The 144179-nt window shown below is 40.9% G+C and overlaps 3 protein-coding genes across 9 annotated transcripts in view; 1 reads left to right on the top strand and 2 right to left on the bottom strand.

Annotated features, from left to right (window-relative positions):
* Positions 1 to 10296: 10296 nt before the first annotated feature.
* Positions 10297 to 72201, bottom strand: MOCOS (molybdenum cofactor sulfurase). Of its 3 annotated transcripts, none has more exons than XR_010323460.1 (16): positions 72022 to 72201; positions 64567 to 64656; positions 63742 to 63808; positions 61734 to 62375; positions 58394 to 58470; positions 56240 to 56439; positions 52845 to 52961; positions 43056 to 43514; positions 39399 to 39561; positions 33663 to 33741; positions 27896 to 28020; positions 21799 to 21904; positions 21287 to 21425; positions 16406 to 16510; positions 13768 to 13936; positions 10297 to 13420 (listed from the first exon to the last, which is right to left on the bottom strand). XR_010323460.1 is itself a non-coding variant. In XM_003406738.4 (15 exons), exons 1-15 carry the CDS (start codon positions 72161 to 72163, stop codon positions 13820 to 13822), a joined length of 2628 nt encoding a protein of 875 aa, XP_003406786.3. In that variant the 5' UTR covers positions 72164 to 72201; the 3' UTR covers positions 10297 to 13819. The 3 variants fall into 3 exon arrangements, 1 of the variants encoding a protein (XP_003406786.3); XR_010323459.1 differs by having other exon boundaries at positions 10298 to 12072; positions 13304 to 13936; XM_003406738.4 differs by having other exon boundaries at positions 10297 to 13936.
* Positions 72202 to 78167: 5966 nt separating this feature from the next.
* ELP2 (elongator acetyltransferase complex subunit 2) lies at positions 78168 to 121170 on the bottom strand. 2 transcript variants are annotated; one of them, XM_010586763.3, is made up of 22 exons: positions 120739 to 121170; positions 116947 to 117025; positions 113998 to 114068; positions 108297 to 108453; positions 107401 to 107478; positions 105729 to 105793; positions 104811 to 104877; positions 104203 to 104343; positions 102967 to 103062; positions 101795 to 101895; positions 101451 to 101582; positions 98170 to 98319; positions 93619 to 93807; positions 90838 to 90907; positions 89411 to 89506; positions 89203 to 89260; positions 88033 to 88105; positions 85414 to 85606; positions 83666 to 83787; positions 82091 to 82224; positions 81446 to 81559; positions 78168 to 78418 (listed from the first exon to the last, which is right to left on the bottom strand). In XM_010586763.3, exons 1-22 carry the CDS (start codon positions 120874 to 120876, stop codon positions 78262 to 78264), a joined length of 2481 nt encoding a protein of 826 aa, XP_010585065.2. In that variant the 5' UTR covers positions 120877 to 121170; the 3' UTR covers positions 78168 to 78261. The 2 variants fall into 2 exon arrangements, 1 of the variants encoding a protein (XP_010585065.2); XR_010323461.1 differs by lacking the exon at positions 82091 to 82224 and having other exon boundaries at positions 78307 to 78418.
* SLC39A6 (solute carrier family 39 member 6) overlaps positions 121110 to 144179 on the top strand; it is a 27153-nt gene continuing 4083 nt past the window's right edge. The window contains exons 1-11 of one of the 4 annotated variants that reach the window (XM_023543882.2): positions 121110 to 121489; positions 121624 to 121721; positions 123650 to 124148; positions 124281 to 124474; positions 125963 to 126146; positions 126961 to 127130; positions 128440 to 128658; positions 137098 to 137203; positions 140893 to 141270; positions 142471 to 142551; positions 143839 to 144029. In XM_023543882.2, the coding sequence (XP_023399650.2) occupies positions 121243 to 121489; positions 121624 to 121721; positions 123650 to 124148; positions 124281 to 124474; positions 125963 to 126146; positions 126961 to 127130; positions 128440 to 128658; positions 137098 to 137203; positions 140893 to 141270; positions 142471 to 142551; positions 143839 to 144029 (2367 nt within the window). In that variant the 5' untranslated portion in view covers positions 121110 to 121242. Of the gene's footprint in view, positions 121490 to 121623; positions 121722 to 121749; positions 122499 to 123649; positions 124475 to 125962; positions 126147 to 126960; positions 127131 to 128439; positions 128659 to 137097; positions 137204 to 140892; positions 141271 to 142470; positions 142552 to 143838; positions 144030 to 144179 lie in introns of those variants that run through there. The other 3 variants (XM_064294598.1, XM_064294599.1, XM_064294600.1) reach the window with 3 other exon arrangements.

A 144179-nucleotide genomic window follows, 5' to 3' on the forward strand; every position in this document is an offset into this window, starting at 1 on the left:
ACTTGTGGTATTTGTATTATAGCAGCACTAGATGACTAAGACAGTTACCAACCTCACAGCATGTCAACACTCTCCCTTCTCGACCTTGGGCTCCCTATAACCAGCTTTCTTGTCCCCTCCTGCCTTCTAATCCTTGCCTCTGGGCTGGTGTGCTCCTTTAGTCTCATTTTGTTTTATGGGTCTGCCTAATCTTTGGCTGATGCGTGAGCCTCAGGAGTGATTTCATTACTGAGCTAAAAGAATGTCTGGGGTCCATACTCTCGGGGTTTCTCCAGTCTCTGTCAGGCCAATAAGTCTGGTCTTTTTTTGTGAGTTAGAATTTTGTTCTACGTTTTTCTCAGCTCTGTCCGGGAACCTCTATTTTAATCCCTGTCAGGGCAGTCGGTGTTGGTAGCTGGGTACCATCTAGTTGTGCTGGACTCAGTCTGGTGGAGGCTGTGGTAATTGTGGTCCATTAATCCTTTGGACTAATCTTTCCCTCGTGTTTTTGGTTTCCTTCATTCTTTCTTGCTCCTTATGGTTGGTTTGCTCATTGTTTTTAATTAATTAAATAACTTGGCCTTGAAACATGTAGTAAATGAAAGCCTTATGGACAATATAGGGTCACTATGAGTTGGAATTGACTCAATGGTGAGTTTGGTTTTTTTTTTTTAAGGACAGTAATTCAAATCGCTATAAATTACCAAAATATAAATATGTCATACAACCATGCCCTTAACTGGCAATAAATCATACCAATTATAGTTAAACATGATAGCACAAATGGTATATAAACCTGTGGATTTCTGCTCATTTTTGGAGAAGATAGAAGTAAAAAGTCTCTGTGGCTGTCTGTCTGAAGACTGAGAAGCCTGCTGAGATACTGCTTGCCACAACCGACCTTGCACCCTAGCTATGGGGGGCCTCTTCTGAGTTGACCGATAGTCAAACCTCCTCCCCAAGACTACTTGTTAAAGAAAAATCTAGAAGTCTAAAGGTTTGGACTCTAACATTTAAACTAACGTTGTAATTTGTTAATTGTGATTCTCCAATGCCAAATGAATGTCCTAAAGCCTTATTTGTGTGTTTTGCCATGACTACCTTGCAATAAACTAGAAGAGTTTATGCATGACTACCCTGAACATTTGTTTATTCTCAAGATAAAATCCTTCAGGACAGACCAGACATAATGGTCTGACTGAGACTGGGGGAACTTTTGAAGCCATGGCCCCTGGATGCTCTGTAAACCCAAAACTAAAACCATTCCTGAAGCCCATTCTTCAGACAAAGATTAAACTGGACTATAAAACATAAAATAATACTCATGAAGAGTGTGCGTCTTAGTTCAAGCAGATACACAAGACCAAATGGGTAGCTCCTATCTGGAGGCAGGATGAGAAGGCAGGAAGGGACAGGAGCTGGTTGGATGGACACAGGAAACCCCAGGGTAAAAGAGGGAATGTGGTGTCACATTATAGGGATTGCAACAAGTGTCACAGAACAGTATGTGTATAAATTTTTGTATGAGAAATTAACTTTAATAATAAACTTTCACCTAAGGAACAATTACAAAGAAAAAAAAATCCTCCAGGACAAGTGCCTTTCTTTGAGTTAGGTGATGAGAGCATGGATTCTTGAATTAGGAGGCCCGGTTCAAATCCCAGTCATACAATTTACCAGCTCTGGGATCTCTCTGTACCCTCTCTGTACCTTGGTTTCCTCACCTCTAAAGTAGAGATGATAATGGTAGTAGCTTCCTCATAAAGTTATTAAAGAAGATTAAGTGATTAATACATGTAATGTGCTTAAAACACTGCCCATAATTATTATGTAGCCATTTATCACAATGGTGAAGTGACAGACCTGGATTCAAATCTTAACGCTGCTGTATACTCTCTTCTTGATCGGGTCATTTAACCTTGCTAAGCCTGAGTTTCCCAGTTTTACATTTGTAGAGTGTAGACATTAATACCTATACCACAGGATTGTTGTAAGAATTAAATAAAATTTATGCAAAACATTTTAGTACAACTCATAATATTCATTCAAGTATCAGTTATTTTTATTAAGAAAATAAGCACTTTTTTTTGTCCAAAAAAGTATAATCTTAACGAGCGCTCACCTCCAGTTACTGCAGTCAAAATTCCAGTATTTACGTACTGCTCTGCCGCTTAATCACTAAGTGAGCAGTTTTCTTGCACCTTTTATAAAGAGTGGACAACTACCTTGCTTAACAGTTAAGAATTAATTATCTCTGGGTAAATGAATGACTCAGCATGATTAAACAACTTGATTTTTTTAAGGCTATTTTGAACCTAACAACAAAATATGTTAAATGGGTCCAAAAACTACAAGTCCAACATAAACATTTTAATTCCATACAGGTTTCTTAGCCAAAGCCATGTTAAAGCAGGTTTTACACATTTTTTTTTTTCTTAAATTAGGGACCAAACTATGTGTAGGGTCGTTTTTAAATGCTTCAGTGTGAGATCTAAATTGCAAAGCAAGAAAAAAAATTACAGAGCAAGTTGTAGAAAAGGTGATTTTCCCCCATGGGAACGATATCATAATTAATAGCTAGATTATTTTCATGGTTTCTGTTTACATGTTGACTCCCTACTGGGCCCTCTGTCAGCTCATTGAGGGCAGGGACCATGTATAATTCATCTTTATGCTCCCGGGACCAAGCATAGTGCCTGGCACAGATTAGGTGATCGATTAAAGTTTGTTGAGCAAAACCAGTGAAGAAGGCCAGAGAGGATGACAGTGAGGCAGAACAGAGCCCAGGGTAGCATCCAGCCAAGATCTCCAAGGAAAGGCAGAACTGTGCCCTAATCTCCCAGGCAGCTGCTAAGAAAACCCAGGACTGAGCTTAAGACAAGAGTCCTGGCTTTTGCATCAATGCAAAGAGCAGAGTCCCAAAAGCACTAAGATATGCTGCACTGAAGGACACGATATTCTTGGATGCAGAGGGAAAAGTCTGGAAGCCTATATGCCAAAGCATTCAAGGTTAATTTTATCTCTGGTAGGGTGGTAAAATAAAAGGTTCTCTCTCTTTTTTTCCATCTGTATTTCTTACTTTTCCCACAATGACCTTATATTTCTTTATCAGTCCATCGTTCTCTGTGATTCTTGGATCTGCCCTTTAAAAGATCTTTTCCTTCCCATAACACCCCTTGGCCACTTCTGGAAATGACATTAGGGAATATGCCCTTTTTGATGGCTGAGTACCTTTCTCATCTTACTTTTTGTTCATAGAAAGTTGGGGGCCTAGAAAGGTTTTTTTGTTTTTTTGAATATCCTGAACAGTCTCAGTCCCTTTTAATCCAGGCTGGTAGTCTTATTGCCATTATAGAGCTCTCAAAAAAAAAAAGTCAGTGTTTTTATTTCAGTCAATTCCATGTATTAAAAGCCACGCAACAATTCTTGTCAAGAATTATGAGATTTGGGAGCACACTTCTAAACTATGCTTTAAGTTTTCTACAAGCCCTTTTGTCCACCTTATTTCTTAACAAATTATGTGATGATCATGCCCTTGATTTGGTTCTCTTCTAGCTTGAGCTTCTCTCTCTTGTGTATAACTGTGCTGAAAGCTGTAGAAAGAAGCCCCAATGTTGTGAATTTTTCCTATTTCTTCTAACACATGCCATATGTTTGTCATATCATCAGTGTCCCAAAAGACAACAGGCAACAATTTGACCAAATATTTTACCACTACATAACGAAGGTTACCAACCTCCCAGTTTTAAATAGTTGAGTCCTTACTATCCACTACCCATCTTCTCCATTGAGCCAGTTTCGTTTTTTGGACGTTTTGGTAGGATGCAAAAGTTGGACAGTGAAAAAGGAAGATAAAAGAAGAACTGATGAATTCTAATTGTGGTGTTGCAAAGGATACTGATTATACCGTGGATTGCCAGAAGAACAAACAAATCAGTCTTAGAAGAAATACAACCAGAATGTTCCTTAGAAGCAAGGGTGGCAAGACTTTGGCTCGCTTACTTTGGACATGTCATCAGGCAAGACCAATTGCTAGAAAATGACATCATGTTTGGTAAAGTAGAGGGTCAGTGAAAACAAGCGAAACCCTCGATGAGATGGGTTGACACAATAGCCACACAACTGGACTCAAGCAACCAGTGATCACAAAGATGGCACAGGGCCGGACAATGTTCCATTCTGTTATATAAAAAGTTGCCACGAGTCAAAGCTGATTTGACAGCAACTAACAACAACAACTTCAGGTACCAAATTTTCTATTGGTCAGAATTCTTAGTTGGAAACAGTAGTAACTAACTCAAACAAGACTAAGCAGAGAATGAGTGTATTAGAAGATATTGGGCTAGATTAATGGACATGAAACAACCAGAACAGAAATAATGAAAATGCTCAGGTATTGTAAAGAATGTAACCAATGTCACTGAACAATCTGTGTAGAACTTGTTCAATGGGAATCTAAACTCCTCCAAGGTAGACACCATTGTAAACTCTGCCAAGCACGACATCACAGAATGTACCACCATGCTCAACACCACCATCGCTACAATTATTAAGTCATTGAGATTTCTAGTTTGCTTGTTACAGTACTTTGTATTATTTAGCCTGGCTAATATTCCTTCTACCCACACGTTTGTCAATTTGTCATACTGTGGTGGCTTGTGTGTTGCTGGATTTCATTTGTCATTTCAAGTTGTCAAGGATTTCATTTTAGTTAGATCCACAGTCAACACCCATGGGAACAGCAGTCAAGAAATCAAACCACCTAGTGCATTGGGCAAATCTTCTGCAAAAGACCTCCTTAAAGTATTAAAAACCAAAGATGTCACTTTGGGGTCTAAGGTATGCCTGACCCAAGCCATAGTATTTTCAATTGCTTCATATGCATACGAAAGCTAGACAACGAAAAAGGAAGACTGAAAGAAGAATTGATGGCTTTGAACTATGGTGTTGGTGAAGAATATTGAATATACCGTGGACTGCCAGAAGAACGAACAAATCTGTCTTGGAAGAAATACAGCCAGAATGCTCCTTAGAAGCTAGGATGGAGAGACTTTGTCTCACATACTTTGGACATGTTATCAGGTGGCACCAGTCTCTGGAGAAGGACATCATGCTTGGTAAAGTAGAGGGTCAGTGAAAAAGAGAATGACCCTCGAGGAAATGGATTGACACAGTGGCTGGAACAATGGGTTCAAGCATAACAATTGTGAGGATGGTGCAGGAGTGGGCAGTGTTTTGTTCTGTTGTGTATAGGGTCGTTATGAGTCAGAACCGATTCGATGGCACCTAACAACACCAACAACACAATAGTCTATAGGGGCAATGGTGGTTCAATGGTAGAATTTTCATCTTCTTGCGGGAGACAGGGTTTGATTCCCAACCAATGGACCTCATGTGCAACCACCACCCGTCTGTCAGTGGAGGCTTTGTGTTGTTTGATGTGAACAGGTTTTAGCAGAGCTTCCAGACTAAGATGGACTAGAAAGAAAGGCCTGTCAATCTACTTCTGATTCAGCCATTGAAAACTCTATGGAGCATAATTCTACTCTGACATATGTGGGGTCATCGTGAGTCAGAATTGATTTGATGGAAACTGGTTTTGGGTAACTTTCCCCCATTAATCTTTGACTCCTAACAATTAAAAGGATTTTCTTCAGCCCCTCTTGCCCCATGAAAGTCCACTAGTGTGTTAGTTTGTACAGAGACCACTTTTCACACTATGTCTTCCCCTCATGCCTTTGCGCTTGCTGTTGCTTCCCTCTGAAATGACCTCCCCCTCCTCCTCCCCACTCCTGCATCACCCCTTTCAGAAACATACCCTGCAGGTCTATTCCCTGTGGTATATCCCATTGCACTCACCATTCACTTTGAGTGCTTACCACAGTGGCTAGGTGGGTTTTCTAACCACTTTATATTCTATTTTCACAAAAAGAAGACCAAGTATGGAATGTGTATGAAAAGCCAGGTTCTAAATGAGCTTTAGCCTGGGTGACTTGGAATGTAGGCCATCTGTCTTAGCCTAGAGGTCAACTACAACATCAGGGACTGATATCTGGGAACGTTCAAGTGTACTTTTTGCTCTTTTGGAATCTTTTCACCAAAGGACATCTCCTGGACACTTTAAATAAACCCCAAACAACACATGCACAAATTGGAGTGTATTATGTTTCTGGGGGCGTAGTGGTTAAGTGCTACGGCTGGTAAACAAAAGGTCGGCAGTTCAAGTCCACCAGGCGCTCCTTGGAAACTCTATGGGGCAGTTCTACTCTGTCCTACAGGGTCGCTATAAGTCGGAATTGACTCGATGGCAGTGGGGATGGTTTTAAGATGTTATCTCTCATACCTAACTTTTTATTTGTCTGTCTTCCCCCCAGATGGTGTTTTGATGATGAGATCCTTGAATGCAAATACTTCTTCATTTCTGTAACCCTACAACCTGCATAGCATGCACTGGATGAAGAAGCAAATGAATGGACATCAGTGATGGTCATGTGTCAATTTGGCTGGGCCATGATTCTCAGTGGTTTGGCAGTTATGATATAGTCTGGCAGCTGTGTAATGATGTAATCACCTCCATAATGAGATCTGATATAATGTAATCACTTCCATGATGAGATTTGCTATGAGCAGCCAATCAGTTGAAAGGAAGATTCATTGGGGCTGTGGCCTGCATCTGATATATGTGGACTTTCCGGCAAAGATCACTGGCTTTTTCTCGCTCTGGATCCTGCATCTGACCTCTGGTTCTTAGGACTTGAGCCAGTGGCCTGCTGTCTTACCTGCCAATCTTGGGATTCATCAGCCTCCACAGCCTGCGAGCCAGAGGCCTGCCATCTGATCTGACCTGCCAATCTTGGGCTCATCAGCCCTGCAGCTACATGAGTCAGGAGAAGCTTCCAGCCTAATCCACGGACTTGGGACTTTTCAGCCTCTACAACCACGTGAGCCATTTCCTTGATATAAATCTCTCTGTATATATACATATATGTGCGCGCACGCACACACACACACACCCTTCACTGATTTTGCTTCTCTAAAAAAAAAAAAAAAATTTAGAACCTAGCCTAAGACAACATCTTTTGACAGGAGGAAGGAATCACTATCTACCCTTCTCCATCCCACAAGGTGGAGAAGGGAATGAGATTGAGTCTCGATGGGAAGGCATCAGCACCACCACCCGCCTCAAGTGACTTTTTGGACTTGCTCTAAAGTATGCAGAAAAATCTGTCCCCTGGCTATAAGGACTGTGAAGGGAACATCCAGAAAGACTTGTTGCTGTTACCTGTACTTACAACATGTAAAAAAAAAATTTTTTTTTTTTTTTACTTTCTGTGACTCTCAGAGATGTGGTGTTAGAACTAAATCCAAGGGATGTGAGATTATTTTTGCTTTTTGTATTCTTTTAGTCCCTAGAGAAGGACATCATGCTTGGCAGAGTACAGGGTCAGCGGAAAAGAGGAAGACCCTCAACAAGGTGGATTGACACAGTGGCTGCAACAATGAGCTCAAGCATAACAACGATTGCAAGGATGGCGCAGGACCGGGCAGTGTTTCGTTCTGTTGTGCATAGAGTTGCTATGAGTCGGAACCGATTCGACAACACCTAACAACAACAGGAGCACATATGGCTGAACACTACGAAATGGGAACCAAGGAAGGGTCATAAGAATCCTAAATGCTCCAGAATTCTGAATATGAAGCCACTTCACAGAATACACAAAATACATTTCTAGCTAAAATCTCATACAAGAAATATTAAAAGTAGACCCTACAGACAAAATACATTTATAATTAATTAACTATAAAAACAGGGCTGCTTTAGTAAAGCCAGTCAGTTAATAAATTGTATTGAGCAACTACTATCTGCCAACACTGAATAGGTACTATTGAACGAAATAGGCGCAGGCCATCCTCATGGAGCTTACCATCTAGTGGAGACAGACAGATGTAATATTTTTTTTTTTTTTTGGCATTTACCATAGTTGTCCTTTATTCTTGTGTACCTCTCAGCATCTTCATTTACCTTGGTCGTGTTGTGCTGACTTCCCCCATATTGTTTATTGCCTTTCCTTTCACCAGAATTAACATGTGTTCCGACCCCTCCCATCCCTAGTAACCATCAAAGAACTTTGCCTTCTGTGTGTAAACCTGTTCTTGACTTTTTATAAAAGTAGTATCATATTTGTCTTTTTGTGGTTGACTTATTTCATTCAGCACAATGTCCTCCAGATTCATCCATGTTATGTTTTGCAGACTCATTGTTACTCTTTATCATTGTGTAGTATTCCATCGTCTGTATGTACCACAGTTTATCCATTCATCCACTGTTGGATGCTTAGATTGTTTCCACCCTTTTGTAATTGTGAATAATGTTGCAAAGAACATGGGCGTGCATATGTCTATTCGTGTGATGGCTCTTATTTCTCTAGGATATATTCCTAGGAGTGGGGTTCCTGAGTCGTATGGTATTTCTATTTCTACGTTTTTAAGGAAGTGCCATACTGTTTTCCATATTGGTTGTACCAATTTACAACCCCACCAGCAGTGTAAAGAGTTCCAATCTCCACACAATCTCGCCAGCATTTTTCTGTTTTTTTGATCAGTGCCATTTTTGCAAGGGTGAGATGGTATCTCATTGTCGTTTTTATTTGCATCTCTCTAATGGTTAATGACAGCAATGAGCTTTTTGTTGGTTAATGGCTAATGATCACAAGCATCTCCTCATGTGTCAGCCACCTGAATGCCTTCTTTGGTGAAGTGTCTGTTCATGTCCTTTGCCTGTTTTTTTGATTGGATTGTCTTTTTGTTGTTGAGGTGTAGAAGTTTCCTATATATTTTAGAGATTAGACCCTTGTGAGATATGTTGTCGCCAAAAAAAAATTTCCCATCTATAGGTTCTCTTTTTACTCTTTTGGTAAAGTCTTTGGATGAACTTAAGGTTTTAATTTTTAGGATGTCCCAGGTATGTAGTCTATCTTCTGTTGTTTGTGCATTTTTAGTTATGTTTGAGTGTATTCATGTTATAGATTAGGACCCCTAGATTTGTCCCTATGTTATCTTCCAGGAACTTTATAGCTTAAGGTTTAACATTTAGGTCTTTGATCCATTTTGAGTTATTTTTGTGTATGGTGTAAGGTATGGTTCCTGTTTCATTTTTCTGAAAATGGATATCCAATTTTGCCAGCATCATTTGCTAAGGAGGCGATCTCCCCCCATTGAATGGACTTCGACCTTTTTTTGAAGATCAGCTGTCCACACCTAGATGGATTTACCTCTAGATTCTCAATTCTGTTCTATTGGTCTATGTGTCTGTCATTGTACCAGTACCAGGCTGTTTTGTTTTTTTTTTTAATAATTTTTATTGTGCTTTAAGTGAAAGTTTACAAATCAAGTCAGTCTGTCACATATAAGCTTATATACATCCTACTCCATACTCCCACTTACTCTCCCCCTAATGAGTCACCCCTCTCCCTCCTTCCAGTCTCTCCTTTCGTGACAATTTTGCCAGTTTCTAACCCTGTCTACCCTCCTATCTCCCCTCCAGACAGGAGATGTCAACACAGTCTCAAGTGTCCACCTGATACAAGTAGCTCACTCTTCGTCAGCATCTCTCTCCAACCCATTGTCCAGTCCCTTCCATGTCTGATGAGTTGTGTTCGGGAATGGTTCCTGTCCTGGGCCAACAGAAGGTTTGGGGACCATGACCGCCAGGATTCCTCTCGTCTCAGTCAGACCATTAAGTCTGGTCTTTTTATGAGAATTTGGGGTCTGCATCCCACTGATCTCCTGCTCCCTCAGGGGTTCTCTGTTGTGCTCCCTGTCAAGGCAGTCATCGGTTGTGGCCAGGCGCCATCTAGTTCTTCTGGTCTCAGGATGATGTAAGTCTCTGGTTCACGTGGCCCTTTCTGTCTCTTGGGCTCATAGTTATCGTGTGACCTTGGTGTCCTTCATTCTCCTTTGATCCAGGTGGGTTGAGACCAATTGATGCATCTTAGATGGCCGCTTGTTAGCATTTAAGACCCCAGACACCACATTTTAAAGTGGGATGTAGAATGTTTTCATAATAGAATTATTTTGCCAATTGACTTAGAAGTCCCCTTAAGCCATAGTCCCCAAACCCCCACCCTTGCTCCGCTGACCTTTGAAGCATTCAGTTTATCCCGGAAACTTCTTTGCTTTTGGTCCAGTCCATTTGAGCTGACCTTCTGTGTATTGAGTATTGTCCTTCCCTTCACCTAAAGTAGTTCTTATCTACTAACTAATCAGTAACTAACCCTCTCCCACCATCCCTCCCTCCCCCCCTCGTAACCACAAAAGTATGTGTTCTTCTCAGTTTATACTATTTCTCAAGATCTTAAAGTAGTGGTCTTATACAATATTTGTCCTTTTGCCTTTGACTAGTTTCACTCAGCTTAATGCCTTCCAGGTTCCTCCATGTCATGAAATGTTTCACAGATTCGTCACTGTTCTTTATCGATGCGTAGTATTTCATTGTGTGAATATACTACAATTTATTTAACCATTCATCCGTTGATGGACACCTTGGTTGCTTCCAGCTTTTTGCTATTGTAAACAGAGCTGCAATAAACATGGGTGTGCATATATCTGTTCGTGTAAAGGCTGTTATTTCTCTAGGGTATGTTCCGAGGAGTGGGATTTCTGGGTTGTATGGTAGTTCTATTTCTAACTTTTTAAGAAAATGCCAGATAGATTTCCAAAGTGGTTGTACCATTTTACATTCCCACCAGCAGTGTATAAGAGTTCCAATCTCTCTGCAGCCTCTCCAACATTTATTAGTGTTTTTTGGATTAACCAGGCTGTTTTTGATTACCGTGGCAGTATAGAAAGTTCTGAGATTGGGAAGTGTGAGGCCACCTACTTTGTTCTTCTCCTTCAATAATGCTTTAAACAACTAGATGGTGCCCGGTTACCACCACCAACTGTTCTGGCTGGGATCACAACAGAGGGTCCTAGACACAGTGGGAGAAAAATGTAGAACAAAATCCAAATTTACACACATACACAAAGACCAGGCTTGCTGGTGTGACAGAGACCAGAGAAACTCCAAGAGTATGGCCCCCGGACACCCCTTTAACTCAGGGCTGAAGTCACTCCCGGGGTTCACCCCTCAGCCAAAAATTAGATAGGTCTACAGGGCCAAAAATAACACAGGTGAGGGACATGCTTCATAGTTCAATCATATATATAAGGCTAATGGGTGCACCAGCCTAAAAACAAAGGCAAGAAGGCAAAAAAGGATAGAAAAACTGGAGGAATGGCAACAGGGAACCTGGGGTGGAGAAGGGGAGAGTATTGACACATCACGGGGTTGGCAGCAATGTCACAAAACAATTTGTGTATTAACTGTCTAATGAGAAACTAATTTGCCCTGTAAACTCTCGCCCAAAACACAACAAAAAAAAAAGTAATTCTTTAGTTATTTAGGGCCTCATTCCTTTCCATATAAAGTTGGAGATTAGTTTTTCCATTTCATTAAATGATTTTTTGAATAAGGATAATAATAGTACCTCATGCAGTTTTTACAAGGATTAAATATGATAATGAGTATGTATAAATTAGAATACTGTTTCTGCTACTGTAATAAAAAAAATAATAGTGGCTTATGCAACATGAAGTTTATTGTCCTTTCCCTTAACAGTCTGGGTGTAAACAGTTCATGGTTGGCACCGTTAAGTCAATAATTATAAGTAGTTTATTAAATAGTTGTTCTATAAAGCAGGGACTTGCATTAAAATGTCTGAAATCAGTCATTAAAGCCTCTACTACAACAAATGACATTGGTATGGACAAAAACAGAATGAGTTGTCCTTTGTACCTAAAAATATATTGATGACACAGGTGATCAAATTCTTTTAGAACATATTTTCTCACTTGGCTTCCACCATGTTTAATGGGATACGACTGTCACCAGAAGGTCTTGGAAAATGCTACAGCATGCCATCTGGAAGCAGTTTTCTCCTGCGTGAAAATGGCTTGAACAAGAAGTAAGTCCATCACTGCCATGCATGACTCTCCCACCACTTAGCTGGTGACCAGGTACGTGCTCACAGTAGTGCTGAGTCTTGGACAAAGCTGAATTTTTAATAAAAAGTTCAAGGTAATAAAATATGAAATGCCCATTTAACCTCATTTCCCTCCACTTCCACTGAACTCTGGAACCACGGAGTCAGAGGTGCACTTCTAACACTGAATTCTGCACACTGACTGAGAGTGCGAGCACAAGGTTCCAGCTTAACAGCCCTGAGAACAGAAGCCATGCCTCATCTTTCAAATCCCACATAGTGCCGGCCATAACACTAAATCCACGAATGAGATAATGGAAAAGACTGGCTCCTAATCCTGAGGGCTTTGAACAGCTCACCAGGAAACCTCAGCCTAATGTGCTAACAGCTCAGCAGCAGAGAGACATGGTGATGCTGGCTTTAGGAAGATGATGTGGGGCAGTGGTGGGCAGGAACTTTGATAAGGCAAACGAAACAAATAAGTGAGGTGGAAAGTACTGACGGCCTGGCCAAGGACATGGGGTTCATGTGTGCACCATGCTTGAGAAGGACACAGGCAAAGCAGATGCAGGAATACACATGTTCTGTGTTGCTCCAGAGCACAGGGCAAGAATCCATGACTAGAAGTCACAGGAAGGCAGACACAAGCTCCATTCAAGGAGCTTTCTAACAACACAACTCAATGGAATGGATAACTTCATTAGAAAGCGAGCTTTCCATCACTGGACATCCTCAACTGGAGGCTACAGGAGCGCAGGTCAAAGGTGGTACAGATGGGATTCCTGCATCTCTGAAGTTCTCTCAATTGGGACTTGGAGGCTCTCAGGTGTATGGACCAACACCATCCCATGAGGCTATTGAGGGGAGGACAGCTACTCACACAAGCACCGCAATCACCAAGTGTAACTCAGGCTTGTGAACAATCCTCACTATGTCAATTCAAAGTGGGAAAAGGATGGTGGCCAGGGATAGAAACCAAGAGGGATGGGGTTGCTGGTCTGTGCTTCTGCTCGAAACATAAACACCCCGAGTCAAACCTTCCCTCAAGGAACGTGGTCTGGCCATGGATCACCCTCTGGGCCCCTGTGTGGGCCCTGACTTCACCATATACACAGGAGGAGAGAGGCACATTCTCACACCCTCAAGAACACCTGCCTCAGTAGAAAGAGTTTGAATAGAGCCTAAAAAGTTTTTTTAAAGACAAAAAAACAGTGTGGGAAAACTACAAAATAAGAACCTAGATAAGTTACATATTCTCAGTGCACTTCATAAAAAATTTCATTTGACTAAACCAGTCATACTTCAAATGCATATGGGGCCTCGCTGGTGTGGGCTGTGCACCCTCAGTGTGAGCTCAGCATCCATGTGACTCTGCTTGTGGAAAGCACAGATCCCTCTGACCTGCTCTTGGGCTCAGCCTGTGCAAACATGGAGAGTGAGGAGTTAGAGGATGAAGGAAGCAGGTGAGAGCCATTCTCTACCTCCAAAAGGAAAAGGACTGTCCTAATTCAAAAGAGCAAGTTTTACTGAACCAAACTGCAGATCTTAATAACAGTAGAAAATGAAAACCAAACCCATTGCCATCGAGTCGATTCTGACTCATAGTGACCCTACAGAACAGAGTAGAACTGCTCCATAGGGTTTCTAAGGAACGGCTGGAGGATTCAAACTGCTGACCTTTTGGTTAGCAGCCAAGCTCTTAACCACTGTGCCACCAGGGCTCTAAATAATAGTAGAGATAACTGTAAAAGAGAAATTTCAATACATGCACAAAACATTTTTTAGGAGATAATCTCTTGATGTTTGTCAGAAGCAGGTTAATGGTGGCATTCTCCGTTCTCTTTCAACACAGGGAGCACCTGAGATCCTACAGACAGGAAACGTGGAGAAGATAAATCCAAAGATGTGTGCATCAAGTACACTCCAAAGTTTACCTGTGAACAAAACAACAGCAACAAAAAACTAGATTATTTTAGCAGTTAAAATAATTTTGTAAATAATAATGTTCAATTAAAGTCAAATCTTTAAAAATTCTCATTGTCAGGTGTTCTTTCTGATAGTCATTCCACACCCTTTATTTCTGGACACATTCTTTTTACCTCCCTCCCATATACCCTGAGCTCCCCACACAAGGACCTTCTTCCTGTTCTGTCCTCTGACCACTGCCAGATCTATTTCCATTCTTTTTCCTGATGGAAAAGCTATTTTATTAAGATAATGGCAAAACTCGGCACTGTCCCCGTGAATATGTCCCAGAATAAAGACAGAAGGTCTAAAGTGAAAAGAAAAAAAGTGGAGAGTGAAGTAAATCTACTAAAGAAAAATCTCTTAAATCCTACAGTTCTAACACAATTGTTCATTCATTCTTTGTTCAGTCATTCATCTAGTATTTATCGAGTAAGTACTACGGCAAGGTAATATTTTGATTGCCAAAGATACAAATACGAACAAAATAATACTTAGTTATGCTAAATATCCTTCCAGTTCCTTTTCTATACATATTTGTATATACATATAATCATAGTCAAGAGCCCTGGTGGTGTAGTGGTTAAGAGCTCGGCTACTAACCAAGAGGTCTGCAGTTCAAATCCACCACTTGCTCCTTGGAAACTATACGGGATAGTTCTACTCCATCCTGTGGGGTTGCTATGAATCAGAACCAACTCAATGGCACCTAACAACAACAACGTAATCATACTTGGAGCCCTGATAGTGCAGTGGTTAAGAATTCAGCTACTAACCTAAAGGTCAGCAGTTCAAATCCACCAGCTGTTCCTTGGAAACCCTATGGGGCAGTTCTACTCTGTACTATAGAGTTGCTATGAGTTGGAATCGACTTGACAGCAATGGGTTTTGGTTTTAGGGTATAATCATACTCTAAAAATATTTTTGTACCTTCCTTTGTCATTTAATATTCCAGTGTCATTTCCATATCCATAGTACCTGGTTTCATCACATTGTTTAAATATGTGTCACATCCCATGGAGTGTACATACCGTGATTTACCAGTCTTCCCCTATTGTTGTTTAAATTTTTTTGTTACAATAAATAACACTACAATGAACTTTCTTGGTACATTCAGTACCACGGTTTATTTTCTTAGGCTAGAGTTCCAGAAGTCAAAACACGGCGTCAGACACATAACAGTGGCCCTGACTCAGAGATAAACCAAAAACCAAATCAACTGCTGTTCAGTCGATTCTGACTCATGATGACCCTATGTGTGTAGAGTGGAACTGCACTCTGTAGGGTTTTCAAGGCTGTGACCTTTTGGAAGCAGGTTGTCAGGCCTTTCTTCCAAGGTGCCTGTGGATGGGTTCCAACCGCCAACCTGTTGATTGGTAGTTGAGTGCTTAACTGTTTGCACCACCCAGGGGCTCCTACTCATAGAAAAAAGATGAAATTTGGCTCTGCCCACATTACCTAATGTCTTCTACAGCTGTTTTCTCTGTTAAACACATCTGCGATAAGGATAGTTCCAGACATGCTGTCAAGTTTCCCTTTCAGCTCCAAGGAGTCTGTTTTCCTAATTGATACAGCTTCCCTGCTATGTTGTGATAAAGTGGCTCACAGAAGGAATCACTACCACCGAGAGACACTGATTTGAGAAAATAAATTTCTGTTCTTTAAAGCTACCCACTGGTGGTATTTTTTTGTTACGGCAGCAATAGCCAACTAAGACACATGATTTCCTGGAGTTCTTTGCAAACAAAAAGCCCTAACAGAAAGTGTAAGCCTGAAAATAAATCTTCCTAAAGGATCACATGTTAAAAGTTCACCTTTTATAATATGGAATCCACAACAACAACACTAAGGCATTTTAACTCTCAAGAAGTTGACTTACCAGCTTAGTATAATGAGATTTACTTAATCTTTCTATGCAGGTACTCTTATTCACCAAAAGACATTTTATTCTTCATAAGATCTCATGGTGAAGAAAAAAATGATTGAGACAATGGAAATGCTTGACTTATTTATTATTTATACTCCATATATCTCTTCAAAAAGATTTGAGAGTATAAAAGACACATATAATATGGTTTGTAGTGATAACACTGTTGGAAATAGTGGTGATGGCTAGATAACATGGTGACAGTAATTAATGTCACTGAAATGCACACACAAAAAAATGGTTAAAGTGGCCTTTTTTTTGTTACATAGATTTTACTACAATAAAACAAAAAAGAAAACATGAATACAACAAACAAAAACAAAAAGAGGAAGCAGATGGAAAGGAAAAAAGAAATGCAGCCATAGGCAAGGACAGAACCTTAATGGCAGTCCCCTAGCTTCAGAAAACACAACAAATACCCCCATTTCTGAAAAATCACTCAGCACTATTATGGCATAGATAACACACCAGAAGCTGAAGGCGAGGTGCCATATTTTGCAATTATGCTTACCTTTCTCTTTCGACTCTCAGAAAGTTTCTGGAAAACCTCTTGGTTTCGTTGCCCAGTTTGCTGGTCGATGCAAATCATCTGGCATCTATGACAAGGTCCTGAAACCTGGAAGGTGAGAAGGAAAAGACGGCGCTACCAGACCCTCGCACTTTGCAGGGGGGAATCTGGGTCCAGGAGGGATTCGTTGTGCAAGGTCGTCCCCGGGCAATTTCAGACTTGCACAGAAAGGCTCGATACTGTACCCCAACTCTGAGACACCGGAAAGTGGTGCCTGGTCACAGTTTCTGCTGGGGCATCATCTGCATTTGTCTGTCAGCTGGACGGCTGCTGCTGAAGGGCTTTTTAGAGAAGAGAGGTTAATCTCAGATGACTATCAGGGAATGTTAGAGGTGTGAGGAAGAAAAGAACTGGAGAAGGACAAACTGGAAGAAGATAAACAGCCAAGACCTAGCACTGGGCCACGGTAAGAAAAGTCATCAGAAAGAGCCTCAGTGGGCACTGAACCGTACCCTTAAAATGGTTAAAACGGCAAGTTTTACATTGTAAATATTTTACCACAATAAACACGCAAAACAAACAGAAAAGAACTTTCGTGTGTTCATGTCTTTTATCCCAGCAATTTCACTTCTAGGATTTCAACCTAAGTAAACAATCAGGAATACAAATGCCGATGCTTGCACCAGGATACAAATCCCATTATATTTAACAGGGAAAATTAGTTAGTACCCTGAAGGTCAAACAGTAGAGAAAGAATGGTTTAGCAAACCATGCTACATCTATATGATGTATATCATGCAGGTATTAAAATTAATCTGTGAAGGCCTTTAAATCAAACGGGGAAACATTTACTTTTTATAACTGAAATAAAATGATGGATGTGTTCTTATAGATGTGTGTAATGTGCATATACATATACGCACATACATATATACACACACGCAATATAAATAAAATACAGCGTATAGCTTCTTAACAGGGCCATGCCACAGGACAGAACTTCAACGGGCGGTCTGCCATGAGCATCAATTAGTTTTATGACGCGAAAACACCCCACAAATGTTAACCTTAAAAAAGAAAGTCCACGGCTCAGCAGTGACAAGATGTTCCTTTTATTGTACACAGAAAAGGTACAAAGGTACTTGATTTTCTCATGACCATGTGCTCCTCTGCTTACTACAGGCAAACACAAATGTGTGCTGAAATTAGAAACAACCAGCTGAGCCGAGATATGTCCTGGCCTGTTCCTATCGCTCACATTCTGACCGGGGGCATGAAACCAGTGGAAATACAGCCTCACCGTGGTACCAAAGTCAAGATTCCTGGCCAACACAGATATGAATGTGCTGTCGGAGACCTCAGCCCAGTGCTCCCCTCGTGACCCTCGGCAGACCCATGACCTCTCCAGGCCTCATTTCCTCATCCAGCTCCTTAACTGGATTATTCAGGATTTCAGATACTATTTTTGCAGTGCCAAGCCTAGGTCTGGTCCTCAATGGGGCTCAAAGATGAAAGAGGTATTATTATACATGAGGCTCCCTGAAATGGAATGAGTCTTCTGCCTCATAGATGAGGACACTGTGTCCTCACGGGGAAGGCATGCCTCTCAGTATACAGCACCTCTTCCCTTGCTCTGCCTAGAAAATGACTGATTCCCCGGGTTGAGCTTCCTCTGACCCCGCAGAACTATGTGCTGCAAAAGGGGGATGCTTGGAATACTGGAGCACCCACCAGCCCCAGGCTCCAGCTGCCACCCAAAGACAACACCTTAAGTAAAAATTCTATCACCTTTGTGAAAGGCCCTCTTAAAACAGTTTCTCGAACTGGAGAAAGAGGGATATTTTCCAGACACTTTTTTTCAAATAGCAATACAAATAGAACGATTTTCTTAAAACACTTTGTTAAGTTTTTTTTTCTGGTACTCTTATCAGTTGGTATTTGTAAAACTTGTTTATTGGATGTTGTTGGATGTCGTCAATCCCAACTCATAGCAACTGCACATGACAGAGTAACTGCCCCAAAGGGTTTTCTTGGCTGTAATCTTTATAGGAGTAGATCTCCAGGTCCTTCTCCCCAGTGCTGCTCGGCAGGTTCAAACCATCAACCTTTCAGTTAGCAGCCAAGTGCTTAAATGCTATGCCACAAGGGCGCCTTTTTATTAGCATTTATGTTCATTGAAAAATAACTCAATATAGAGGCTTGAAGAATTTAGAGAAAGCACTCAACACGGCTCTTCCTTCCTATCTTCAGGGGCAAATGCTGCTGATGAGGTCGCGGATCAACCCAGACATGGCATGGAACTGTGCACGAACGTACTCTAAATGCATGTAAACACTCACTGAAAGAGGCAACATTGGTATCTTTCTTTTTAATTACTCCGCGGTACATAATGAACATCCTTCCACGTCAATACATGAAGACCTACCTGGTTCTTCCGTTCTGCAATTTGCATGATGGCCTGGTATTTCTGTGGGCACTTAGCATTCCCCAAACAGTTTCTGTTGTTGTTGTGCGCCGTGGAGTCAATCCAACTCATAGCAACCCATGTGACAGAGTAGAACTGACCCATAGGGTTTCTGCCCCATAGGCTGTAATCACTACATGAGCAGATTACCAGGTCTGGTAGGTTCAAACTGCTGACCTTTCATTAGCAGCCGAGTGCTTAATCATTGCACCACCTGGGCTCCTTAAATAGTTTCTAATGCTTTGCTATTATCAATAATTTTGTAATCAAGGTCTTAACTCACATAACTCTGTTTCCTCTCTGAAATTATTTTCTTAAAGTCAATCTCCCAAAGTGAGATTATAAGCCTAATGGGTATAAGAGATTTAATGACTTAAACCCAGTGAAAAACTGCTTTCCAAAGAAGGTGTGCTAATTTCATTGCAACTGCTTCCACATGGAGTATTATCAACAAATATGTTTAAATATTTACTTTTTAAAAGGCACAGCGTTAATTACATCTTATGCTTTTTAATACCTGCACAGGGCTACATTATATGAAAATAGCATAGCTTATTTAACCAACATCCCTATTATGAACGTTTAGGATGCATCCTAATTTTTCATAATCACAAAAATACTGCAACAAATAATCTTGTAATATATCTTGCATATGAGTACGAGTACTTTTATGTAACAGATTTCTACAAGTGAAATTAATGGGTCAAAAGGCATGCATATTTTAACTTCCATTAATTGCTGTCTGTAATAAGAACAGTGACCTACAGAAAGCAAACCATGCTAAGAAGTCATCTCAGAAAGGTTCCTAAAAGGGTTCTTTTGTATTTATGTGCCCAAGTACCTGGAGAGGCACGGGTGCCACTATTGCCAGGTAAGTTTTCTTCCCTCTTTTCTCCCTTTTTTCCTTCTGCTGTTTATCCAACAATGTGTATTTAGTGGCTACTCACGCAGGCTGTGTAAGTGCAGGTGTTTCTAAAACAGTAAAGCTGACATGGCAGAGACATGGCGACAGAAAATAAGAACAAGGAAAGGCAAGTCAGGATGGAGGGATAGGGGAGAACAGCAGGAGAGCTGGTACCAGAGAGATAGGTTTGTGGAAGAGAATTTAGGAGACCGATTGTTTTTCAAGAAGGCAGCAACTGCCAGGATAAAAGCAAGGTTGGGGGGAGGGGTTAAATAGATAAGATCTTTAGGACATTTTGTTGGGCCTTACAATTTACCCACCAATTTATGCCACTGACTGTAAGCTCCCCACCTGCTGACAGTGAGGTCAGAGGCTGGAGTGTGAGAAGTGGGAGTGCTATGGGCACTTAGGGACTGCCAGGCTTCTGGGTCCTCCTGCAAGCACTCCAGGCTGCCAGAAAGTCTAGCAATATTCGGGAGGATAGAGTTCACATAGACACAAGTATTCCAAGAAAACAGAGATTAAGCCTAGACATAATGGCCAGGTGGAGGGAGTGCTATGCCTCCCCAACATTCATACGGGGCACATTAACTGTGTCTGCTGCTACCCTCTTAGGAAGTAAGAGGTGGATCTCAAGGGACGTTCCAGAATGCCCCCGTCACATACCCTCCTGCAGAGACTGTGTGGTGGTTAAGAGTTGGGACAAGGTTGGGGTCTTAAAAGCTAGCAAGCAGTCATCTAAGATGCATCAATTGGTCCCAAGCCACCTGAAGCAAAGGAGAATGAAGAACAACAATGATACAAGGAAAATATTAGCCCAAGAGACAAAAGGGGCCACATAAACCAGAGACTCCATCAGCCTGAGATCAGAAGAACTAGATGGTGCCCAGCTACCACCAATGTTCCTAACAGGGAACACACCAGACCGTACCTGACGGAGCAGGAGCAAAGTGGGATGCAGAACTCAAATTCTAGTAAAAAGACCAGACTAAATGACCTGACTGAGATTGGAGGAACCCCAGAAGATATGGACCCGGACTCTCTGTTAACTCAGAACTAAAACTAATCCCAAAGCCAACTCTTCAGACAAAGAATAGACTGGACTATAAGACATAAAATGATATTCGTGAAGAGTATGCTTCTTAGTTCAAGTAGATAAAAAAAAATGCTTCTTAGTTCAAGTAGATACACAAGACTAAATGGGCAGCTACTGTCCGGAGGTGAGATGAGAAGGCAGAAAGGGATAGGAGCTGGTTGAAAGAACATGGGAAACCAGGGGTAGAAAGGAGGAATGTGTGGTCACATTATAAGGATAGCAAGGGTCACATAAAAACATGTATGTAAATTTTTGTATGAGATGCTAACGTGAGCTGTAAACTTTCCCCTAAAGCACAATTAAAAAAGAGTTGAGACAGAGGAAAGAAAGATTCCTGCCTGCCACCACCCAGGCCTGAGATTCAGGTCAATCTTCATTGACAACCGTTGGGGGAGGATAGTAAAGCTTATTGGGGCTTACCTGGAAACGCAAGGAACCAATTGAAATCTCATCCCATTTCTCTTCTTCAAAAGCCCTTGTCCCATTGGTAATAATATTGGCACGGAAACGTGAGATGAGGTCACTCATTGGGAATAATTTCTCCTTTCCATTTTCATCACTGTTCAAGACATACCCAAAAGGGAAAGAGGTGGGAGAGATAATTGCTCTGTTGTAATAATTTAACCTGCCTGCCTCCTGATGCCTGCCTTCATCAACTCTACTCTGGCTTAGGCCTGGACGGTCAGGCCAAGCTTTTTACCACAAACATAAGCTCTAGGGGCACTAATCTGTTAAACAGATATCGACCGCCACCCCATGGAATATGGTTCTGTCCCCAGGACCAGGACCACTGGAGGCAGTACAAAGTGTGCGTAGATCTTAGCTGAAGAGATGAAGGGCTTTGGAAACCAGGTGAACAGGTAAGTACCAGGACTTATTCCCAGCAACAAGTGGTTATACTTGTCTGCTATCCCAGAGGTAACAGATCTTACCTAAAGTTTAATTGCTGCTGAAGTTCCAAAACGCTTGATCTGTTGAGCAGCAGATACTGGGCTTCATTCACCAGAGAAAGGGTAGGTGTACTACCAGGAGACTGATCTAAAAACAATGGAGCATTTAAAAGAAGAGTTGCTTTCTTGGAATGCAAATGAATCTTGCTTCCATTGACCTGGATTTTTAAAAGGTAGAGACTAATTCTGCAGGGGAAGAAATGGTGCCCTGACAATAATAAAAATGTTCTAAGCCTGGCTCAAAGCTGTCATAAATGGAAAGGAAAATCAGTTCCTCTGTTTAAAATAATCTGAAAAAAATTAAACGATGAATTGAAAAGATGCCAACAAAGACAACTTGGAGATGATACTCAGGGGAGAAGAGATGGGGTGACTGGGTGGAGTGAGGTGCCCTTCCCCAAGACAGGGCAGTAAGAGGGGCCTTAATGAGGGAAACAGGGAGACCTTTATGAATCTAATCAGGGAAAGCTATTCGCCCTTGGGCAAGTGAAAAATAATTAATATAACGCATAGATAAAGAACAGTGACGAATCTGTGAAACATTTCATAACATGGAGGAACCTGGAAGGCATTATGCTGAGTGAAATTAGTCAGAGGCAAAAGGACAAATATTGTATAAGACCACTATTATAAGATCTTGAGAAACAGTATAAACTGAGAAGAACACATACTTCTGTGGTTACGAGGTGGGGAGGGAGGGAGGGTGGGAGAGGGTTTTTTACTGATTAGTTAGTAGATAAGAACTACTTTAGGTGAAGGGAAGGACAATACTCAATACAGAGAAGGTCAGCTCAAATGGACTGGACCAAAAGCAAAGAAGTTTCCGGGATAAACTGAATGCTTCAAAGGTCAGTGAAGCAAGGGCGGGGGTTTGGGGACTATGGCTTAAGGGGACTTCTAAGTCAATTGGCAAAATAATACTACTATGAAAACATTCTGCATCCTACTTTGAAATGTGGCATCTGGGGTCTTAAATGCTAACAAGCGGCCATCTAAGATGCATCAATTGGTCTCAACCCACCTGGATGAAAGGAGAATGAAGAACACCAAGGTCACACGACAACTATGAGCCCAAGAGACAGAAAGGGCCACATGAACCAGAGACTTACATCATCCTGAGACCAGAAGAACTAGATGGTGTCCAGCCACAACTGATGACTGCCCTGACAGGGAGCACAACAGAGAACCCCTGAGGGAGCAGGAGATCAGTGGGATGCAGACCCCAAATTCTCATAAAAAGACCAGACTTTAGGGTCTGACTGAGACTAGAGGAATCCCGGTGGTCATGGTCCCCAAACCTTCTGTTGGCCCAGGACAGGAACCATTCCCGAACACAACACATCAGACATGGAAGGGACTGGACAATGGGCTGGAGAGAGATGTTGATGAAGAGTGAGCTACTTGTATCAGGTGGACACTTGAGACTGTGTTGGCATCTCCTGTCTGGAAGGGAGATAGGAGGGTAGAGAGGGTTAGAAACTGGCAAAATTGTTACGAAAGGAGAGACCGGAAGGGCTGACTCATTAGGGGGAGAGTGGGAGCATGGAGTAAGGTGTATATAAGCTTATACGTGACAGACTGACTTGATTTGTAAACGTTCACTTAAAGCTCAATAAAAATTATTAAAAAAAATAATAATAATTAATACTAGTTTTAAAACTACTGAGAGGAATCAAACAAAATAATTGAAAAAAAAATATCAAGAGACAGAACTGTGGGGAGCCTGTCTCCGGCTTGAGTCTCCTGTTAGATGGACCCCCCTCACTATCTTTATCCACCAGTTACATCAAGTTGATTCCAACTCATTGTGATCTCATATGCTGCAGAGTGAAGTCCTGGTGGCATAGGTTAAGCATTTGGCTGCTCACCAAAAGGTTGGCAGTTCAAATCCACCAGCTGCTCTGTCCGATAGGGTCTCTATGAGCTGGAATTGACTTGACAGCAATGGTTTTATGCTGCAGTGTAGAACTGTGCTCCACAGAGTTTTCATGGCTGTGACCATTTGGTCTTTCTTCCAAAGTACCTCTCGGTAGACTCGAACCTCCAACCCTTTTGGTTGGTAGCCAAGTGCTTAACCTCTTGGGCTACCCAGGGCCTCCTGCCTTTATGCAAGATGTTGATAAAAAGGATGGGCTGGGACCGGGCCTAGTAAGCCGTCTTCAAACCCAGTCTGTGGACCCCAGAGTACAGGAGAATGGAAACTTGAAAGAGAATAACTTTCCAGATCCTCCACTTTCAAAAATCTTTCTTGCTAAAAATGGCTCTGCCAGGGAACAGAAGTACAATTCCAGCCCCATCCATAAAAGGCCCTTTGCCCACTCTGCGGAGGAAAGACTCCCCCACAGTGGATTGCCCCTGGGGGCTAAACACTTCCAGGATAGAAAACAAAAGTTCCATTCAAACCCTGGAGTCAGTGCTGAGAAAATAAAAGTCTCTAAAGCTTGAATGTTCCCTTGTAGGTGAGGTGGAGCTCAATTCTTTGCAGCACCCAATTAAGTCATCAAGTGACAGATGGTTAAAGTCATTTTTCATGTTAGACCTCTGTGCTTTGGTCATGTGCCTCAGAAGAAAGGTTCCAGGGACCTTGCATTAACCAGACTCCTTCATCCCCAGTTCTTTATTTACACAAACGAGGTTTCTCTGAAGAGAACACCAGCTATTCTGGCAATAAATGACGGTCATTTGTGGTTATGGGAACTAATGGGGAGCCACTCATCTCATTAAGAGATTCATTTTGACAATTTTTCTCTTCATGTGTAATAATTATTTTTCAAAATTGATAATAAAATTTGTTGCTCTGATCAACTAGTAATAAAAATTATAATAATAATCCCAAAGAAACTTCTTAGCATTTAGACCATTATCTTTACAGTAAACTTTTTAAATGTTTACACATTCAATTTACAGACACATGTTAGGATCATACATCAGAGAAGTATGACAGGGTGATCAAAGATTTTCACTATTATTTCACAAATAAAATATCTAATATTGGCCAGGAAATGGAGTGAGAATATAAGTTCAAAGAGAAAAAGGAAAGAAAATTTCTGGCCATTATAAGACAATTTGTTAATGTATATTATATATTTTTTAATGAATACTCATGGGAATCAAATTGCTATGGTATTGAGATTCCACTGGCTGTTTAAAAGAGTAATACACAAGTTTCCGTTAAAATGTCAATATTCACAAGATTTTGGAAATCATATCATTTGCAACAATTTAAACTATTCAAAAAATTTAGATGACAACATAAAAATGTAAGCAGCGAATGTAGCTTTAAAAAATTCTAAGGGGTACCAAAGCAAAAATGTTTGAAAACCAGTGGCCTGGACCATCAGAGACCTCTCTGCCCTAAGTGGCACTCTTAAAAAATATATATATATATATTCACAAGTGACAGGTGTTCCTCTTCTGTGACCACTACCTTGTCTTCACCCAGGCCCTCCTTCTTCTCCCACTCGGACAGTCACCGCCATCTCCTGCCCAACCCCTTTACTTCCCTCCCTCTCTCAAGTACCCTCCACACCACCCCAAGTGTCTTTCTAACAAGTGGCCTTGTGAAATTCCCTAGCTTAGACTTCTTTGATGAGTCCCCACAACCTCAGAATCATCTGAATCTGAGTCCTCAGAAATGCACTCATCCCCTCTCCCCAGCTCTCCACCATCACTCCCCTGCCCTCTTTGACCCTCCTAAACCCCTCTCTGAGCCCATGACATGCCAAGCCCTGCCTTGCCACTCCCAAATAAGCCCTGTGCCTCTGCTGGGAAAAAACCTACTCTCCTGCTAAGACACAGTTCCAAACTCACCTCTTCTGGAAGCTTTCCACGCCTCACTCCCAGTCAGAGAGGATGCCTCCTGCACACCCCACGCCCCCTGTGCAGATCTTTATCACCTCCCTCATATCAAGCGTACCTTCGCTGTCTACTAGTGAGTCGTCTCCCCTAAACTGAGATACTGAAGAACTGGGACCATGACTTAATAATCTCAGCCAAGCTCCAGGTAGGGAGGAGGTGCTCAATAAATCCTTATTGAATGACTGGAACTTCAGGTTTCACTGCCACTCCCTTTTCCAGATAATCTATAAGGACGGTACTGATTATGTTGAATCCCGCTCCTTCCAAGTCTGTGTTCACAGATGTCCAATTCTCTCTCCCCTTTAATTATGTCTCTAATCTTCTTGTTAGGTGCCATCAAGTCGGTTCCAATTCATAGCTACCCTGTGTACAACAGAACAAAACACTGCCCAGTCCTGTGCCATCCTTACAGTCCTTGCTATGTTTGAGCCCATTGTTGAAGCCACCGTGTCAATCCATCTGATTGAGGGTCTTCCTCTCTTTCACTAACCCTCTACTTTACCAGCATGATGTCCTTCTCCAGGGACTGGTCCCTCCTGATACCATGTCCAATGTACACGTGACAAAGTCTCTCCATGCTTGCTTCTAAGGAGCATTCTGGCTGTATGTCTTCCAAGACAGATTTGTTTGTTCTTCTGGCAGCTCATGGTATATTCAGTATTCTTCACCAAAACCATAACTCAAAGGCATCAATTCTTCTTCAGTCTTCCTTACTCACTGTCCAGCTTTTGCATGCATACGAGGCAATTGAAAATACCATGGCTTGGGTCAGGTGCACCTTAGTCCTCAAAGTGACATCTTTGCTTTTCAACACTTTAAAAAGGTCTTTTGTAGCAGAGTTGCCCAATCTTACCCATGTCCAAACACCACAGTTCACCTCCTCGACAAGTGAGCATAAGTTTACTCCCCTTCTCCATCACATAGAGACTCAAATCCTTTAACAGTTTATGACAGGAAAGACTGTCAAGTTTTAAAAGTCTACAGAAACTATATCCTTCGGCTCCCCTCTATATGTATATTTTTAGGATGCATAGGTTAACTTAAAAAGGTCCTTTGACCTGGTAGCACAATAGTTAATTGCTCCGTTGCTAACAGAAAGGTTGGGGGTTTGAAACCCATCCAGGGGTTTCTTGGGAGAAAGACCTGGCGATGAACTCCCATAAAGATCACAGCCCAGAAAACCCTACGGGGCAGTTCTTCTCTGTCACATGGGGTCACCATGAGTCAGACCTACTCAGCAGCACCTAACAACAACACTGGTCTGTGTATGGTCAAAATGCTATTTGGATTCACAGGCCAGTCTCTCTGGGAGGTGGCCACTAGGCCAGGTCATTCCTATACAGACAGTAATGTCTGTAGTGTAGCCATGATCCATTCACTCATTCACCTAATATTTACTGAGCAACTACTACGTGCCAGGTGCTGGTCTAAGCCCTGAGGATAATACAGCACTGAACAAAACCAACAAAAATCTTTCTCCTCATGGAGCTTACTTTCTGGTAGATGGCAGACAGAACATAAACCAAACAAATGAGTAAAATATGTGGTCTGTAGGGTGCGAACAGTGCCACAGAAAAAAATAAACCTGGAAGGGATCTGGGGAGTTCAAGAAGGGACTACCGTTCTAAAGAGATGACATTTGAGCAGATGCTTGAAAATGATCTTTTCTGTGCATATGGTACTGTTAGCTTTCAAAGTACTTTCTTTCCTATTGTCCTACTTCATCCTAGGAGTGGCTTCTGAGAGGAAAAATTGTCAAAATGTTTAAAAGTCTATTGGCTGAGGTCTAAAGAAGACGTGGTGCCATAGGGGTTCAAGGACTTGCCAAGGTCTCACAAATATTTGATCCTAGAGCCAAGGCTGGAAACCAAGGCTCCCTTGTTCCTGATTCTGATGTGAGGACATAGCAACCTACCAGTGTCCTCAGAAAATAATAAAAATGAACTGTGCTTCTAAATATGCAGGATGGATGCTGAGGCTTGAAAGGAGCAAGCCAGCTGGCTTGAAGCCCTCCTCACCACCTTAAGGTTACTGTAGTGGCCACATGTCCTGCTGACCTTGGAGCCACTGCAGCACCTTCCTACCAAAAGCTGACCTGCCTGTCCCACTTGCTGTAAGCGAGCAAGTTTCTCTGTGAATCCATTTCATGGGCGGCTGCTTTTGATGTATGCAAGGGAAACCACAGGTACCTGCCCTTAAGAACCAACCCAAAATGTGATACCTTTTCCATGTTTCTTCTTTGCTTTTCTTTGGAAGTTTGAACTTTGCTTGATCAGATGACATTCACGGCCAAAAAACTTTGACAACCATCTAGAAATTTTTTCTCCACAGTCATAAGTATTTACCCTGACAAAAAAAAAGAGGAGGTATGTGGGGGAAGTATTAGTATTTCTTTAAATAATAATCTGAACTGTAAAAAAAATTAAGATTAAAAAAGAAAATAAGAGGAGGCAGGGCCAAGATGGAGGAGTAGTCAGATGCTTCCTGTGATCAGTCTTACAACAAAGACCTGAAAAAAAAAAAGTCAGTCAATTATACATGACAATCTAGGAGCCCTGAACATCAAAGACAAAGCTGAGGAATCGGACTGAATGGCAGGCGGAGGGAGAGGCAGTTCAGAAGCAGCAAGGAGTCACCAGACCTTACCTGGCCGACCCTGGCACCCTGCGGGCTGGATTGGCTAGTGCATGAGGGGTGAGGCAAGCAGTGGTGCTCGGGACACGTTTTTCACATCAGGAGAGACTGAGCACCGGAGAGTCTACTCAAGCCTCCAGAACCAGTGAGAAACGGTGCTCATTCAGCGGAAGAAAAGTACAAGCATCTAACGTACTGTGCGGATTAAAAAAAAAAAACCTTTTGGAAAGTACCTCTCTTCCATTTACCTGACCCCTCCCCGCACTGCTCCTGGTCCCAGTGTGGTTTCAGCAATTGCTGTGCTCCCTGGGCCAGAAAGACTCATCGTGCACCCTGAGCCATTCTCCCAGCTTTGGAAAGGGAACAAATTAATAAACAGGAAAAAATAATATGCCAACTCCCTTAAGCTGGGAACTTGGGGCAGGCACAGACCCTTTGCCTAGGCCATGGACTTTGAATGCCTTTCACCCCTGTATAGACCTCTGTGGACCCACTTTAACAGCGTAGGCCCTCATTAGCACAGTACAGCAGGTTATACACCTGAAGCCTATTTTCACCTGTATCGTTTAAAAGAGGGAGTAGCAGATTCGTGACATTTCACACTATCCTGCCTATTAAGCAGGGTCCTCACCTACCCACATCAGGGGCCTGAGGACTGGTGGCTCTGCCCACTCCACCAAGCCACCCATGACAGGGGTCCAGAAATAAGTGGTCACTCCTGGTCCTTACAGTCAACACCATTGGGTCCTCACAGTCCAGCTGCAAAACCCACCTACCTATGCACTATAGGAAACAGGGACACACCTTCCACCCAGATACTCAGAGGCGGCAGTCAGACCCATACCTTGATCAACGCATGACCTCCTACTGCAGCCAGATACCTGTGTCCACTCCAGTTACCCTGCCCAGCTAGGACTGTAGGTGAAAGCCTGCACCACACACTCGGTGACCGATGACCTGAACACCTGAGTTGAATCCACACAAGAAAAGTAAATGAACTCCTGGGCTCACATACCTAGTAACAGGTCTAGCCACCTGGAGATTGGACCTGAGAGCTTCAAAAACGCCAATAATCAAATCAGCTCACATGACCACCCTATTTGGGCATATCAAAACAAAACAAGAAGCTAAGACACGGTAGCAAACATAAAATAAATAAATATAATAACTTATTGATGGCTCAGAGACAACGATTACTATCAAATTGCATAAAAAGACAGACCATCATGGCTTCAGCAAGCCACCAAAACAAAGAATCAAGAAACCTTCCAGAGGAAGAAAATTTCTTAGAATTACTGGAAGTAGAATTCAAAAGATTAATACACAGAACTCTTCAAGAGATCAGGGAGGAGATCAGCCAAAATGCAGACCAAGCCAAGGAACACACAGACAAAGCAATAGAGGAACTTAAGAAGGCTGTACAAGAGCATAATGACAAATTCAACAGGCTGCAAGAATCCAGAGAGAGACAGCAAACAGAAATCCAAGACTAACAATAAAATTTCAGAATTAGACAACTCAGTAGAAAGTCATAGGAGCAGAATTGAGGAATGGGCAGTCAGAATTAGTGAGACTGAAGATATAGCACTTGACACCAACTTATTTCAGGAAAAATCAGATAAAAGAGCTAAAAAAAAATGAAGAAATCCTAAGAATTATGTGGGACTCTATCAAGAGGAATAACCTACAAGTGATTGGAGTACCAGAACAGGCAGGGATAGTAGAGAATACAGAGAGAATTGTTGAAGATTTGTTGGCAGAAAACTTCCCTGATATTGTGAAAGACAAGAAGATATCTATCCAAGAAGCTCATCGAACCCCACACGAAGTGATTCCAAAAGAAAGTCACCAAGACATATTATAATCAAACTCACCAAAACCAAAGATAAGGAAAGAATTTTAAGAGTGGCTAGAGATAAGTGAAAAGTCATCTACAAAAGAGAGTCAATAAGACTAAACTCTGACTACTCAGCAGAAACCATGCAGGCAAAAAGGCAATGGGATGACATATATAAAGACTTCAAGGAAAAAAAAATTGCCAGCCAATGATTATATATCCAGCAAAACTGTCTCTCAAATATAATGGCAAAATTAGGGCATTCCAGATAAACAGAAGTTTAGGAAATTTGTAAACACCAAACCAAAATTACAAGAAATACTAAAGGGTGTCCTCTAGTCAGAAAATCAATAACATCAGATAACAACCCAAGATTAGAACATGGGACAGAACAACCAGATATCAACCCAGATAGGGAAGTCACAAAAATAAATCAAAGCTAAAACACTGAAAATAGGGAAACAGAGACATCAATATGTAGATGATGACAATCTTGAAACAAAAAAGAAGGACTAAATAATGCAGTCATAGATCTTTCCTATGGAGAGGAAGTCCAGGCAATACAAAGAAATAAAAGATTGGTTTAAACTTAGAAAAATAGGGGTAAATATGAAGGTAACCACAAAGGAAACTAACAATCCTACACATAAAAATAAAAAACAAGAAAAACATAAAGACTCAGCAAATACAAAATCAACAACAATGAAAAAGGTGAAAAGAAAATACATAAAGAAAAAAGAAAAGAAAATTACATTGTGCCAGCCCCCAGCCAAAGGTTTGCTAAAATATCAGGAGTGACTAGGCAGTCACAGGGAGACCTCTAAGGCACAGAAAGACACACAGGCTGGTGCTTATGTGAAACTTTCAGACCAGATAAAAAGCTTTAGGAGTCCTGGTGAAACAACAGTTAAGCATTTGGCTGTTAACCGAAAGGTTGCTGGTTTGAATCCACCCAGTGGCTCCACGGGAGAAAGACTTGGCAATGTTCCCATAAAGATTACAGCCTGGAAAACCCAATGGGGCAATTTTACTCTGTCACATGGGGTCACTGTGACTTGAAAATGACTCAACGACACCTTATAGCAAAAACAAAAACATCTTTAGAAGTTCCTCTTACTACTAACCACTACTTAGTCCTCTTGTTTATATTAATTATCAACACTGAGAACCACAAAGCTTGGAATTTGAAACTTTACCAAGCAGGGTTTTTTTTTTTTTTTTTTTTTTTTGCTTTAAGAAGCTCTTGAACACAGACACGCGTCCTGGATTTGTACTCTGAGTCCAGCTGTAATATTTTCTTTCACTGCCAGGCCATATAGGCTAACTTTTTTTGGTTTATAAAAAGAATACCGTGCCTATACATTACAGGTATAAGTACATTTATTAATCTAGCTGTTTTTGTTTTTATAATCCTGCAGTCTTCTAGAATTTTTAAAAAGGGCACATCACTACAATTGATAATGTAAAATGACTAATATCCTACCCTGGGATTACAATAAAGTTATTTTTGAAAATCTATCTTTTTCTTAATTTTTACTGGGAAAAACAGTTGCCTTCCTGTTCTGGAAAGGGAAGGGAAACATGAGATATGCTGTAGCACACTCTCTCCTGTGCTTTGGGACACTGCACCGAAGTCCATCTTCATTCTGTTGAGTACTCAATGGTTCCACGAATAGATAAATCTAACCTCTATTTATCTGAAAAGCTTTATTAGCCAGAAAACTGCATTCCACACAGACGCAGCTAAGTGAAATGTAGATGAGCCTGCAGGTACCCCTTGATGTCCACATTTCTCTCTGTATGAAGATTGCAAAATTGTTTACAAAAAAATCATCACCCTAGTTGAAAGTGTGCTATAACAAATGTTTAAACTGGCGAAAATCTTTAAATTGGTGCCAGTACTGGCAAGATGTGGTGTGTGCTCAACTCCTGGGCCTCCAGAATGGGGGGGGGTCCAGGGCCCGTGGTGTTTAACTTGCTGAGAATAATCATTATATCATCACTTAAGCACTTCTTTCTTGAGGCTGTAGCCCTTCGCGGCTGCCAGCACGATCCTCTGCCTGGTATCTGGGGGCACTAACAACTTGGGTCCAATTTACTTGTAATTTAAGTATTAACATATTATTTCATGACTTGCATGATAGCATATGTTCAGGGTACTGCAGAAGGAAATATAATCTGACTTGATATTATACAGTATTACCATCTACTAACCATACCCACTAATGAGTTTATTGTGTTAACTAATTAGGCAAATAGCATTTTAAAAGCTTTCTATTATATATAAATCCTTAGTGAACTGTTAAATAGTTAATTGTTTTTGTATCTTGGGGGGTATTTGGTTAGGGTATTAGATGAAGTAGTAACCATTTGGATAGGCCCATCACTGGAAAATTTGCTACTCTACATATTGTCAGGTACAGATTAGATTTAGATAACAAGGGATGCAGGTATTTGATCTGTTCAATGAAGGGATTTATTGTAAATAAGCATTAACAATAAAGAAATAAAATACAAATACTATTTCAGTGAAAACTGCGAGAGCCAGAACTCAACAGGACTGCCTTGTTTTTTCGGGTCTCACAAGTTTTTTCTTTTGGTAGAGTGTAGTCTTACCACTTTTCCATCATTTGTTTTAGTGGGAAATTTGAGTTTCTCTTCTCTTGATACCCCCATCACCCTCAGCCTCTACGTCCAATTCATCAACTAGGTCAGGTGATTCTACTTTCAGAATACATATCCCACCCTGCCTGATTTTTCCTCTGATCCTGGTCCAAGCCTCCATCTTGTTTCACATGTGTTAACGTAGGTGCTTAGACGGACTTATCACTTGCACCCTTATCCCCTCCCAACTACTCTAGACCTACCAGCCAGTCTTTCAAACTATGAATTAGGTCTCTTCCCTCACCACCTCTACTTTAACCACCTCATCCAAGCCACCACTATGCCTCTGCTGGACCGCTGTGGTGGTCTTAGAACCATACTCCCTGTTTCACCCCATTCTCCCACACCACACTCTGCACCCGGCACTGTTCCAGGCTCTACAGTGAGCAACACAGAGTCCTACTCTCCCAGAGTTGGCATTCTAGTGAGAGGGACTGAAAATAAACATATTGTAATAAGTCAGGAGATAATAAACGTGAAGGAGAAGATACAGCAGGGCAAACATAGGGAGGAACTGATTTCTGTGGGTGGTCAGTGGCCCCTCTGAGAAGGTGGCTTTTGAGCAGAGACCTGATGGAGATTAGGTAGTGAGCCCTGTAGAGTTGTAAGCAGGGGAAGAGCCAGCCGGGCAGAGGAAACAGCAAATGCAAAAACCTGAGATGGGAGTACACTTGGTAGGTTTGAAGAATACCAAGGAGCCAGTGTGGTGAGGGTAGAGTGAGCAAAGGGGGACGTGACAGGAGACTGGATCGAGGGTGTAGCAGAGGATGGACCATACAGGGCATTGCTCTCCTCCCCCTCTGTGTGACCCCTGCAGATGGAGCCGAGATTTTCACCTGTTTCCAAGCCTTACCTGTCGGCACAGACCTTGCTTTGGCAAATCTGAGCCCGTTCACCGTTTCCCTCGAGAGGCACCTCTATAGGCTCCATACCTAATGAACAAAAGTTAGAGATGAATTTATCATCATGCAAAAAGAATAACTATGTAAATAAAAGCCCATTATCATGAACTTGGTTGAATTTTAATGACACTGGAATTTGGTTGAATCAAATAAGTGGCTGAATCTTGGAATTCTTTTTATAATACAGAGACTCTCTTCATCATTATCAGTACCACCAACAGCATGTACACTGAGCAGCTTTCTTCTGGAAGGTTCTGCACTGCGGTGGTCATAATCATAGTACCTGGGACGTTCCACGAATTCTTTTGAAACATTTCTCTACTTCTGACTGGCTCCACATACTGAAGTCATAGTTCTATACCAAAAAACTAAACCCACTGCCATCAAGTCAATTCCAACTCATTGCAACTCTATAGGACAGAGTAGAACTGCCCCACAGAGTTTCCAAGGAGCAGCTGGTGGATTCAAACTGCGAACCTTTTGGTTAGCAGCCATAGTTCTTAACCACTGCACCATCATGGTTCCCACTGTTTTATAAGCTACATTAATTTTTTTAGAAACAGACAAGCAGGCATGGCAGCTCATTCTATAAAGCTATAAGCACAGAGTGTCAATTTTCAGAAGCCTCTATGAGTCAGGGTCAAATTGGATTGGATTTCTTCAACAAACATCCCTGTTGCTAAAAAAAAAATTGTTACTATGTCAGTGAGATTGAGAAGCTGTTCTTTGTGTGTACATCATACATATAATGGAGTTCACGACATACATATAGTAGTTTTAAAAATAATTACAAAACTAACACATACACACTACCCCAGCTAAAGTGGTATTCATTCTTTAAACAAAATTAACATAAAATATGTGGAAGAAACTAAAGGAGTGAAAAACCTTTGGTAAAAGCTGAACCTGCTAAGACCCTTGGCCATCCTACACTCCTCTTCATCCGCCGTGAGTCAATAAAAATATATGGGAAGGCATGAAGCTGTGACATCTGAGCAGAATTTCTGGGGAACCAGAAGCAGGACCTCCTTGTGCATAGCTCTACGCCCTCCAGGTCTCTAAGCATCACTTCCAGCCACACTGCTTGTTGGCATGACCCAGCCTGTCACTTGGGCAAGCACATGTCATGCACACCTGCATCCCTGTTCATCACACACAGAATAGCCCAGCAAACTACACCCACTTTTACCCATGAGCTTCAGATCACTCCTGCTGCCCAGACCCATGCCCACCACCATAGCCCTTTCACCTCAAGGGGGACAGGGAAGCAACAATTTGCATAATAGGTATTCCATGACCCCATTCTCTGCTTATCCACATCTTACACATGCACAGTCAGCCCCACCCTCCTGTCCCTGTGTGGGGAAGACCAGAGGAAGAGCTTTTTTATCCAGAATGCTCCAGAAGTTTGCAGAAGAAATGTGCCCGTGCTGAATGATTATAGATGCTGCTATGTCAAAACATGTATATGGAAGAATGATACAATGCCAGGTATGTACCCCCAGGAGACAGCAATAACATGAGCTTGGAACATGGGCTATGAGGAAGTAGCCACAGCGGTGAACAAGAACCAGTGGTGCAAATGCACCCCTGGGGGCCGGTGGGAAAACCTGTCATCTGCCTCTTTTAGCCATCCTCCAAGATTCTGGATAAATCACTTAGGGCCTTTGGCCCTCAGCTGTCTTAAAAAGATTAGCACATGTTTCTTGTTAAGGCACACAAAATCTGGGTTCCCTACATGGACAGAACTCAAGAAGCCCCCAACAAAATCCCTGGGTGACTGAGTTCAATCAGCATGTACTGGGCCTGTGCTCAGCTCAGAGATACAGAAAAATAAAGGAACATGACCTCTGGAGTCAGGATGCTTAAAATCTTTGGAAGGGGCAAGTCTCACACATCAAACCATTATAATAGCTTGTATCACTGTTATTATCTGGAGCCAAATGTTTGCCCTGTCTTGAATTGCCAAAAGATGCCCTTACTCCACCCACAGTGCTGGAAGACCCTAGACAGGAGTGGAAGATCTGATACTTGCGGGGGATACCACACCACCTCATAAACTGTTGCTAATTTGGAGTGGATGTTTGGCTTTTGTTTTATTTCTCTCTCCCATTCCTTACATTCTGGGGTAATCCACTCAACTCTTTTTATCTGTTAATATCCTGGATACCTGATGTTGAAGAAGAATACAAGAAAAAGAAAGTTATGTATCAGTTTCACTAATGAAAAAAGATTTAAAAAAATACCAAAAAAAAAAAAATTAGCAAAACAAACCCAGCAATGTACTAAAAATATCATTGCTAAGTAATGTTATTTTTTCTTCCACGAGAATATAAGGTTAGTTCAGTGCCAGACAATCTATTAATGTAATACACCACATTAATAATTATACAGAAAAAGCATTCAGTAATAACTGAGTATTAGTCATGATAAAACTTTTGGCAAAATAAGAACAGGAAAGAACTTCTTTAGCCTGGTAAAGCAAATCCATCAAAAACCTACAATAAACATCATTCTCATTGCTGAAACTCTAGAAGCATTACATTAGTAATGAAGGAGAATGTCTGCCATCACTGCTTCCACTCAACACTGTTCAAGAAAGCCTAGCCAATGCAGCAAGACAAGAAAAAAAGAAGAAATAAAAATTGGAAAGACATATATAAAGCTATCCTTATTAGAAAACAATACACCTATTTACAAAGAACTTGCATGAAAATCTTCAGACCAACTAATAAAACTAATAGGAATTCAGAAAAGCTACTGGATAAAACATCAATATGCAAAAATCAATAGTGTTTCTGTACAGCATTAATAACCAATTAAAACATTTACTAGAAAAAAAGATACTACACAAAATACTCAAATAAATTATTATATAATTATCAAAAATGTGCAGAATTTTACTTGAAAGTATTAAAATTTTGGAGTAATTATAGTAGTCTTGATGGAGAGAGCTACTATTTATAGATAAAAGACTCAATATCATGTGACCTAAATTCTCCTGAAATTAATATACAACTTGTTTGCAATCAAAATGCCAACATGACACATCAGTTGAAATACAGAGAGTATCAAAATGGATAAAAAAGCATGAGCCAACTATATGTTGTCATGGATTGAATTGTATCCCCAAAAATATGTGTCAACTTGGTTAGGCCATGATTCCCAGTATTGTGTGATTATCTTTCATTTTGTGATTTTCCTATGTGTTATAAATCATTATCTCTGCCTCTGGTTAAAGAGGATTAGGGTGGGATGTAACACCCTTCCTCAGGTCACATCCCCTGATCCAAGGTAAAGGGAGTTACCCTGGGGTGTGGCCTGCACCATCTTTTATCTTACAAGAGATTTAAAAAAAAAAAAGGAAGCAAGCCGAGAGTTGGGGACCTCATACCACCAAGAAAGCAATGCCGGAAGCAGAGCGTGCCCTTAGGGCCCGGGGTTCCTGTGCAGAGAAGCTCCTGATCCAGGGGAACATGGATGACAAGGACCTTCCTCCAGAGCCGAAAGCCTTCCCCTGGAGCTAACACCCGGAGTTTGGACTTTCAGCCTACTTTACTGTGAAGAAATAAGTTTCTCTTAGTTAAAGTCATCCACTTGTGGTATTTTTGTTATAGCAGCACTAGATGACTAAGACAGCTGTATACAAGAAACTCACTTCAAATACAACGATGTAGGGAGATTACACACTCTGCAAGTAAAACGGAGTCATCAAGAAAGTGAAAAGACAGCTCACAGAACGGAAGGAAACGTCTGCAAATCATCTGTCTGACAGGGACTTGTACCCAGACTATTTAAAAATGGGCAAAGTATTCGAACAGTTTTCCAAAGTATATATACAAATGGCTAATAATCCCAAAGATGCTAACATTATCAGTCATTAGGCTAATACATGCAAGTCAAAACCATAGGTAATAGCACTACACACGTGGTAGGATGGCTGTAACAAGGAAAAAATTGAAAATAGCAAGTGGTGGTGAGGACGTGGATAAAGTGGAACATCATGCATTGCCGGTGGGAATATAAAATGATACAGCTACTTTGGAAAACAGGTTCTCAAAATGCTAAACACAGAGTTACCATATGACCCAGCAATTCCACTCTTAGGTATACACACAAGAGAACTGAAAATATACGTCCACATAAAAATTTGTAGACAAATGTTCATAGCAACATTATTCATAATATTCAAAAATGGAAACAGCCTAAATGTCCACCAACTGGTGAATAGATAAACAAAATATGGTATATGCATTCAATGGAATACTATTCAGCAGTAACAACAAAATGAAGTACTTATACATGCTACAACATGGGGCTACCTTGAAAACCTTACACTGGGTGAAATCAGCCAGTCACACATTCATTTATATGCAAATACCTAGAACAGGCAAGTCCATAGAGACAGAAAGTAGATCAGTGGTTATCTGGGGCTGGGGGTAAGGTTAGGAATGAGAAGTGACTGCTAATGGGTATAGGATTTCTTTTGGGGGAGATGTGAAAATCCTATAAAATTGATTGTGGTGATAGATATACAACTTTGTGAATATTATTAGAAACCACTGAACAGTAAGCTTTAAATGGATAAATTTTATGATATGTTAACTAAATCTCAACAAAGCTGGGGGGAAAAAAGGCAGAAAATCATATACCATACAAACACTAACCAAAGAGAGCTGGAGTAGTTATATTAATATCAGACAGAATTTCATATTTCATACTTCAGAACAAAGAAAATGTGGCCAGTTATAAAGAAGGACATTACTTAATGAGGTAAATATGCCAAGAAGACATACTAATACTAAATGAAGCAAAAACTATTGGTTCAAAGACAAATAAACCACTGGAACTGAACAGAACACCCAGAGCCAAGACACACAATCATGAATATGTGGAAATGTGATATATCATCAAAGTACAACTATAAATCGGGGAGGAATTGACTATTCACACGGTAGGTGGGGCAGGGAAGGAGGAGTGAGAGCGGAGAGAGGTACGCTGGGAGTCCAGCCATTATCCGTAATGTTTTTGTTTCTTTAAAAAAAAAAATCTGAAGCAAACATGGCCAAATGTAAAGAATTGTTAAAGCTGTATGGTATACCTGAGTGTTCATTTTATTATTCTCTATACCCATGCTGTTCAACACTGTAGCTACTAGGCACCTGCAGATTTTGAAATTTAAATTAATTGAAAATTCCATTCAGGTGTCCCACTAGCCACATTCCAAATACACAGTGCCTGGTGGCTCCAAATTAGATGGTGCAGGTATAGAATATTCCCTTCATCATGGAAAGTTCTATTAAACAAAGCTCATCTATGTTTTTTTATATGTTAGATAATTCATAATGAAAGTCAGTAGGGAAGAGTTAAAGCTTATAGTACAAATTATGATGAGTGAGGGAAAGAAAAGGAATGTAAGTGAAAAGGATATCTGCAATTCCAAAATTTATATCTCTTCACTTTTTCACTGGACTGTGAGATCTTTACTGCTTCCCCAAAGATTTCCCAAAACACAGGGGAACAAACTTTTTGTTGTCTCTCCCAGACACCATCTCATTCTTTAGGATTATTTTAATGCTAGGTAGAGGAAAAGCCATTATTAAAAAAAAAAAAAAAAAAAAAAAACACTACTGAAGTATCAGCCACTCTCAACACCTGCTTTGTGAATATGAACCCAGTTTTCACACCTTTGGCTTTGAGGACCATGATCCTTTGCTGCAGGTCGATGAAGGGCTGGATCAGGCAGAGCCGGGGCTCCTGCTTCTGACTCAGGCAAATACCATTGTGATTCACAACCATCCAGCTCCGGTCGTACAGCAGCCCTTGGTTTCCTACAGGCCACCTGGTCACCTAAACAAAACGTGTATTTTAGGCCCGGGCTCCTCAGTAATGACCTTCACATTATTGCACAATGATGGCACAAGCGCAGGTGGGCTTCATGAATTCAGCATATATTCTTGACGGAAGAAGAGGAGGAAATGAGAAGTAAAACGGAGGACAATGGGAAAAGAAGGTGTGTGCACTGCATGTCTTCCATTCACCCTCCAGATTCACTTTAGACCCTTCTGCTATCTCTTAAATAGGCAATGCATGTGCATGGTGTAGCATTCGTAGAGTACAAGAGTGTACAAAGAAAAGTAAGCCTCTACGCCACCTGTTCCCCAGCTCCCCGTCCCACAGGTGTCCACCATTCCTGTTTCTTGTGTGTCCTTCATGATAATGGGTACCTGTACAGACACATCCTTATATCACAGACATAGTTCTCACCAAATGGTAGCTGTTACGGATTGAGTTGTGTCCCCCCAAAATATGTGTTGTAAATCCTAATCCCTATACTTGTGGATATAATCCCATTTGAGGATAGGATTCTCTTTATTATATTGATGAGGTGGTAACACCGTAGAGTATGTCTTAAGGCAATCATCTTTAAGATATAAAATGAGCAGATTAGGCACAAAGAAGCAACTACAGTTGGGGAAAGATAGATGCAACATCACCTGAAGATCACCAAGGAACTGAGGAACAGAAGCTGAAAAGAGACAAGGGCTGGAAGAGAGAGAAAGCCTTCCCCTAAAGCCGGCACCCTGAATTTGGACTCCTAAACTGTGAGAAAATTAATTTCTGTTTGTTAAAGCCACCTACTTGTGGTATTTCTGTTATAGCAGCACTAGATAACTAAGACAATAGCTATACCAGAAGGGTCACTGAGTTGATCCATTTTAAATGTCAAATTTTTCCTGAATTCTTCACATTTCTACAAAAGTAAAATACAAATTATCGGATGGTCCAAAGATGTTACTATGGTTTGAACTGTGTCCACAAAGTATGTGCTGGCATCCTAACCCCTATACTTGTGGATTTAATCCTGTTTGGAAATAGGGTTTTCTCCGTTATGTTAATGAGGCCATGCAAGTGTAGGGTGTGTTCTAAACCCAATCGCTTCGGAGTTATAAAAAGAGCAGATTAGACACAGGGACACTTGCACACATGAGGGGAATACAGACGCCATGTGAGCCTCGTCTACAAGCCAAGGAACCAAGGAACGCCCAGGGACACCAACAAGGAAGGAATCAGGACAATCAAGACCCCAATTTGGACTTTCAGTATCCAGAACTGTGAAAAATAAACTTCTGTTCTTCAAAGCCTCCCACTTGTTGTATTTGTGTTACTGCAGCACTGGGTAACTGAGACAAATGTTAATCCCTTCATCTCCTCCCTTTTTTCCTCTTGTGTATCAAACAAACTCCCCACCTGGAATATGGCTACTTCTGTTACTGCAGCACTCAAATTGAGCAATATTACGGCCTATAGTGGGTGAGCCCAAAAACCTATAACGGGTCTTTATAGTTGAGCCCAGAAACCACTATTAAAACATTATTTCTATAGGAAACCATGTTTCGAATTCCAAATAACTTTTTAGACTACAGTCTATTATTGGGAGACAATTGCCCACGGAGCTCTCATATTTCTGTATGTCTTAAGAGCAGAAGCACTGACTGCCTTTTTGTTCCAGACTATCTTTTCAAGAATATCTATATGGTGAGTAGATAAGCAATCCTCTGGAATACAGAGCAGGTTTCCTTACTGTCTATATTACTAAAGATAATGTCTATGTCCTGAGCAAAGGCCAGGCAGATTTGCTCACATCCCATTATAAAAGAGTCAAGTTCCTAAGCTAGGGGTTCCTCAGCTATGACATACAGCATTCACCTGGGCCCCTCTGCATCACCCCCCTGGGACTTGGGGGAAAAAGAAGAATCAACACATACATGAAGCTTATACTGCTGGCTGTGCCATGAATAATAGTCCTCTGTCTCTGACCCTGGAGTCTCATGTCTTTTGCCAGCCTCCACAAAACTGTGACAGGCTAGCTTGTTAGCTTGCAAGTAGAGTAAAATCTCAGACCCTTCACAAATCTTGATACCTATTTGTTGAAAATACTTATAATTTCCTATCCTTTCATTTGTTACCTAATAATTTAATTTACTGGCTTCCTCCTTTCTTCCTCATTGGGTTAAACTTTTAGAAGGTATGTGTGTGTTGGGTAGAAGGGGAAATTGGCATGTGTGGAGCCAACATTTGAGCTGATGCAGCTGGGATTTTGGTTACAAAAAGGGAATTAAATATGTAAGTATTCATTGAGGATAATGGGAGCCAGGCTTCTCACAGGAATTACAAATATAGAAAGGGGGATAACTAGAATAAACCCTGCGTATTGGATAGGGATTGGAGGTATTAGTGTGAAATCATGGGGAGGGAGGAACATATAGAGGGATGGTTGGGTGGATAAAGTTGTGTGTGTGTGTGTTTTGGGGGAGGGGGTGTTCCAAAAGTCTTAGTATACAGTATGTGGTAGGCAGAATCATGCAGAGATCCCCAAATACGTTCACCGTGTCCATGGAGAGGACACAAAAGCAATGACGACCCAGAAGCAATGATCAGAATATCATTCCCTAATGAAAGAAGTGAGGTTCCTTGGTGAAATGGTCAACTCCAGGACTGAAGCAGTGGAAATACAGAACGCTCTATAATTTATTAGTGTGAGGTGACAAAGAGCCCGGTCCACTGGAGGAACTGAAGGAAAGCCCACGTGGCCAACGGGTGGGAAGTGGTGTGGCAGGAGGGTGGAATGGAGGGGAGGCTGGGTGGTGTGAGATGTGATAGGCAGGGGTTAGATCACATGTGGTCTCATAGTGATTTTATCCAAAGTGGAATAGGAAGCTATTGAAGAGTTTTTAGCAAGGGAACTGCTTGATCTGACTTTATTTTAGAGGGATCATACTGCCCAGCCCTCTCTCAGACATAACACAGTTGAGTTCTGCAGAGAGAGTTGAGCTGAATAAGTCACATAAGAACATGAACCCAAGGAATCAGCAGACCTGGGTTCAGATCCTTGCTCTATCATTTATCAGCATGTGATGGGCAAAATGTTTAACATCCATAACCTAAGACTCCTTATGTCTAATGTGGGGATAATTTTACTATCTACCTCCTATAATTGTTTCAAGCATCAAACGAAATGAAGCATGTAAAATGCTTCAGCATGGAGCCAGCACACACACTCAATGAAAGTGTCATCTGTAATTATTCAACAGTACCTAGGGGTTCACCACCCAGAAACAGGGTCCTCTCAGCAGTCACCATAGGCAGTCATGTTCAAAGTCAGCCCATGCCAAGAAAGTGAGAATGAGAATGACTCTTCTTATATCGCTGTACTCTGGCGTGTGGTTTTAATTTCTTGCATGCTTTTCTTCACTATGTGCATGTTTTTCTTCACTTTATCAGAGAAAAGTTCTAGTGTAAACCAAAGAGAACCAACTTCTGCACTGCAGTGAGACACTTACCTCAAACGCAGCACAGGATTTGACCGGGTAAAGGCAGATGTTGGTGACAATGTGTGGCCCGCGGTCCCCATTCAGGACTCCCTCAGCTTTCTCTGAAGGGGTCTGCTGGCTTCTGTTGACCTCACACACAGGTGGACACAGACCCACAGCATTCATGGTAGTGGACAAGTTGTCCCAAACTCCGGAGTCTGCAAGAGTGTCTTCCTGAGGTGAGAGACTGTGTCCGTCCACGACAGCAAGTGTGCTCAGAGACTTGCACTCTGCTAATGGGGCTGGGGCCTCCCCAGCGAGGGTCTGAGGGAGGAGCTGGCCATCTGGCCAGTGCAATCGGGTTGCTATGATGAACCTGAGGAACGTCTGGGCATCCTCAAGCGTAGACATGTATCCAAATGAAATCCTCACAGACCCTGTTGGCTGCCCATCTATGAGGTCAATGTTGTCTCCACAGACATGACCAGCCTAGGATAAAAGGGAAATAAATCAGCTGGAGTGGGTAGTCCTGCTGTTTGGGCATTAATATGGGAGACAGGCACGAAGTCCACAGAGGGACCAAAAGAACAACCAAAGTTTCAGAAGCGCTGTTATGGATTGAATTGTGCCCCCTGAAAATATGTGTTAGAATCCTAACCCCTATATCTATAGATATAATCCCATTTGGGAATAGGGTTTTCTTTGCTATGTTAATGAGGCCATACCATTGTAGGGTGTGTTCTAAACCTGATGACTTTTAAGACATAAAAAGGGCAGATTAGACACAGAGAAAAGCAAGTACAAATTGGGGAAAGATAGATGCCACGTGGAGACCTCCAAGGAACTGAAGGCCAGCAGGGCTAGGGAAGCTGAGACAAGGATTTTCCCCCAGAGCAGACTGAGAAAGAAAGCCTTCCCAGAGAGCCAATGCCCTGAATTTGGACTTCTAGCCTCCTGAACCATAAGAAAATTAATTTCTGTTCTTTAAAATCACTTACTTGTGGTGTTTCTGTTATAGCAGCACTAAGAAACTAACTACCCAGACCTAGACTGGGAGAAACAACTCCTGGCCATTCCCTTTAGCCTCCCTCAGAATGGAAGAAGGGAGGCCCACATCCCCTGAAAGCTGCCCCTTGACAAAAGGGCAAGGCAGAGATACTGACCCTATGAGTGACTGGCCCTACGCCACTATGAAGGGCCAAAGGCAGCATGAGTGCCCCTGCTGGGACGGGGAGAGAGGAGCAGGAGGGTGTCGGTCTCCAGGCTCAGCTGCCTGGGGTCCATCACTGGTCAGTGCAGTGCATGAGGTGGCCTGGACACCTCCCTCAGTGCTGAGTCCAGGCCGGTCACCCAAAAAGACGGGCCATGACATTCCACAGAGTCAAACGTTGTATCTAGGAGCGCACTTATTTGTGCTCTGATGCTCTCAATTTTTTGTTTTTATTTTTTAAATAAAACCCAGTTTTTGGGGGGCGGAGCCAAGATGGCGGACTAGGCAGACGTTACCTCGGATCCCTCTTACAACAAAGACACGGAAAAACAAGTGAATCGATCACATACATAACAATCTACGAACCCTGAACAACAAACACGGATTTAGAGACGGAGAACGAACTAATACGGGGAAGCAGCGATAGTTTCCAGAGCCTGGAGCCAGCGTACCAGTCAGGTACGGCACAAGCACAGAGACCTGCTCCACCCCCCTGAACTAACCCCGGGAGGGGGACCAGCCGGTTCCACGGGTGGCGTGGGACGCAGCCGGTAGGAGAAGTCCCCGGGAGGCAGTGACTGATCTTGGAGCAGAAAGAGCAGCATCCGAGCCGGGGAACCGTCCCGCAGGGATTTGGACTGCTCGCAGGTACGCCATAAACACGGAGAGTTGCTCCACCCCCTGAACTAACCCCGGGAAGGGGACCAGCCGGGTCGCGCGGGCGGCGTGGGACGCAGCCGGTAGGAGAAGCCCCCGGGAGGCAGCGACTGGTATTGGAGTGGGGAGAACAGCGTTCCAGCCGGGACACTTGGTCGCGGCACAAGCACGGGGAGCTACTCCACCCATCTGAACTAACCCCGGGAGGGGGCCAACCTGGTTCACGGGGGTGGCACGGCCACGCGGCTGGAGGGACGAGAAGTCCCCGGGAGGCAGCGACTGATTTTGGAGTTGAGAGTGCACCGTCCCAGTAGGGGAGCCTTGACGCTGGGCGTGGGGCTGGAAGCGGAGGATCTGACCGTGACTCCAGCGGGCCAGACCCCCTGGGGGCAATCTCCACACAGCCAGCACACATAGGCGACGCGCCCGCGGGAATCTCAGATATAACAGTCATTCCAAGCAAGACAAGCAACTCTGGCTATATTCTGAGGTGCTACTCTCCTATCTCTCTGTTCCCTCCCAAACCTTCCCCAGGCGGATTCATTAACATCTGAATAGCCTGAGCCAGAGGGAGAACTCTGATAGGGATCTGACTGCAGTTTTTTTTTAGCGGATTTTCTGGAAAAACTAGTTTCCCAGTGATGGCTCGGAGACAACAATCCATATCAAACCACTTAAAGAAGCAGACCGTGACAGCTTCTCCAACCCCCCAAACAAAAGAATCAAAATCTTTCCCAAATGAAGATACAATTTTGGAATTATCAGATACAGAATATAAAAAACTAATTTACAGAATGCTTAATGATATCACAAATGAAATTAGGATATCTGCAGAAAAAGCCAAGGAACACACTGATAAAACTGTTGAAGAACTCAAAAAGATTATTCAAGAACATACTGGAAAAATTAATAAGTTGCAAGAATCCATACAGAGACAACATGTAGAAATCCAAAAGATTAACAATAAAATAACAGAATTAGACAACACACTAGGAAGTCAGAGGAGCAGACTCGAGCAATTAGAATGCAGACTGGGACATCTGGAGGACCAGGGAATCAACACCAACATAGCTGAAAAAAAATCCGATAAAAGAATTAAAAAAAATGAAGAAACCCTAAGAATTATGTGGGACTCTATCAAGAAGGATAACCTGCGGGTGATTGGAGTCCCAGAACAGGGAGGGGGGACAGAAAACACAGAGAAAATAGTTGAAGAACTTCTGACAGAAAACTTCCCTGACATCATGAAAGACGAAAGGATATCTATCCAAGATGCTCATCGAACCCCATTTAAGATTGCTCCAAAAAGAAAAACACCAAGACATATTATCATCAAACTCACCAAAACCAAAGATAAACAGAAAATTTTAAAAGCAGCCAGGGAGAAAAGAAAGGTTTCCTTCAAGGGAGAATCAATAAGAATATGTTCCGACTACTCAGCAGAAACCATGCAGGCAAGAAGGGAATGGGACGACATATACAGAACACTGAAGGAGAAAAACTGCCAACCAAGGATCATATATCCAGCAAAACTCTCTCTGAAATATGAAGGCGAAATTAAGATATTTACAGACAAACACAAGTTTAGAGAATTTGCAAAAACCATACTAAAGGATATTGTTTGGTCACATAACCAATAATATCAGATATCAGCACAACACAAGGTCACAAAACAGAACGTCCTGATATCAACTCAAATAGGGAAATCACAAAAACAAACAAATTAAGATTAATTAAAAAAAAATACACATAACAGGGAATTATGGAAGTCAATAGGTAAAAGATCACAATAATCAAAAAGAGGGACTAAATACAGGAGGCATTGAACTGCCATATGGAGAGTGATACAAGGCGATATAGAACAATACAAGTTAGGTTTTTACTTAGAAAAATAGGGGTATATAATGAGGTAACCACAAAAAGGCATAACAACTCTATAACTCAAGACAAAAACCAAGAAAAACGTAACGACTCAACTAACATAAAGTCAAACACTATGAAAATGAGGATCTCACAATTTACTAAGAAAAACGCCTCAGCACAAAAAAGTGTGTGGAAAAATGAAATTGTCAACAACACACATAAAAAGGCATCAAAATGACAGCACTAAAAACTTATTTATCTATAATTACCCTGAATGTAAATGGACTAAATGCACCAATAAAGAGACAGAGAGTCACAGACTGGATAAAGAAACACGATCCATCTATATGCTGCCTACAAGAGACACACCTTAGACTTAGAGACACAAACAAACTAAAACTCAAAGGATGGAAAAAAGTATATCAAGCAAACAATAAGCAAAAAAGAAGAGGAGTAGCAATATTAATTTCTGACAAAATAGACTTTAGACTTAAATCCACCACAAAGGATAAAGAAGGACACTATATAATGATAAAAGGGACAATTGATCAGGAAGACATAACCATATTAAATATTTACGCACCCAATGACAGGGCTGCAAGATACATAAATCAAATTTTAACAGAACTGAAAAGCGAGATAGATACCTCCACAATTATAGTAGGAGACTTCAACACACCACTTTCGGAGAAGGACAGGACATCCAGTAAGAAGCTAAACAGAGACACGGAAGATCTAATTACAACAATCAACCAACTTGACCTCATTGACTTATACAGAACTCTCCACCCAACTGCTGCAAAATATACTTTTTTTTCCAGCGCACATGGAACATTCTCTAGAATAGACCACATATTAGGTCATAAAACAAACCTTTGCAGAGTCCAAAACATCGAAATATTACAGAGCATCTTCTCAGACCACAAGGCAATAAAACTAGAAATCAATAACAGAAAAACGAGGGAAAAGAAATCAAATACTTGGAAAATGAACAATACCCTCCTGAAAAAAGACTGGGTTATAGAAGACATCAAGGAGGGAATAAGGAAATTCATAGAAAGCAACGAGAATGAAAATACTTCCTATCAAAACCTCTGGGACACAGCAAAAGCAGTGCTCAGAGGCCAATTTATATCAATAAATGCACACATACAAAAAGAAGAAAGAGCCAAAATCAGAGAACTGTCCCTACAACTTGAACAAATAGAAAGTGAGCAACAAAAGAATCCATCAGGCTCCAGAAGAAAACAAATAATAAAAATTAGAGCTGAACTAAATGAATTAGAGAACAGAAAAACAATCGAAAGAATTAACAAAGCCAAAAGCTGGTTCTTTGAAAAAATTAACAAAATTGATAAACCATTGGCTAGACTGACTAAAGAAATACAGGAAAGGAAACAAATAACCCGAATAAGAAATGAGAAGGACCACATCACAACAGAACCAAATGAAATTAAAAGAATCATTTCAGATTATTATGAAAAATTGTACTCTAACAAATTTGAAAACCTAGAAGAAATGGATGAATTCCTGGAAAAACACTACCTACCTAAACTAACACATTCAGAAGTAGAACAACTAAATAGACCCATAACAAAAAAAGAGATTGAAACGGTAATCAAAAAACTCCCAACAAAAAAAAGTCCTGGCCCGGACGGCTTCACTGCAGAGTTCTACCAAATTTTCAGAGAAGAGTTAACACCACTACTACTAAAGGTATTCCAAAGCATAGAAAATGACGGAATACTACCCAACTCATTCTATGAAGCCACCATCTCCCTGATACCAAAACCAGGTAAAGACATTACAAAAAAAGAAAATTATAGACCTATATCCCTCATGAACATTGATGCAAAAATCCTCAACAAAATTCTAGCCAATAGAATCCAACGACACATCAAAAAAATAATTCACCCTGATCAAGTGGGATTTATACCAGGTATGCAAGGCTGGTTTAATATCAGAAAAACCATTAATGTAATCCATCACATAAATAAAACAAAAGACAAAAACCACATGATCTTATCAATTGATGCAGAAAAGGCATTTGACAAAGTCCAACACCCATTCATGATAAAAACTCTTACCAAAATAGGAATTGAAGGAAAATTCCTCAACATAATAAAGGGCATCTATGCAAAGCCAACAGCCAATATCACTCTAAATGGAGAGAACCTGAAAGCATTTCCCTTGAGAACGGGAACCAGACAAGGATGCCCTTTATCACCACTCTTATTCAACATCGTGTTGGAAGTCTTAGCCAGGGCAATCAGGCTAGACAAAGAAATAAAAGGTATCCGGATTGGCAAGGAAGAAGTAAAGTTATCACTATTTGCAGATGACATGATTATATACACAGAAAACCCTAAGGAATCCTCCAGAAAACTACTGAAACTAATAGAAGAGTTTGGCAGAGTCTCAGGTTATAAAATAAACATACAAAAATCACTTGGATTCCTCTACATCAACAAAAAGAACACCGAAGAGGAAATAACCAAATCAATACCATTCACAGTAGCCCCCAAGAAGATAAGATACTTAGGAATAAATCTTACCAAGGATGTAAAAGACCTATACAAAGAAAACTACAAAGCTCTACTACAAGAAATTCAAAAGGACATACTTAAGTGGAAAAACATACCTTGCTCATGGATAGGAAGACTTAACATAGTAAAAATGTCTATTCTACCAAAAGCCATCTATACATTTAATGCACTTCCGATCCAAATTCCAATGTCATATTTTAAGGGGCTAGAGAAACAAATCACCAATTTCATATGGAAGGGAAAGAAGCCCCGGATAAGCAAAGCACTACTGAAAAAGAAGAAGAAAGTGGGAGGCCTCACCTTACCTGACTTCAGAACCTATTATACAGCCACAGTAGTCAAAACAGCCTGGTATTGGTACAACAACAGACACATAGACCAATGGAACAGAATTGAGAACCCAGACATAGATCCATCCACGTATGAGCAGCTGATATTTGACAAAGGACCAGTGTCAATTAACTGGGGAAAAGACAGCCTTTTTAACAAATGGTGCTGGCATAACTGGATATCCATTTGCAAAAAAATGAAACAGGACCCATACCTCACACCATGCACAAAAACTAACTCCAAGTGGATCAAAGACCTAAACATAAAGACTAAAACGATAAAGATCATGGAAGAAAAAATTGGGACAACCCTAGGAGCCCTAATACAAGGTATAAACAGAATACAAAACATTACCAAAAATGATGAAGAGAAACCCGATAACTGGGAGCTCCTAAAAATCAAACACCTATGCTCATCTAAAGACTTCACCAAAAGAGTAAAAAGACCACCTACAGATTGGGAAAGAATTTTCAGCTATGACATCTCCGACCAGCGCCTGATCTCTAAAATCTACATGATTCTGTCAAAACTCAACCACAAAAAGACAAACAACCCAATCAAGAAGTGGGCAAAGGATATGAACACACATTTCTCTAAAGAAGATATTCAGGCAGCCAACAGATACATGAGAAAATGCTCTCGATCATTAGCCATTAGAGAAATGCAAATTAAAACTACGATGAGATTCCATCTCACACCAGCAAGGCTGGCATTAATCCAAAAAACACAAAATAATAAATGTTGGAGAGGCTGCGGAGAGATTGGAACTCTCATACACTGCTGGTGGGAATGTAAAATGGTACAACCACTTTGGAAATCTATCTGGCGTTATCTTAAACAGTTAGAAATAGAACTACCATACAACCCAGAAATCCCACTCCTAGGAATATACCCTAGAGATACAAGAGCCTTCATACAAACAGATATATGCACACCCATGTTTATTGCAGCTCTGTTTACAATAGCAAAAAGTTGGAAGCAACCAAGGTGTCCATCAACAGATGAATGGTTAAATAAATTGTGGTATATTCACACAATGGAATACTACGCATCGATAAAGAACAGTGACGAATCTCTGAAACATTTCATAACATGGAGGAACCTGGAAGGCATTATGCTGAGCGAAATGAGTCAGAGGCAAAAGGACAAATATTGTATAAGACCACTATTATAAGATCTTGAGAAACAGTAAACCTGAGAAGAACACATACTTTTGTGGTTACGAGGGGGGGAGGGAGGGAGGGTGGGAGAGGTTTTTTTTATTGATTAATCAGTAGATAAGAACTGCTTTAGGTGAAGGGAAAGACAACACTCAATACATGGAAGGTCAGCTCAATTGGACTGGACCAAAAGCAAAGAAGTTTCCGGGATAAAATGAATGCTTCAAAGGTCAGCGGAGCAAGCGCGGGGGTCTGGGGAGCATGGTTTGCGGGGACTTCTAAGTCAATTGGCAAAATAATTCTATTATGAAATCATTCTGCATCCCACTTTGAAATGTGGCGTCTGGGGTCTTAAATGCTAACAAGCAGCCATCTAAGATGCAGCAATTGGTCTCAACCCACCTGGAGCAAAGAAAAATGAAGAACACCAAGCCCACATGACAACTAAGAGCCCAAGAGACAGAAAGGGCCGCATGAACCAGAGACCTACATCATCCTGAGACCAGAAGAACTAGTTGGTGCCCGGCCACAACTGATGACTGCCCTGACAGGGAGCTCAGCAGAGGACCCCTGAGGGAGCAGGAGATCAGTGGGATGCAGACCCCAAATTCTCATAAGAAGACCAAACTTAATGGTCTGACTGAGACTGGAGGAATCCCGGCGGCCATGCTCCCCAGACCTTCAGTTGACACAGGACAGGAACCATCCCCGAAGACAACTCATCAGAAATGAAAGGGACTGGTCAGCGGGTGGGAGAGAGACGCTGATGAAGAGTGAGCTAATTATATCAGGTGGACACTTGAGATTGTGTTGGCAACTCTTGTCTGGAGGGGGGATGGGAGGATAGAGAGAGAGGGAAGCCGGCAAAATTGTCAAGAAAGGAGAGACTGAAAGGGCTGACTCAAGACGGGGAGAGTAAGTGGGAGTAGGGAGTGAGATGTATGTAAACTTATATGTGACAGACTGATTGGATTTGTAAACGTTCACTTGAAGCTTAATAAAAGTTATTATAAAAAAAAAAAAAAAACCCAGTTTTTGATTTAGTTGGAATCCAGCATATATAATATTTAGTGGCAACTAAAAGAAACTCAAGTTAAAAACTACTTAGAAATAAATGAGGTTTTTTACTACCCAAGCCATTCTTATAGAAGAGTTCAAAGACGGCTGTACCCTGGAGTGAAAAGCCTCAGCCCAGGACAGAGGCGGGGAAGGAAGGGAATCTGAGACATGCAGGTGCCCTCTGGAACAGCTCCACACCACACCAACCCTGCATACACTAGCCCCAGCTTGGAGATTCTGCTCCAGTAGGGCTGAACTAGTCAGGTGCCCTCTGCACAGACTAGCACATCCTCATGTGCCCCTTCACAACACCCCTCTCTGCGTTTAAATCTTTGCTCCCAAAGAAAAAAAGTAATCAGAAAATCCTACCATACAGATCATATTTTGAAGCATTTTCTATTTTTGCTGACTCCCTTGTAGTGAGCTGAATGGTGGCCCCTCAAAAGATATGCCCAGGTCCTAGTCCCCGGAACTTGTGAACATAACTTACTTGGAAAAGGGATTTTTTTGCAGATGTAATTAAGTCAAGGATCTTGAGATGAGATCATCCTGGATTAACCCGGTGGGTCCTAAATTAAACAAGTGTTCTTACAAGAGACAGAAGACCCTCAGATCCAGTAAAGAGAAGGCCACGTGAAGACAGACACAGAGACAGGAGTTATGCAGCCACAAAGCAAGGAGCCACCAGAAGCCAGAAAAGGCAAGGAGGGATTCTCCCCTAGAGCCTTTAAAGTGAGCACAGCCCTGCTGACACCTTGATTTTGGACTTCTGGCCTCCAGAACTGAGAGAATGAATTTCTGTTGTTGTAAGCCACCTAGTTAGTGGTACTTTGTTATGGCAGCCCTCGGAAACTAAGACACCCCTTTTCCTTTGCACATATACACAAGGCTAAGAGAAATGAGCCCACAGAACCCCAGGCATGCAACCAGACACAAGTGTAGTTGGAGACAGCGTCCACTGAGCCAGCATTTTGGCCACGGGTGCAGAACCAACCTGAAGATGCTTCTTGACCCTCTCGTTGCTTATCCCCAGGTGCCTCTGGCAGGCCCCAGTGTTACAGAAGCAGCCAGTCCGCACTTGGATGTTGTAAAGACTGGCCATTTTATCCACCTGCGAATTGAATATGACATAGAATCCACGTTAGAAATGCCCAGTTTTACTCTGAGTGCCTGGAATAGTTTTAGATCAGCATTTGGACCTCTATTTCCTAAAAATAAAATGAAGCTGTGGCCTGGAATTTTGCTGTAAAATGACATGATCTATCAGGGGTTTATTAAATATATTTTATAAAATGTTACTGAGAAATATATATATGTGTGTATATATATAATTTTTATCCAGTTGGATTACAGATATATGCTTGAGAAAAGTGAAAATATCAAACGCAGCTTCAGGCCGAATTCCAAGTTAAGGGCGCACAGGTTGCAAGAATGAATTTTAGTGAGCTGGAGACCTGGGGTAGTTTTGTGGCACCTGCTGTCACAGGGCTTTATCAGCAGAGCAGCCCCTGCCCCCCAACATGCTGCTCAGAGCATCATCAGCCTTGGCTTACAGCCTGGATATGAAGCATCATCGGTGATGACACCGTGTGTTGTACCTTTGCTGTTCAAAAATTCCCTAACGTGGGGTTGAACTGAGAATCGTGGTTCAATTCAGGAGTTCCTAGGCTCATTCCTGCCCTCTGGAGGCTGTGGGAGGTGATCTGCACTCACTCAAAGCTCAAAGGCAGGGCTGCCACCAGGGGATACTTGTCCCAGGTCCTCTGGCTGTGGGTCAAGGATTCCATTTCCCCAAGGGGCTGGGGGCCCAGGGCAGGTCCTCAGACTGGTGGCTCAGGGTGAACTCAGGGAGAGGAGTCACCTAACTGCATTCAGGGAAAGAAACACACTTTGCCTGGATGCATAAAGCTTCAAATCTTCTCTCTCTGGGAAGTCACCTGTGGGTGGCCTGAAGCAGCCATGAGGAGTATGGCATCTCTCTCAGGCCACCAGATACTGCGTGGTCAGCCTGGGTGCCCAACTGAGCAATGGGAACTCCCATACACCCCTATCAAGACCATGACTATCTTGATTTTGACCATCTCCCCTGGTCTATCAGAGAGAAAAAAAAGCCATTCTCTGGGTTGAATTGAGGGACCTCAAGAAAACAACCCTGTTCCTTCTCCCTTGGCTAATAGCTTGGTGACACAGAGACCTGCTAAGGAATTTCAGGAGTTCCTTGACTCTCAGGTGATACTTGGCAGCCCCACAAGAACAATCAACTCCATCTCCAGACTCAGGTCTCCATTGAAAGGGCAGCTTCTAGGGAAGCCACCATAATGCCCCACTCCACCCCCTACCGGGCCGAATTAGAAGACTCCATGCCATCTTACCCCCAGAATTCACTGTTCCAGTTACTTTCACTACGAAACAAGCCACCCTAAACTTGGTAGAACAAAACAATAACCATTTTGGAAAGAAGAGGAGAATGAAGAAAACCAAAGACACATGGGAAAGATTAAACCAAAGGACTAATGGACCACAATTATCATGACCTCCACCAGACTGAGTCCAGCACAACTAGTTGGCGCCCAGCTACCACCATTGACTTCTCTGACAGGGATCACAATAGAGGCTCCTGGAGAGAGCTGGAGAAAAACATAGAACAAAATTCGAACCCACAAAAAAAGACCAGACTTCCTGGTCTGACAGACTGGAGAAAGCCCGAGAGTATGGCCCCTAGATATCCTTTTAGCTCAGTAACGAAATCACTCATGAGGTTCATCCTTCAGCCAAAGATTAGACAGGCCCATAAAACAAAATGAGACTAAACGGGCACACCAGCCCAGGGGCAAGGACTAGAAGGCAGGAGGGGACAGGAAAGCTGGTAATACAGAACCCAAGGTTGAGAAGGGGAGAGTGTTGACATGTCATGAGGTTGGTAACCAATGTCACAAAACAAATATGTGTACAGCTTAATGAGAATCTAGTTTGTTCATTTAAAGTACAACTTAAAAAAACACCCCAATAACCATTTTATTATGCTCATGGCTACATGGGTCAGGAATAAGAAAGGGCACAGAGGGGAGGGTTGTCTCCATTCCATGATGTCTTGAGTCTTAACTGGGAAGACTGGATGGCTGGGAGTGACTTAGAGGCTCAGAGCTGGAATCATTGAAGTTTCATTTACTTGTGTATGTGTCTAGCCCTATAAGATGGAAGGACTCAAAAATTAGGACTGCCAGCCATAGTGCCTGCCCTTGGCCTCTCGTGTAGGTGGCCTTCCCCAGAGCATGGCAGCTTCAGTTCCTTACATGGTAACTCCAAAAGTGAGTGTCCCAAGAACAGTGCAGATGCTGCATCGCCTTTTCTCACCCAGCCTAGAAGCCACACAGGTCACATTCCATGGCATCCTATTGGTTATAAGTGAGCCACAACCAATGTAGATTTAAGGGGAAGCACCATCAATGCCACCTCTCAACAGGAGGGGTATCAAGGGCACGTTGTAGAAGAAGATGTGGGCAGGAGGACATTGTTGCAGCCACACTCACCCTTTACCCTAATTTCTGTTTATGAATTAATCTCCTCTCACCCTTGGCCCAAAATATTTTATAACCAACCCACCAAATCCTTTGAACACATGATATGCATATAAACTATGGCAGAAATAAGAGTTTTTGTGATACTAAGGGCATCATTTCTGTTTCTCATGAAAAAAAAAAGGGTTTTGAGTTCTAAACAACATGCAAAGAAACGGTGGTAGCAAGACCATGACTTTGTGCGATGATATGGTGTGATATACATCTGGGGCTACCAAGCTATCTTGGGGCTACGTGAAATGACCTCAGACATGGTGTTCTGTCTACACAACTTTCTGTCTATGCTACTTTCATGTGATTTCCCTGCTGGCAAGTTGTCAGCTGTCACCTTCCACTGCTACCAGAGAACCAGCCTCTCTCTTCTCACTTGAAATTTACCACTACTGGCTGAGTAAAGGGAGTCCCTTGGGTGGTACAAACCGTTAATACGCTCGGCTGCTAACCAAAAGGTTGCAGGTTTGAGTCCACCCAGAGGCACCTTGGAAGAAAGGCCTGATGATCTACTTCCAAATAATCAGTCACTGGGAACCCTATGGAGCACAGTTCTACTCTGACACACATGGGGGCTCCATGAGTCAGAATCAACTGAGTGGCAACTGGCGGCTAGGTAAAGAAGGCTGATAAACTAAATAGCCACGCTCGCTAGAACTCTGTGTAAATAAGAATAAAGAGGCTGTGCGTGAGGGCTTCCTCACCACTATGCCAAGGGCCCAGGGACCTTACTGTAAATTTCAGGGCTGGGTAAGGCTTTGGGGGTCCAGGTGAGAACAATTCTGTTGTGGCCAGGTCAGCAAGATGAAAAGAAACCCACCTGGGAGTAACCAATGACATTCCCCCGGTCATCCAGCACGTTGAAATTGATGATTGGACCTTGAACCTCAGGGCTGCTGAACTCAGAATCGCTGTAAATCCGCACCACGGGGGCTCCGTTGGGGTACCGGAGGGAGGACAGGGCAGAGTAGGTGTACTGCGCCAAGGTGAAGGTGTGCTGCTTTATATTCTCCATCCCACCTCAGGAACAATTATGAAATGTTACAACAAAATCATGAACTTTACATATAAAAAGAATGAGATCATTATAAGAGGCAAAACGAGTCCTCATATTAAAAGCAGTGCCCATATAATAAATGTCTACGTCTTTGGTACCGAAGAACAGGTTACCATTTCTATTTCTGTGGAATTTTTCCTTATAAATTTTTGCTACCTTCTTTTTTTATGTTTCCTAAACATTCAGATACTATACAGACCCTTTGGTACAACCAAAAAACCCACTGATGTCAAGTGTATTCTGCCTCACAGCAACTCATGTGTTACAGAGTAGAACTGAGCTGGAGATAGGGCTTTCTTGGCTGTAATCTTTATGGAAGCAGATCGCCAGGCCTTTCTTCCGTGGTGCTGCTGGGTGAGTTCAAGTTGCCAACCTTTAGGTTAGTAGTTGAGTGGAAACCATTTATGCCACTCAGGGACCTTATAACAGATGGAATAAAAGGTGTAATGTTTTCTTTAAAAATATCTTTTTTTTTCTTAATGGTTAAATAATCTTAATAAAAAGCAATTAAGTATGGGATGGAAAATGATACTGGTGAAGAACGAGCTTCTTGGATCAAGTAGACAAATGAGGCTATGTTGGCATCTCCTGTCTGGAGGGGAGATGAGCTGGCAGAGGGGGCCAGAAGCTACCTGAATGAACACGAGAAAAGAGAGTGGAGGGGAGAACCACGCTATCTCATTAGAGGGAGAGCACTTCGGAGTGTATAGCAAGATGTATGTAAATTTTTGTATGAGAGACTGACCTGATTTGTAAACTTTTACTAAAAGCACAATAGAAAAATTTTTTTAAAAAAGCAATTAAGTAGGAAAAAGCAGGGCTTGCCTTATTTCAGAACTGGTATTTTCAATGTTTGCTTTCAAAGGTGCCCCTGGCCCTGTCAGACCTTGTCACCTATGGTTTGGGCGTCTTGCTAATATCTTTCTTTGGAAAAGTGCTCTTTTCTGAATGCCTGTCTATTATCTCCTACCTTTGTCCTGTGTGGTACCCAGGACAGCCCTCCCTTCCAATGAATCCTGTCTGTCTCCTGTGTTGGGATAAAACTGAGGACTTAAAGGGCCCTGTTACTATGACAAAAGTGGGAGAGAGGAAGCACTGCCTAACTTCTAAGACGCCTCTATGGCTTGTCCCTACCCCATCTCTGTATGGATGGTACATGCGGTGCCACCCAGTTGTAGAAGTTCCACCTTTGGAAGGAGTGCCCAGGAGCTCAGCATTGACAAGGAAAGCCTGGCTCACCAGACAGAGGCTCTTCCCATGTGTACCTTTGTGTTAAGCCCCGTAAGGTAAGAGTGGCATCTGACCACGTGTCAGTCTCTGATAAGTGTGGCCCACCTGTCCCTGCCCCAAGTACTTGTCAGTAAAGAGGACATGCATCATACAAAGGTCATCAGCAGAGACAGCAGTGGAGCACTCAGGATTAGGAACCAAGTGAGCTGGGCTTAAATCCTAGCCTTCTGGCTACCAGCTCCCTGGCCCTAGGGAAGGCACTTGACCTCTCTGAGCATCAGCTCCTATGTAGGCAAAGTGGCCTCATACAGCTCCCCTGTGGGGGGGGATTCAGCAGGGGAACTGGTGAAGAATGTCTCTGGACCTGTAACCATTCCCGGGGGCCAAGGACGGCCTCTGTTTCTGCCAAGCTGTTAAATCTCCTGATTTGGAATGTCTCTTACCTGTCAAAATGTTCTTTTAACTGACCACAAATTAATAAAATTTAAAAAAACACCTCAGTCCCTCGCTCTCAGAAGTCATTTTGAAATTACTCAGGTTCAGATTCAACTACATTTAATGTCCAGCTATCCGTACCAGTCACTTCCCCAGATCCATCCACCTCATCCGAATCACCCCACGCCAGGACTCCCTCAAGAATTTTCATCAGCAGGAACAAGTTCCATGCAGATACAAGTGTCCACTGACCTGTGAGGCACTCAAGGGTGTCAAATCCATGTTTCAGTGCTATCACATCAAGGAACGAGATGGTGCCGTCTTCAAACCTATAACGCGGTAAGGGGAACGCGCATCAAGCTGTGGCCAACATCCGCATGAGCATTCTGTGGTATGTAACAGGATTTCGATTTTCAGCTAAGCCATAATCTATCAGTACCTTCCTTCTGTGGCCCTTATGAAACCCTGCTCTCCCCCTCAGGAGAGAGGGCTTCACACACCAAGACCCGGCCATCTGGCTGCCTCTCGCCCTAGCCCGCTCTGCAGCTTTCTGAGGCTGTTCATATGTCCTGGGATAGGCCGCAAGTGGCAATGTTATTGTTGCTGTCGAGTCAATTCTGACTCACGTCAACCCCATGTTTGCAGAGTAGAGCTGTTCCATAAGGTTTTCAAGGCTGTGACCTTTGGGAAAAATGGTCACTTGAAATGCTAACGAGAGCCAAGAGATTCTTTGCTGCTCCAGGAAGACTTTGGACTTGACAAAATCTCAGATGTCTTGGGCTCTGGAAACGCTGCCCTTTGACCACAAGAGGGCACCACTGACAGGGCATCAATTTAGTGATGAACCAAACCATGCAGGCCTGAGATTCATAGAGAGTGCTCAAGTCTATGGAACCACAGGCTTTGGTAAAAATTACACGTCGCTCAGTAATACTGCAGGCGCACACCTTCCTGATTATCAAGGTGTTCATTATACATTTTATAATTATACACTTAGTCAAAATACTCATCAAGTCTTTACTGACCACATGCTCTGTGCCAGGCACTACTCAAGGTGCAAAGCATATATCAATAAACAAGACAGGCCAAAAACACGGCCCTCACAGTGCTTACATTCTCGTGGGGGCACAGGAACAAGACCAAAAAACAAGCACGCGTGCAAAAGCCACATAAGTAACATGCCAGGTGGTGGTAGTGCGATGGAGATGAATAGCAGGAAAGGGTGGTGGTTACTTTAGACAAGATGCTCAGGTGAGTGTGTGCTGAGGAAGATCATGTGAGCAGGGACCCAGTGGAAGTAAGGGAGACAGCGGGTGGATGTGAGAGAAACCGTATCCAGAGAGAAGGCAGAATGGGACCTGAGCAGTGGGCGTTTGCCTGGCACACTGCAGAGCAGCTAGGAGCTTACTGTGGCTGGGACAGAGTGACAAGTGGGAGGGTGGTAGGAGACGGGGTCTGAGATGTAGAGGGCTGCCCTATCCCAGCAAAAAGGGCCTTGCTGCCATGGCAGGAACTTTGGCTTCTGCCCTGAATTAAATGAGAAGTGGCTGGAGGGCTCTGAGCAGAGGGGTGACGAGATGGGTCCTATATTTTCACAAGACCCTTCTGGCTGCTGGGGAAAGAACACTGCAGGGGTGACAGAGGAAGCCGGGAGAGGCAGAGGCGGCAGCAAGCATGCAGGTGAGGGAGGTGCAGTAACAACAGTGGCCTTATGCAAGTTGCAGCTTCCAATGGAAGCATGGCATTTTGTGCGTTGATACTCTAAGAATAAAATTAACTCAAAACATTGTAACCGCAAATGTTATAAAACTGATGTTAATTAACAGACATATAGAATCAATAACAAACTAGTTACAAACTGAATAGTCACCAACGAATTAATAATTACTAGGTAAAACTTTGATTATGACTTATTAATGATCAATAATGATCATTTATCCATCAATAATAAATTGATAGACTCTTAGAATAAGAAGGGTGGGCCTTTTTTTGTTTCTATCAAGGATTGTATCTCACTGAGTTATAAAATACAAAAGGTTAAGAACATGGTCCAGCTATGGGTTCAATAAACTTTTGGGTTGGATAATAAATCTCTTGAGGTCTGGTTCTGAGTTCATAAGACAAAAGCTAGGCTCATAATGGTAAAGAAATTATGCCACTTTGTGGGGACTGTGGTATGGTGCCTGCTGCAAGGCAACTGACCCTCAATCAAAGGAAGGAGGTCTGGCCCAACCCAGCCCCCTCCCCCCATGCCTGCCCACTAGTGAGCTGCTAATAATCTCAACTTCAGGTGCCCCTGCTGGCCAAATAAAGTTTGGGGCGATATTTTATCCTGCTTTTCCTTTATGTTATATTGTACCTGTCACCTTTTTCTCATTTGGTTGTATTACACGCTAAATCATCACACTTGGGTCCAAAAGAGTTGACATCAGCATTCCTATTTTAGAATACCTCCGACTATAGAGAAGTCCCAAATAAAAGAGACATCAAACAGCCTCACAACATGTACTGAAAGCTACTCTGTCCTGGCATTTCACCCATGTTAGCTCTAAAAGGATGGTATCATCATCCCCATTTTACAGAAGAAAAAAATAAGGTGCAGAGAGATCAAATCACATGTCCCCGTTCCCACAGCTGGTTTGTGTTGGGGCCAGGGTTCACCCCAGCAGTCTGCTCTGGGCCTGCACTCTTAACGCCACACTCTTCTGCCAAGGCCACACCCCATCTGCAGGACCCTTAAGTCTGAGTTGGGGTCCATGGGGGATCTGACCCATGTCCCATTAGGCTCCAGGCCATTCTCAGGCACCGGCAGGGAGATTAGCTCCCGGTCCCAACCTCTGAGGGGCACTGGAACACAGTGTCCCCTGCTGTTCCCTCTCACACATTCAACCTCAGGGGTCCCAGCCACCACTATCTGGGAGATCCCTGGCCAAGGCCCACGTCATCTGCCCTGCAGCCTCTGGAAGGCACATATGCCAACAATACCAGCAGAGGCCTCTGCCATGTGAGGGCCTGTGGTGGGTTCCTCAGTAACGCATACTTCCTTAGTAACTCACAGTGGGGCTCACCCAGGCTGCTGTAAATAGCATCCCATAAGTCCAGTAGCCTCTGCTTTAATTGACTCCTCTTTCTAACCAGCTGCCCAGCTGTGCTGATTCCAGCTGCTGACAAACAGGCTGTCCTGTCAGCATGAATGTACACTTGCTCCAAATAATGCCGTCTTTTAAAGTCACTGCTTTACTTGTTGCCACTTCTTGCACTGCTGTGGGACAAAGGCCTGGTGGCCCACCCTCCTCACTCCTCTGAAGGCCTTTCACCTCTTCTGCTGACAGCCCTTATCTGCAGGCCCTGGTTCTTTACAACTATGGAGACACCCACCAACAGGGCAAAGTTCGCCCAGCTGTTTTCAGCATGCTCCAGCCATCCTTGACCTCTCAGATCTGAGCCCATGGTCAGTCTCTGTCCTTGCCAGCAATGCCCAACTCCCTGATCTGCTGATTCCCGTGGCCCATCCCTTGTGCAATCCTACAGGTGGCACCTGCCAGTCCCGGTCTTGCTCAACTCCAGCCCCAACTCCCCAGTGCACGGTTACCTCTCAGACACCGACTGTCTCGGGACATAGAAGTCTTCTCCTGCAAGGTACGCAGCAGCCGTGCCTCCTCCAAAGTAGGTTTTCCTCAGCAAAGGAGCCATGCGATTATTCACCAGCAAAGCACCTAAGCCGGTGGGGAATCCAAAGATCTTATAAAAGGAGACGGACACGAAGTCGGCCTGGTACACCGACAGGTCCAAAGGTGAGGTGCTAACGTAGGAGGCCGCGTCAAGTAGCACAAACCACTTCCCAGGCGCGTTCACTGGGCACATCCGCCCGGACTTGATCCCTTCTATCCAGCTAAGCGGGTATCTGGTTCCAGAAAAGTTACTCTGAGCTGGGTAACAGAAGAGATGCAGAGGCTGACTGTCAGGGTCACAGGAGGCAGCACCCCGGGTCTCCGCTGACTGCATGTCCTCTGGCCTGACCGGAATGGAAGTGATGTTCATGGCCTTGGTGACCTCCCTCATGCCCACTACGGAGGTGTGGCTGTCGGTGAGGTAGCAGAACCAACTTCCGCTGCTCTTGGGACCCCCGGGCACCCATGGGAAGGCCTCTGCCACCAGCTTCAGAGCAGCCGTGCACCCGGACGTGAAAATCACACAGTAGTCATCTGGGGAGGTATGGAAGTGCGCCAGGACCCTGGGAGAAGCAGAGCATCACGGGCAGCGCTGGCAGAAGCAGAGCATCATGGGCAGCACTGGGAGAAGCAGAGCATCACAGGAGAAGCATAGCGTCATGGGCAGCGCTGGGTCTCAGCTCTTGTGGTTCATGTTTGGAAAGAGCATTAGAGCTACTAAATATGACATTACTACCTTAATTGAAACCAAACTCATTGCCATCAAGGTAACTCTGACTCATGGTGACTCCAGGTGTTACTCCAGGCTGTAATCTTTATGGAGGCAGATTGCCAGGCCTTTCTTCCACAGCATAGCTGGGTAAGTTTGAACCACCAACTGTTTACACCACCCAGGGACCCTTCTCTACCTCAGTAGCTAGAAAAAAATCTGATAGGCTCTGCCACAACTGTGAAGTTATGGCTAGGGAAGAAGTGATAGGCAGGAAGGATGACAAATGAGAACAAATTGGTAAAATTTCCTTGCCAGTCAAATCCCCACCTTCATTTAAAAATGATAAAAATCCACAACTACCTTAATCTTAGCTGAAAATACCTCTTCCTTGATCTACCACCCATAACAAGTATTAAGTCCTTAACCTGTTTCACATTGTTCTTAATACAGGTAACTTTGTAGCAGAACAGTGTCACTTGCAAACTGGAAATAGTTCGCAATTGTATTGATTCAAGAAACTTTGGTTACTGTCTGGAAATTATTTGCTAAAAGTAATTATAAAAAAAAAAAATTATAGCATGTGGAAAAATATAACTCAAAACCAAACCAAACCTGCTGCCGTGGAGTCAATTCTGAGTCACAGTGACCCTACAGGATGGAGTAGAATTGCCCCATAGGGTTTCTAAGAAGTGCCTGGTGGATCTGAACTACCAACCTTCTGGTTAGCAGCCAAGTTCTTAACCACTGTGCCACCAGGGCTCCAGAAAATTATAAAGAGCTGTGTAATACCCAAATACTAATAGGAGGGAAAAAAAGACATGATGACATAAGACAGGATGGCTAAAGAAACATCTTATAAAAAAAAAAAAAAAGGAAGAAACAGTGTTTTTCTTCTTTCTGAAAATGAGATTTAGGAACCTGGGTCATTCTTTGTCACCTTGGCCCTCAGGAACTCTAGCATCAGCCCAGAGTCACCAGAAGAGCTCTGCATACCTCAGAGCTGCCCACCTGTGCTTCTGTCTGCCCTGCTCTGCACCTGCTCACCCTCACCTTCCTGGCCTCTGACCCTGATGTTTATTGTTATGCATGTGCTGCCATTTCACTGAACAGGATTTTCCTGAAGCTGATTGAGAACCTTTGTGGAGTGCATGCAGGTGAGGGGAAGGAAGTCCACCCACACAGGAGTGCCTGCTCCAGCTGGCATCCCTGTTGCTTACCTGTAGCGCACCTGTTCCACGGTGTCATGGGTGAGCCTGCTGTTGATGTTCTGGCTGTGAGGATTACCTGGGAGATTATAAAGACAAAGCTGTCCAGTCACTACTTACGATCTGTCCTTTTGTGTTTCTTCAAGACCTTCTCCCTTAGTTTCTTAAAAAGTTAATCACAATTTCAGGGTGTATGTTTATTTTCTTCCTAATACAGCTCCACACCTAACACCATGCCCCACTCACCACTGCTGTTGCCGTTAGTTGCCGTTGAGTCGTTTCCAACTCATGGCGACCCCATGTGTGCAGAGTTGAACTGCTCCACAGGTTTTCAGGATGGTGGCCTTTTGGAAGCAGATCACCAGGCCTGTCTTCCAAGGAGCCTCTGGGTAAGTTTGAACTGCCAACCTTTATAGCTAATAGTTGAGCACTCAGCTATTTGTGCCACTCAGGGACTTCACCCACATACTGTAGTGGCTCAATAAACATGTATGAATGAATGAATGAATGCTCTTCCAGCCCTCCCCCCTGTATCACCACCACATCACCACCACCAAACACAGCACCTTTGCACCTCTGTGCCCCTCCTCACTGTGACCCTCTTCTGGCGGTAACCTGTGGGTCCCTGAGACAGTTCTTCCTGTCCCAGCAGCTTGTGTAATACTGAGTGACCCTCAGGGGCTTGTCTGTCCCCCTCCGACATGGGACTTGTACAGCTTTGTGTGTTCAGCACAGTCCCAGGCTATTAACCCAGCATTTATGAAGCACCAAAGTATTAGGTGAATGTAGTTAGCTAATGTTCACTGCAAAATTTAGTTCTGGTGGATTTTTCCATACCATACACATTTTTCAGGAGATCATTTGTGAAGCTTGTGAGCTGGCTCTGGGGGAACAGCGTGGCTCCTGCATGGTCAAGGTAAACTGTTCCTGAAACAAGACAAACAAGACAAAGCTGTGCATTATTTTTCACAGATATCCCAGCTGTTTGACCTCAATCTGTTTTCCATGAACCTGACCCATCCCCATTTGATACATTTAGAGATAATGCACCAGGCCACCAATTCCTCTGAGTCTCTTGGTTTAAAAAAACAAAACAAAACATGAAAACAATTGCCATCGAGGCAATTCTGACTCATGGTCGCCCCATGTGTACAGAGTAGAACTGCTCTTTAAGGTTTTCATGGCTGTAACCTTTCAAAAGCAGATTACCAGACCTTTCTTCCAAGGTATGTCTGGGTGGGTTTGAACTACCACCTTTCAGTAAGTAATCGATTTCTTAACTGTCTATGCCACTTGATCTAAGTGTGGGCATGAGCAATATGGAGAACTGCACTTTAATATTTAAAGCTCTTGGAGAGACTTCCTGATTAACCAGCTCTCCTGTGAACCTGGAAAAGCATCCCACACATAGGAGGAGCCCACAGACATGTGTGATGGTGGAGATGCTTCCCATTATGACTCACCCCCCTGCTCAGGAGATTTCTCCGAGCAGCTTCCCTGGCAGGCAAGTCCTGATTCTGCCCTACAGTGCTCAACCCTCGGTCAACTTTGAGAGCTTCAGAGAATACTAGGAATGTAAATGATCTTTCCAGCCATTCTCATACATTGAGAAATGCACATTTAGATGAGAGTGAGATGCCACAGTTCCCCAGTCAGACTGGCAGAGATCAAAAGGTTAGATAACTCATTGTGTGGATGAAGATGTGGGGAAACGAGCCTGTCTTGGTCATCTAGTGCTGCTATAACAGAAATACCACAAGTGGATGGCTTTTAACAAAGAAGTTTATTCTCTCACAGTCCAGTAGGCTAGAAGTCCAAATTCAGGGCACCAGCTCCAGGGGAAGGCTTTTTATCTCTGTCTCTGCTTGCTTCCCTTTCCTTTTATAGCTTGTAAGATAAAAGGTGGTACAGGATCAGAGATGTGACCTTAGTAAGTGTGTTACAGTTCCACCCTAATCCTCTTTAACCACAGGCAGAGATTAAGATTTATAACAGATAGGAAAATCGTAAAATGAAGGACAACCACACAATACTGGGAATCATAAGCAAGTTGACAGATATTTTTGGGGAACACAATTCAATCCACTACAAACCCTCTTGTACACGGCTGGTAGGATACATTGGTACAACTTCTTTACGGGAGTAATTTGGCAATACCAATCACACTTTAAAACGCAGATGCCCTTTGACCTAGTAATTCCTCTTCTAGAAATATATCTTATAAATACCTGTGCTGTTGTGAAGTGGCCTATATATGAAGATATCCAGTGCAGCACGGTCTGCAATAGCAAAAGACTGGTAACTATCTAAATGTTCATCAGCATGGATTTAAACTAAGGAATCATTGTACTAGGCTGCTCTAGCACTTTGTAAGTACTCACATGGAAAAAACCCTGAGACATAACTTTAAGTAAATACAATGTGAATTGATCCATTCATTCTTTCATTCACTCAACAAATATTTTTTGTTTCTGCAGGATGGGTGTTTTTTCACTCAGCTTTATTGAGATGTATTCACATGTTATAAAATTCACCCATTTAAATAGTGTACAATTCAGTGGATTTTAGTATATTCACAGAGTTGTGCAACCATCACTACTATCTAATTTTAGAACACTTTCATCAGCCCAAAAAGAAACCCATAGCAGTCACTTGCTAGTCTCCCCTCCCCCCAGACCCTGGCAACCACTAACCTATTTTCTGTCTCTATCCAAAACCAAAGCCAAATTCGTTGTCGTCGAGTCAATTCCGACTCATAGCAACCCTATAGGTCAGAGTAGAAGTGCCCCATAGAGTTTCAAAGGAGCGCCTGGTGGATTTGAACTGCGGACCTTTTGGTTAGCAGCTGTAGCACTTAACTACTACGCCACCAGGGTTTCCTCCATCTCTATAGATATACTTATTCATAATATTTTATATAAGTAGAATCATACAATATGTGTCTAGCTTAGCAGGGTAAATAGTATTCCATTGCATGGATATAGCACATATGTTTATCCATTTATCAGCTGATGGACATTTGAGTTGTTTCCTCCACGTTTTTCTATTATGAATAATGCTGCTATGTACTGTCCAAGTTTTTATGTGGACATACACGTTTTCAAATCTCTTAGCTATATATCTAGGAGTAGAATTGGTAGGTCACATAGTAACTCTACGGTAAGTATTCTGAGAAACTGCCAAGCTATTTTCCATAGTGGCTGTACCATTTTACAATCCCACCAGCAGTGCATGAGGGTTCCAATTTCTCTACATTCATGCCAACACTTGTTATTGTCTTTCTTTTTGCATATAATTATCCTAGTCAGTGTGAGCAGCCCTGGTGGCACAGTGGTTAAGAGCTATGGCTGCTAACCAAAATGTTGGCATTCCGAATCTATCAGCTGCTCCTTGGAAACCCTAAGGGGCAGTTCTGCTCTGTCCTATAGATAGGGTCTCTATGAGTCAAAGCTGACTCGAAGGCAATGGGTTTGGCTTGGTTTTAGTGGGTGTGAAGTGCTATCGATCTCATTTTGGTTTTGATTTGCATTTTCCAAATGACTAATGATACTGGGCATCTTTTCATGTGCTTATTTACCATTTGCATATCTTCTTTGGAGAAATATCTATTCAAGTCCTTTGCCCATTTTTAAATTGGATTATTTGTCTTTTTATTGTTGAGTTGTAAGAGTTCTTTCTGTATTCTGGATATAAGTTCCATATCAGACACATGATTTGCAAATATCTTCTTCCATTCAGTGGATTGTCTTTTTCACTTTCTTAATGGTGTCCCTCGAAGCATCAAAGTTTTTAATTTTGACGAAGTCCAATTTATCTATTTTCTGTTGGTGGTGGTTGTTCGTACTTTTGGTGTTTTGTCTAAGAATCTATTGTTTAGTCCAAGTCACAGTTTATCTTTTGTATTTAGGGTTTTTTTTTTTTTTTTTTAATCCATTTTGAGTTAATTTTGGAAAACAATGTGAGATAGGAGCCCAAACTCATTCTTTTGCATGAAGATATTCAGTTGTCCCAGCACAATTTGTTGAAGACTGTACTTTGCCCATTGAATGGCCTTGGCACTCTTGTCAAAAATCAACTGACTATAAATGCAAGTTTATTTCTGGACACCCAATCCTATTCCATTCATTGATCTTCTATATTCTATCCTTATCTAATAGCATACTGTCTTGAACTACTGTAGCTTTGTAGAAGGTATTGAAATTAAGAAGAGTGAATCCTCCAACTTCATTCTTCTTTTTCAAGATTGTTTTGACTATTCGGGGTCCTTTTGCATTTCTATATAAATTTTAGGATCAGCTTCCAAATCCTGCAAAAAAGGCAGCTGGGATTTTGATAGCGATTGTGTTGCATCTATAGATCAGTTTGGGAAATAAGAAAGAAATTCTGCCACCTTAACAACATTAAGTCTTTAATCCATGAACATGAAATATCTTTCCATTTATTTAGGTCTTCTTGAATTTCCTTCAATGATATTTGTAGTTTTCAGTGTACAAGTCTTGTACTTCTTTTGGAAAATATATTCTCATGTAATTTATTCTTTCTAATGCTATTGGAAATGTTTTCTTAACTTCATTTTCATATTTTACACAACTAGTGTATAGAAATTGAATCATTTTTGTATGTTGATCTTGTATTCTACAGCCTTGCTAAATTGTTTGTTATAATTGGTTTTTTTGTGTGTGGATTCCTTAGGATTTTCTATATATAAGGTTTTGGCATCTGCAAAGTAGGGACAGTTTTACTTCTTCCTTTTCAATTTGGGTGCCTTTAATTTTCTTGCCTAGCTGCCCTGGCTAGAACCTTCAGTTCAGTGTTGAAGAGAAGTGGCAAGAGTGAACATCCTTATTGTGTTCCTGTTCTTTGGGGAAAGCTTTCAGCCTTTCACCATTTACTATGATGTCAGTTGTAAATTTTTCATAAATGGTCTTTATCAGGTTGATTAAATTTTCTTTTATTCCCAGTTTATTGAGTGTTTTTAAGAGTCAAGAAATATTTATTGCGTATTTACTGGGTACTAGGCACTATTCTAAGTACTGGGGACAAACAGTGAACAAAATAGAAGCTGGCATGATAGTGGCATAGAAAGACCATAAACAAATAAATATAAACTACATCAGGTATGTGTGAGAGAACTGAGAGGCTGCTGCGGAGCACCACGTGCCCTGCCCACCACATACCCTGCTCACAGTTTTCTGCAGGGCGAGGAAGCCACTTGGGAGAAGGCTGTTTTGGCCTTTGGTCCAACAGTTAATGTTGTGAAAAAGGCAGCCATGTTAGATTAACCACAGATCCTCTGTTCTGCTCTTAGAGGAAGGTCAGCATAGTGGTTAAAGTGCAGAATCCAAGTCCGGACTGGATCCTGGCTCCACCACTAGCCATTCTGTACCTGTCTCTTCATCTGCAAAAGGGATGAGGGTCAAATGAGTTGTAGATAACAGCACCCATTCCAGTGCCTGGTACACAATAAACATTCCACAAGTTTGGATATTTTAAGAAGCAGGCAAATAACCCTGAAGGTTTACTTCAAGAAAAGGAATTCCAGGGTCTCTTCTGGGTAATGCCACTTCAGTTCTCAGTTCCAGTCAGGGAAAGTGGCTATCAATTAGTACCCCGAGGCCTCAAGAATCACTTGAACAATATTCCATCCCAATGGCCAAACAAAACATTTCAGCACTTAAAGGTGAAAAAAACCTCTCAAATCTACAGAAAAAACAGGGGGCAGAAGAGGAGTGGGGAGGTGAGAGTGGGGAGGAGGGAGTGGGGAAGGTTATATTACTTTGTTTGTTTTTCCCTAGCCTGTCTCCAGTTCATTTGTTTCTGTGAGAAAGTGGGTTCTCTGTTACAAGCCTCCCAGCAGTGGGGTATCAGTTTAGTCTACAAAAGCTTACTTTAGCCATAATGTAGAGAAAATGCTGGAGACTTGCACTAAAAATAAAATATAGAAGTCAGTAGAAGTTAAAGGGCCTCTGAAGTCTGGCTGGGCTCCTGGCTATTATATCTACAATTTGCATTACAGAGGAAAGGTGCTGTTCTCTGAGAAAGATGAATGAAACAAGAAGGGACCCCGAACTTACCTCTACCTTCCCATGGTAGTGCTGAGGGGTGAGGCCGGCCATGGGTGTGAGGGATCAGGCAGGGCCTGAGAGGATTTGGGGGATTAAGGAGGTGTGGTGCTGAAATAAGTAGTGACTGAATGATACAACCTCTGGATTTGGTTCAAAAGAATGGGAAGCCTCCTCCTACCACACCTGCAGGTGTCCATTGCACTAGACTCTACCTCTGTGTGGAGAAGGAAATTTCCATAATAAAAAGCTCATAGAGAGAATGGAGAAGCAGAGGAATAAATGGCTATCTCCAGCAGGTGAACGTCCTCATTGTGAAGAAGGGGAGAAAGCAGAGAGAGGCTACCAAAAGGCCCTCCGTCTCCCTTTTGAATCTTCCATCTTAAACAGAAAAAGGGGTCACACAGGAGGGGGACACAGTCCTCAGAGCTGAAATCATCAACTTGATGACTGACATGTAAGTCTTGGTTCCTGTTCTGCCTCAGGCAGGGTAAAACCCATTGCCATGGAGTGATTCTGACTCAAAGCAACCCTACAGGACAGAGTAGAACTGCCTTTAGGGTTTCCAAGGCTGTAACCTTTACGGGAGCAGACTGCCACATCTTTCTCCCACAGAGCAGCTTCAAACTGCCAATCTTTTGGTTAGCAGTTGAGTGCTTTAACTACTGTGCCACCAGGGATCCTTACACAAACAGGTTGCTGTTGTTGCTATGTGCCATGAGTTGCTTCCAACTCATAGTGACTCTACATACAATGGAACAAAACATTGCCTGGTCCTGCGCCAACCTCACAATCATCGCTATGCTTGAGCCCATTGTTGCAGCCACTGTGTCAGTCCATCTTGTTGTGGGTCTTCCTCTCTTTCACTGACCCTCTACTTTACCAAGCATGATGTCCTTCTCCAGGGACTGATCCCTCTTGATAACATGTCCAAAGTACATAAGACGAAGTCTCACCATGCTCGCTTCCAAGATGCACTCTGGATGTACTTCTTTCAAGGTAGATTTGTCTATTATTCTGGCATTCCATAGTATATTCAATATTCTTTGCCAACACTATAATTCAAAGGCATCAATTCTTCTTCATTTGTTGTCCAGCTTTCACATGCACATAAGGCAACTGAAAATACCATGACTTGGGTCAGGCAAACCTTAGTCCTCAAAGTGTTATCTTTGATTTTTAACACTTTAAGAGGCCTTTTGCAGCAACTTGCCCAATGCAATACATCATTTGATTTCTTGATTGCTGCTTCCATAGGCACTGATTGTGGATCCAAGTAAAATGAAATCCTTGACAACTTCAATTGAAGCTGACAAGCAGGTTAGCTGTTACCATTTGCTCATCATGACAGAACAAATACACTCAAAACCCTGTGCCAGGCACCACGACCTGCCCACTTAACCTGTGGCCCTGACCATCTGGCACCTGATGCTGAAGCTCAAGGAAGGACTCCCTGCCTCCACACCCCAGCTGCAGTGGGCTGGGGTTGGTCATAGGTCCATATCGAGTTTGATTTCAATTTAATAAGACTGTTCCTCCTCACAGCCCTTCATCCGTAAAACTCAAAGGCACAATGTGATCCCTGTCCAACTAACAGGCTCGCCCTGTACTTAGAAATCAAATTGCACAATTCGCTAATTCTCCGAGCCAGCGCTAGGGGGCATTGTTCTGACTCAGCACGAGATGAGAAAAATGAGCCTTCGAAAACCAAAGCTGCTTGTAGGGAGTCCCAGCGGAATCTTCCACGCAGGCCCTGGTGGCTTCTGCCCCGTGCGCCGGTCAAGTCGCCATCCCAACCCGGTGTGTTGGCCGCCCACCGCGCTCCTGCCTCCGGGCGGGCATCCGAGCAGTCCCGGCTGCTGTGCACTCCCGCATTTTCCAACCCCAGATCCGGTTGAACCTTTACAGTGGGGTGGGGGGGCGGGGTCTCCGGACAAGCGACGGCAAAGGGACTCCTAAACCCTGCTCTCGGAGGGCAGAGAAAAGTGAAAAAGACTAGGTTGGCCCTGCACCGCTTAGAAGTCAAAGGAGCAAGAAGTCTTGGGCTCCAAGTGGGACCTCAGAGAGCCGCGTCCACTAAGCTGACCAATGCACTCGTCCCTCCCGATTCAAATGCGCTCACGCCTGGAGCACATGCTCCTTCCACGTAGGTTTCAGAAACCGTGTGGCACCGCGGTCGCCCCCGCGCAGGTGCCCCGCCGGGCGGTCCACCGCCCTCGCGCCTCCTCACCTGCCAGGCGACCGAATTCGCGCTCCCGCAACTCCCGCAGGCTGCGCGGCCCGTAGCCATAGGTGAGACGCGGCGAGCTGGAGTCCCGGAACCGCGCGAAGTCCAGCAGCTCGGACCCCGGCTGCGCCGTCCCGCTGGCCATGGCCGAGGTCCGCCGCCGCTCTGTCAGGTCGGCCCAGCAGCGGAAAGTGCGCGAGGCCAGCCCCGGGAACTCCGCCCCGGCCGCGCCTCCACGCTGACTCGGGGCAAGGCGAGCTGACTCACGGCGCTTCTCTTCTTTCCTGCCCTCTTCCCACCTGCCGGCGGGGAGGGTGCTCGCTTTTGTTTTCCTGTTTAACGACTTTCCAGTGAAGCCCGCGGTGATGCACCAGGCATCGAATACGAAGTTCTCATGTATCTAGCTGTCCCACGGAGAGGGAGGCCTAAGAAGTACCGGATTGCTGCTTCTTGCTTGGTCTCCTGAAACTCAGGTTCTCCCGGACCCTCACCCGTGGCGGGGACGAGCGTTGAGGCGCGGGAGGAGCTTTTGCAACCAGGCTTCGCCAGCCGCTGCTCCTCAGTGTGGCGGGTGCCGGCGTTCCTGAGAACCAGCTGCGCAAAGAGTAGAAGGAAAAGACTGAGAAACTACGACGTCAGAGGCCGCGCACCAGGCAAACCGGGAAGCTCGGTGTGACCAGGACCAGGACCGGAGCGGCGACTCCTCGGCCCTGCACTGGGCGTTACTGGGACGGAGCCGCTGACTCAGCTCCAATGCATCAAGGGTGCAGGGCCGGCCAAACCGCGTGCGGGAGGTGCGGGGCCCGGTGCCAGGTGGAGGACAGTTGCACGAAGTCAGGAACTGGGGCCTAGGTACTATCCCTGGAGCAGGGCCCGCTGCAGGGATGGGGAGATGCGTGCTAGGGCCTTAGGTGACAGGGCTCAGCTGTCGGCCTGGACCTGGGAACGTGCCGCTGGCTCTTGGAGCAGATCGCGGTGGGACGGGTGTGAGAGGTGGGGGGTGGGTAAGGACGCCCGGGCCCCAGCTAACGGCTTGGGCTGCGGCCCGCTCCGCATCGCCCCAGGTGTAGGCCGAGGACGACTTGGGATGCGTGATGAGGGTGCAGATTCCAGGGCCCAGTCTCTGCCTGTTTAAAGGGCGCTCCTGGAGTCCTATAGCCCTGTAGCGGAGCATGAGAGCCGCCGGAGGGCCTCTCGCAGCCCTGCCACTCCTTGCCCAGGTCCCAAATGCCAGGCCTGAGAAACTCCCTTCCGAGGGGCTTATTTGTCGCGGCTGCAGGCTCCCGGTCCAAAGGCTGCAACACTAGAGCCGGTGCCCGGGACGCCTCCATGCCTTGTAGCCTCTGTCTACAGATGCCCCAGCTCTCTCTCACCGCGGGGCACCAGGGCCTTACTTGTTTTGGAATGAATGGATGAATGCATTGATGAATGAATGCTGGTATTTTCTCACTGGCGTCACTGCCTTCCCCCATCTGCATACCTTCTGGCCGTACTATCAACGGTCACCTTGGACTCGGAGGGCACCTTGGCACCTCTCCACTGCATTCCCTCCTGTAAATGTGACTTGGGGTAATAAGACTACCCTGCTATGTGCCAACCACTGCAACTAGGCACATGCACACTCTTACCTGCAGTAATCATTCAATAATTAAAAAATCAGATATGTGAGGTGGCTCTTACAGATGGGGAGGCTGAGGCAGAAAGTGGTAATTTGCTCAAGGGAACAAGGCCAAAGAAGGCAGAACAGCACCAGGGATGTCAGTCTCCGGAGTCCATTAAGTGTGCTCTGCTACCTCTCTGGTGTAAGCCACTGTGGTTCTCAGGGCCTCAGTTTCCCCATGTCTAAGTGGCAAAGTAACATCACAAATCCACAGGGGTACTTACTTTAGGACAATCTTGCCTTAGTGAATGCGCCAAGTTAGTGCAGGACTCAAAGATCACTAAAAATCACTGAGCTATCATTTAGTCAACAAATATTTTTATGTACCAGGCCCTGTATGCTTAGGAGGGTGTGACAATAATGTCCCCACAGCTGAGTAGAGAAATGAACCCCTGTAAAACTGGCCACAAGAGATATGCAATGAGTACCCAGTGGCTGCTTCAGGATGCAGGTGTAAAACTGCAGGACAGGATGGGGCTACTTCCAACTAATGAGTCCAGGGAAGGCACCCCAAAGGAGGAAGACTTTGAACTGATCCATAATAGTATTGGATCAGTGAGGAAGGAGGGAGTAGGGGGTGTGTGGGGACACTGGGAGCCTCAGCCTCTAATTGGCAACCTGAGGTGCATTTAACCAAGGTTTCCTGGGCCTTCTCTTTCAGAAAGAGACCATCAGAAACCAGACTGCTCGGGTCTCACTCCTGCCTGAAGTAGAACCTCCAGCCCCCACCAGTGAATGTCTAACATGTATGTGCTATCTAATGAGCTCTCTGTCCTTGCTATAGGCCTGCCACTATCTCCTCTCACCTGGCCAAGTGCTGACCCCGATGCCTTGGAGGACCAAAGTTAGACCATGCTAAGACCCAGGCACCCCAAGTTTTCAGCTTTGTAGGCAAACAGCTCTTTCAGCTCCTACTTACAGGCCTCTCAAGTTTTACCTCCTAATAATGAGAACCTGTTGACCTAGATATTCTGGTACATAGGAAGTTTGAAGAGGGCCTACACAGCAGGAAGTAATAAGATAGGCATGGCAATAGAGATTTCTCTGCAAAGCCTGGCAGCGTCTGGCAGAAATAACTTGAGAGCAATGGAAACAGCAAAAACCCCAGGAAGCCCTCCCATTAATAACAGGAGACCTTTTCTGTGAATAGAAGCTAAAAGGGCAGCTCAAAATCATGATACATGTGGGAACAAGGCTCCATTATATCTAATTTACAATGTTCAAAACAACAAAACCCGCCAGTACTAGTCAAACCACAGGAATGAGAGGGTGGGACTGCTCAGGGCAAGGATCTTCCTGATGCTGTTTTCCTAGAGGCTTAGCATCTTGCCATGTTCATTCAAGGGCAGGTCCCCTGGGAACCTTCCTCCTCTTCTTTGCCCCTTTATGCCATCTAAACAGGGAAATATTGATATCAAGTATTCTATTTTATTGAACTGGGTTACATTAAGAATGCTTCCTCTGCCAGCCATCTGTGTTGTCAAATTTACTGATCCTTGAATTCAGTAAATATTTACTCCCTACTATGTGCAATATGGAAACCCTGGTGGCATAGTGGTTAAGAGCTATGGCTGCTAACCAAAAGGTCAGCAGTTCAAATCCACCAGGTGCTCCTTGGAAACTCTATAAGGCAGTTCTACTCTGTCTTATAGGGTCGCTATGAGTCGGAATCGACTCGACGGCAGCGGGTATATGCAATATGGAGTCCTGATAGTGCAGTAGTTAAGAGTTCAGCTGCTAAGAGGGTGGCAGTCCGAATCCACCAGCTGCTCCTCAGAAACTCTATGGGGCAGTTCAACTCTGTCCTGTAGGTCGTTATGAGTCGGAATTGACTTGACAGCAGTGGGTTTGGTTTTCTGTGCAATACTGTGCTAGATACTGTGGAGAATGAAAAAAATAAATCTCATCAAGGCGTTTAGGCTGCAGTAGGCTTGTAGAGTGGGCTCTCTTTGGCTGCCTACCTAGCATCCATTGCCCCTCGAGTTTTGCTTTAGAAAACCACTCCATATAAAGCAGTCATGTGGTCCCTGTGGGAGCACATTGTCTTCAGCTGTAGGACAGGTAATCTCATGGTTCTTGTGACTGCAGATGGACAGGCCCAAGCCACACACTATGTGGCTTTCCCCTGCCTACTGTGGTTGGCATTACAGGGAACCTGTCAGAAATGCAAATTCTCAGACCCTCATACCAGATACACTGAATCAAAAACTCTGGGTTTGGGACCAAACAATCTGGTTTAACAAGACTTCTGGGTGATTCTGATTCACACTGAAGTTAAAAAACACTCTTGAGACTCTGAAGCCATACTGCAGGAAAGAGAAGTCTCACCCCTTCTCTTAAAATCACCACATACACAACCCAGCAGATGACAATGGAAAGTCTTACAGACAACCCAGGATTTGCTAAAGGCTGCCTATAAGATTCCTAATTTGAGAGAAAGAGAATGAATTTGTGTTTTTCTTTATTCCTGAATTTCCATGGTACGCCCTCAAATTCCATTTCCCTTTGGAATCAATGGCCAATTCTGCTTTTCCTCAGGTTGTTGGGGGAGACACAGTTCCAAGGCAAACACGCACTTGGAACAACCCAATCACCTCTCCTATCTGGGAAAGTTGGACAAGTCAGAAGGCAGCAATTACTTAAGCTGAAATTTGATGCTGTAAACTGAACAGAGAATGAGATGTCCACCAGGGAAAACGGAAAGGGCAGGTTGGGGATTCTGAAATATTCCTCGGCATCTCTGGAGTTAAGCTCCAGTTACTAAAATATGGTTCAAATGGTACTCCTTCAGCAAATTTAAGACATGAGTGGGTAACATATATGGACTGCTATGCAGACTGCCCAGGTATACAGCAAGTCCTCTGAACACTTACTGAACTGAATTACATAGGTGATTAATGAGGAAGATGCTTCATGACAACTTGAGAAACTTGTGTATATGCAAACTCAACTGACAAAACCAGGAACTCCGTCTCCAAGGTCGGATGTGCTTTCACGTAACCTTAGTGAGGTGAGTTCTGTGCTGGAAAAGGATCTAAAGGACTAAGTGAGCCCACTGAATCCACTCTGGAGGATGGCCAATATCCTGGAGCAAAGTCACCAAAAATCCAGGCCACTGAGTCCTTCATGCACTGGGATCAGAACAAATCCCAGTATGCCTAATGGGGCTTAAGGCCCATGTACTCCAGCTGCTAAGCAGGGAAATGATACTTCAGGACACCTTGATCTCTGAGGCTGGGAAGCTCAGATGCTGTCTTGGTACATACAAATTCTCTAAGACACACACACACCTGGCTAAGGGTATAAGACAAGTTTATACCGATTCAATGGTGTACAACTGCACTGTCCAAATATGCAAGGCCACTAGCCTCATATGCATGCTACTGTGCACTTGCAATATGGCTAGTCTCAACTGAAATGGGCTGTAAATGTAAAAATCCCAATATTTTTTATACTGATTATATGTTGAAATGATAATATTTTTGGATGTGCTGTATTAAAGAAAATGTGTTATTAAAAGAAATCTCACCTGTTTCTTTTATTATGTGGCTACTAGAAAACTTAAAAACTCCCAAGAAAATTTTCACCCCCTCTTCTTTCAGCATATTCATTATGTACAGTATGCATTTCAGTGTTAATTTGTCAGATGACTCCATGTTCCACCAGGGTCTGGGGCAAGTCTCCACTCTCACACTAGTCTTCATAACCACCTCTCACATCCTCCATCTAGCATTCTCCACCCAACTCTCAAGCTATCCAACTCTCCGGGCCCTCCTAACCCTAAGCTAACACACCCCAACATTCTGTTACAGCACCCACTTCTCTCTGCTCCTGCTATACATTCTCTTGGAGGCCATTCTTTACTCTCATGACTTCAGCTATCACCTCAGTTCAGATGATTCAGAATTTTTTTGTTTAGCACCTGCACCTCTCAATTTAAATGTCAGGATATTCTATTCTAAATCAAGCCCTAAAAGATGAATCTATGTACTTATGAAAAATAAAGGGAAGGACTGACTGAAGTTCAAACTCACAACTACCTGCCAAATTCCTAGAATTATTGGTGTGTCCTGGGAAGGAGTCAAGAGTTAGCACACTTTGTGAAGTATGTTTATTTACAAAAGCTATTAACATAAAAATTAAGTACTCTGGACTTCCTCTTTTTTTATTTTCTATGCCCTCCCTCTGAAGGGGGTAATAAATAATTAAGTGTCCCAAAAAAGGGCACATGAAAAAAGGAGACCCAAAATAACACAAAATTAGGAAAATTCAGTAATGAATAAAGAAAGAATGTGGGCTCTTCATCTGGGCCCCACGAATACAGGTCTGCAGATCCCTGACTCCCTGAAAGTATATACAAAGTTGTGGTGTGTGGGCATATATAACAATTTTGAGAAAAGGCCCTATAGCTTTCATCAGATTTTCAAAGGATCTATAACGCAAACAGCGACTACTGCTATAAGTGACTTAAAAATAAAACTCAATTAAATTATAAAGGTAAAGAAAGGTTATGTATTTACGTGATAAATATTTTAAGACACCAACGACTGTATTACTTAAGGTACTTGTAGTCATTAAGTCCATTACAGCGCACATCTGTTAACTCTGTATATCTTCACAGTATGATCTTCACCACAACTTGCAAAGTGTAACCACTCAGCGCTTTCTGCTTCATTCTGTTCAGTTTTTCCATTACAATTCTTCCAGCATAATTTTCTGATAGCAAGTGTATGACTTTGGCTAAAACAAAGGTAGAGAATGCATGAAATGACTGTACACTGTCACTATAAAACATTTTACTAGGTGCTCACCTAGATATTAATGAGTATGCTCTTTCTGTTAGTGTTAACACAAATGGAAGTCAAATCTGAAAATGTACAGGTTTTAAAAACCATCATTAATATTTTAGCAACTTTAACCTTGAAAACATCTTATTCTATTTACTTTGAACTGTCAGACTAAATACTTACGGCCAATGACGCTACCAAAAAGAGCAAGAAATAACAAGGTATTTCTGTCAAATTTTATTTTAATAATCAGTGGAATTCATAAAATGGTATTAACAGTCTTTCAGATGACACTGAAAATGTTATACGTGTATTTTTAAATTAAGAATTCCAATTTCACAACATATTCCTTATCATTCTATTGATATCTCTGTGAGATGGCTGGAACTCACATTTTTACTGCTGGGTAAAGAAAGGCAGCAAAAAATTCAATGAACTGTTGCCAAAGTCATACAGTGAAAGAATCTTGGTCTCCAATGTGACCTTGAACTGTATGACCTTGGGCAAGACACTCATATTAACCCACCACCCCAATACACACTAATGGCAGATCTAGAATGCTACCAAACATAGATGATTAATGAACTCTTATGAAAATATAACATCCTCTATAAATTTAACCTGCAAACTGGCAGATGCCCAAACCAAAAAGGAATAAAGTAAAAAACTTAAGTCAGGTAGTAAACACTGAAAACAATACCAGAGCACACAAGCTATATTTTGAGGTGTTGGGAATCCCTGTCGGCACATGCACTCTCAGGATATAAAGGTATGAATGAAGGGTAGCCTTGAAGTAATGAAACACATTTTAAAATCAACAAACCAAATGACTGAGCCCTCGCAAGTGGTCACTCTAGAAGGTTACACGGACTTCGAAAAGAATGCTGTGCCGCGATGCTTCCTGTCATTCTTATAAAGGAAATACTTCCAGATTACGCAGGCTATGATGAATGCTCTCAATAGCAGTTCATCTTCCTTTGAGGAGGAATTTGATTATTGAAAGTAGTCAAGGGTCATTTGGAACTGAGCTTTATCAATGAAATGAATGCCAAGCTTAAAAAATAAACTGAATGATCAAAATGGGTAAAATGTGGAAAGTATTATAAGATTAATTTTCTTCTGTCACTGATATGCTAGTTTTGGTATAATTCCTAAAGAGAAGTTTCAAAAGTATTTTATTGATCGGTATTAAAAGTTCCCTTATTTCATAAAAAGAATGGTTTGAAGTAGTGATATCACTGAACAGTATAAATGGTATATTGTTTCCCAAGGGGGTTACTTTGAGGGACAGTATTTATTTGGCTATTTATGAGTCAGAATTGACTTGATGGCAGTGGGTAAGCTGTAAGATGGTGGAATTTTTTTCCTGTAATGTCCTTTAAACACAGCATGTTAACACATCACATTTAGAACATATGGAGTTTGGGGAACCAACCTAAAAGGCAGTATTTGCTTATATTACCTTTGTATCTCATTACTAGCAAAAACCAAAAATTTTAATTTGAAAGATACTGGAAGTTTTATAAGTGGAGTATTAGCAATCCAAATAATATAATGTGGTAAGTTAAGAATGGGTTCCCAAGTCATCATAAGTGACTTAAAAAAAAAAAAAACCCTCAAAATGAAAACCTCGTGTCTGTGCATGTCCTCTTCCTCTGCTTTCTAAGGGGCTCCCTGCCAGTGTCCCACACCAAGCCATGGAAGTAGTCTGCATACCAGGTAGAGGCAGAGTGTGATGCTGAATACTCTCGCTGTGGGCAGGTCAAGGAGGAAGGAAGGAAAAGAGAAGGGATGGGAGTCCAGGAAGAGAAAAAATTTAAAATGCCTGGAATATGGAATTTTATTGGCGTTCTTCCCTCTTCAGCAAACTGCAGCAAAAACTACCTCTGCTGCTAAATCTGAGATCAGAGAGGTGGGAGGGAACCCATGAAGGCAGCGCCATGAAGGCAGAATCTCATTTTAATTAATACAGTTATAATGAGTGGTAACATCTTTGCTGATATGGAGACAGGGTCCACTGGCTAAAATATTTTGTAAAAGACATGTGTTCACAAGTCTTCCCATTAAGCCAATCATCCTCATCATGATACTGTCATTTGGAAGTATGTTTGAAATTCTATTTTGAACAGCAGTGAAATCATGAAGGTTCAAGAATCCTAAGAAAATATGACGTAGAATGATGTTAATGGCTTTTTGACAGTTTAGACATTTTTGAGAATAAAATGAGTAAAAAGGTAGATTAAAAAATCATCTCTGGTGTGTCTATACAGTTGTGTGTGTGTTTACGGGGGCGGGGGGATGATTACAAATGACAGACATTCTAAGCTAGCTCAGGTGACCAGGGCCCTTATAAGAGAGGCTTAAGGAGTACTTGAAAGTCAGTCAAGGGGTTTTCAGAGGCACCTAACAGTTTGCTCCATCAGGGGATATGAGCTGGGGTGTTCAAATGCAAGGATGGGGCTACTAAACATAATCTGTAACATTTCAAAGAATTACTAACATTCTGAATCAAATTTTATTAAGAATCTACCATAGATAAATTCCAAAAGGATACTGTTAAAACATGTACTTTACGGGATAGTGATAAAGGTTGTACATGGTAAGAATGTAATCAATTTCACTGAATCATACCTGTGGAAATCATGGAATTGGTAAAGGTTTTGTGTGTATTTTCACCACAGCAATAATTAAAAAAAAAAAAATGTCTTCACAAAAAAATTACTCGTCTCAAATGGTTATTGTCTGCAAATGCAATGTTCTGCACACACACAATCTGGATAAGCAGACTTGAAAAACAAAGTGTGATATAATTAGGCAACAATTTCAAGAGCCTAAGAACCACATAACAGAGGCCGTGCTTCGTGATGAGCACACAGTAGAAATCTATGCTCCTTCCTATGCACACGTGGCATGAAATTCACTGCTAAAGATGCCATGATTTCTATCTAATCTGATGGAAATAAAAATAGGAAGTAAATACCTTTGACTTGTTTCTACACAGCGGGCCCAGTCATTTACTTCTGGAATTTGATCAGTCTTTTTCCAGCTATACAAACAAATCCTTCCACACTCTAATCCTACTGCAACAACATACCTGTTTTAAGTGGGGAGGGGGAGAAAAGAGCAATTAATTTACCATGAATTTCTGTTATCGCATCGTCACTTTAAAGTAGTTCTTCATGGCGTTCCCAGCTGCCCCTGCCTTATAAGGGACTCTGAAAGCTCCAGCCCAGGCTCTGGTGTCTTCCCCTACTGTGCTCTCAAGGAGCCTCCTCTCTGGAGACAGCACACACGTTCTCCTCTGATGTCTGCTGGTGAAGCCCTCGAGCCAGTGTTTCTGCAGCTGGCTGAAGGGACCCTAGTCACACTAAAGGCACTTAGGACAGAGAGAACACTACAATCCTGTACTTGGTTGATCCAAGAAGCCTGAGTCACACTTTTACTCTCTATTTTACCACTCTGAATCATGGAGTTCTATCAATTTAAAATTCTTAAAAGCATTATGAAAAAAGCAGCAACTTAGAAGCTAAGAAAACCCACAAATAAAACTATAAGAAGGCTAAATAATGAGAAGCCAAGTGGTCCTCTTAAAGAAAACATAAAACTAAGCTCCACACAGACTCACCGCTGGGAATGGTTAAGCACTGGGCAGACACTGACGGCTGTCACAGCCCCACCCACGTCCAGGACTGAGGAACAGGGGCCAATGCTATACTCCACAGAGTCATCACTGGAGTCACACTCGCCCCAGACAACTACCTAAACAGACAGACCAAACTATGTAAAGCTTTCTCCTTGAAGAGTTTCTAGCAATGCATTTGAAGGGTTTCAATGGCATAGACAATGCAAAATATTTACTCAGATATTTACCAAAAAAAAAAAAAAAATAGCGATTACATTTGTGCATGATGTTCCAGGACTTCAGAGTATTTCAAGCATTAGAGAGAGGCCACAGGGCAGAAGACACAAGTCTGTGAGACCTCAACTACCTACCTAAGTGTGTTGTCCAAAGACGAGCTGTCCCTATCTAAAGACCAGAGGGGTGTCTAGAATGCTCTCGTACTCATGAAACCCATTCTGACTCAATGAGAGTCCATTGGTCATGTCCTCTCTGAGAACCCGTACACCTACCCAAGAAGTTGCCACAGGCTTTATGGGCACCAATCAAGTCCCTAGCTCTCCCCCTATGCCACCCACTGCTCAGGGAAGCAGCTCAGCTGTCATGAGTAGTTAACTTTGATGATACCTGCTCAAAAAAATGACACTTCTCTGAAAGCTCATGTCTCAAGGGTGGATGACTGGTCACAAAGAAATGGAGAAGGAAATAAAACAGATGACAGTTACAAAATGTAGGCCAAAGCAAGATCCTGAACAGTAGGTTTTCCAAGAGTGTGCAGAGAGTGATAGCTCCTCCATTTCAAACCCTACACATCCCTGGGGGCCACAGCTGAGCCGTCTTCTCCTGGGGGTGACTCTGGAGGGCAGAAGCAGTGCTGCTGCCTCAGCACCTAGCACAGTGTAGGGAAATAAACACTGGGGGAAGAAATAAATACGCAAATGAACAGACGTGACAGTGTGGCACAAAGATGCTCAGGAGGCTGACATTTCAGGGTGTACCCTGAGTGATCCCATGCCCGTGCTAGCCCTCCACTTCTGTAATGTGTACCACGTCTCTGACTGGAGAGGGCAGGAATGGGAAAGAAGCATCAAACTGCATCACCACCTCTGGTTAGAGGAGATGCAGGAAAAAGAAAGGACATTGTAAAGAGTACGAAGAGACAGGAGGTGGACATTTTCCCAGAGAACAAGCACAAAGGTCATGTTGAAGTATATACCACTAGCTAACTTGCTTTAATTTTTAAAAGTCTGGGTGCTCCCTCGGCCCCCCAAATAAAAAGGTAAGCATCTCTCATTACAGAAAATAATTTCCTTCCACTGGAGCCATGTGATGAGGGTCATGTGTCTGAAAGGCCTTCTCTTCACATCTTTGGTATTTTGGAGAAACGGACTTGTAGAATTTAAAAAGAAAAAAAATTTTTTTTTTTTTTTTTTAACGAATGTTTATGAATAACAGATGGGAACATATAAATTGATTAAAAATGTGACAGAGAGGCAGGATTATATTCTTTGTTTAAGCTTTCCTGTGATAATATTACTTTTCACATTAAAAAAAAAAAATATATATATATATTTAAATTACCTTTCTGTCTCGACTCCCTGTGAAGAAATACTTGCCATCAGGACTCCAATCACAAGACCAAATAATTCTACTGTGCACAGCAGTGACTTTGTTGGTGAAGGCAAAGAGACTGAAAATTGGCTCTGAAAGAAACATGTACACACCATTCACAAAGCAGAGAAAGCAGTTTTTTTCCCTTACCTTTTGTATCTTTTAGAAAGATTATATTTAAATGCCATACTCACCGTGTGATCTAGTCATCAGTTTAGAAATGCTGACTTCAGTAACAGAACAAGCTTAGGGACTGGCCCCTCACCAGGAGATGGTGGGCAGTATTTTCCTGGTAAATGATGCTTTTATATTGACCAGTCACTCTCTAGTGACTGATGACAAACATCCAGACACTCAACTAAAGGTTCAATTTATGCCTATGGAAGAAGCCTGCAGCAACTTAGCCTTATGTAGGCATTAGCCAGATTGCACACTGAGCTTTAAAAAAGATTAATGCACCATTTAAATAATGTAAAACAAAACAGAACAAAAATATTTTCCTTGTATGACTTAAATGTAAGATAACTTCTAAGCCCTTATATGAACTAAACTTAAAACATATCACTTCTTTCCAGGCAGGAGGGGGAACAGGTCTATTAATCTACGATCCATAAAGATACAACAAATTAAAAGATACATCATTAGCATCACTTTAACTTTTTTTTAAAAGTAAGCGTTACATGTTACAAAATCATTACTGAAGCAAAATAAAATAGTTTATTTTATCTCCTGAGTATGTGTTATGGAGCCCTGGAGGCACAGTGGTTAACAGCTGTGCTGCTAACCAAAAGGTCAGTAGTTCAAACCCACCAGCCGCTCCTTGGAAACTACTGGGCAGTTCTACTCAGTCCTATAGGGTCGCTACGAATTGTAACTGACTCCATGGCAACGGGTTTGGTTTTATGTGTTATAATCCCTAGGTATTCATTAAAATATAAGAAACTAAGAAACTAGACCTATCACAAGATCAAATGATGCAAGTCATCAATGGAAAAATAAAAAGCAAAGTTAAACAACACAAATATATTTAAAACACTCTACAATTCACCTACCAAAAGAAACTGGAGGGATAAACAACAGAAAGACTTTTTCTTTTTTTAATTATACGAGGCTCAGAATATACATATAAGTGGTTTAATGCTTTGCCCAGCGTTCGTTCATGTTATCCACAGGCAGACGCCTAAAATCCCTTTCTCAATTTATCAAAGTAACAGGGCCGGATGGGAAAAGATTAAGGATACTGTTCCCTTTAAGTTTCATATTTTAAAATATTACTATATTCATAAAATAGTTCAGAAAGTAGAAGAAATCTCTCACCTTCAATTTTTTTTTAGTTGTACCTTCATTATTTATGCCCCATAAATTTCTCACTATGCCATCCCTTCAGTTTGTGGTGGCATTTGGCTTTTGTGGTAAACATTTGCAAAATAAAAATTTTCTACAAATAGATTGTTTTTTTAAACTAAAATGTCTGAACACATGGCATCCTAACCACATGATCACAAGAAAGTCAAGCCCGAGATCACCTACACTGAAGACTTACAAGGGTGGTTACCCTTTGTCAGTTATCACAGAGCTTTCAAAGGCTTCATAACTGTGAAGCTCTGCCTTTCATCCTACTATCATTTCCATCTGTCTTATCCAATAGCTGCTCGGGATGGATAAAATGGACACGTGTTCCATTAATAACCTTTCGGCCCAATGAGAAGCTGTTTTACCTAGCTCAGGTGAGACCGTGTCCTGTCTTTTCCACAACGACCACGTCCGATCTCTGGAAACCGCTAGTAAGAACCTGTCATTAGGAGAGAAGGCCATCTGTGTGACAGTCAAGCTGTGGAAAACTAAATTCTGAACTTGTTTCCAAGATGTAGTGTTCCAAAGAATGATAGCTGCATGCTCTTTCTTAGCTGCCTATAAAACAGAGATGAAACCATAAAGCAATTTAAGTAAAAATCAAGTGAAAAGAAAACATTAACTATATATATATATATATACATTGTTTCTATGGGTACATTTGTATGTATCTGTGTAAGTATAAAGAAAAAGGTCTGAGGAGATACATAATACTACCAGGCGCAATCTCTGGGAATAGGTACAAAAGACTGGTATTAGAAAACATGACCCATCATGGACTTATATTGCAGTCATGGTTTGATTTTTTTAAGAAGAAACATTTGAAAAGATCAGACTTAATGGTCTGACTGAGACTAGAAGGACCCCAGAGGTCATGTTCCCCAGACCTTCTGTTAGCCCAAAACAGGAACCATTCTCAAAGCCAACTCTTCAGACAGGGATTGGACTGGACTACAAGATAGAAAATGATACTGGTGAGGAGCGAGCTTCTTGGATCAAGTAAACACATGAGACTATGTGGGCAGCTCCTGCCTGGAAGAGAGATGAGAAGGCAGAGGGGCACAGGAGCTGGCTGAATGGACACGGAAATACAGGGTAGAGAGAACAAGTGTGCTGTCTCATTAGGGGGAGAGCAACTAGGAGTATATAGCAAGGTGTATGTAAATTTTTGTATGAGAGACTGACTTGTAAACTTTCACTTAAAGCACTATAAGAAAAAAAAACCTAAAGTAGTTAAAAAAAAGTAGAAACATTTGTATAATAATTTGGTAATTGGAAGTTAGTTTATAACACTAAAAACACTAGAAGCAAAAGAAAAAACAGATAAATGGGACCTCACTCATCAAATAACTTTATCAGTAAAGAGACAGCCTACAGATTAGGAGAAAGTTTTTGAGAATCATAGCATATACCTGATAAGGGTTTAATATCCAGAATACATAAAGAATTCCTATGACTTAACGGCAAAAAGACAAACACCCCAGTAGAAAAATGGGCAAAGGACTTGGACAGTTAGTTTACTAAAGAGGATATACAAATGGCCAACAAGCACATAAAAAGATATTCAACACCATTAGTCATTCCAAAAAACCAACCACACTCATTACCGTCAAACTGATACCAACTCACAGCAACCCTACAGGACAGAGTAGAAACTGTCCCTAGGGTTTCCAAGGCTGTAAATTTTTACGGAAGCAGACTGCCGTATCTTTCTCCATGGAATGGCTGGTGGGTTCGAACTGTCAACCTTTTGGTTAACAAACAAGCACTTCATCACTTCACCAGGCTGTTAACCAGGGCTCCTTCATTAGTCATTAGGGAGATACAGATCACAACCACAATGAGGAAAGAGACACAAGGAATCTGGAAGTTGATGGATATGTTCATTATCTTGGTTGTGGTGATGATTTCACAGGTAGAAACATATGGCAAAACCGACCAAATTACTCACTTTTAAACGTGTAGTTTAGAGTATGCCAATGACACCTAAATAAAGCTGTTAAAAAATGTTAGTTTAAAAGAAGGATGCATATTCTTGCTAGAAGTGGGCCAACTTGAAAAGGGAAAAATAATCAGTTATACGATTGGCATTGCCCTACGATAAAAATAAATTAGTTCCTCAGTGGAAGCACAACCATTCTTAGTACTGAAATCCACTCTCCCCACAAGACCCTGTGACAGAAGGAACTCTCAGAGCCATCCTCAGAGTGGACTAGTTACGGGAGATGGCATGGCAATATAGCATATTTCTTATGATGCTCCTCAATGTAGGCCAGTAGCCAGAAGTCACAGCAAAAGCAAGGACACGGGGCTCATCTAGGCAGGCAGCTCTTATCTTAATGCTTAGATAAATTTTAGAAAATTTAGAGGAATGCAGAGCAGTGTCAGGGTTTCAGGCCCTTCAGACAACTCTTCATTAGTGTTATCGCCCTTCTATCCTTCATACGATGTGGATAAATACTCAAGAGTGATCAAGTTCATTCTTGCAGGTAAAAGTCTGAAGTGCACTATTCTGCAGCCCATGTGCCGTGACAGCCAGCTGAGCCAGCCACCACCCTGCATGGGCCTAGGGGCTATACCCACTTAGGTTGGTGGCTATAGCATTCTTGAGAAACAGTCGGATGAACTGCACTTTGAACTTCACATTTTCATTTCCCTGGGTCTCCAGGACTCCAAATTATCTTAAAATTTACTTCCCACATTTTCATGTATCATTTAAGATGCTTAATTCAATCATTTTGAGCAGGAGGCATAAATAAGCTCAAGCTAAGTATTTAAGGGAAAAAAAAGGTGCAGCTGAAAAAGATTTAAAATGCAACTGCAAGCTTTTGGAGGCAGAGAAGGGGAAAGATAGAATAAGAGTCAGGAAAAGCAGGCACTGGTGGCCTTTCAGGTAGTGTCTTACCTAAATCGCTACCAAACTTTCCAGTGCCTGACGACCCAAATAAACTGTGACCAGTAGAATAAACAGTATAAGTCCCTACCTTACATGCTGAGGCAAGCAGAGTCTTTGAACTGTTACAAGCAACACAAAATATTTCATAACCATGTCCATATCTACAATCAAAAAAGAGAAAAGACATGACCCCTGTATTGGTAAAATGTATCTATTCTCATGGTGCAAAACTATAAAAAGTGAAAAGGTAACATCAATCCCTCTAACTAACATAGAGTTCTTTTAAAGAACATCACATTTTCATCTGAGCAAACATTAGGAGAAAAAAACGGATGCAGAGAAAAATGCTAGCTTCCTAAAAGTAATACACCCACTCCTCACTTATTGACATGGTTAGGTTTCAAAGACCAGGTCATTATGCGAAAATCGGTGTCATGTGAAAATGGAGGAAGATGACATCAGATCACAAAATAGAGGCTGACTACATCATAACTGCCAAATTACATCATTATATAAGTGCCAAACCTCTGAGAATCATGGCCCAGCCAAGCTGACATAAAACCTTAACCATCACAGCCAGCTTTACTCTCGCCTCCCACCTCAGTGTTCGTTACTGCCAGACATGCGTCATTACTGCACAAAATAGTCCAATAGATTTTTTACTATTGTTGTAAATGTGAAATGTAGGATAACCAGACAGTTGATAAGTGAGGGGGTGTACAACTCATTTGAACAATTAGATTAACACACAAGTTTCACCGCCCACTCCCAAACAGTAAAATAAACAGTAAACCATAGAAAGGTTTTGATGGAGTCCCAGCAAAGACAAAAAAACACTTAAAAAGGAAAAAACATAATACCATGTCCCTCTATTTTAAAAATTAAGGAAAATAAACCAACTTAATAAAATACATAGTAATCTGAAAATCAATGCAAGATTTGATTCTTGTCATTTTTGTCCAAAAACCCACTGCTGTCGAGTTGATTCTGACTCATAGCAACCCCATAGGACAGAGTAGAACTGCCCGTCCCAAGGAGCGCCTGGAGGATTCAAATTGCTGACCTCTTGGTTAGCAGCCGTAGCACTTAACCACTACACCACCAGGGTTTCCATCACTTTTGCAGAGACACTAAAAGACCCAAAACTAAGAGAAAATGTAGGTAGGAAAAAGGCAAAGGAGAAAATCAAGTTGTGGGGGGAAAAAAATCACAAGTTACAACAGAGTCAGACCAAAAAGCTAAGTACAGTTTAACTTACAGTTTTTGAACTTCAGGCCACAATGTATTCTGCAAAAGATGATCCTCAGTGGGAGGTTCTATAATAAATTTATAGCACTGCAATTATTTTTTCTACTTACATGCAAATAAAAAAGTGAATTATAAAGCATGTATTTAGGTCAGTGGTGACAGTTGCCATGCTATGTCTGCTAATGATTTTATTAAAACATCTTTTTGTTATATCTTACCAGTAAGTATGGAGGGTTGAAAGGCCATCTGGTGATACTCAATACCCGTACTAGTTAACAGTTCTTCTTCATCAGAAGGCTGAGGAATTATATCTCCTAGTTTAAAGAAATACATGAACATCATAAATGTAATCACTATTCTTATGTCCCCTATACTTGGCTCAAGACTAAGGTCACCAGATGCAAAGTAGTGGGTCTGGAATTCAGAGCCACATCCACATGCTTCCAAAGCCAAGAATATTTCCACCACTCTAGTAGGCGCCCTGGTGGTGAACTGGTTAAGAACTCAGGTGTTAACCAAAAAAGTTGGCAGTTCACATCCACTACCCGCTCCTTGGAAACCGTATGGGGACGTTCTACTCTGTCCTATTGGGTTGCTATGAATCGGAATTGACTCAACAGCAATGGGGTTTTTTATTTTTCTTGTATTTTCCAAATGTGTTCCCTGGAGCATTAGGCAATTCCATGAAGTTTTCTTTCCTTTTTCTTTGACCAAAACATTTCCCAAACCTTTTAAACTAGGAAACATATTTTTCACGTTACCCCTATTAACATCCCGTGGTTGTGGCACTCCATGAAACACACTTTGTGAAAGCTCACCAATTTCAGTGGTCTGTGTGTGTACAGAGAACAAATCATGAAATACATCTAATGGAGAAGACAGATGCATATAGTGTGATCTTTTAAAAAATCAGCTGTAATGTACATTAAGTACAAGTTATAGAAATGTGTAGCTAGGTTTTAAAAAACATTTTATTATGCTTTAGGTGGAAGCTTACACACAACAAATTAGGTTCCCATTTAACAATTTTTATACAAATTGTTCTATGACTTTGGTTACATTTTTCACAATGTGTCAACATTCTCATTATTTCCATTGTTTTTGTTCTGTTGCAATTACTCTAGCTTCCCTGCTCTTCTTCAGCTTCTCATCTTTGTTTTACGGTAAATGTTGACCATTTGGTCTCATATAGTTGATTATTTAAGGGAGCACAGCACCCATGGGTGGTACTGTTTATTTTATAAGTAGCTAGGTTTTAAGCGCCCTGGTGGCACAATGGTTAAGAGCTCAGGCTGTTAACCAAAAGGTCAGCAGTTCGAATCCACCAGCTGCTCCTTGGAAACCCTATGAGGCAGTTCTAATCTGTCCTACAGGGTCACTATGAGGCAGAAACAACAGCAATGGGTTTGGTCTTTGGTTTCTATTGTTTCAATAAGGAACCCTGAATGGTGCTGTGATTAAGCACTCGGCTACTAACCAAAAGGTCGGTGGTTTGAACCCACCAGCCCCTCTGCAGAAGAAAGATGTGGCAGTCTGCTTCCATAAAGATTTACAGCCTTATTGGGTCACTATGAGTTGGAATTGACTCAACAGCAATGGGTTTGGTTTTGGATGATTTCAGGAATTTTGAAGATTAAAGCCTTACCCTGAAACACAGCTTTATTTGATAATCCCAAAGCAGGGACAGTAGCTCCCTCTGGAAGATCGCTCTCTTGCTGGAATAAAATGTATGATATATATGTTTTATTTAAGTTTTAAAAGCTGGAAGTTACTACTGCCTCAGGCAGTACAAAATGTGTGTTCATAAATAAGAAAGCTTAAAGACCACCTTGTGCTGATGTCTAACCATACTTTCATTTCCTGAACCAACACATACAATGCTATGCAATCATTTTCCAATACCCAGGCCTCATCTAACCCCCAAACCCCACCAGTCCATGAAGCTGGGCATCCTCTCTCTCATCCATGAGCTCGACAAACCCTAACAGCTAAATGGGTTCCAGTGTCTCACAGGGACTGTACTGGGCTCACTTTGGGCAAAGAGTGGGCTAAAAATGGAAGGCTCAGAGTTCCACTTCCAAGGCACGTCCCTGACGATGCTCATGCAAACACAAGTATTTTCCAGAAAGGCACCAGAACACTACTTTCATTAAATGTATTCAAACAACTTCTAAGGCATATAATTTGAAGTGGCAATACAGGCAATTTGCTTATACTCTGTAACTTAAATCAATCAAATTACTACACGTGAAGCTATATGTTAACCATCAAAACTGGCATATGTCCAAATACAAAGACTGTTTTTTTACAATTTAACTGTAATACATGGACTGGTACTAGACATGAACATAAACAATGAGAATGTAAACTACCATCAAGAATAGCTATCCAGAATGCTTCCTTTATCTCAGAATCAAGAAAAATGTAACAGCACGGAACAGTAATGACTAACATTGCTACATACCTATCTCTGATTTAGTATGGGAGTAAAACCTAAAATATAACAAGAGGCCTTCCAGTCTACAGGATTCCTGTATATTAGGACACAGAACTGAGTGTATACCTGGGATTAAGCCTCCCATGTAATCCTAAAACCATATTTCAATCCCTAGAACTGAGAGATCCTGAAATTAACTGCTTCTTCACCTCCACATGCTTGTGTCGTTAGATGCCATTGAGTTGATGTCCGACTCACAGCGACCCCACGTGACAGAGTAGAACTGCCCCATAGGGTTTCCTAGGCTGTAATCTTTATAGGAGCAGATTGCCAGGTCTTTCACCTGTGGAGCTGCTGGGTGGGTTTGAACCACCAACCTTTTGGTTTGTAACTAAGTGCTGAATTGCTGCACCACCAGGACTCCTTCCACATGCTTAGCTCTATATAGTAAGAAAGGAACCCTGGTGGGGCAATGGTTAAATGCTTGGCTGCTAACCCAAAGGTTGGTAGCTCAAACGTGCCCAGACGCTCTGTAGGAGAAAGAATTGGCATCTATAGTCTAGAAAATTCTATGGGGCACTTCTACTCTGTCACATGGGGTTGCTGTGAGTCAAAAATTCACTTGATGGCACCTACCAACAACAACAACATATAATAACCACAGCCCAGACCTCCCCATTGATCTCATTCCCAGTGTCCATTATTAGAAGACACAAGCAGAACAGAGCCTTAGATCCTCTTCACATAATCAAGAAAGACTGTGGTATGAGGTGCTCAGTATATACTCCAGGAAATTAAATTTTCTTCATTTTGAACAACTCTCAAATCTTCACTTCTTCTCCAGCCTTACCCAGACTGCTACTGGTTTCCCTGCCTTCAGAGTCTCTGGGCTCAAATACATACTGCCCTTGGCTAAGTCTCATCATCTAAAAATGTTTTTCATCATCAGTTTCTTTGTTTAGGGCCTCCACCGGCACTGCACAGCCTGAACTGTGCCTGCCTCCCAAGGTCTTCTGCCATTTGACCTTTCTCCATACTCTCCATCTACCTCTGCACTCTTCACTCCAACAAGTACCCCAACAGCTCTTTACACCCCACTGCTCCTTTTCTCTTCTTCTGCCTATTAGAAGCATCCTCAGTCATTTCAAGCTTGGAACCAAATTTGTGACCCAACTCTAAGTACAGAATAGGACCACATGATATCACTTCCATGTAACATAACCATCTTCCTAATTATTTTCCCTTCCTTCAAAACTAGGTACTTTACAATTTTTATATTCTATGTGTTTTTATACAGAGCCCTGGTGGTGCAGTGGTTAAGAGCTACAGCTGCTAACTAAAAAGTTGGCGGTTTGAATCTACCAGCTGCTCCCTAGAAATCCTATGGGGCAGTTCTACCCTGTTCTATAGGGTCATTATGAATCGACAGCACAAAACAACAACAATGTATTTTTATAAGTAGTTCATTTAGAGAAGTGAGTATACACAGAAATAAAAGCTTATCCTTACAAAATTCACTTGCAGCCCCCTTAAACATTTTCTCATTACTCCATTATAGTAACTTCTTCCTTCCACGAAATTTACGTTAGCACTACAAAAATTCAGCAAGTAACTGGTCTCATCTAATAACTGCAGGTAAGTTACCTCTAGCCCTACTCTACAGTTAGATGGTAATCTCCTTAAAAATAGACCCATCTTTTATATTTTGTTTCATCCTAGGTACCTAGAACAATGATTCAGGTCATGCATCAATAGATATATTCATGTATTAATCAAAATTTTAATGACGCTTTACAGTACCTTGGGCTAATGCGTTACACAAAATTTCTGGTTTTAAATCACTATGCGTCACAGTACACACACACGTTTGTCAAGTCAATAATTAACAATCTGACTTTCTAACTATATACTCCGTTTACAGCCCAAAGTCAAAACTTTTAAAATTTTAAGCAAAGAGACTAGAATTAATTAAAACAGAGGAATACTCACATTACAAAGTACATGATTCAGTGACTGGCCTGTAATGGTACAAAAATTTTCCACAAAATTCCGAGGTGCAGAAAAAACCCGCAGAACTTTTTCATCTGCTCCAGACACAAACTGGAACCGGTTAATCATGGCTAAACATTTTAGGTCATATCCATGTATCTGAGGTCTTGCAATTTCATGCCAAGTCACCTAGGTATTGAAATAGTAGTTTAAAAAAAAAAACTGTCTCAAAAACCAAAATTCTTTTCAATAAGCAAAATGCTAGACTGAAAATTATTTACTATGCCATGAAAATCTGACCATGGGGCAGATTCATTCCCTGTTGTATCAACAGATCATTCCTTTTTATTGTTCGATAGTAGTATTCTCTTGTTGGGTCATGCCACATTTGTTCATCCATTCACCTACTAATGGACAGCTGGGTTTCCGTTTTTGGCCTTTACCAATAAAGCTGTTATGAACAAGTCTTTGCATGGATATATGTTTCCATTTCTCTTGGATAAATGCCTGTACGTAGAATGGCTAGATGATACGGTAGATACATACAGTTGATCTTCGTTATTTAGGGATTCCATATTTACAAATTCACCTATTCACTAAAATTTACCCGTAACCCCAAAATCAATACTCGCAGTGCTTTCATGATCATTTGCGGGCATGGACATGTACAGAGCAGCAAAAAGCTTGAGTCGCCCAATACACCTGAGGTCCAACAAGACTGCTTCGGTGTTTGCTCAGTGCTCAAGGTGACTTTATTTGAATAACGAAAATTGACTATATTTAACATTTTAAGAAACTGTCCAAAGTAGTTATACCATTTTACAATCCTCTCTGCAGTGTACGAAATTCCTGTTGCTCCACATCTTCACCACCACTTGGTAGGGACAGTCTTTTTAACTTTGGCCATTCTAACAGGTATGTAATGATGGCCCATTGTGGTTTTAATTTGCATTTCACTAATGACTAATAGTGTTGAGAGTATTTTTCATGTGCTTATTTTCCACCCATATACCTTCTTTGGAGATATGTGTATTCCAATCTTTTGCCCATGCTTTTACTTTTATTATTACTTAGTTTTGAGAAGTTCTTTAAATACTCAGGATACAAGTTCTTTATCAGACAAATGCTTTGTAAATACTTCCTACTCGTTTGTGATTTGTCTTTTCATTCTTCTAACAAGTGTCTTTCAAAGAGCAGAAGTTTAAATTTTGGTGAAGTCCAATTTATAAATTGTTTTCCTAAAGGGTCATGAATAAACAACTACTGAGCCACACTGGTAACATATGTCAACTCATCAAGAGCCACAAAATCACTCTAAATCATTTGTTTTTTAATTTACTACTGATGTTGCTTCCAGTGTCCTCAACTCTATAATATGAAACTGTCAAATGTGTTATTGAAGCAGTAACGTTAGAGGTGAATTTCATTCATTCTCATGAACTAAACCATAGTCAGTTCTGTGAATATCCTGACTTCCCTACCACACAGCAGGTCAGCAACTTCCGAGGGGTAAAGTTTTACTGTGATTTTTTGAGCTCAGAGAGAATACTGAAAATTTTCTGAGCAAGAATAATTGCCCTTGGCCACTATTATTCAACACTGTATGACTTTAGAAACTAGCTTTTGCTGCAGACTTGATGTTTCCTAATGAATTCAACCTAACATTACAAGGCTTAACAGCACTTCTATGAATAATAAAATATATTTCAAAAGCAACTAACATTTGAGTCACAAGAAATGCCCAGTAGCTTTACACTTTCCATACCACCAAAAACTAAAAGACAGATTTCCATTCTTATACAAATTTACAGTGAATACAGTTTCTAAGAAGACTCTTATACAATTCTATAAACGCCTTCTAAGCAATAAATACGCTTAATCAAAATCATGTGTATTGACTGGTGTTAGTATTTGGCGGTACCTATCTGTGTCAAAATCATTTTCAAAGATAAAACATGTAGAATTTCACTGCAGATCAGCTTTAATAGGTTCACATTTATAAACGATTCTGACGACAGGGAATACTAACTTTGAACTCCAACTAAAAGAAATGTTAATAACCAAAAAAGAATTCCACTCCTCTTACTAGTAGACTTATATTACAAAATATATATATATTTCATTACCATTATTACATTTTGAATTTTATGAACAAAAATTTGGGGGAAATTTGTTTTCTCTCTTGTTATAGAGGTACCCACCTACACCATAAAAAAATAGCCTTGATTTTTCCTCTAGGCCAGCAAACCCTAAAATATTTACTCTCCAGCCCATCACTGAAAAAGTTTACAAACACCTGGACTGGAGAGACACAGAGAATTATGGAATTCAGAATGGGGAGAAACATTTCTTTGGAGATGGTGGTATTAAAAAAGTATTCTGGTAAAACTAAGAGTGATAATTTTTTCTTCATTTGTTTTTAAATTTTTTTCTTTAAAATACAGTAAAAGTGTAGTTTAATAATATTATTTCTTAATCTTTCTTTAGCATTAAATATAGCTCCAGGACAAATATGGCCTCCAGGACAAATAATATGAATAGAAATGGACTATTATGAATAAATCCATTATAACATTTTAATTTCTACATAAAGTCAAAGAAAACAATGTTCTTAAACTGTTATGATGGCAATATTTATTGAGCGCTGTCTATGAACCAGGCACTATTTAAGTGCTTTACATGTATTAACTCATTTAATCCCATAACAATTTCCATTTTATTGATAAGGAAATTGAGTCACAGAGAGCTTAAGTAACTTGACTGAAGTCACACAGCTGTCAAGTGGCAGAGGGAGGAAATGACTGGCTTCAGAGGCCATACTTATTATATTCACTACGCTAAACTACCTCTCACTTTAAAATCTACGTGGTTTCTAAACTGGTTTGAATAGCAAACTGGATATGTGAAATACCGTATTATGCAAAACTATTTGATTTCTGAATTACAAGTAGCAAGAGTTTGGATAATGAGTTTATCAAAAGTGTATCTGAATCTATTCAACTCCCAAGTCTTGACGGGTAGAGCTGGATAATAAGGTTCTCCTGTATTTATGAATGGGAGACTAGAATGAAAGAAAAAGGAAGGAAAATGTAGTTGTACTTATGGTTTAAGTATGCATGTTGCCCCTACCTTGATTTAAACTTAACTGAACTTTTTATTTTGAGGTAATTGTAGATTCACATGTGGGGGTATGAAATAATAGAGAGAGACTCTGTATACATTTTAACTGGTTTCTCCCCACAATGGCACAACCAGTATATCGATATACTCAAAAGACAGTCAAATCATCTTAATTTTATTTTAAATGGGATTCCTTTCTAAAGTTTAGTTTCCCTTAAAAAAAAAAAAAACTTAAAAAAAAAAAAACTTGCTTTTTTTTACTGAAGTATCACATGCATACAAAAATGTGCTTAATTACTAAAGTGCACAACTGAATGAATTTTTACAAATATACCAGTACCCAGAAGAAAAAAAAAAGCAGTATCAGCATTCCAGAAACTCCCCCATTCCTGCTCCCAGTCACCTCCTCCCACTGTCCAACATAATCACTATTCTCATTTCAAAAAACAGTTTTAAACATCTGCTTTAAAAAATAAAAATATTATGTCATACAAATGGCCATTTCTGGGAGATAAAGCTCTAAGAATTTTAACACATCTACAGATTCAGGTAACCACCACCATAACTGGGATACAGAAGAACTCCATCATCCCTAAAAACTCCCTCATGATATCCCTTTAGTCACATTCTCTCCCCACACCAAACTCCTGGTAATGACTGATCTGTCTCTTTTTCCCTATAATTTTGTCTTTTTGAGAATGTCACAGATGGGAGTCATACATCACATAACCTTTTAAAACCAGCTTTTCTCACTCAGTATAATGTCTTTGAGCTTCATTTATTTCATTGTTGCCTCATGTTTTACCGCTGAGTAGTATTCCTTTGCATGAATATACCTTGTTTCTGGTGATTATAGATAAAGATACTAAAAACATTTGTGTACAGGTTTTTGACTGAACGTAAGTGTTCATTTCTTTATAGTAAATCCCCAGAAGTGGGAATCCAAGGTCATATGCTAAGAGTATGTTTAAGTTTTTAAAACACCAAACCATTTCTCCATAGTGGGTGTACTACTTCATATTCCCACTAGCAGTATATGAAAGTTCCAGTCACTCTGCATCCTTACCATCCTTACCGTATTTTTTTTTTTTTTTAACTTTAGCCATTCTAGAGGGTCAGTAAGGGTATCTCATCATGGCTTTAATCTTCATTTTCCTAATGGCTAACAAAGGAACCCTGGTGGTGCAGTGGTTAGTGTTTGGCTGCTAACCAAAAGGTCAGCAGTTTGAACCCACCACCGGCTCCACCGGAGAAAGATACGGCAATCTGCTTCCATAAAGATCACGGCCTTGGAAAGCCTATGGGGCAGTTTTACTCTGCCCTATAGGGTCAGTATGAGTTGGAATCAACTTGACAGCGATGGGTTTAATGGCTAACAATGGTGCAGCACTGTTTTTCAATGTGGATCAGTTAAATAGGAAGACATTTTACCTGTGATTGGTCTTTTCTCCTCCATGGAGCAAAAAGTCGTGTTGTCTGGTCAGTACCAACAGTGATGATAAATTCTCCTTCTGGATCCCACATTAGGTCTTGGACACCATCGAAGTGTCCCGAAATGACAATCTCTGGAGTCCATTCTTTCTGTAATGAAAGTGTTCGTGACAGATATCATTTCATCGAAGACCAGCACCACTCAAAGTAAAGCACTCAAGTTTCATAATGGGAAAGTCCCCACTAAGATGAAAAGCTAAGTATGGGATCTAAAATATTGGGAACATAAAACAATAGGATCCATTTTTCAATCAGGCATATTAGAACTTAAACATTCCAATATGCGTTCTACCCTTTAAAGCAGTCACCTTGGGAAATTTCTCTTTCAATCTTATTGAATTACTCCTAGAAGCCAGCCATTACATAACCCGTTTGTGCCTCAATTAATACTTCTGTAAAATAGAGACAGTACTAACACCTACCTCATAGGGTTGTTATAGGGATTATATGAGTTTATATTTGTGAAGCATGCAGAACAATACTGGCACATTCCAGGTACTATAAAGAATATATTAAACTAAATAGTAAAGAAAGAGTACTGTGTAAAATCAGTCAAAGGATCTGAGAGTCTGAGAGTGTGCCTGATGGCTTTCTTTATGAAATAAAAGAAGTTACATGTGTAGAAGACAGAAAGATGGATCAAACCTAGCTGATGCACCTACTGAGGAGCCAGGAGTCGCCATGTAAACAACTGACAACAAAAGAGAAAATGTCATATGCCTGGTCCACAGAACATTCCTTTGAACAACTTCAACTGGTTGAAAAACTCCATCTTTAGTGGAGAATTAAACATATATAAATAGCCGAAAGATCATGCAAAGCCAAGGCCAATGAATACAGTCAGTGATTAAGCTAAGCTATATTATTTTCTGATTAAAAAAAAAAAAAAAAAAGGCTGTGACAAAGAAATGCTATTAATTTTCTCTGTGAAGCAAAAACTGATTTTAAAGTTAGAAGTAATGGGAGTTTCAAAAAAGTTTTAAGTAACGGGCAATGTTTTTGGACTAATAGTATAGTTTTTCCAAAATAACAGTGTAAAGGGCAGTGTTTATTTGCACATATAGAACCTGGTATATTTATTTTTAAAAATTACCCTCAATACTTGGTAAGGAGCTATCATAAATATGAAGTCAAATTATAAGTACAAAAACGGATAGTGGTAATGGCTATACAACATTATAAACATAATGTCAATGAATTAACCATACATATAAAAAATGCTGAAATGGCAAATGTTTTGTTATATACATATTCACAACAATTAAAAAAAAAAAGTATAAGCACAAGTACAAAGAAATCCTGCCTTTTAAGCTTCTCCTCACTCACCTGACACCCATTTCTATAGCTGTAACCCCTTGCCATCAAGTCCATTCCAACTAATTGAAACCAGAGTAGAACTGACCCAGAGTTCCCAAGGAGGACCTCGTGGATTCAAACTGCCAACCTTTTGGTTAGCAGCCATAGCTCTTAACTACTATGCCACCAGGGTTTCCATGCTTTTCTATGGAGGCCCTCAAATACCATCTGAAATACAGCTCAAACGAGCTCTGAGTTAAGTATAAAATTAAATTCAGAAAACATCTTACTTTAAAAGTGTCATAGCTGATGATTCTTTTTATCATTTAACAGTGAAAACAACCTTGAGGGTCACAATGGAATGAGGATCTCACCTCATGTACGGAGAAGTCAGAACACATAGGCAGGCTCAACTGTTATAAAGCCCACAAACTAAAGGTAGTATAAATGCATGATTTTTTTTCTTTATAAAGGGAGCATCAGATGCATTCAGAATCTGCTAACTCAAATTTTGCACAATAGTCTTATTTCTTTCATTTATTTAATTTAAAATATACTTATATAGTATCCAGAAACCCTGGTGGCATAGTGGTTGAGTGCTATGGCTGCTAACCAAAGAGTCAGCAGTTCGAATCTGCCAGGCGCTCCTTGGAAACTCTATGGGACAGTTCTACTCGGTCCTACAGGGTTGTTATGAGTCGGAATCGACTCGATGGCAATGGGTTTTTTGGTTTTATATAGTATCCAGTATGTATCTGGACCTGTTTTATATAATTTACAAATACGAACTCATTTATTTAAGCACCATAATAACCCTATGAATACATGCTATTATTATCCCTATTTTAGAGGCGAGAACCTGAAAAGATTAAGTAATGTTTGCAAAGTCACACAGCTAGTAAGTGGTGAGGCCAGGATCTGAATCCATGCTGTTTGGCTCCAGGTCTATGCCCTTAGCCACTATATTCCTGCTGTCTAATTCCCCTAAACCCAAAGAAACTGATCAGAAGTAAGCTAGCAAGTAAGGGAAGGATACTGTTCAGAGGCCACTACATGACTCTAGGAAGAAGACAGACTACCTCTGTGTGAGACAAAAAATTCTAAGATCTAAAAGAGCCAAAACTTTGGAGGGTCATTTAGAATTACACATATCAACAGCCCTTGAGAGCATCAATATATCCCACCGCTAAATAACAGGTGATCCTAATGCCCTACTGTCCCTTATTCATTTAATAACGATCTACAGAGTACTTAGCAGTCCAACAAGAAAGCGTTAAAATTGTGTTATATTCTTTAAGACAGGGAAGTTATACATTTTAGGAAAATACTCATCAATAAAATCAGGTAGCTTAAAAGCGGTGCTGTCATTAGCTGTTCTCTAGTAGCTCCTGATTCATGGCAACACCACGCACAGCAGAACAAAACGACGTCTAGTCCTGCAGAACTGCTGTGGACCGGACCATTGTGTTCCACAGGGTTTTCAGTGGCTGATTTTCAGAAGTGGGTCATCAGGCCTTTCTTTGTAGTTCGTTTTAGTCTGGAAGCTCCACTGAAACCTGTTCAGCATCATAGCAACACGCAAGCCTCCACTGACCAATGCTGGCTGCATATGAGATGCATTGGCCAGGAATCAAACCAACATATATTTCGCTTATGTAGAAAATTTATCTGCATGGAAGTATTTTCTTCCTATGTGCAAATTTTAATACATCAGTAATGTTGCAGAAACTAGTACCTTAATTGTTAGAAAAACGTGAGTTACTTAACTAGTGTAACTAGAGGATAATGTCTCTAAAAACAAGTGATACCACTTGAACCTAAATGCTTCTACTATGTTTCTGGAAAATGTTATAAGAAAAACAATGCTGTTTAGCTAGGATTCATGGCAGTTGACCAGAAACGCTTCATTCAAAAATGCCGCTTACCGGGTTAGCTGCGTTCTGCTTCCAAAGGTGCAATGCTCCGTGGAAAGCGTGTGCAACGATCATGGACCCATCGTCGCTGAACTGGCAATCGTAAAACCCCAGGGTATTCCCACCAACTTCACCTACTCGAACCTGTACAAAAACAGAAAACCATTCCCAGTCAACAGTCCACATTGCTTAGTGGAAGCCATTTGATTCCAGAGGTTGTTTAAGTCCCTAGTCATCTGACACACACACACACAGAGAGTGAAAATCTGCAGTTAGAGGAATACAGACTTGAGATTTAAATATTAAGTTTATAAAACCCAATTTCCTGTTCCTTAAACAAACATCCACATTTTTACCTGTTCTAGCCAAACTCCTGACTCTTCATCTGGAGCCCAGAGAATCATGGTTTTATCCATTGAGGCAGACAACAATCTCATTGGTTGCTGCAGAACACCATCTAAGGAATAAAAACTAATGCCTTCAGGTGGTCAACAAGCATAATTTTCATAACTACCAGAGAAAACAACAAAAACACAACCACCAAAAGTACTGCAAGATGTTCAATGCAGCACTGTTAGTAATACCAGGAGTCTGGAAAGAACAGAAATATCTACCATTAGAAAAAAAGATAAAAGGTCATGGTTTAATCAGACAATGGAGTAATATACTAGAGCTACATGCATCAACATGGATACATCTTCAAAACATGTTAAGTTAAAAAAAGCAAGTTGTAAAAGAATAAACACATATTGATACTATTTGTCAAGTTGTAATAACTGTAAAATAAGATCATGTTTACAGTTACATAAATGTGCATTAAAAGCACAAAGAAATGCACAGGGAGGGTATGCACTGAATTTAGGACTGTAGTTACTCTGGAGAAGCATGGAGGGAAAGGGATCAGGAAGGGATAAACAGGGGTTCTCATTATAATACCATATTAAAAAAAAAAAAAAACTGCAGCAATATGGCAGAATGTAAGTATGAGCTAAATGGTAGTAATCCGAATGCTCACTATTGCTATTCTCTATTTTTGTCCTGGGGAGAAGGCCAGCAGAAAAATGTGAGGTTGCGCTTTGCTCAGCTCTATACACCAGCATTAGGTCACATCTGTAGAGAACCCTCATTTCAAAAATGGTGGTTAAGGACAAAAGAAAAAAGGGAAAAAAGAGTCTTGCTTTTTCATAAAAAAAGCAGCTCTGTATTATGAAAGGTAAGGGTTCTCGTGAATTTCGTTTCAGTTTCCCTTAAATCCCATAAAGGTAAGAGAAGGAGTTAACAGGGGTGTGGTTATTTCAACATCATGGCAGGGATCATACTTTCGTCCATTTGGGAGTGCAATTTTCAACTGAACTAAGTGTCCAACAGGACAGGGCTGCAGTATTGTGCTTTGTCAACTTGAAAATGTCTTATACTTGAGATTTCTTATCATACTCTGTAAAAAAATTCTTCACTTTATGTGGTCAGCCCAAAATTCTATGTATGACATTTAACTGAAATGAGAATACATGTATGTCTTTCTTCCTACCTTTGTAAAAAGATGGTTGCCAGTGAACTGCATTTACCCAATTTTCATGACCAGCTAGTACAGTCTCCAGAGTAACTGCAAATTCTATTTTAACACCTGTAACAAAAGCAATGAAAGTTTTCTTTCCTCGAAGCACTTCTAAAAACAATGTCTTTATAACTAACTCAGTTGTGGAAATTGGGTCAAATAAAAAAATTAGAACAAAACATGATAGCTTAGATTCAACAAAAAGTACATGCATTCCAAGATTTCATTAACTCACCCAATGTTCAAAGTTACAGGAGAAAACAAGTGGTAAAAATAGATACATTTTTCCGTATCTGGTCATAACCAAATATTAAAGAACATGTTCTATTTTTTTGATTTCCTGGGATAGCTACTATTATACTATAATCAACAAGCATAAACAGATATGCCAGCTTTCTTACTATCCCCATTATCAGTGTAATAGCCTAAAATACCATAAAAAATCTTAAGAGAAATGCATAAGGAAACCAAATCAGTATTCTGACCTTTCAAACAAAATAACTAATGCAAATATCAAGAAAAATTTCATATGTGGGTATAAGCTGCCAATTAATACGCTGATTACAGTACTGTCCGGTCCTCCCCTTTAGTAGTATGTTACCAGAATGTCAACTGTGATGGCTTATAATCAAGTGTAAAAAAGAAGAGTATACCTGAGTGAACACTGCTCACTGAAGACTAACTTTATAATTTAGGTACATATCCAAAAATATTTCCTTTAAATAGAGCTTCCTACCAGGACCCACCATGCAGGGTATATATAATCAGAATTACATATACTACTCAAATTTAGGATTTTAGCTTGTCTCTTATGAATATCCTCCAACAAAGTTATGAATAATTCACATTCTACCTTTATGTCTATTTAAGATTAATGAGATTTCAAAAAATTATATGTAAAAAAGCATAAAAATAAGGCGTTACCATGCTAAAACTGAAAATTTGGTAAAAATTAATTTACTGAGAGAACATTAAGTATTGTTTTCAGCAATTTTTTCAAATCTTATTATTGTTCATAAGAAAATTAAGTTTCATATGTGAAAAACGACTCATCTTTACATAAAAAAGAAAAATTCATATTATCAGTTTTAGGCAGGAATCTGACACGTCTTAAAAACTAACCCTCACAGAGGTGTCTGATGAAACAGATACATGAACCAGCTAAGAGATTCAACTATAGCTACATCAAGTATTGTCATTATTACTCACTTTCACTTTCTATAGTAAAAGTGTTTTCCTTCAGTCTTATATTATCATCATCTTGAGTTTCTAAAGATGTTGCTTTAATATACAGCCTCCATATTCTTATCAGGCAGTCTTGTGAACAGCTTGCAAGGAAAAGATCGCTACCTAAATACAAAAGCATATTTTATTACTTTTACAACATTACATTCTTAAACTTAGGTATAAGACATTCTCTTCTACAATTTGCATTTCTAGATATCTCACCAAAAAAATTAGCCGTTGCTTCATTACCCTTCATGCATTTGACTATGTTCATTTTAAATAATATTAACAAATATACAATGTTAATAAATGTTTACAACATGTGGTATTCTTATACACAGTCTACTCAGTTCTGCAAAGAACTTTTCAAGAATGTCTGCTAGTGTCATCTTATAAACTCAACTTATTCCATCCTCTTCCATCCCAACTAATAGTTAATAGAAGAGATAAGTAATCTCTTTCCTAATGGGGACAGTAGAAAAAAATAATGTACAAAAAAAATTTCAAAACTAAAACATAAGGAGCTGATTTCTTGGATGTTACATAGACTTGTACCCACCAGATGTGCTTTAGCAAAACTTCATACTGACCAAAGGGCGCCCATTCCACGCCTCTCATCCAATCCTCATGTCCTCGGAGAAAAAGCACTTTCTCGAACTATTTAGATAACAAAAATCATCAGACTAAATATAAGAATTTAACATTTTCATGAAGATTAATAACTTCATATTAGTGACTGGTCCCAGCCAGCCCTACTGCATTGATTTTTATTGGAAACACTATCTGATTAGACATAGGATAAAGCACTCAATTGGGGATGACAAACCTTGTAATATAACATCAAATCATCCAGTTGAGCAACCCTGAGTAGATAATATAACATCTGTAGACCTTAAATACTCTAAATGCTTATAAGGTGAAATGACATGCTGAGGGCTCAATACAGAAAAAAAGTCGGGTAGTTTCACATTTCTAATTTTCTTACAGAATGCAAAGAAACAAGTAACCCCGTTATTAAATAATGAGCCTAAAGCTAACCAACCACCTTTCTGAAACAAATGCTTCCCTATTTAGTTTAACTGCTCCAAGCACAGGTAAAGCTCAGAAAAGCAAATAAACACTACCAGTGGGCATTTCACTATAGCTATATTTCACCTTATTTAAAATTTTTAAGAATTATCAGGGGGTGCTTCCCTGTAGATATATTATACTTGATATAAAAATTTTAAGAGAAAGAAAAAAAAACACTATCATGCATCCTCCTTCCCTCCTGCTCCCACCTAATGGCCCTTTTTCCCCAAACAACGCTGGGCTTGGTGGCCTAAGTATCAGTTACACGGCATTCAAACAGAGAGTAGGACGCCATCTATCAGAGAATGGTCAAAAAGATTCTCCTATGAGATTATGTTGTTTAGATTGAAATCCTTAAAATGTATAATCTGGAAATAATTGATATATGTGATTAATAAGAACACAACTCTAGTCTCTTATTAAACATAACTAATTACCTGATCATTCTCTTGAACAAATAAGTGAATTTTGCAGTCGTCATCACCACATGCTAATATTGGTACTGGGGAGGGAAAAAGAGGCTTCACTGTTAAGTATTCCATCACGTTACGAATATCTACTGCCTATGCTGGATTCTAGGTGCTAGGCAAGGAATCCTGACTTCCGTCTCCCATACCATTGAGCAAATAAACTGGCGGTGCTGAATAAATATCTGTAGGAATAAAATCAATACTCTAACCTGTTCTATTAAATGGTTTCTCGGAACAGAAGGACTATTAATAAACTGCGAGTCCTTTCCTCCATTTTCCGTTGTTCATGAGCAGTGAAAGAGAAGCTCCAAGGCAGGTAAGGAGCATTTTCACTGTGTAAGTCAGAAAACCAAGTTGAAAAGTTGTTAATCCAAGTGAACAATAAAACAAAAGAGATACTAGGAGCCCAGCATCAAACGCACAAAGAGTTAAGGGTACAAGATGTTTGTTACTTCGAGGACCTTACATTTTGAGAATTCAATACAAAAACAAAACTCACAAAGCAATTAGAGAACAAAATAAAAAAGTACGTAATTAAATATATGGTTAAAAAGCCAGAAAAGATACAACTGTAAAATTAGTTTTCTTTAATAAGAGGAAGTAATTCACAACACAAAGGACAGCCTTGATGACTCTGGCATACAGATAAAAAAAACGGGGATTTTTTTTCTAAGTAAAAAAATTCACTGATACTATGTACATTTTTCAATTATACCTTACGCCAAATTAAAAAAAAAAAAAGAAGTCCCTTGGCATCAAGGCAGAAGGAAATTGTTTTCTTATAAAACCTGGTGTGCAGTTCCTCCTCCCAAGCAGCCCTCACACAAAGTAGAAGTGTAACATGAAACCACAGCTCCTGCCCACAAAGGAAAATAGAAGCCAGGGCTTCTAAGGCCTCTCTCCACCAAGCCTGGTTTCTACACAACTGAGGAGACAAAGAGACTGACTGACTCACACTGGCTATCATGCTTGTGGGGGATAATATAAACAGGTACAAATGGGTTGCATTGTAAAACAGAAATTTTTGTTTGGAAATTTTAAGTGGTCTTAGGCAAAGTGTCAACGTATAGGATGTGAAGGGGCTGTGATCTTGAGATGCTCACATGGTCATCTTCAGTATTTCTTGTCTTTTAACTTACCCCGTACCTTCACTTTCTAAAAAATTATTTTAAATAGTTTTCCCAAATCAGATCTACATACATTCACAATGTATTTCATAAATAACAATATCAACCCTTAGTAGCTATTAAGTAACTTAAATTTTCAACCAAAAAACCAAACCAAACCCACTGCCACTGAGTCAATTCTGACTCATAGCGACCCTACAGGACAGAGTAGAACTGCCCCATAGAGTTTCCAAAGAGGGCCTGGTGGATTCGAACAGCCGACCTTTTGTTTAGCAGCCATAGCTCTTAACCACTATGCCACCAGGGTTTCCAAATTTTCAACAGCTACCAATATTTCTAGTAACTCCCTTTAACTATTTTTTATACTCAGATCATTTAAATATTGAGTCAAAAGTTATGTTAGCTACCTCTTGTTTTGTGAAAACATTTAGATACAACATTGAGACCAATACATTTCTTTTAACTATACAAATATATGTATATATATTTTTTATGCTTGAAAGAATACTCACCATCAGTGTTAGGCAAAAAAGACAAGGACAGAGCCAGGGCAAATCCATTTCCAAAGTCCAAGGTCTGAAGGCATGTTACTAAGATATGACACAAAACATCATGAACAACTAACTCAGCTTATCCACCTAGAGGGGTTGGGTAGCATCATCATAGCCCTGAGTATCAGCAGGGAGATAAAAGTCAATCCTGAGCTGACAGGCAAAAGAAAAGCCCAAGAATTATTTGTGAGGCCAAGACTATTCCCCACAAACATAAACCCTCGCACTGATTATATGAATTAAAATGGCCAATTTTTAACTGGGTTATAGCGATCAAAATGACATATGAAAAGGCATAGAAGAAATTTTACACTGACAAACAGTTTGGTGTAGAGAAATTCTAAAGAAGTACAAAAGAAACATAAGACTTAGATAAGTATTATAAAATTTTAAACTTTAAACCAAAAAGATCCCTAAAGTCTTCTTAAAACCAAAAAAGTCCAGCTTTAGTAAAGGATGTCTGCCTTGAGCACTGTGCTCTTTTAAGATCTATCAATATGGAATCAAACTGACAAAAGCAACTTGAAATATCAAATAGAAAACTTAGGGGCAGTGAATTTACATTAATGAGGGAGGAACAATTCGGAAAAGGAGGGTGAGAATGATTGTACAACTCAAAGAATGTAATGAATGTCACTGAATTAAACATGTAGAAATTGTTTAATTGGTGTATGTTCTGCTGTGCACATTCTCAACAACAAAAAATAAATCATATATATATATATTTAAAAACCAGAATCATAACATTTATAAAGCTACTTGAAAGGTGAAAAGCGTAAATGTATGCTTCTTTAGTTATCCTTCATTTGATAATTACTATTTTGTTTGTCTGGGTTATAACCTGTTCCCAAACTTACCTTCTGAACCCTTCTTAGACCAGATTCGAACAGTTGAATCCGAAGCTGCAGAAACGATAAGTGTGTGTACTGTGACATCTGATGTCCTCCTCTGGTAAACAGCACACACTGAATAAACAGGTCCCTCATGGCCTTGGAGATGGACTGCTTTTAAAAGCTAAACCAGAAGGAATGACAAAAATATTGTGATTAAAAAAGGAGTGACCAGGCTCACCTTAATTTAACTGGAATCACAGGATTAACGGTACTGTTAAAATCCCTGACCCAGAAATAGGTCCTCAAAAGAAAACTGTCTAACCATATCACCAACACATAAAATTTGAATACCCTTTGAGACCATATTCTCACATCTAAAAATCTACCCTGAGGAGATAATAGCACAAGTATAAGACATATATAAAGATATTTATCACACACTGTTTACAGTAGCGAAAAATCACACTAACTTTCACTAATAGGAAAATGATTAAACACATTATAGTAGACATACATTGTATAAAAAAAAAAAGGAGTACTATAAATGTACGATTATTACCATGGAAAGATGTTTATGACCTTGGTGAATAAGTATTTTTAAAAACGGATTCAAAAGCCATGTACATTATAGTTTTTTTTTTTTAAATAATATGTTATATACCGCTAAATGTTAATATTAGACGTTTCAAGCCTCTGTTGATGCTGACTGTCTATAAACAATGACGGGGTCACATGAAATAGGTGAAAGAGAAACGGGACAATTTGAACAACAAACTGAATAATGACATTAATGAATTTAACCCATTGAGCGGAAAAACATGAATCCGTTAGTCTATACAGATAATAAATAAACAGGGAGGAGGGAAAATAAGTTCTTATAGTAGTATCCACTGCACTCAGTTACCATGTCTCTCTAGTCTCCTTTAATCTGGAAGAGTTTCTCAACCTTTCTTTGCCTTTGATGACACTGACATTTTAGAAGAACACAGGCCAGCTTTGTAGAATACCCTTTCTTTTGGACGGTCTGATGTTTCCTCACGAATTGATTCAGGACGTACATTTTGACAGTAACATCACATAAGTGCATCACATCAGGAGGCACATGATGTCACTTTGTCCCATTTTTAGTGAAATTAACCTTGATATCTTGGTAAAGGTCGTGTCTGACAGGTTTCTTCATTGTGAAGTTAACTGTTCTTGGTAATAATATGTGGGAGTATATTTTGAAACTACGTTAATATATTCTATGCCATACTGTACTTTCACCCAGGACTTTAAGCATCTACTCATGATACTTGCCTGAATCACAGACTACTATCAAGGTTGCAAAATGATAAGCTGCCATTTTTGTCTTAGAAAAATGGCAAACAGGAATGGGAAATCCCATTTGCTTATCAAGTCTATCTGCTTGCCTTCACAAGATTATTCTCTGTGGCATCATTTCTACTGCTACTGTGGATCTATTTTTTAGTTTCAAATGTGTGAGATTCTATCACTTCCTCTGAGAGCTATCTTCTATAAATTGCTGTCTGCTGATACACAGGAGTGCCTTAAATGTCTCCTCGACTGTTTTCCCAATTACTTAGCAGAACTCTGCCACTCAGGAAAGAAACATTTATTTCTGAGGATCTGTACTAACTTCCTTTAATCATTAACCTTTAACTTCTTAAGAAATGTTAAAAAGAAAAACTAATGTACAGTACAATCTCTTTTATGTACAATTAAACATTTAACTACAGGTCTGGAATAATGCTCATCAGAATGCTAACTCCTGAGACTTTGTATAATTTTTCTTTATATTTTTCTGTATTTAATTTTTTTACACAAGTCTGTATATTCCCCCCTAAAACACTGTATCTATTAAAAATATTCATTTCACATCTTCTACCATGGTTATATTTCAATCATCAGAGTTCAAACACACACACACACAACACAGAAGAGATCTCTGAAGTTCACCAGCTTTTTAAAAATGCTCACTGTTCGAAGACCCAAACCTCTCATTACACCAGCTTAGATTCATTTCCTTTTATCAGAAGTCAAGGTGTATTGATCACCTGTGTGCACAGAAATGAATAAGTGCGGGAAGGAACCTTCAAGCCCTTCAGGAGTTTTCACTGTGTGGCCCCTTTCCCCAAATCCTCTTCTTCCCTTCATCCTTCTTTTAAGCTTTTCATCCTCCTTTTCTCCTCCCCCGCGCCCAGCCCTCATAGTCCTTCCTCTGCCCATTAGAGGCTTGCTTAGCCAGCAGTCTTCTCTACTGACAGGAGACACTTGGAGCAGCACTGAGGAAAGAAATCTCCCCAGCCTCACCTCAAGATCTCATAAAACGAGTGCTCAGATACCTCTCCCTTTGGATTTCTCTGCCAAGATCAGCCCAAACAGGAGCTTTCTCTACTTCCCTTTGGTGTTCTCATTCAAGTCTAGGTGGCTCCCAGGCCTTCTCTCTCTTTCTGAGGAGAAGGCTGGGTATCTGGCCAGCAGTCCAAATGACATGTGTACAACTGAACGCCGTATCTTTCGTCCTACTCGTTCTGACTGAACAAGACTTGTCTATTTCTTTTTACAGAAGCACCTTTCTCCCAGGGCTCTAAGCCAGAATCTCATCGCCTTTGATTACTCACTCTCCTACCCACCAGCTTCCCACCCCTTCAATAACTACCTAGTCAATGCCGAAATAATTTTTCCTTCAAAAATATACCCTGTGCCTTCATATTTTTTCCTATCCCAATGTGGCACACTACTGGATTAATCTTCTTTCGATATTCATATTCTTCCGCTTAGCAGTCACCCATGACTTCAAATGCCTGCTAATAAAGAACAAACTCTTTTAAAGCCGCTGTTCAAATTGCCATATAATCTTCTCCTATTCTATTTCTGTCCCTGTGTGTTATCTAGTAACATCTCCCAAACTATGTTCCTCAGACTTACAAGGGACTCTAATTTTAAAGGAAAAAAAATGATTCAGACGTGAATACAGTCGGGGAATGCTCATTAAACAAAGGTAAGCAGGTTCCTTCCTATCAGAACTTTCCAAGGCCTTCACTATGCTCTGTGCATTGTGATTCCCTAAGAGGCGTATATCTCTTGAGAGATAAATAATCCTCCGAACAAACTTTAGAAAGCCCTGCCCTAAAGACATCTTAGGCTCTAGTTTAACTAGATATTCATAATTCCGGGAGCAGATGGCCTCCTTACTCAAGAGAGATTTCACCCATGTTGTTTCTTCTACTTAGAATCCTCATCCCTTTCAATCCTTCCAAGAAAATCATCCATGCATTGAGGCTCAACTCATAGGCCACCTCTTGAAGATCTTCTGAACTCTCACAGCACTATGGTTGTGGTGCAGCAATTCAGGGCACCTACTTTTTTTTTTTTTTACCCAAGAAGCCAGGTCCCTGTGTACTTGATTGCTAAAGGTTGGCAGTTCAAACCTACCCAGCAACACCATGGAAGAAAAGCCTGGCGACCTGCTTCTGCAAAGATTATGGTCAAGAAAATCCTATGGAGCATCTCTGGCAATAATATAGCTGATAAACACCTAATCTCTAAAATATACAGAAAACTTTGACAACTCAACAACAAAAAGACAAACAATCCAATCAAAAAATGGGCAAAGGACATAAACAGACACTTCAACAAAGAGGACATTCAGGCAGCCATCAAATACATGAAAAGATGCTTGTGATCGTTAGCCATTAGAGAGATGCAAATCAAAACTACAATGAGATACCATCTCACTCCTGCAAAAATGGCACTTATCAAAAAAAAAAAAAACAGAAAATAGCAAATGCTGGTGAGGTTGTGGGTGGATCGGAACACACGCATTGCTGGTGGGATTATAAAATGGTACAACCACTATGGAAAACCATATAGCGCTTCATCAAAAAGCTAAAAAATAGAAATACCTTATGATCCAGCAATCCCACTCCTAGGCATATATCCTAGAGACATAAGAGCACTGACACGAATATACCTGTATTCACTAGAGCATTACTCACAATAGCAAAAAGATGGAAACAACTCAAGTGCCAGTCAGTGGACGGATGGATAAACAAGTTGTGGTACATATACACAATGGGATATTACACAACTATAAAGAATGAGGAGTCCAACGATACACGATATAAAGAAGTCAGCACAACTTGACCAAGGCGAGCCACAGAAGCTTCCTAGACACATCCAAATACCTTGAGGGACCGAGTTACTGGGTCTAAGTGCTGGTGACCATGGTCTTAGGGGACATCTAGGTCAACTGGCATAACATAATTCATAAAGAAAATGTTCTACATCCTACTTTGGTGAGTAGCATCTTGGGTCTTAAAAGCTCGCAAGTGGCCGTCTAAGATACATCTTTTGGTCCCACCCCGACAGAAATAAAAGAGAATGACAAAAAGCAAGGACATAAGAAAAACATTAATCCAAAGGACTAACAGACGACATGAACCACGGCCTCTACCAGCCTGAGCCCAGAAGAACTAGATAGTGCCCAGCTACCACTATCGACCATTCTGACCAGGGACACAATAGAAGGTCCTAGATAGAATGGGAGAAAAATGTAGAACAAAAGTCAAATTCCTAAAAAAGACCAGACTAACTGGACTGGTAGAGACTAGAGTAATTCCAAGACTACTACCCTAAGATACCCTTTGAAATTGGAATTGAAGCTATTTCACCTTTCAGCCAAATAATAGATTGGCTTATAAAATACCATCACCTGTGAGTAATGTGCTCCCTTAAACAATTAACTATATGAGGCCAAACAGTCAACACTTATCCAAAAGCAAAGAAGGCAAGAGGAGGAAGGGAAGCTAAATCAATGGAAACAGGACAAACAGAATGGAAATAATGAGAAAGCTGACACACTGTAAAAACTGTAACCAATGGCATGGAAAAATCTGTACAAATATTGCTAAAGGGGAACCTAATTTGCTGTGCAAATATTTACCTAGAACAATATTATTTCAAAAATAATAATAACCAAAACTCAAAAACAAAAACAAAAAATCCTATGGTGCAGTTCTACTCTGTAATACATGGAGTCACCACAAGTCAAAATCAATTCAACAGCAAGAGGTCTGGTTTGTTTTTTTTTAACCCAGAGCCAACCCTGTACTTTATTCAAGTACATTTTCCCTTCAAAACTATGCAGATGATTCTAATGAATATTAGGAATTTGCCTCCTCTATATCTTCGGTATGGCATGTGTTCAAATATTCGGTATATGAATCTTCCACTTTTAATCTTTGACTACAAATAGAAATGACCTAAATGTCCATCAATAGAGGCCCACCCATGCCATCCATTTTATAACATTACTCAGAATTATGTAAATTTATATTTTATAACATTACTCAGAATTATGTAAATCTATATCGCTGAGTTGGAATCTCATTTTTTTTTTTAATTTGCTTGGCAACAGCCGCCCTATTAACACAGCAATATTAATTTTGATTATTGCTGAAAACAGAAAGGATAGCCCATGTAAGAAATTATTCCCAAATGACTGCAAATTCACAGAAACAACTGACAACATATGACTATGTGATAAGAAACTGAGAGAAGGGTATAGGGCCTGTGAAGTTCAGGAGATTCAACATTTGGGTTACTGGTAAGCAAGAGAGAGGGAACTTCATAAAGGAATAGCAGAAATTTTTTAAAGCTGCAAATGAAAATAAATGTAGACAAAATGGTCATTTCTCATAACTATAAACTTGCTACCAACCTGGTTATTCTCTACTTCCCAGTGAATCACTTGATTATCAGATGCTCCAGAAACTAATTCGGTAGAAGGAGCTGAAATAAAGTATATTTTGGTAAATATTTTTTAATATTTTCCCCAGCTATTAAGAAAAATTTCAAAGATACAGAAGAAGTTTTAAGAATACCCCCATATCCTTTACCTAAATTTACCATTAACATTTTGCCATATTTACTTCATACGTTGCTCAATCTATATATGTATACACACAGACACATTTTTTCCCCAAACCATTTGAGAATAAGTTGCAGACATCATGACCTCTGATTTCCAAATGGTTAACCATGTATCTCCTAAGAACTAGGACATTCTCCCTCATTACTATGGTATCATTAAGACATTGAAGAATTTTTGCATTGACACAGCATTATTATGCAATATAGTCCATATTATAATTTCCCCAATGGTCCTAATAATGTCTTTTATGATTTTCTTTTTTTGGGATCCAGAATCTAACCAATCTAACCAAGGATCACATATTGTGCATTTTACTCTCTTTTAATCTAGAACAGTTTCCCAACTTTCTCTTTCTTTCTTTTTTGGTGACAATGAAGAGTCTAGGCCAGCTGTTTTGCAGAATGTCCCTCAATTTGAATTTGTCTGATGGTTTCCTCATGATTAGATTCAGGTTAAACACATTTGGCAGGAATAACATAAATGAGATATTGATAGCTAGATAGATTTTATTTAAGACTTGAAAATGCTCTATACGATACATATGTTCGAAATCAGGCACACACTTAAATATGGCTCTTTTAAACACTTATAACTTGTTGATATCAGAACAAGAAATAAGAACCAAAAAAAAGGGAGGGGGAGAACATAATTTGTTGGATTTTCCATTTATTTGTTTATTCTGGCTTATGTGCTAGGTATATTAGATATTTAGAAGGAGGAGCTAGAGTGTAGTCTAAAGAACATTAGGTTTATACTCTGAAGTCTCAGGTTCAAGTCCCAACTCTGCTGCCTGATAACTTTAATTTCTTTATGCCACAAATATTAAGCCACTTACCTAACTACATGATTTTTGAGAATATCTATGATAAAGTACATGAAATTTGTTAAAAATCAGATGTGTTAATCACATTATATAACATTAATATTTTACTTGTCATTATTATATGAGTTAGAAGCAGTATCTTGGATTTGGAAGTAGAATCCTATTTTTAGAAGAAATCAATAATTGTAGCAGATTACAGTGATACATAAGCAATTCATTCATATAACCTGTTTAAAGGGAAGGGAAAATATACAAAAGCCCAGATTTATATTTTATAATGAATTCCTGTACCCAGATTCAAATAGTTTTTTATGCCATTTGGTAGCAACTGATATAATTACAATTGTATTTTAATATCCACACCAATGGCCATCATTTGTACTATTTAATGGATTTCATTAACCTAACACATTCTATGTTACCACCTATAAAAAGTAGTTTGTTAAACTTTTTTTTAATATCACAGATAAAATCATAGCAAAGTCTCACTAATTCAAGAAATTCTGAATTTGTGCCTGACTCAGAGGCTCTCGATAAATATTTGTTCACTGAAAAACAGAAATTAACTTAAGTCCATTAGGTATATTTAAAATGAAATGTGCTAGGTATATTTAAAATGGAAAAAAAAAAAAAAGCCATTGCCAATCAAGTCAATTCCAACTTATAGCAGCCCTACAGCTGAAGAAGTTCCTAAGGTTTTGGAAGCACCATGTAAAAGCAACCAATATCCTAATTAAAAGTTCTGGAGTCAAAGACCATAGAGATGAAAAAAACTTGGAGATAATCCAGTCTAGAAATTCTCAAACTTTTTGATCTCAGGGCTCCTCTATACTACAGTAAAATCTGCAAAAGCCAGAACCTGTGAAAGGTGGAAACCTGTTAGAAAAGGAAAAATCACTATTTTCCAATAAAATGAGTGATAGAAAAGTGGTAAAACTGTACCCTGTCAAAGCCGGAAAACTTGCAAGACTTGGAAAAACAAGGCAGTCCTGTCAAGTTCCAGCTCTCACAAGTTTTACTGTGTAAAAAAACTTTTGAGGACCCCAAAGAGCTTTTGTTTATTAATCATATTAGAAATTAAACTGAAAAATCTGTACTCACTCATTAATTTACTTAAAAATAACAATGAACACTAGTACATGTTAACAAAAATAACATTTCTATTAAAAAAAAAAACCTATACATTTCAAACAAAAAAAAAATTAGTGACAAGAGACGCTGCTTACATTTCTGCAAATCTCTTTAATGTCTGACTTTAACAGAATACAGCTGAATTTTCATATCTGTTTCTGCATTTAACGCGCGACATCACATGAGGCAGCCTTTGGAAAATTCTACTGCATACTCATGACAGAATGAGAATGAATACAGTGAAAAATTTCTTAGTGTTACTATGAAAATAATTTTGGCCTCAAGGATCTCATGTGTCCTTGGATTTAATCCAATTCTTCTTTTTTCAGATGTTATTGAGGTGCAAACTGAGATAAAAAAAGAGACCATGTATTGCCTAAAAGAAACAATAGCTTATTTCATGGCAGAAACAGACCTAGAAGCTGAGTCTTCTGAATCTCAGCCCTGGACCCTCCTTACAGGCTTTTTAAATCAATTACGGTGGAAAATGGCTACCTTGCCACAGTCAAGGGCCTCTACCATCATCCTAAGCACTCCACGTTTCAACTGGATAATCTCTAATATGGTTTCAACTGTGGAATAAAAATACTGCACAGGTCAATATTTCATTGGGCATACCATGGAGATTTGTCTTTCACTGGTCTACTTTCTAATCGCATAACACCAAAATTGAAATCAAGACCAGCTACTGGTAAATCAAGAGAAGTGCTCTAAGATAAGTGACTAATCACACTTTTTCGGAAAACATTGAGATCAACTTTACCAATCAGGTTAATACTTACAACCATCCTGTTTACAAATCCACTGTACGCAATTGACTCGAGCAGTGTGGCCATTCAGGTTGGTAATGACAACCCTTTTCTTTAGAAAAGAAAATACCAGTTAGTAAATTAGAGTTTATCCTACAGAGGAATAAAATAAAATTTCCGTTCTTATCTTGAATTTTTAAAATTTTATTTGAATCTTTGAAGTTCAGAACTTGAAAATTCAAATTCTGGATTTATTGTGAATCTTTGAAGATCAGAACTGCTTCAAACAGATTAACCTTCCTAAACTCATAACTTTTTAACCATGTCTTAAGCCGTCCATTCTCTGTAATTCATTCCTGCCTTTCTCACCACCCTCCACATTCCCAGCATCAAATTCTTGCCAAAGGAGCTCTCAGCTCTTCATCTGTCTAGCTTCTGCTCACCCTCCCACAGTGTCCACATCCTTTTTGTCCGGGGCACTTGCCCTGACACCCAAGATAAACAAGGAGCCTCTTCCTTGTGTTCCCACAGGTTCCAGGGCCTACTTCTACCATGCTTGTACTACCTTGAGGGTTTTGTTGCCAGGAAGCCCTTTCAGTAGAGAAATGTGTGATTAACGGATAAAAATTCAAGGTAACAACAATCTAAACCACTTTGCATGCCAGAGTTGATCAGGTGGTGGTAGGTTCTCCTGCCCTAGTGACACAAGGTCACAAGGCTACAAAGACCTCACGTATCAGATTGCCTCAGGGCCTACTGTCAGGCTCCCAGAAGACCCTCAGACTGCTACTCTTGCCAACTTCACCCCACTCTTGAGCTTCCTTTATTTCATCCTCTGCTGAAGATTTTGATTCTGTGACTACTAAGCCCTCCTCTTCATAGCCCCTTTCTCTGTTTGATGCCAATAGCACTGGCTACTATCTGCTTACATGCCAACCAGAATTCTCATGACTGAGGAAAACACACCAGAGGCAAATGTGCATATAAACCAGAAGTCATTATTACCCATATTTTTATGTCATCACCACCCAGCTTAGGGCTAAGCCCAAAGATGGCCCTCAAAAATTTGCTGAATGATCATCCCCAAAACTTTATTTCAGCATCTGACATGACCTTATTTCTGAACTTAACTAAATGCCAAGCCAGCAAGTATTTAACAAAGCAAACTGTTTTTAGGCTCAATATACTTTTTTGATATGTTAAAATCCCATAAGACAATCATTATCATTAAAACTAAAAAATGCTACAGAAAGAAGCACAAATCCATTAAACCTGCTGCAGAAAGATGGGACTTCTACAGCTGACCCAGTCCCTGGCTGAGGGTCACCTGAATGTTTATCCTTGTTTCATGTGTTTTCTCTTGCTATTTACTAAATTCATGGCATATTCCAAAATTCAAAAACAACTCATAAAAAGTAAAATTTACCATAACTAACAGTGTAAATGGAGCCCTAGTGGTACAGTAGTAAAGAGCTCGGCTGCTAACCAAAAGGCTGGCAGTTTGAATCCATCAGCTGCTCCTTGGAAACCCCGTAGGGCAGTTCTACTCTGACCTATAGGGTCGCCAAGAGTGGGAATCGACTTGAGGGCAATGGGATTTTTTTTTTTAAAGCTGTTACTAAATCCTGAAGGAAATTCCCAAACAGGAACAGCTAGAAGACGGTTACTTTAAAGAGAATCACCCTTGTGATAAATAAATATGTAAGCTATAGGCTTGGGAGGAGAAAAGTTTTTTTTCTAATCATTTGTAATCACATCTCAAATATCTACAACTAACATTAGAAGCAAAAGCATTAAGACAGAACACATTATCATCTGTGACTTCAAAAGAATATTGGTGTCACAGCCTAGTTTGGTGAGTAATGTTTGGGATCTTAAAAGCTTGCAAGCAGCCATCTAAGATACAACTATTGGTCTCTACTCAACTAGAGCAAAAAAGATGGAAACCAAAGACTCAAAGAAGAAACTAATCTACACAAACCATGGCCTCAACTACCCTGAGACCAGAAGAACTAGTGGTGCCCAACTACCACTACTGACCATTCTGATCAGGGTCACAACAGATGGACCCTGTTAGAATGGAATAAAAATGTGGAACAGAACCTCAAATTCCTTAAAAAAAAAAAAAAAAAAAAGAAACAGACTTACTGGAGCAGTTGAGACTAGAGCACTCCCTGAGATACTCTTTAAACCTTGAGCCGAACTAACCAGAGGTCACCTTCTAGCTAAATAACAGACTGGCTCAAGAACTAAGGAGTATCGCCTGTGACTACTGTGCTCCTTTAAAAAAATCTAGATGAGACCAAATGGTCAACAATTACTTTAAAGCAAAGATGAGACTGTAGGGAAGGGAAACAAGATTAACGGAAACAGAAAAACAAGAACAGAAATACTGAGAATGTTACTATATTGTGAAGAATGTAACCAATGTCCCCGAACGATCTGTAGAAATTGTTGAACCGGAACTTAAGCTGCTGTGTAAACCTTCATCAAAAACAAAACCATAATAAAGAGAATTAAAGCCTATAACGAAAAACAAACCAGCCCGTTGCTGTCCAGTTGATTTCAACTCATAGCAACCCTATAGGATATAGCAAAACTGCCCCACAGGGTTTCCAAGGAGCAGCTGGTGGATTCGAACTGCCAAGCTTTTGGTTAGCAGCTGGGCTCTTGCCCACTGTGCCACCAGGACTCCAAAGCCTATAATAAGAGGGAAAAAAGAATATTGGTGTTACAAGGATATGGAGAGCATGTAAACCCAAGGTTTGTATGAGACAAAGCTTATAGCAATTGCTGTGGGTGAAATTTTCATTTTATGAGGTAACAAGTACAAACAAGTTTAAGATAAAACGAATAAAATATTTTTTAAACGCATGGCACAAATAAGAAGCAAAAACCAGGAAGAAGCAGGCAAGTTCAAGATACAGGAAAATCTATATGCAAATTTAGATCTGCAAAGGGTATTTAAAGATAATGGAACTCTTAGTGAAATTAATAAAACAAGGCAGTAATAAATATATATAGCCATCTCCTGCACTGTTTTAATTTTCAGCATTTTTATACTGAGTCTTGTTTTCAGTAGCAACACTAACTGTAGCATTCGAAATTAGCCAGTGGGAATGGGGTCATAAAGAACTCTGGGGGGCATGGAAAAAGTACTCACTTGAGAAGTTTCGTAGTGAAAGGGCCAAAAAAAGAATCAACTGATGGGGTGAAATAAAGTAGGTAGAGTTCAGGGAATGAGTAACTTATGTCTCAAAACCAGTGCTTAGGGTAGCCATCCTGTAAGACCTTTTTGCAGAATGATACTTCCTCTAAAATGTCCAGTCCAGTAGCTAAAGTATCAGTAATATTTCTTTAAAATTCAGTGCAACAAATGTTTCATGAAACGACCTAAGAGGAATAAATACAAGGAGCCCTGATGGCAGAGTGGTTAAAGCAATCAGCTGCTAACCAAAGGGTCGGCGATTGGAACCCACCAACCATTTGAGAGGAAAATGATGTGGCAGTCCGCTCCCCTAAAGATTCCACTTTGGAAACCGTATGGGGCAGTTCTACTCTGCCTTGTAGAGTCGCTATGAGTCGAAATCGACTCGACTGCAGTGGGTTTGGTTTGGTTTGGTTTTGGAAACGAAATAAAGAAATGAGACATCTGTAGAATGACGGCTTTAATCCATACATAAATTTCAAATCTTTTAAACACCAAACTGATTCTTGAACAGCACGACAGTCCCCCAGCAATGCGTTTTCAAGTTCTCAGTGCGCGTTGGATGCGGCGGCTGCCAGGCCCGCCAGGCTCGGCCCTAGAAGTGCCACCCCTCTTACCTGAGGGTCATAGAGGACCACAGAGCAGGAGGTGCCGAAGGCCAGAAGTCCTCCGGGCCCAGGGCTCCAGCTCAGGGCTCCCCGCACCCGGTTTGGGCAGCAAAACACGTGACACGCCTCTAGCCCTGGAGCCACCATGTCGCTCCCAGGTCAGCAGCCAAGACCTGGAAGTGCACTTCCGCCCTCGGAGCGGAACTACTCTCCAGGCCACCTCCCACGCTTGCATCATCCGGGTCCGTTTTCTGAGGCGGCCAGGGGCCGGGTGAAGGAGTCCCGCCCCCTTCCGGCCCCGCCCCCCGCAACCTCTCGAATTGCTATAGCCCCGGGCGGCAGCTACTTGTTCCCGTTTTCACGGCTGTGGCTCAACGCACAAGCTCGGCTTCCGCTTTAGGAGCGAAGACCCGATCGGAGTAGCTGGGACTCTCCAAGGAGACCTGGGGCTCTCGTACCAACGCAGTGTCAGGAGCATCCCGCTGCCCCTTACAGCCCGTGTCCCAGCAGTGGATGGGGCCAGTTCCGGCGGCCTTGACCAAGGGAACGCCCCCAACAGGTCTCCGCGCTCAGTCGGCTCAAGCCGCGCCTATTCCCCCAGCCCCCGCCCACCCCCCATCCCTAGGAGCCCCGCGGCGCCGGCGAAGACGCGGACGAGCGGACCCGTCTGCCGGGAACCGGGTTTCGGAGCATCACTGCGCATGCCCCGCAGTCTTGGCAGGCGGAGGCGACGATTCTCCGCTGCGCTCACCGCGCGGCGGTAATTACTGATTGTCCTCGTGGTCCGGGGAGGCGAGGGTGCGTGGGGTACGGCTGCCCAGGGACTCCGCCGCGGTACCTCCGGACGGAGGGACGGCCGGACCAATGAGGCTGCCGCTTCTCCGTGCCCTGTAGCGGTTTCTCGGAGGAAGAAGGACGGGGCCAGCGCCGCGCCCTCCGGACCGACTGGACCTACCCGCCGGGCCGTCGGAGTGCGAGGCCGCGCGCGGGAGGTGAGTGCTGCAGGCCGAGGAGAGGGGCGGCGGAGAGGGGAGCCCCGTCGGCCGGGAGGGCGCGGGAGGCCGACGGGAGCCCGCAGTGGGCGCCCGCTCGCCTTTGAGAGCCCAGTGTCCTTATCTGGCGTGCAGATGGGCGTCGGGGTCCACGGAGGACTTTCGGAGGAGACGGTTTGTACTTTTCGTCTCATGGTGAAGGTACTGACGTGTTTAAAAATAAAAAGCAAAGTTTTGTGCCCTCTTTTCTGTTTTTTCCACTCGCCTCTTTTCTCCAGGTCTGCTGTCCTTTCTTTTTTCCTCTAACACGCCGACGAGTCTGCGGCCGCTCTCAGAGCATCCTCTCTGGAGAGAGGCTGCAAGCTGCTTTGAGCTGCTCCCTGCGCCATCCGTTGGTGCTTGGCCGCACCCACCCCACTCCTTCCCTCTCTTGTGAGTGATTTTTTAATGATTCTCTTTTCTCGTTAAATGAATTGCCGCAACTTCAGGCCCCAAGGATTCTTCTCTCAGGGGTGTAGCCTCCATTTTCCACTTCTCCCAGTGTGATAAGCAGCAGTTATGCAGCATATCACCGTTTCTAGAGCACTCCACTCAAATTCATTTATGTGGGTTTCTCATTTACGCTGCAAAATGGATATTTAACTGGACTTTGAGACGAGGTGATGAGTGTGAGACGGGTCAAGGAAGAACAGCTGAAAGTGATAGAGCTAGATTGCCACAGGCCCTTGCTCTCTCACCCCAGAAATCCACCACCGCTGCATCTTCTGCTGGAGGCAGGTGGGTTTGGCCACCATCACCATCCATCATTGGTGCTGGGCATTATCAGCTGGTCCTGAGCTATCTACCCACTTGTTTGATTATACCTTCCTTGGCATAACTGAATTCTGCTTTTCAAGGCCCAACTCAATTCCTAACTCCTCTTTGGAGCATAGGCCCTTGGTTCCAAACAATGTTGTGTGTAACAGTGATAGTCCATGATAAAACTTCAACTGTTCTGTAGCACAGTAAGAATATCTTGAGCTTTTCATGAAGTTTCATTAAAGGGGGACGATTTTGTTAACTATGCAGTAGTTCAAAAAGAATGAGATTAATCTATATGTGCTGACAATGAAATATGTCTGATTAATTGTTCAGTGAGAAAAAAGATCCCATTTGTGTGTTTAAAGTACACATATACTTGACTATGCACAGAAAATATCTTGAGGGATACACAAGAAACTCGCAAAACAATACTTGTGATGGGTGAGATTGAGCAAAACCGCATAGAATTCCATTGAATCCCACCTCATAGTGACCGTATAGAACAGCGTAGAACTTCCCCATAGGGTTTCCAAGGCTGTAAATCTTTATAGAAGCAAACTGCCACATCTTTCTCCAGCGGAGCCAACCACTAACCTTTCCGTTAGCAGCCGAGTGCTTTAACCACCGCACCACCATTGATTTTCTTACAAGGAGAGTGCATTAAAGAAACTTCAGTGTGAATTATTCTGAGATTGTCATTTTCAATTTTGGTGAAAGAAAAGGTTATTTTACAAAATCGGAATGTGGAGGTAGTTAGGGTTTTGTTTTGTTTTTAAGTTATTCTCAGTGCAATAAGAAGTTGCCAATATAGCTGTGGATCCCTCCTGTCTCAGAATTACTACTGCTTAAAAAAAAAAAAAATTTTTTTTTTTTTTTTTTTACAGTGCTGATTAGAGAGTTTCTTAGCACTTGGCTGCTCTCCAGTTGTTTCACATGTTTTAGCAATGCAAGGGGAGAACCTAGGACTCTAGTTCTCTGTCCTTCACGGTACCTTGTGCTAGACTGGTCTAGGTAAATGATGCTTTGTAGACTTTGATTGTTTCACTAGACATCAGTTCCTGCATAAGTTTTCTTAACTCAAATTGTTTTCTAAATGAAGACAAGAATTTCATTTCTGTCTTCTCCAGGAAGGTGCAATGGCAAGGAATTTACCTGTGATCTTGATCTCGACCTTCGTTCTGCTGGCCTGTGTTACAGGTCCCTCAGCTGCTTTCCCTCAGACCACTGAGAAAATTGTTCCAAACTGGGAATCGGGCATTAATGTTGACTTGGCAGTTACTACACAGCGACACCATCTAGAACAACTTTTCCACCGCTATGGAGAAAATAATTCCTTGTCAGTTGAAGGGTTTAGAAAATTGCTTCAGAATATAGGCATCGATAAGGTTAAAAGAATTCGTATAAACCATGACCATGATCATCATTCTGACCATGATCATCATTCTGACCATGATCACCACCCTGACCATGAACATCACTCTGACCATGATCATCACATTGACCATGATCACCACTCTGACCATGAACATCACTCTGACCATGATCATCACTCTCACCATAATCATGGTGCTTCCAGTAAAAATAATTGGAAAGGTCTTTGCCCAGACCATGACTCCGATAGTTCAGGTAAGGATCCTAGAAATAGCCAGGGGAAAGGATCTCGCCGACCAGAAAACATCGATGGTAGAAGTGTTTTAATCAAGGATGGCATTGGTGCTAGTGAAGTGACTTCAACTGTGTATAACGCTTTCTCTGAAGGAACTCACTTTCTAGAGACTGTGGAGACTCTGAAAACTGGAAAAGTCCTTAAAGATGTGAGTGGTTCCACTCCACCCAGTATCACAGAAAAGAGTTATGTGAGCCAGCTTGCTCGTAGGAAAACAAATGAATCCATGAGTGAGCTCAGAAAAGGCTTTATGCATTCCAAAAACGCAAATGAGAATACTCAGGAGGTAAGATGAGTGCTGTTCATTATTTTAATTAATGTATAGACTTATTTGTCCTGTTATTGTCACCTCTATCTATAGTTGTATGGAGTTTAAAATAAATATAATAAAATTGTAAGGTTATTAAAATGGGAATTTCTGCCTTCTCAGAAATGCACTTAGTCTAATGTGTACCTTCTGTGTTGTAAACATTCCTGATACACAATTGGAGAAATAGTTATTGGGTAAGAATAGTGCTGTGTAAGATTTTTTTCATATATAGAATTTAAAATATTTGTGAAAAGCAGATATCAAAGTTATTTTTGCAGAAATTCTTCAAAGGTGGATATTATTAATAAAAAAAACAGAAAATAGGGGGTTGAAAAAGCAGGAGTTAGAATCCGTGTTTTAGAGAAAGGTGTTGGTAGGAAGAACTAAAGAACACTAAGAACAGCAATGCCGCCTCCTTGGCAGAGAGATCATGATGCTTTTTGGAGTTACTGAAGTCGAGGCAACTGCCAAGAACATTGTGTTGGGCAGATGAAAAGGCTGGGCAGTGAGGCTCAGAGTTCATGTGGTTTTTCTAGAATAGACTTCCACACTATACACAATTTACCTTGGCAGAGAAATGTCAAGAATGAGGAATTAGTAGGTATACTTTAATAACCAAAACTAAACACTTCATTGAGACCAGCATATGACTGTCCTAATCCTGAATAATCTACTAATGATCATATCCATAGAAACACTGGTGATGAATTTTGTTCTGAGTATTATTGACTGAGAACTGAGGGAGTTCAAAGTATCTTTACAGAAGATAAGCAGGTGCTACAGCCAATTTTTTTTTTTTTTTTTTTAGGGTGGGGGCTGGGAGTAGGTTGGGTGAAGGAGATTCTCTTCAGTGAAGGTTGGCATCTAATTAAATTGCTGAAAACAATTACCTGCCGGTACAGGTTTGTTTTATTACCTAGTGTTGCTTTCTGTAGGAGTAATATGCATAATTTAATATTCTCTCATTATAGAGCATTTTGCCAGGTATGTGGACAGAACTGAGCTAAGTTTCTGCAAGTAGGGTCATTGCCAGAAAAGCAACATGTCTTGGGCTTGTTTAGGCATTAGTATTAAAACAATTTATTTCTCAATCTCTATGAAACCCCATCTCGAAATTAAAGCTTATTTCCTTAATAGGTTTATACAGTGAGTTAACAGGCTTGTGAATGTTCTTTGTCCCCAAGCTTGTTCCAGTGGAGGTTTTTTCCCCAGATGACTGATGATGTAACTGCTTTTCCCAAGAAGAAGTAGGCAGAAGTGGGATACCACCATTGTGACATAGTTTCTCCAGTAGCCTGAGACAAGTTCTGAAGTTCTCAAAACAAAAGTTGATTTTAACTTGCATTAACTTAAAAGATAAAGAAGTAGCCACATTAGGAAAGGGGTGTTGTATTAGCTAAAAGCTTTTTTGGATTCTCTAATGGGAATGCCTCTAGGTGATTTTCACTGCTTTGTTTCCTTCAGTGTTTCAATGCGTCAAAGCTGCTCACATCTCATGGCATGGGCATCCAGGTTCTGCTGAACACAACAGAGTTCTACTATCTCTGCCCAGCCATCATCAATCAAATTGATGCTAGATCTTGTCTGATTCATACAACAAGTGAAAAGAAAGCTGAAATGCCTCCAAAGACCTATTCTTTACAAATAGGTACAGTTGTCTTTTTCTAACGTAAAAATAATTTCTAGTAGATACATTTATGTTGTACTTTTTTTAATATTTACATCAACCTCTTCATTTTTCAGCATCGTTCCAAATATATCATCTTAATTGATCCCTGCCCCGAATGTGAAGACAGCAAGTGATCGTAGTCCCCACAGTTAAAAAAAATAAAACTTAGATTGTGACTTGTCTGAGGTCATCCCACAGAAAGTGTCAGGGTCTTATGATATTTGGGCTTTTTATGTGATGTTACACTGTTTAGAGCAGCGTCAGTCTCTGCTAGTTAGGGGCCCAATTTTGGTATCTTCTTACTGATACAAGCTCTGCTGTTAGTGTAGCGTCATCTTGCTCCAAAACTCTGAGAAAGAGGTGCTTTGTTTACTGCTGGAACAGAGCTCCTGGTTTCCTTCTCTTTTTCCATTCCTTTTTTTTTTTTTTTTAACTTTTACATCTTTCATAATTTAGCTGTTATAGGAGTCTGAAAGCTCAGTTCCCGAGTGAGCTGGAGTTCATCCTTGGTAATCATATACATATTTTTTCTCCTTTCACCCCCATTATTGGCCTGGAAATTTTTCTACTAGGTTCATTCTGTTTACATGGAGGGTTCTTAAATATCAGATTATTAATTTGAGCCAGCAGCAGATTTCTTGGTTATTGCTCTATTAACATAGTCTCATTCATACTAAATTTGTAATTCTTTAGCTTTCCTACTTTTCAAAGTTGCTTTATGCTACTCCCTGAAAGTATCTCTTTTAAAATTTGTCAGTATTATGATTTTCCTTTGCTGTGTTTTGTTTGACAGCCTGGGTTGGTGGCTTTATAGCCATTTCCATCATCAGTTTCCTGTCCTTGCTGGGTGTTATCTTAGTGCCTCTCATGAACCGGGTGTTTTTCAAATTTCTCCTAAGTTTCCTCGTGGCATTGGCAGTTGGGACGTTGAGTGGTGATGCTTTTTTACACCTTCTTCCACACGTAAGTATAGTAATTTGTCTGATTGGCGTATTATTTAACATTGAAAAAATTGTGGGTTTTTTTTTGGTTTGTACTAGAATTCTTTGAATGGATGCATGTAAAAGGTTAGGAATTTGCTTTAAAGCAGTCAGTTTTAAAATATGTTTGGTAACGGAAAGCTGCATTTTTGTTTTAGATCTTAGCCCATGTTCGTGTATTTTTTTGCTCTTCTCTTCAAGGAAATTTATAAAACACAAACTAGGTTTAAGTTTTTGGAACCCTGTAAATAAAAGGAGACAAGTTTGCTCAGATATTAGTACTGTGACAGATGGCAGTGATATGAATTATCTACTAACCTGTTAGGTTAATTGCCACAGAATAAAATACATGATCCTTCATGTGTACTACTCAAGAAAGTTAACATTTTTCTTCAGAATTGAATTTATGGATGTATGTAGAGATTTACACTACATGACATGAGTGAATCCTTGAGTAAAAGAGGCTTGCCAACGTGAATTTATTTTTTCATTTAAGTATTTAGGATTAGGTACTTGGGCAGAAAATATTTGGATCTCAATTTTTAAATTTCCCTTAGAGGTTTGCAGCTAAGTAGGAAAAAGAAACCACTCCATTCCCAGAGCACTACAAATCTCATCATACCCCATTCAGTAGTAAAAGAAAACTATTTTGATATGCTAAACTCCTGAATCAGGTGTTCAGGGGTACCTGCTGCGTGTGGATGGGGCGGACCCTGAGCCCCCCTACCCCCTTTGTTAATGTATTCCACACCTGATTCCCTAAGATGCAATAGTAGTAATTACTTTTGCACTTAGCAACAGGTTGCTGGGGCAATGCATTTGGATCCCAGGTACCTGCCAGGGCTCATTGCTACACACAGACTAAGCTTCTTGTAAACATACCAATGATATTGGTATGGGCTTTTCAGTTGGGGTATAAGCAGTAGATGCTATGTTCCTGTTAATTCTAAAGTTTTCTGTTATTTATGGTCATGGTAGCTTGTCATACATCAAAAAGACTCACTATATATTATGAGGGTCATTGGGGAATGTATGCCTTATCTGTCTGTAGACTAAACAGACCCACCTATTTATTAAGCACCACGGTATGTCATATACATTAAGCTCTATGTTGCTAGCTGCCTATTGGTTATTTTATTTTTAATGTCCTAAACTTCCCCCTCAACTCTGAAGTATGCCATTAATTGCGTAATTCTGAGTGTTTTCAAATTTGACCTATTATCTTGGTCCTTTCTTCTGACATACTCTATGAAACTAATGAATTTGTAAAATACATATTGTTTTGTCTTTAGTCTCATGCAAGTCACCACCATAGTCATAGCCATGAAGAACCAGCAATGGAAATGAAGAGAGGGCCACTTTTCAGTCATCTGTCTTCTCAAAACATAGAAGAAAGTACTTATTTTGATTCCACATGGAAGGGTTTGACAGCTCTAGGAGGCTTGTATTTCATGTTTCTTGTTGAACATGCACTCACATTGATCAAGCAATTTAAAGATAAGAAGAAAAAGGTAAGAAAAAGTATACCGAGTACTTCTTACGATCTGACATTTATTCAGAGTAGTAATCTAACTTCACTTTAAGAACAACTTATGCAGAGTATATGATCCTCATTTGAGAGTGAGTTCAGTACATTCAAGGTACTTTCTGCGTCCCGAGGTGTTCATAAAGAGCGGTTTTGTACCTTGAGAACCCTGCAGTTTTTTGTCTTTATTCCTCTCAAACTCGAGAGAAGAAACACAGGATGAACGTGTGCGTGAAAGACCAATAAGGTACCAGCAGGGCCGTGAAGATCAGAAGCATCATGGAACCACCATTAGTATTGATTGGAGGTTATGCTTAGTTGTCATTAACTTATTGACCAAGTAGTTGAATATTCTGTTTTGTTTTAGAGGTTGTGTGACTTTTATAAACTTGCTTTTTGCAAATTACCCCCAGAAAATACTTTGAAGCCAAACAGTAGGCTCTTTATTTCTGATTTAAAAAAATACGTTTCGAGTTGCCTGTGGTTATCTGCCTTTTATCTGGTGTTATCTAGAAAGTCGGTCAAAATAACCTGTCAGAGTAAAATATTAAATTTTTTTTTTTTTACCTGTCAGAGTAGAGACTCTTAAAAATGACATGTATGTATCTCGGATATTTAAATTTAACTTGAAACTTATTCGTACCACTCATATTCTGGTCTTTTGATTGAGACCAAGATCTTCTTTGAGTTGGAGTTGTTTATCGTTTATCTTTGACAGCTGTGCTCCTTCATCTACAATTTTCAATTTTGGTTTCTCTAAAATTGATCAAGAGGTTATACACTTGTGAAGCTATTTTGAGTATAGAGGTTAGATTTTGAAAATTTTAAAAATTTTATATGGTGGTTGCCTTACGTAATTTGATAGCCATTTTTTAGCATCTTGTCTTTGAGTCTTTCAAAAGCATTAAGCCTAGTTTTCATAGTAGTAACTATTTTCATCATTTGAGCAATATGTAATTGTACAATTATAATAACAAGTATAACTGGCATGAAGACATATGAGGCTATACAGCTTATTCTATTTTCTTTTAATTGTGCCTTAGATGAAGGCTTACAGAGCAAATTAGTTTCTTATCAAACAGTTTTGTGACATTGGTTGCCAACCCCGTGACGTGTCAGCACTCTCCGCTCTTGACCCTGACTTCCCCATTTCCATTCATCTAGTTTTCCTGTCCCCTCCTGCCTTCCCATCTTTGCCACTGGGCTGGTATGCCAATTTAGTCTTGGATGCAAGGTTGAGCTACGTGTATGGTTTGTTTTATGGGCCTGTCTAGTCTCTGGCTAAAGAGTGAACTTCAGAAGTGACTGCATTACTGAGTTAAAGGGTGTCCAGGGGCCATACTCTTGAGGTTTCTCCAGTCTGTCAGACCAGTAAGTCTGGTCTTTTTTTGTGAATTTAAATTTGGTTCTACACTCTTCTCCAGCTCTGTCCGGGACCCTCTTTGTGATCCCTGTCAGAGCAGTCAGTGGTGGTAGCCAGGCGCCACCTAGTTGTGCTGATTCAGTCCAATAGAGGCTTATTCAGGTGATCTTGATGAAGCAAAAGCACGTGTGTGAACTGGAGAGGGGCCTCCTAGTCCACCCTTTGAATATTTGTCCTTCTGGATTTTACCCACCACGCGTCTCTCAGTTTGTAGTTGGAAAATATGGTCTTGGTGGTAGAAAATGACACTGGAGATTGAATGATAGAATTTTGCAAGCACAACGACTTATTCATTGCAAATACCTTTTTTCAACAACATAAATGGCAACTATATACATGCACCTCAAAAGATCGAAAGCACAAGAATCAAGTGGACTACATCTGTGGAAAGAGATGATAGAAAATTTCAATATTACCAGCCAGAAAAGGCCAGGGGCTTGTTCTGCAGAACAGATCATCAATTGCTCACATCCAAGTTCAAGTTGAAGCTGAAGAAAATTAAAACAAGTCCATGGGAACCAAAATACAACCCTGAGTATATCCCACCTGAACTTGGAGACCATCTCAAGAACATTAATGTTCAAAGACAGATGAATTGTGGGATGGCATCAAAGAAATCATAAATGAAGAAATCAAAAGATTATTAAAAAAGACTAAAAGAGATGACCAAAATGGATGTCAGAAGAGACTGAAACTTGCTCTTGAATGTAGAGTAGCTAAAGCATATGGAAGAAAAGATGAAGTAAACAGAATATTTCAAAGGGTGACTCGAGAAGATGAAGTATTATAATGAAACATGCAAAGACCTGGAGTTAGAAAACCAAAAGGGAAAAACATCTTTGGCATTTCTCAAGCTTAAGGAACTAAAGAAAAAATTCAAGCCTTGAGTTACAATTTTGAAGAATCCTGTAGGCAAAATATTGAACAACAAAGGGAGGATTAAAAAAAGATGGAAGAAATATACAGAGTCGCTATAACAAAAAGCATTTGGTCAACATTCAGCCATTTCAGGGGGTAGCATATGATCAAGAACCAATTGTATTAAAGGAAGAAGTCCAAGTGGTACTGAAGGCCTTGGCGAAAAACAAGGCTTCGGGAATTGATTGAATACCAATTGAGATGTTTCAACAAATAGATACAGCACCGGAGGTGCTCACTCGTCTATGCCAAGAAATTTGGAAGACAACTACCTGGCCAACCAACTAGAAAAGATCCATTCCTAAGAGAGGTGATCCAACAGAATGCAGAAATTATTGAATAATATCATTAATACCACGCGAAAGTAAAATTTTGCTGAAGATCATTCAAAAGTGGTTGCAGCGGTACTTTGACGGGGAACTGCCAGATATTCAAGTCAGATTCAGAAGAGGACATGGAACGAGGGCTATCACTGCTGATGTCAGATAGATCTTGGCTGAAAGAGAATGTCAGAAGGATGTTTACCTGTGTTTTACTGACGGCAAAAGCATTCTACTGTGTGGATCATAACAAATTATGGATAACATTGCAAAGAATGAGAATTCCAGAACACTTAATTGTTCTCATGAGGAACCTGTACATAGACCAAGAAACAGTCGTTCAAACAGAACAAGGGGATACCGTGTGGTAGAAAATCAGGAAAAGTGTGCATTAGAGTTATATTCTTTCACCATACTTATTCAGTCTGTACACTGACCAAATAATCCAAGAAGCTGGATAATCTGAAGAAGAACATAGCATCAGGGTTGGAGGAAGACCCATTAACAACATGCTGTATGCAGATGATGCAACCTTGCTTGCTGAAACCGGAGAGGACTTAAATAACGTATTGATGAACATCAAGGACTATGGCTTCAGATGGATTACACCTCAACATAAAGAAAACAAAAATCCTAACAACTGGACCAATAAGCAACATCATGATAAATGGGGAAAATATGACATTGTCAAGGGTTCCATTTTACTTGGATCCACAATGAGCACACATGGAAGCAGCAATCAGGAGGAAATCAGATGATGTATTGGATTGGGCAAATCAGCTGCAAAAGATCCTTTTCAAGTGTTGAAAAGCAAATATGTCACTTTGAGGACTAATGTGCGCCACACCCACGCCATGATATTTTCAATTGACTCATATGCGTGGGAAAACTGGACAATGAATAAGGAAGACTGAAGAAGAATTGATGCCTTCGAATTATGGTGTTGGTGAAGAACATTGAATATATCGTGGACTGCCAGAAAAACAAGTAAGTCTGAGAAGAAGTACAGCCAGAGTGCTCTTTGGAAACGAGGGTGGTGAGACTTTGTCTCACATACTTTGGACATGTTTTTAGGAGGGATCCGTCCCTGGAGAAGGACATTCTGCTTGGTAATGTAGAGGGGTCAGCAAAAAAAAGGAAAACACTCGGCGAGATGGATTAACACAGTGGCTGCAACAGTGGGCTCAAACATAGCAAGAACTGTGAGGATGGCCCAGGACAATGCAGTGTTTCGTTCTGTCACACGTGGGGTCACTGTGAGTCCTAACAGACTCGGCAGCACCTAACAACAACAATATGGATTTTTACAATCAACAACCTCTTAAATTAGTAATTTTGAACCCTTTCTTTAGTGGACATAAACAGAGGGAAGAAGTGAAATAAGGACACCTATTCTTTATTTAGGAAGTAATCTTCCATATTTCAGTTGCCCCAGTTACTTCAATTAGTTTGAGGATACAGCCTACTTTTTTAGATCATCTGGAATTATTTTTACTTTTAAAATGAATGATTGTTTTTAGTTTTTGTTTGTTTTTCTTTAAACTGTTTCTGGTTCAAGTATATAATTTATCTTGACATTCTGCTTTCAATTTTGTGTTCAGATTTTACTTAAACAGTGCTTTAACCTGATACTCTAAGAGCTAGGCTGCTCACTATTATGTGATACAGAGCAGTTTTTGCAAATCCTAGGTTGTAGCCTATTAGGGGGTTATAAAGTGGTGGCGCAGTGGTTAAGTGCTCGGCAGCTAACTGAAAGGTCAGTGGTTCTAACCCACCGTCCGCTCTGTGGAGAAAGAAGTGGCGGTCAGCTTCTGTAAAGATTACAGCTCTGGAAACCCTATGGGGCAGTTTTACTCTGTTAAGGAGCCCTGGTCCTGCAGTGGCTACCCACTCCACTGCTAATCAAAAGGTCAGTGGTTTGAACCCACCAGCAGCTCCGTGAGAGGAAAGACCTGGCAATCTGCTCCCATAAAAATTACAGCCCAGGAAACCCTATGAGGCAGTTCTTCTCTGCTCTATAAAGTCACTGCGGGACAGTATACAAAAATAACAATAAAAACAATTTGTGTCATGACCAATATTTTTAAATGCAACAGTAATATAGTATTTTACATGTTGTAAAGGTATCATTTTGTAAAACCAAATTGGATTATTTGTATTTAAGTGTGTATGTGTGTTGGGGTATAATATAAAATGTATTTATTACCGTGGGGTTGTAAAAAAAATTGATAATCTCTGTTGTGATACAGTAGTATCTACCAGGATATACGCTTTTTCAGAGTCAAGAACTCTCTTGTTTACTGATGCCTAGAATAGTTAAATAAATAAATAAATTTTTTTTTTAGAGTAGTGTTTGGCTCATAGTAGGTGATTGATAAATATTTACTGAATGTGTGAGAAACATTAAATAGCAAATAAGCATAATTTCTAGGCAAAGACTTCCCACCAGAGTTTTACAAACACTACATGTTCTCTTTTCTTTTTAAAAATGTGTTGAGATTATCTTTTGTCAAGGATATCCAGATCATAGTGTTACTTGCTAACAGTTTTTAATCTCGTTTAGTTTTCTTAAAAAAAAAAAAAAAAGTGCTCATCATATGGTGAGTGTTGGGAGCTCTCCAGGTCCATACAAGGGCATTTCACCTAGGATTTTCCTTATGAAATCCATCCTGCACCCCTGGGCGATTCTCTGTGTCATCGTTTATGGTCACCTGCTACAAATGCAATCTAAACTCTATCTTTAAACTAGGATCACATCTCATACCTGAGATGTATAGTTGACCCTTGTGATAGTTCATCCTCAAGCTTCCCTTCTACCAGCGAAGGTTAGTGCTCATGCTGGAAACCTGAGTCGTCTGCATTGCCCTCAGTCCCGTGTCCAATCACGTGGTGGTAATTCAACCCCCTAAATCCATCCAGAGCCTTTCCACTTCTCTCCACCTTTCTTGCTGTCATTCTAGTCCAAGCCATGCTTATCTCCCACCTGGGTGACAGCAGTTGCCTCCTAAGTGGCTGGCCCACATTTTGTTCTCCATTTCTTCCAGTCTAGTTTTCACAGAGCAGGTGAGTGATTTGTTTAAATAAAAAACTGATGAGGTTATACTCCAGTACTTAAAATTCTTTGAGTGACTTCCCATTGTTTTTAGGACAGAGTCCGCAGGTCTTGACATGGCTTGCATTGCCTTGTCTCCTTCAGCCACCCTAGCTTTATGAGGCTGACTCCTTCCTGTTTCAGGGCCCTCCCACATGCTTTTTTCCCTTACTGGAATGCTGCCTGCCCTTCTCAGCCAGCAAACTCCTGCTCATCTTTAGATCTTGGTATAATGGCTCTTTCTCAAGAAAAGGAAGCCTGTCTTAAGGTGTCGTGTTACTATGTACTTTCATAGCACTTTGTATAATGTATCGACAGGCGTAATGGTATGTGCTTTCCTAGCACTTTGTATAATGTATTGACAGTTGCAATCAAAAATTGTATAATCATTATTTGCATAAAATCTCCCTCGTTGTAAACTCCATGAGAACAGGAGTTCTTGTTTTAGGTTATATTGCCAGCACCTAGTGTAGAGGACATTATAAGCCCTTAGTTAATACTTATGGAATGAAAAAATGGGTTACACCCACCCATCTGTCAGTTTGCCATACTGTGGTGGCTTGTGTGTTGCTATGATGCTGGAAGCTGTGCCACTAGTACTTCAAATACCAGCAGGTTCACCCATGGTAGACAGGCTTCAGCAGCTTCCAGACTAAGACAAACTAGGAAGAAAGGCCTGATGATCTACTTTCTAAAATTAGCCGTTGAAAACCCTATGGATCACAGCAGAACATTGTTTGACTCGTTTGCTTTGGACACGTCATTGGGGGTATCAATTGCTGGAGAAGTACATCATGTTGGTGAAGTAGAGGGGCAACAAGAGTATGGGAAATCCTTGGTGAGATGGACTTATTGGCACAGTAGCAGCAATGATAGGCACAAACATGCTGCTGGTAATTGTGAGGGTAATGCAGGGCTGGGCAACGTTTAGTTCTGTGTATGAGGTTACCATGAGTGAGACCCGACAGCCGCTAGCAGCAATAAAATAAGTTCTAGAGAGCCATTCTTCAGTACCTCAGTGCCAATGAGAAAAAAAGCACCAACAAAGGTGATTTAAGATACCCTGAATATATTATATTCACAAATATTTAAGTACTTTCTCTGTGTTATGGATTGAATTGTATCCTCCCAAGATATCTGTCAGCTTGGTTAGGCGATGATTCCCAGTATTAAGTGATTGTCCACCGTTTTGTCATCTGATGTGATTTTCTAATGTGTTGTTACCTGGAACATCAAATCCTAGGTAACGTCAAATCCTACCTCTTTGATGTTAATGAGGTGAGATTAGAGGCAGTTATGTTAACAAGACAGGACTCAGTCTACAAGATTAGGTTGTGTCTTAAGTCACTCTCTTTTGAGATATAAAAATGAGAAGTGAGCAGAGAGACTGAAGGACCTCTTACCACCAAGAAACAAGAGCCAGGTGAATAGCATGTCCTTTGGACCCAAAGTCCCCATGCTGAGAAGCTGCTTGACCAGGGAAGACTGATAACAAGGACCTTCCCCCAGAGCCAACAGAGAGAGAAGGGCTTCCCCTGGAGCTGGTACCCTGAATTCAGACTTTTAGTCTCCTAGACTGTGAGAAAATAAATTTCTCTTTGTTAAAGGCATCCACTTGTGGTATTTCTGTTATAGCAGCACTAGATGACTGAGACACTCTGTTTGAGGCATTATGGTAGAAGTATAAATATTTGTATGTTTGCTTTTAAAAGTTTTCATAAGCTAGAAATGTGCAAGTATTTTATATGCTGTTAGAGCTGGAATAAAATCTCAGGCATGGTGTGATTGCTGAAGTCATTCAGAGGTAACATAAGTAAGAAATCTGTTATTTGTGTGATGATTTTCATCATCTTGAATGTTATCTACGTTAAGTAGATAATATGCAGGCACCATTTTTCAGACAGTGAGCTTTATACAATATAAATGTTCCTTGGACTCAGATAGGGACAATATTTCAAGCATGGTATTTGAGATGGTTAAAAAGCCGACTGATAAATTCAAGGCTGATAGAGGCTTGTTTAAAAAGGGGAAGCTTGTTCATGGTGTTTTACTACAGGAAAAGTATTTAGTTTTAAAAACAAGTAAAATGTTACAGTATAGTTTTAGGCTTCAAAAATTACGAGAAGTATGAGGTTTCATTGTCCCAAAGAGTTATAGAGGAAACCAAATAATTGCATAGCAAATCACTGAATGACTAAAGGAAATGCTTCTAGCTTGTTCAGAATTGATGACCTAAGGCAGTGTTTCTCAATTTAACATCCATATGAAACACCTGGGGATCAGGTTAAACTCCACATTCCGTTTCATTAGGTCTGGGGTGTGTCTTGAGATGGTGCATTTCTTAGTGACTTACAGGGACTGCTGTGTTGCTATGTACAGACCACACTTAGAGTAGATGACCTAGGGAACGTTCAGGAACATTAACATGTGGCTTCTCTGTATATATTTGAAATTACTGAGACATAAATTCTTCAACTTTCTGAACAATTTTTGTGCTTAAGACAGTACTAAATTCTGTACAAATAAAGGTGTAAGTCCTGCCTTTAGATGGATTTTGACAGAGAGCTTTTATTCTGCTGTCTTTTTCTGTATCTTTTGCTTAACTATTTATTTAAAACCATACACATAAGCAAATCAACTGTTTGAAAGTATGGCTTTCCCTTGCTATTTTAGAATCAGAAAAAACCTGAAAGTGATGATGATGTGGAAATTAAGAAGCAGTTGTCCAAGTATGAATCTCAACTTTCAACAAATGAAGAAAAAGTAGATCCAGATGATCGTAAGTCTTTATCAGACAATCTGAGGGCTAGGGAGAGCTTTAAAATTGCTCTATTGTTTGTTGGCAACTTGGATTATCTGGGAGAGATGGACTGTGTTGCTTTTTTTCTCTTTTTTTTTGTTGTCGCGAGTATACACAGCAAAACATACCAATTAAACAATTTCTGCATGTACATTATAGTAACATAAACTGTATTCTTCAAGTTGTGCAACTATATTCACCCTCCTTTTCCAAGTTGTTCCTCCCCCATTAACATACACTCACTGTCCCCTAGGATTCCTATCTAATCTTTCGAGTTGCTGTTGCAATTTTAATCTCGTATAGATAGATCTTAAAAGAGCACAATGCTCAAGGCAGACGTACTCTTTTACTAGTTAAAACTATTATTTGTTTTTCAAGACTTCCGGGAATATTTTTGGTTTAAGGCTTAAAGATTATCCCAGGGCAGTAGTTTGAGAGGTTTATCCAGTCTTCAGGGCTCCAGAAAGACTGGATTCCATGAGATTTTGATATTCTGTTCCACATTGTCCCCCTTTTGATTAGGATTCTTCTATAGAATCTTTGATCAAAGTGTTCAGTAATGGTAGTCGGGCACCATCCAGTTCTTCTGGTCTCATGGCAAAGGAGGCAGTTGTTCATGGAGGCAGCAGTCACACATCCATATCTTCCTCCTATTCCTAACTCTCCTTCTTCCTCTGATGCTGCAGGTGAGTACATACCAAATGTTGTACCTCGATGGCTGCTTCTAAGCTTTTAAGGCCCCAGGCACTATGCAACAAACTAGGAGGTAGAACAGAAGCCCTAAACAAGTTATTACAAAGGTCAGTTAACTGGGATGTGCCATGAATCCATGATCCTAAACCTCCAAACCAAGGAACCAAATCCCATGAGGTGTTTGGTTGTACATAAGCAGCCTGAGCAGCCACTCTTTTTTTTTTTCAGTCATTGTTTTAAATACATCTATCACACAACTTTTGCCAATTCAACTTTTTATGGGTGTACAACTTATTGACAGCAATTACATTAATTGGCTGTGCAACCCTACCTAATCAATGCGATTCACTGTAAACTAAATCTCAGTACCCTCCCTTTCTCTCACCCTCCTACCCCTTGGGTCTTTATACATTTGCCTTTTCTTGTCTTTTTATATAAGTGAGGTCATACAGTATTTGTCCTTTTGTAATTGACATTTCACTCAGCATAATGTCTTCAAGTTCCATCCATACTGTAGCATGTATCAAGACTTCATATTTCCTATTGGCTGAGTAGTATTCCTTTGTATGTATGTACCACATTTGGGTTATCCATTCATCTGTTGATAGGCATTTAGGTTGTTTCCACCTTTTGGCTGTTAAGAAGAGTGCTGCAATGAACGTTGGTGTATGAGTCTCTTTTTGAGTCTCTGCTTTCAAGTCTTTTGGGTGTATATCTAGGAGTGGAGTTGCTGGGTCATATGGTAGTTCTAGGAAACCCTGGTGGCGTAGTGGTTAACTGCTATGGCTGCTAACCAAAGGGTCGGCAGTTCAAATCCACCAGGCACTCCTTGCAAACTCTAAGGGGCGGTTCTGCTCTGTCCTGTAGGGTCGCTATGAGTCAGAATCGACACGACGGCACTGAGTTTGGTTTTCTGGTTTATGGTAGTTCTATATTTAGTTTAGTTTTTTTTTTTTGAGGAATTGCCACAGTGTTTTCCACAAGGGTTCTACCATTTTGTACTTCCACCAGCAATTAGGTGAGTGTTCCAATTTCCCCATATTCTCGCCCATATTTTTTTTTTTAATCCTGGCCCACGAAATGGTATCTTGTTGTGGTTTCAATTTGCATCTCTCTGATAGCGAATAATATTGAGCATCTTTTCATGCCTTTGGTAGCCATTTGAATATTCTCTTCGGTGAAATGTCTATTCAAGTCCTTTGTCCATTTTATGATTAGATTATATGTTCTTTGTTGTTAAGTTGTCGAAGTGCCTTAAATTACTTTATTTTTTACATGTATATCCTTGTTAAGTGCTTCTCCCCACAAGGATACAAGCTCCTTGAAGCAGAGACTTTATCATTCTCTACTATATCCCCAGTGCCTGGCACAGAGTAGGTTGCTCAGTAAAGAGTTGCTGAGACTCAGGGGAGAAAAAAACTATTGTTGGAGCTGCGTACTTAAAATGTCTCCTGTCCACCCTGTTTTCCAACATGTCTTTCTGTAAAGAGCAAATAATACTCTTGCTCTCCTTCCTGCATCTGTTCATTCTTCAACCTTATTCAGTGGACTCAAGTGAAATGAGAGGAACTAGCTGCTGTAGAATTGAGCCACAATGTGAGGAATTCTTCCAAGAAAATTAGTACCAGTGTACAGGGAAAAGACAAAACCCCTTAGTGTTACAAGAGTAGCTGCTGAGGCTGGTTACCCACAGCCAAACACCTCATGGGATTTGGTTCCTTGTTTTGGAGGTTTAGGGTTTACCTGGAACAACAGAGGAAGAAGGAGAGTTAGGAAAAAGAGGAGGAAATGTGATGTGTGGCTAACTGCCTCCATGAACAACTGCCTATTCTGCCATGACACCAGAAGAAGTGGATGGTGTCTGGCTACCATTACTGAACATTTTGATCAAAGATTCTGTAGAAGAATCCTGATCAAAAGGGGGAGAATCCAAAGCAGAATATCAAATTCTTATGGAATTCAATCTGTCTGGAGCCCTGGAGGCTGGATAAACCCCTGAAACTGTTGCCCTGAGATAATCTTTAAACCTTAAACCAAAAATATCCCCTAAAGTCTTTTCAAAACCTAACTATAGTTTTAGCTACTAAAGAATGTCTGCCTTGAGCATTGTGCCCTTTTAAGATCTCTATATGACATCAGATTGACAACAGCAACTCAAAAGATAGGATAACCCTATAAGATAGAGTAGAACTGCCCCATAGAGTTTCCAAGGAACGGCTGATGGATTGAGACTGCTGACCTTTTGGCAAGTAGCCAGATGCTTAACCACTGCGCCATTAGGTCCCCTAGGGGGCAGTGAGTTTATGTTAATAGGGGAGGAGCAACTCGGAAAAAGAGGGTGAGAATGGTTGCACAACTTGAATGTAATCAATGTCACTGAATTGTACAGGTAAAAATTGTTGAATTGGTGTGTGTTCTGTGTATATTGGCAACACCGAAAAAAATAGCAAATAATAAAAACAACTTTATTGTTGAAATTTACCTTTCTTTGCACAAGTATATAATAATTGCTTCTCGGTGATGATATTTCAGGTTCTTCTGTTCTTCCTTTAATTTTGCCCTGCAGAAAATAATACATCAGATGGGATTATGCATATTTTTATTTCAGTTTTTCAGTATTGTACAAGTCTTTCTAAAATACGCATATGCTTCTTTTATAATCATTAAAAAAAAAAGCCGTTTTTAAAAATGTAGGGAGACAGAAGAAATTAAGGGAGAATCTGGGGGGAGTTTCTGAAGGTTAATGTTTAAAAATCATTAATGTCAATATGTTAGACCATTTAATTTCTAACATTTATGAAAACCTATTGATATTTTTCATCAGCAGTGATGTTTAGGTCTGAAGGTATATGTGAGAGTTGACATGCTTTAAGATACATTGTTGACTTTGTCAGTAGAAATGTTTGAAATGCATCCAAGTACATTTATAAAAAGACTTCAAACTTTGTTCCACTGTTTTTTGTGTTTACACCTAGGACCTGAAGGCTATCTACAAGCAGACACTCAAGAGCCCTCCCACTTTGATTCTCAACAGCCAGCAGTCCTGGAAGAAGAAGAGGTCATGATAGCTCACGCTCATCCGCAAGAAGTCTACAACGAATACGTACCCCGAGGGTGCAAGAATAAATGCCACTCGCACTTTCATGACACACTCGGCCAGTCAGATGATCTCATTCACCATCATCATGACTACCATCATATCCTCCATCACCACCACCACCAAAACCACCACCCCCACAGTCACAGTCAGCGTTACTCTCGGGAAGAGCTGAAAGATGCCGGCATCGCCACGTTGGCTTGGATGGTGATAATGGGCGACGGCCTGCACAATTTCAGCGATGGCCTAGCGATCGGTATCCATCTACATGTCTGTTCGTTGGTGGTTGACTGTGAAAATGTCACACTACACTACCAATTTTTAACTAAGAATAGGTTGGTTTAGATAAGTCTAGTATTGAATTACAGGGTTGTCAGAATGTTATTTTTTCTTTGGCTACTTTGACAATAAAGTATTCAGTAAATTAGATACTATTAAACCCTAAGAACTCTGTGTAGAATATCACTTACATTGTAACTATCAAAACTTGTTCTTAATTTGCAAGCCTTAAGGTCAGGGTTTAACTTGGAGTATGTGTGAAGTTTTTTCCCTATACATTTAAGTTCCCTTATCTATTGTATAAACTGTATTTAATAAGGTAAAAGTATCTTTTCCATCATCCTTTCTTTTATGCTAAGGAAATTTTCCTATATTGGATAAGTTCAGTAACCGATCTCTATTCAAAGAATTACAGAGCTTCTGCTATTAAATTGTTACACCATAATTGGGACAAAAAAGAATGCTTACAAATTCTAGTAACTTGGTGCTGGGAGGAACCAGTACTGATCATAGAAATCATTACAGATGAGGCAGCTGAAGCCTGGAAAGGTGAAAGCTGCTTGCCCAGGCATGCAGTACAGTTCTGCAATTAGGCTGAGATGAGCGCCAGTGTGGTGCTTTCTCGTAAGGCAGCACTGTACTGTGCACAGTATAAGCAGATGGGGGATGTGCAAGTGCACAGTCAGGATTTATAACTGATCCACTGTCTGATGTGCTTTTTGACAGAGGGGCTATTTGTCTTAGACTCTACGAGATAGTGAAAGAATGAGTACAAATATAATTACATAGTGATGCCTCTGAGCCCAGTGAAACACAGTTACACTCTTGACTGCAGAGTTTTTCCAAATATTTTAAATCAATTTAGTTTATCTTCTTAAATAAGTGTTTTTAGATGGTAGCAGTTACTTCTTAGCTTTGTATAAGATTATTTAATCATTCTAAGGCATAGTTGAACCTTCCCTTTTTTATCATACATGCTCTGCTCCTTTGGGAAAGTTAAACCTAATTGAATGTAATTACTTATAAAGAAGATATAGAGTTGAGTTGGGAAAGTTCTGTTTATTCACAATTAGAATACGGTTTGTTTCTTTTACCTTATTTTGTATGCTGGTAAGATTAAACAAAAAAAAACATAAAAAAATAATGTAGTCAAATTTTATTTTTGATTTTTACACAGGTGCCGCTTTTACTGAAGGTTTATCAAGTGGCTTAAGTACTTCTGTTGCTGTGTTTTGTCATGAATTGCCTCATGAATTAGGTGAGCGTACCATAGAAACTGTATTTGCCAGGTGGATGGAATGTCCTGGTGTCACTGGCTTCTGCTAATGATAGTTCTGGCAAGCTTCCTCATAACTTTGATGCCTTCTCCTAAAGTTTGCTACCATAGTTCACTTTTTTTCTCACTGAGCACAAGTTGGTTTCCAGTCAAAATTCTGATCCTATGAGTACAAGTACACAGTTGTCTATGTGGGATTGCCTGAAAGGCACCTAGACCCCCCGCCTCATCCTCGTCCCCTACCAGATATCTTCCTATACCAGCATACAGGTGATATCAGTGATCAGTCTCTTCCTGCACACACTATGAATAAGATCACAAGATACAAAAGAACCATTTTCTATTAATAGAAGTTGGGAAAGAATCTCATTGGAGCTGGAGAAAATGGAAGTTGATGAGGTGTGTTTTGAATATTTCTTCTGTGTCACCAGAACTTTAAACATAGATACCTGTTATAAGTTCAACCTTATCCCTCATACTTTCCCAGAGTTGTTCTGGATCTCAGTTCATGTCTTTGTTTTTCTTCCTGTAGACACATACCCCTGACACTGTTATCGCTTTTGTTCCTTAGCATGTGTTCTGCCATTCAGGATGCTTCCCAGCTGCCTCTTCAATGTTTGTAATCCTTCAATGTCTGATTTATGTTCCACATTCTAGGTCCTTAGTGCCTTGTGAAAGCTCCGTTAACTATTACAACCTTCCTTTCTCTTTTCTCCTTTTATAACTATAATGTAAGATACTTTAGCTCTTAATTATATGCTGCCTTTATCATTTGCCAGAAACCCTGGTGGCATAGTGGTTAAGAGTTATGGCTGCTAACCAAAAGGTCGGCAGTTTGAATCCACCAGGCGCTCCTTGGAAACTATGGGGCAGTTCTACTCTGTGCTGTAGAGTCACTATGATTCGGAATGGAATTGACGGCAGCGGGTTTGTTTATCATTTGCTGATAATATCACGTGTGTTCTCCACTCCCCTTAACCCTTCGCAGCCAGTGATAAGCTCCTTGAAGACAGTGTACAGCACAGTAGTACGTTCTTGATATTTATTGTTCATTGACAAAGTTGGAAGACTTACGAGAAACTTCCGAAAAATGACATGTTAGTTTATAGAGCTGTTAGAGTGATTAACCCTGCTTTAACCCTGGGTAATTCTTAATTTTTTTTTTTCCCTAAAAAATAGAATTTTCTTAAATCTGGAAAATCTTTTGGAGTATATGTCTTAAAAAAATCATTTTTCAATTACTTTATCCCTTTTTGTTTTCTGTTAAAGGTGACTTTGCTGTTTTACTCAAGGCTGGTATGACTGTTAAGCAGGCTGTTCTTTATAACGCCTTGTCAGCCATGCTGGCATATCTTGGAATGGCAACAGGAATTTTCATTGGCCATTACGCTGAAAACGTTTCTATGTGGATATTTGCACTTACTGCTGGTTTATTCATGTATGTTGCTCTCGTTGATATGGTAAGTTTTTAAAGGTCATATTCCTAACAAAAAAATAGAGAAAATGTTTGGTAAAATCTCATTTAAAAAAAAAAAGATTTTAGATTAAACACAGTAGTAATTTTTTTTTTTTCAGTCTGTATTCAACAGAGCAGAGTATAGAATACAAAT

The sequence above is a fragment of the Loxodonta africana genome, chromosome 11 (genome assembly GCF_030014295.1).
Source record: "Loxodonta africana isolate mLoxAfr1 chromosome 11, mLoxAfr1.hap2, whole genome shotgun sequence".
NCBI classification, from domain to species: Eukaryota; Metazoa; Chordata; class Mammalia; order Proboscidea; family Elephantidae; genus Loxodonta; species Loxodonta africana.

What these genes read in the sequence shown, in the direction of transcription:
- MOCOS (XM_003406738.4), bottom strand. Translation starts at nt 72,163, where the DNA reads ATGGCCAGCGGGACGGCGCAGCCGGGGTCCGAGCTGCTGGACTTCGCG. An exon ending in ATGTCATTGGTTACTCCCAG is followed by an intron (nt 52,962 to 56,239) that starts GTGGGTTTCTTT and finishes TTCAATTCGCAG; the next exon opens with GTGGATAAAATGGCCAGTCT. An exon ending in AAAGAAGAAACATGGAAAAG is followed by an intron (nt 21,905 to 27,895) that starts GTATCACATTTT and finishes CATTGTTTTTAG; the next exon opens with ATCAGTCTCCTGGTAGTACA.
- ELP2 (XM_010586763.3), bottom strand. Translation starts at nt 120,876, where the DNA reads ATGGTGGCTCCAGGGCTAGAGGCGTGTCACGTGTTTTGCTGCCCAAAC. An exon ending in TGGTCCTCTATGACCCTCAG is followed by an intron (nt 117,026 to 120,738) that starts GTAAGAGGGGTG and finishes TCTTTTCTAAAG; the next exon opens with AAAAGGGTTGTCATTACCAA. An exon ending in GTCTAAGAAGGGTTCAGAAG is followed by an intron (nt 107,479 to 108,296) that starts GTAAGTTTGGGA and finishes GTCATATCTTAG; the next exon opens with TAACATGCCTTCAGACCTTG.